The sequence below is a fragment of the Gossypium raimondii genome, chromosome 11 (genome assembly GCF_025698545.1).
Source record: "Gossypium raimondii isolate GPD5lz chromosome 11, ASM2569854v1, whole genome shotgun sequence".
Lineage (NCBI taxonomy): Eukaryota > Viridiplantae > Streptophyta > Magnoliopsida > Malvales > Malvaceae > Gossypium > Gossypium raimondii.
Genome location: NC_068575.1, coordinates 233,782 through 366,156, shown reverse-complemented (window position 1 = coordinate 366,156; position 132,375 = coordinate 233,782). Strand labels below are relative to the sequence as shown.

The 132,375-nt window shown below is 32.2% G+C and overlaps 15 protein-coding genes, 1 long non-coding RNA gene, 1 other non-coding gene and 1 pseudogene across 20 annotated transcripts; 7 read left to right on the top strand and 11 right to left on the bottom strand.

The window, feature by feature from the left end:
* Positions 1-2,638: 2,638 nt before the first annotated feature.
* On the top strand, positions 2,639-7,523 carry LOC105761802 (cell division cycle protein 48 homolog). The gene is made up of 9 exons (XM_012579730.2): positions 2,639-2,865; positions 2,960-3,125; positions 3,821-4,049; positions 4,665-5,431; positions 5,513-5,734; positions 5,836-5,907; positions 5,997-6,278; positions 6,376-6,735; positions 7,024-7,523. Exons 1-9 carry the CDS (start codon positions 2,837-2,839, stop codon positions 7,312-7,314), a joined length of 2,418 nt encoding a protein of 805 aa, XP_012435184.1. The 5' UTR covers positions 2,639-2,836; the 3' UTR covers positions 7,315-7,523.
* Positions 7,524-18,893: 11,370 nt separating this feature from the next.
* Positions 18,894-23,263, top strand: LOC105761804 (hypothetical protein). Its single transcript, XM_012579731.2, has 9 exons — positions 18,894-19,059; positions 20,475-20,585; positions 20,800-20,986; positions 21,500-21,549; positions 21,662-21,752; positions 21,838-22,397; positions 22,481-22,708; positions 22,784-22,840; positions 22,912-23,263. Exons 2-9 carry the CDS (start codon positions 20,526-20,528, stop codon positions 23,095-23,097), a joined length of 1,419 nt encoding a protein of 472 aa, XP_012435185.1. The 5' UTR covers positions 18,894-19,059; positions 20,475-20,525; the 3' UTR covers positions 23,098-23,263.
* A 1,480-nt stretch (positions 23,264-24,743) lies between these two features.
* LOC105761806 (phenylalanine ammonia-lyase) lies at positions 24,744-28,508 on the bottom strand. The gene is made up of 2 exons (XM_052623912.1): positions 27,945-28,508; positions 24,744-26,609 (listed from the first exon to the last, which is right to left on the bottom strand). The coding sequence occupies exons 1-2, from the start codon at positions 28,349-28,351 to the stop codon at positions 24,860-24,862; spliced, it is 2,157 nt and encodes a 718-aa protein (XP_052479872.1). The 5' UTR covers positions 28,352-28,508; the 3' UTR covers positions 24,744-24,859.
* Positions 28,509-33,115: 4,607 nt separating this feature from the next.
* LOC105761807 (phenylalanine ammonia-lyase) lies at positions 33,116-36,838 on the bottom strand. The gene is made up of 2 exons (XM_052623913.1): positions 36,280-36,838; positions 33,116-34,967 (listed from the first exon to the last, which is right to left on the bottom strand). Exons 1-2 carry the CDS (start codon positions 36,684-36,686, stop codon positions 33,218-33,220), a joined length of 2,157 nt encoding a protein of 718 aa, XP_052479873.1. The 5' UTR covers positions 36,687-36,838; the 3' UTR covers positions 33,116-33,217.
* Positions 36,839-43,686: 6,848 nt separating this feature from the next.
* Positions 43,687-50,278, bottom strand: LOC105761805 (ethylene-insensitive protein 2). 4 transcript variants are annotated; one of them, XM_052624486.1, is made up of 9 exons: positions 50,084-50,278; positions 49,358-49,448; positions 48,830-49,082; positions 48,398-48,484; positions 48,186-48,296; positions 47,892-48,104; positions 47,152-47,337; positions 44,436-47,057; positions 43,687-44,345 (listed from the first exon to the last, which is right to left on the bottom strand). In XM_052624486.1, exons 3-9 carry the CDS (start codon positions 49,076-49,078, stop codon positions 43,959-43,961), a joined length of 3,855 nt encoding a protein of 1,284 aa, XP_052480446.1. In that variant the 5' UTR covers positions 49,079-49,082; positions 49,358-49,448; positions 50,084-50,278; the 3' UTR covers positions 43,687-43,958. The 4 variants fall into 4 exon arrangements, with proteins under 4 accessions (XP_052480446.1, XP_052480445.1, XP_012435186.1 ...); XM_052624485.1 differs by having other exon boundaries at positions 48,830-49,079; XM_012579732.2 differs by having other exon boundaries at positions 48,830-49,448.
* A 12,168-nt stretch (positions 50,279-62,446) lies between these two features.
* LOC105761808 (probable E3 ubiquitin-protein ligase LOG2) lies at positions 62,447-65,489 on the top strand. The gene is made up of 3 exons (XM_012579737.2): positions 62,447-63,135; positions 64,486-64,963; positions 65,056-65,489. The coding sequence occupies exons 1-3, from the start codon at positions 62,675-62,677 to the stop codon at positions 65,170-65,172; spliced, it is 1,056 nt and encodes a 351-aa protein (XP_012435191.1). The 5' UTR covers positions 62,447-62,674; the 3' UTR covers positions 65,173-65,489.
* Positions 65,490-66,716: 1,227 nt separating this feature from the next.
* Positions 66,717-67,615, top strand: LOC105761809 (fasciclin-like arabinogalactan protein 11). The gene has a single exon (XM_012579738.2). It carries the CDS (start codon positions 66,761-66,763, stop codon positions 67,484-67,486), a length of 726 nt encoding a protein of 241 aa, XP_012435192.1. The 5' UTR covers positions 66,717-66,760; the 3' UTR covers positions 67,487-67,615.
* Positions 67,616-70,350: 2,735 nt separating this feature from the next.
* LOC105761810 (cell number regulator 8-like) lies at positions 70,351-72,833 on the bottom strand (annotated as a pseudogene).
* Positions 72,834-75,987: 3,154 nt separating this feature from the next.
* On the top strand, positions 75,988-79,946 carry LOC105761811 (DEAD-box ATP-dependent RNA helicase 57). Its single transcript, XM_012579739.2, has 12 exons — positions 75,988-76,148; positions 76,247-76,364; positions 76,469-76,596; positions 76,681-76,772; positions 77,224-77,320; positions 77,499-77,579; positions 77,664-77,896; positions 78,216-78,410; positions 78,487-78,577; positions 78,861-78,983; positions 79,176-79,326; positions 79,428-79,946. Exons 1-12 carry the CDS (start codon positions 76,068-76,070, stop codon positions 79,634-79,636), a joined length of 1,599 nt encoding a protein of 532 aa, XP_012435193.1. The 5' UTR covers positions 75,988-76,067; the 3' UTR covers positions 79,637-79,946.
* Positions 79,947-80,832: 886 nt separating this feature from the next.
* LOC105801664 (uncharacterized) lies at positions 80,833-81,735 on the bottom strand. Its single transcript, XM_012632875.2, has one exon. It carries the CDS (start codon positions 81,733-81,735, stop codon positions 80,833-80,835), a length of 903 nt encoding a protein of 300 aa, XP_012488329.2.
* A 1,687-nt stretch (positions 81,736-83,422) lies between these two features.
* On the top strand, positions 83,423-84,757 carry LOC105801408 (uncharacterized). The gene is made up of 3 exons (XR_008191220.1): positions 83,423-83,556; positions 84,055-84,209; positions 84,299-84,757. It is a non-coding gene; the product is annotated as an uncharacterized LOC105801408 (long non-coding RNA).
* Positions 84,758-85,011: 254 nt separating this feature from the next.
* LOC105761812 (hypothetical protein) lies at positions 85,012-90,419 on the bottom strand. The gene is made up of 11 exons (XM_052624480.1): positions 90,175-90,419; positions 89,124-89,231; positions 88,839-89,033; positions 88,126-88,160; positions 87,895-88,038; positions 87,096-87,246; positions 86,332-86,744; positions 86,107-86,250; positions 85,875-86,003; positions 85,329-85,794; positions 85,012-85,261 (listed from the first exon to the last, which is right to left on the bottom strand). Exons 1-10 carry the CDS (start codon positions 90,296-90,298, stop codon positions 85,441-85,443), a joined length of 1,797 nt encoding a protein of 598 aa, XP_052480440.1. The 5' UTR covers positions 90,299-90,419; the 3' UTR covers positions 85,012-85,261; positions 85,329-85,440.
* Positions 90,420-92,410: 1,991 nt separating this feature from the next.
* On the bottom strand, positions 92,411-97,253 carry LOC105761813 (nuclear transcription factor Y subunit B-8). The gene is made up of 7 exons (XM_012579747.2): positions 97,091-97,253; positions 96,742-96,972; positions 95,804-95,933; positions 95,003-95,008; positions 94,833-94,907; positions 94,684-94,734; positions 92,411-92,804 (listed from the first exon to the last, which is right to left on the bottom strand). Exons 2-7 carry the CDS (start codon positions 96,960-96,962, stop codon positions 92,769-92,771), a joined length of 519 nt encoding a protein of 172 aa, XP_012435201.1. The 5' UTR covers positions 96,963-96,972; positions 97,091-97,253; the 3' UTR covers positions 92,411-92,768.
* Positions 97,254-100,523: 3,270 nt separating this feature from the next.
* On the bottom strand, positions 100,524-103,519 carry LOC105761815 (60S ribosomal protein L4). Its single transcript, XM_012579753.2, has 2 exons — positions 102,325-103,519; positions 100,524-100,920 (listed from the first exon to the last, which is right to left on the bottom strand). The coding sequence occupies exons 1-2, from the start codon at positions 103,429-103,431 to the stop codon at positions 100,807-100,809; spliced, it is 1,221 nt and encodes a 406-aa protein (XP_012435207.1). The 5' UTR covers positions 103,432-103,519; the 3' UTR covers positions 100,524-100,806.
* Positions 103,520-107,499: 3,980 nt separating this feature from the next.
* LOC105761814 (two-component response regulator-like APRR7) lies at positions 107,500-113,018 on the top strand. Its single transcript, XR_008190722.1, has 10 exons — positions 107,500-107,745; positions 108,048-108,113; positions 108,192-108,662; positions 109,187-109,348; positions 109,467-109,600; positions 109,961-110,125; positions 110,869-111,052; positions 111,205-111,658; positions 111,751-112,546; positions 112,626-113,018. It is a non-coding gene; the product is annotated as a two-component response regulator-like APRR7 (transcript).
* A 2,112-nt stretch (positions 113,019-115,130) lies between these two features.
* On the bottom strand, positions 115,131-117,575 carry LOC105761816 (ABC transporter G family member 20). The gene has a single exon (XM_012579754.2). The coding sequence runs from the start codon at positions 117,507-117,509 to the stop codon at positions 115,296-115,298; it is 2,214 nt and encodes a 737-aa protein (XP_012435208.1). The 5' UTR covers positions 117,510-117,575; the 3' UTR covers positions 115,131-115,295.
* A 4,661-nt stretch (positions 117,576-122,236) lies between these two features.
* Positions 122,237-124,499, bottom strand: LOC105761817 (exocyst complex component EXO70H1). The gene has a single exon (XM_012579755.2). It carries the CDS (start codon positions 124,427-124,429, stop codon positions 122,561-122,563), a length of 1,869 nt encoding a protein of 622 aa, XP_012435209.1. The 5' UTR covers positions 124,430-124,499; the 3' UTR covers positions 122,237-122,560.
* A 4,509-nt stretch (positions 124,500-129,008) lies between these two features.
* On the bottom strand, positions 129,009-129,845 carry LOC105801665 (uncharacterized). Its single transcript, XM_012632876.2, has 3 exons — positions 129,678-129,845; positions 129,485-129,590; positions 129,009-129,355 (listed from the first exon to the last, which is right to left on the bottom strand). The coding sequence occupies exons 1-3, from the start codon at positions 129,708-129,710 to the stop codon at positions 129,219-129,221; spliced, it is 276 nt and encodes a 91-aa protein (XP_012488330.1). The 5' UTR covers positions 129,711-129,845; the 3' UTR covers positions 129,009-129,218.
* Between the last annotated feature and the right edge of the window lie 2,530 nt (positions 129,846-132,375).

Sequence of the window (132,375 nt, the reverse complement as noted above, 5' to 3'; positions counted from 1 at the left end):
TGAAGAACGTTGTATGCCGACGTAACACCGTCTAGAAAAGAATGTTTAGAACCTAGAAAAGAATGTTTAGAACCTGGAACCCGATGTCTTTATGAGTAGCGATGTGAATTCGTGACTCATATGCTTTTATACTGAAATATTTTCGATGTCTAAAGCAATTATGAACTTGAATGAATGAAGCACATCGTTTAACCGATGTAACACCCTCTAGAAAGGAATGTTTAGAATTCGGAAACCAATATCTTTACAAGTAGCGGTGTGAATTCGTGACTTTTATGCATTTATAATGAAATGTTTTTTATGTCTAGTGCACCCCTTTTGATTGAAGCCATATTCATGTTCTGCTGCATACTATGAACTTGAATGAATGAAGCACATTGCTATACCGACGTAACACCCTCTAGAAAAGAATGTTTAGAATTCGGAAACCAATATCTTTACAAGTAGCGGTGTGAATTCGTAACTTTTATGCTTTTATAATGAAATGTTTTTTATGTATAGTGCAACCCCTTTTGATTGAAGCGATATTCATGTTCTGCTGCATACTGTGAACTTGAATGAATGAAGCACGTTGCTATACCGCGGTAACACCCTCTAGAAAAGAAGGTTTAGAACTCGAAAACCAATGTCTTTATGAGTAGCGATATGAATCCGTGACTTATATGCTTTTATAATGAAATGTTTTTGATGGCTAGAGCACCCTTTGGTAAAAGTATCACGGAGGCCTTTGTATTAGGAGTCAGGATTGTATTTTATTTGTTCGACTAAAAAATTAGACAAATTAGTTCTTGTACGTTAGATCAAAGAATAAACTAGTTCTTTCTATAAAAATTTCATTTAGTTGTACTGTTAAAAACTAGTCTGGCTAACGGAATAATTAGATAGTGACACGTTATGTGTACATTATGCTCACTTACAAGACTAGTTTTAACTGTAGAAATGAATGAACAGTTTGTTTTTTGATCTAACGTACAAGGACTGATTTGTTCTTTTTTTTAGTAGAGGAAGCAAAGTGCAATTCTATTCCTAACATAAGGATTTTCATGGTACTTTTAACAGCATCCTCTTGATTGAAGCCCCATTCTTGTTCTGCTACATATTATATAAACTTGATAGTTGTATTGATAAGCTGTCATTGTTTGTTTTATGTGTTTTTAATGGAAATGGTCGAGCCCTCATACGAGGAAACACCATTTTCTTTTTTGGTTTAATTTTGAATTTCACCCCTCTATAAAAATTGAGAAGTTAGTTCATCTATTTTAATTTATCATAATTTGATTTTCGAACTAATGGCAATTTTTAATTTGCAAGGAGTTGGCAAACTATAAGCAAAAATTAGCAGGTTTAAGTTTGTGTTTATTGGTCAAGTTCTCAATTTTCACCAGGGATGAGGATCAAATTTTTATAAATTAAAGTTAAAAGGATTATTTTCTTACGTTTTTGTAAATTAAAGGAATAATTGTAATGGTTGTCTCAGTTTTGAAGTTTTCAAAGCTTTCGTAGAAATTTTATTCTTCGTAAAATTTATTTTAAATTATATCACATAATAATTTAAGTGCCATTTTATGGTTAAATTAAAAAATTAAACAGTTTTGATAATGGAAAGATTTGATTGATATAATATCAATAGATTAAAGATGCAATTAGAAATGTTTTAAAATTTAGTGACCAATTTAAAATGAGAGTCATAGTTTGGGGATGTTTGGTGTAATTAATTCAAGTTTTCAGCTGATTTTAAAAATATCAAAAAAAAGTGTTTAGATAGTTACTTATCACTCAATGTTGGAAGATAAATTTGATTTTATTTTTTGCATAATGATTTATTTGTCCTTTTAACTTTATAAAAAATTATTTTAGCCATTGAGCTTGCCCTGTTTGTTAAATTATTTTAAAATGAATGAAAAGTTAACATCTATTAACTTTTCGATATTGTATTCATGTTAGCAATTACTTAATATATAAAATACTTTTAATATTTTAAAAAACTTTAAGTAACTTTTATTTTTAAAATTCAAAATTAATTACTTGTTGATGCGGCAATTCATGTGTATAAAGTTAACAGATGTTAATTATTCTATCCATTTTGAAATGATTTGACAGGATAATGTAAATTTATGAGTTAAAAAGACAATTAAATAGATGACAAATAATTTGTTCTTTTAGATAATGTTGGAGGTCAATTAAATTATTATACTTTTATTTCTTTAAAATTATATTCAAAATAAATTATCTGTTTACTTTTTAAATAAATAAAACATCTAAATTATAATAATAATTATTATATAAAACAATACAAAATAATATAAAATATTATTTTAATAAAATTAAAATTATGAAATAAATAATTTAAAAACTTAAAGATTTTTTATTATCAAAATACATAATTATATTATATACTTAATTTTCACTAACATAACAAATAAATTTATAATATAAGTTCAGCACTTTTATAATGTTGTTCTAGAAAATTTTAATTTTAAATTTTATCAAATATCACTTAAAATTGTGTCCAAATTAAGTTATAAGAACTAAATTAATGAGTTATGCCTAATATAGGGACTAATATAATTATTTGACCACTTTTTAACTTATAGGTTGGGAATAAACTTTATTTCATTTTTATCGAGAAAACCAAATTATTTTCTTTCCCAACAAGAAACGGAGGTGCCCTTCATTGATGATAACTCTCCCCTTATATTAATACCCCCCAACGCCCCTTTTCTTCGTTCAATTCTTCAGATCCCACACATTAAGCAATCAATTTTAAACAAAGCCAACACCGAAAGGCAAGCTCTTCATTGTTTCTTATTTTTGGTTCTTTAATCGACCAAAAACTATGTCGAACCAAGCTGAATCTTCTGATTCGTAAGTTCCCAGATCTTGTTTTCCCTTCTACATCAATGGGCTCGTTTTAGATTTTGATAATCTAATGCCGATTTTTTGTTTTTGGGTGTTTCAGGAAAGGGACTAAGAGGGATTTTAGTACGGCGATCTTGGAAAGAAAGAAGGCTCCCAATCGGCTCGTTGTTGATGAGGCGATCAACGATGATAACTCCGTTGTTTCCATGCATCCTGACACCATGGAAAAGCTCCAGTTGTTTCGCGGTGACACTATCCTCATCAAGGTTTCTTCTTTGGAATATGGCTTTTTTATGCCCTTATTGTTGGAATCTTTATTAATGATGATTTGTTTACGTTAGCTGTTCGTTGTGTTTAGATTTGGGGTATTATTGGATGAATGATGAGTCTCATTGGCTCTTTCTATGCTGCTTTGAGTTTGATAATTAATTTTGGACTAAATCAAAGTTTTATTATTTTGAAGGGGCCAATATGCAATTTTACTATCTATTAACATGTAAAGTTACAACTTTTGAAGGGGCCCAAAGCATAAATTTCCATTCTAGGAGCTTCCCCAAAACAACAACCAAGGCCGCCCCTGTTGGTTGGATGTGTGATGGGAGTTATTATAGGCTGTTTACGTGATTATTATAGCTTTTATTTAATGGCCCCTTCTTATTGGATTCTTTTGTTGTTGTCCTTTATGTTTAGCTGTTTGTTTTGTTCGATGAACGATTCAAATCAATATTCAGTTCTGGTCTCCCTTTTGTTAGGTTTGAATGTGTGATGGACGTTATTGTAGGCTGTTTACATGATTTTGTTGCCAAGAGGGTCAATATCTTTACCGAGGAACACGTAATATTAGTTTAGACTGCACTGTTGACTCGAAGCTTGTTTTTTATATGGCATGAATGGTTACTGGAATTGCAATTCTTATTATAAATTTCTACTGTCGTTTTACATTTGTTCTTTTGGTCTGTAGGGAAAGAAGAGGAAAGATACTATCTGCATTGCTCTCGCAGACGACACATGTGATGAACCGAAGATCAGGATGAATAAAGTTGTCAGATCGAACTTGAGGGTTAGGCTCGGTGATGTCGTCTCTGTGCACCAGTGTCCTGATGTTAAGTATGGAAAACGTGTGCACATCTTGCCCGTGGATGACACCATCGAAGGGGTTACTGGAAGTCTTTTTGACGCCTACCTTAAACGTGAGTTTATTCTCATAATTTTGATTAAATAACATAAATTAGCCAATAATAGATTGGTTGATTACATTACTTTTCAATTCATAGAGTGCACTTATAAGTTTAAAGGCATTTATTCTCACAGGCTTAAGCATTCATCGAGTTTGTCTTTCTTGTACATGCATTTGTGATATTAAAAGGTAAAAACAACTTTGTAGTCCCTCTCAATTTTTATATTAAGCAAATTGGTCCCTCTTAAAAAATTTTAAGCAATTTAATTTTTGTCAATTTCGAAAGTGAGCAAAATAAGGATAAAAATTTTGAGCAATTTAACTTAGCCTTCAATGTCTATATATTCTATGTAAATGTTGCCAAAATTAATCAATATCGAAATTAAGAGGGATCAAAGAGGTCTTTTAACCAATATTTAAAATGCTTTTATATGCTGCCTTTGTTGTTTGTTTCTTTCGTTGTCTTTGTATCCATATAATGGACTCATGCCTTGGTGACTTGATAATATGCATGGACTTGTCTCATGATGATACTAAATGCTTGATAACCTAATTGAGGGTTCAGTTTAATGTTCAATTATCGATAATGTTGACCTTAAATACTGACATGGAAGCTTCACATTTACAGCTTACTTTCTTGAAGCGTACCGCCCAGTGAGGAAGGGTGATTTCTTCCTTGCTAGAGGTGGAATGAGAAGCGTAGAATTCAAGGTTATTGAGACCGACCCTCCCGAGTACTGTGTGGTTGCACCGGACACCGAGATATTCTGTGAGGGAGAGCCTGTAAAGAGGGAAGATGAAAATAGATTAGACGAGGTCGGTTATGATGATGTTGGTGGAGTACGAAAACAGATGGCTCAAATTCGGGAATTAGTGGAGCTTCCGTTAAGGCATCCGCAACTCTTTAAATCAATTGGTGTGAAGCCACCTAAAGGAATTCTGCTTTACGGACCTCCTGGATCAGGAAAGACTTTGATCGCCCGTGCTGTTGCAAATGAAACTGGTGCTTTCTTTTTCTGCATCAACGGTCCGGAAATCATGTCGAAGTTGGCCGGAGAGAGTGAAAGTAATCTCCGAAAAGCATTTGAAGAAGCAGAGAAGAATGCTCCGTCCATTATATTTATCGATGAAATCGATTCGATTGCTCCTAAGCGAGAAAAAACAAATGGTGAAGTTGAGAGGAGGATTGTTTCTCAGCTTTTGACACTAATGGATGGGCTTAAATCCCGGGCTCATGTTATTGTTATCGGGGCCACAAACCGTCCTAATAGCATCGATCCAGCTCTTAGAAGGTTCGGAAGATTTGATCGGGAGATTGATATTGGTGTCCCCGATGAAGTTGGTCGCCTTGAGGTGCTTCGTATCCACACAAAGAACATGAAGCTGGCTGAAGATGTAATGTCAAAAACCAAAACTTATTTTCTTTTTACTGTCTAAACAAGTACCGAATCTAATGTATTTCCTGATTTAATGCAGGTTGATTTAGAAAAAATTTCGAAGGAAACCCACGGTTATGTTGGTGCAGACCTTGCAGCTCTTTGTACCGAGGCAGCATTACAATGCATCCGAGAAAAGATGGATGTGATTGACCTGGAAGATGATTCGATAGATGCTGAGATATTAAACTCTATGGCAGTCACAAACGAACACTTCGCGACTGCTCTTGGAACAAGCAATCCATCAGCTCTGCGTGAAACTGTGAGTTTAAGCAAGATGCTTGATATTCAGATTCATTGCCGATTATGTTCTTTTGATGATAGTTCGGTTTCTAATATTTTATTTTTCTTGCTCTCGATCAGGTTGTTGAAGTGCCCAATGTCAGTTGGGAAGATATTGGAGGCCTTGAGAATGTTAAGAGAGAGCTTCAAGAGGTAATACCGGTTTTGGTTACTACTCAATTTTCTCTTCTTTTTAAATTTCTTCAGAAAAATTGGGATTAATTTGTTGCTTTGTTATGTAGACGGTTCAATATCCAGTGGAGCATCCCGAGAAGTTTGAGAAGTTTGGGATGTCACCGTCGAAGGGAGTGCTATTCTACGGCCCTCCTGGATGTGGGAAAACCCTTCTGGCCAAAGCTATCGCAAACGAATGTCAGGCAAACTTCATTAGCGTCAAGGGTCCAGAATTGCTCACAATGTGGTTCGGAGAAAGTGAGGCCAATGTTCGTGAAATTTTCGATAAGGCTCGCCAGTCTGCTCCTTGTGTCCTTTTCTTTGATGAACTTGACTCAATTGCTACTCAGGTATGTCGGATTAACTTTTAGCAACAAGGCATGTCAGTTTGACTTTGTGTACATGGTTCAGGTTTTTTATGTGACTGATTCCTGCTATATATTGCAGAGAGGAAGCAGTGTCGGAGATGCAGGTGGTGCTGCCGATAGGGTTCTGAACCAACTTCTTACCGAGATGGATGGCATGTCTGCCAAGAAAACTGTTTTCATCATCGGAGCCACCAACCGACCAGACATTATAGATCCCGCACTTTTGCGGCCAGGTCGTCTCGATCAGTTAATCTATATTCCCCTCCCCGACGAGGACTCTCGTCATCAAATCTTTAAGGCTTGCTTGAGGAAGTCACCACTTGCAAAAGAAGTCGACCTCCGTGCTCTTGCCAAATATACTCAAGGCTTTAGCGGTGCTGATATTACCGAAATTTGCCAACGTGCAAGCAAATATGCCATCAGAGAAGACATTGAGAAGGTAAAATGACGTTTCATGTTCCCTCTGCATTAGTCAATGATGAGCTAGATCCAAGGTTGTTTGAACCGAACCAGACTGATTGGATCGTGAACTGGTTGGGGTGCCGGTCCAGAGGGGGACATTGAACCGGGCGGTTGAATTGGAATTTTTCTTTTTTTATGTAAAGTTTTAATGATTTATTTAATCAAACCGGATGAATGACCAGTCAAATTGGTGGCTACACTGGTTTAACTATCGACTCGGTTCTAAAATCTTCGGCGAGACTCTAACTTTATGTTTGTTTTACAGGACATTGAGAGAGAAAGGAGAAGAAGGGAGAACCCCGAAGCTATGGAGGAAGATGTGGATGACGAAGTGGCAGAGATCAAGCCGGCGCATTTCGAGGAATCGATGAAGTTTGCTCGGAGGAGTGTGAGTGATGCTGATATCCGAAAGTACCAAGCATTCGCGCAAACGTTGCAGCAATCGAGGGGGTTCGGAAGTGAATTCAAGTTTGCAGAAACTGGTTCCAGGGCTGCAACATCTGATCCTTTTGCAACTACAGCTGGTGGAGCTGATGAAGATGATCTTTACAGTTAAAATTGCTTTCATTTGAGGGTTTCTTTTTTTAAATTTTTTTAAATTAATCCTTTATGGTAACAACTATTGAACTAAAGGGAGCTTTTGCTCGTGGCTTAGCCATTGGAGTCCAAAATAGCAGTGTTTGTTGTTTTTGGAACTGAGAATTTTACATTTGTCTTTTTTTAAATCAATTTAAAATCGTAAACACGTTAAAATTGTTGCATTAACATATATTTTTTCTATAATTTCTTATATTGTTTTAGGATTGGTATGTCATGGAAATTATTTTTACAAATTATTAAATATTTATTTCTAGGGTTCAAAATTTAGGGTTTGATCAAAATTATAAATTTGAAAGGAAATAATTGTTATTTGATTTTAATATATATATATATCAAATTTATTCGTTCGCTTCTATTTTATTCCATTCTTTAAAATTATTCTTTTATTGTTTTTATTATATAAAACATTTAAATTTTCATAAAAGAATAATTATAATTTACGAAATTAAAGATTAAATCTTCTTATCTCGATATAATTTGGTGTTCCTTATCTAAAATTGATAGCTGTGTATAAATTTGTAAAACAATTTTAAACATTTGATTGAAACTCAAATTTATTAGGTTTTAAAATAATAAAATTTCAATTTGAATTATTTATAATTTATAAAATTTTAAATTAATAATGGTAATAGCCTCTAAAATTAATAAAAATTTAACTTAATACTTCAAAAATTATAAATATACAAATTGTAAAAATGATAAAATTACATTTTATTATCGTAAATATACAATTTAATTTTGAGCCATAAAAAAAAAATTTTCGAACTCCACCACCGCGTGTAACCAAATAATTGATGCAGCAACTACCTTATCCATAAAAGGGGTCTGAAATGACTTTAACGTCTATTTTTCCTTTCTCAAATTGTAATTATTGATTTTATAGACTTAAGCTTGGCTAATTAATGTCAAATCATTGTATTCCCTTTTCTTTTCTTTTTAGATTTTTCAATATCTAGTCTTTATATTGCGTTTTAATTAAATTATTAATAAATTTACATTTTAGTCACTCAACTTTAAAAAATTACAGTGGTTATTAAATTATTTAAAAGTTTTAATTTAAGTCATTAAGTTGTTAAATTTGATGTTTTAAGGTCTTCTCTGTGCGCATCATCCGTACTGATCGAAAGCTCTCCCTCCTATTCTCTTCTACAATTTAGTTTTTTTTTTCATTAAACAATTTTGAATGTTATAAATCTACGAACTAAAATTCAAACAACTTTCTTCTTTGATCTCCAACACTGGCCGTTAGATCGAGTTGGACCTAATGCATATTCTTCTACTCGTCGATAGGTACTTATCCACTATATCGGACGTCGAATCATCGATTAAAGCTGGCTAGCCGAGGTTTTTAAAAAAAATAAACCTTAATAGTTCAATGACTTAAATAAAACTTTCGAATAGTTCAGCAACTTAGATGAAAACTTTTGAATAGTTCAGTGATCAAATTGTTACATTTTGAAGTTGAGTGACAAGAATATAAACTTACTAATAGTTTAGTAACTTTACCTGTAATTCACCCATAAATTTATTGGGACCACCCAATTAGATAAAAACTTTGAGTTCTTGAATGAAAGTTTCCGAATAGTTTAATGACCATTTTATAATTTTTTGAAGTTGAGTGACAAAAACGTAAATTTACTAATAGTCTAGTTACTTTGGGTGTAAATAACCCTTAATTTATTGTGACAACAACAGCCATTTGACATGTGATGTGATCATTTCGAAGCTTACAAAATATAAAACATATTGAGAAATGACATAACAATAATTGAAAAAATATTAATTAACTTTAAATGAGTGTTTGAGTGTCCAAAAGTAACATGATTCCACTTGATTTATACACTTCAACACCATCATAAAATTTTAAAAATAATAATTAAAAATATTTATTTTTTTCTTTTTTTATTTTTAAAAAATATTATTGTCGATTAAGTCTTAACTCGATTCGCGTCGATATTGTTACCAGTGCAAGAGAACATAAGTATGAGTGCGTTGAAACGCATTATCCTCTTATTTAAGAATTAGGAAGGGGCTATGGGTAATTCCACGCATCTTAGCAAAAAGAGCAAAGATAATAATAACTTATACTGAAATTAATGTTAAAAAATATTATTTTATTCAAAATATTTTACTTTAATAATAAAAACAAGGGCTTCCATGAGTAAAAAAAATAAAAATAGTTCTTTTTTACCGATTGAGTCTTAACTCGATTGGCATCGGTATTATTTTCACTGTAAGAGGACGTGGGTTCGAATGTACTGAAGCGCATTATCCTCCTATTTAAAGGTTAAGAATGGATTATGGATAATTCTAAATATTGTATAAAAAAAAACAGATCAAGGACTTCTATGGATAAAAATATATATATTATAGATCTATTTAACTACAAAAATAATATAAAAGTTTGTTTAAACAATATATAATAATTTAAGGGGTTTTTTAGTATATTTGTCCAGTTCAATTAATTTTTTAAAATATTAATTTCAATTAAATTAAAAATAATTGTGATAATAAGATTATTTATTATGATATTGTCATTAAATAGTACGAAACAAGGTTCGAATATCAAGCAAAATGTTATACAAAACTCAACCAAGGGGAGTGAGTAGCTAAAAGAAAATTCGAACCTAGAATTAAATTTTATGTTTTTATAAGAGTTGAAATGTAATTTTACAAATTTAATAGTTTATATTTTTAAAATTTTAAAAATTTAAATTAAGATATTATCATTTTGGAGGTTAAAATATAATTTTATTATTTATTAAATTATAATTATGTAAAACTTAAAGGGCCAAAAGTGAAATTTTACATTTTGATAACAACCTTTTTTACCTCGAGATTTTAAAGAAAAAAAGAAAAATTCATACAAAAAAGACTATATAATTATTTTTCCCCCTCCTCTTACCATTAAATTCAGTAATGAAAAATACTTCATTTAATTGCACATCAAAAATTTAAAATTGCATTTCCAAATTAAAAAAAAAATTTCAAGATTCGCCGCCGTTTTCCCGCGAACAGAGAAGCATTGCTATACAACGGCGGAGGATGTAGAATTTGGTTCGCTGTTTCTTAACCAAATGGCCGCACTTTGCACCGACGGATCTACAAGGCTCACACGTGTGCTTGTCGCCGCCGCCGTCGTCTTCGCTAATATTATGTCTCGTCGCTGTTTCTCTGCTGCCGGCCATTGCTTCGGTGCCTTTTCCTTTTTTTTGCTTCCCCTACTGATAAAACAAAAGCAGTAAATTTGAAAAAGGGTAAAGGGGTGAATCGATAAGGGTTTTAAGCGTTGATTATTTATATAGAAAAATTGGAGAGTGACTTAATAGCAAGGTAGTGTTGGTGCTGATATGTATCGGTATTGGTGTGTATTAGGTTGGAACATTTTGAGTCAATCGAGTTATTTAAGTAGACTCATTTTTGTTTTCGAGTTTATTATATCCTCACACTTGAGCACCCCGTGCCATAGAGAGCATTGTCATAACGCCATCGAGGACAATCGTCGAGCCAAATTTAATCTCGTTAATGTTTTTTACTTCCTAAGCTTACCAACCTCGAAGATGGTTACATCGAGATGTACCTTAACTTCGGTTTAAATTGAACTTTACCAATAAGGCAATTATTATACAAATAACCCACTCTAGGCTTTTCTTTTACAGTAAATACTTCTTTTTTTTTCGGAACTGGACCGGTGGTTGAACTAGTCAGGCCGTCGATTTTTAATTCGACCAATTAGTTCGATTTTAATAAAATAAATTATTAAAAAATCATACAAATTAAAAAGATATATTAATAAATTATAAAATTTGATTCAACTACTAGCTCAACAAGATTTTTTAATCCCAGACCGTATCGGCTTGTGGGTCAATCGTTCTTTCCCTTGTTCCGGTTTTTGATCTAGTTTCAACAACCCTAATCCGGTTTCAAGATCGACGGATCATTTTCGAGCTTTGGTTTGATAGATTTAGGCAGTTCAATTTTTATAGTTATTCAAACCAAGATTATATTCAAGGTAATCGGGTCAATGTTTAAGCTTATATCATTATTCACAGTACTAGTTACACATTTTCTTTCTTTTTAATACATTTTTAATAAAGTTATTAAATTTTAAAAATATTCTATTTGACTCGTGACACTAAATTTAGTTAGCGAAAATAATATTATATAAATATCACATATAACATGCTTTTTACAACACTATAGTAAAAATCATTGATAAAAGGATGAAGTAGCAATTATATTCAAGGATAAGCGAAATCTATAAAATAAGATTATAAACATGCCGCCCTATTGCTATCCCGAATATTAGGTGAGTATTTTGTTACATGAAAAGAAGCAAAAAGCCAATGGTCAAATATCCAGTTTCAATGGGACCTTGCCCATGTGCTAAGCCAGCTTCAATTTTTAGTCTTTCCTTTGGGGGGTCTTAGGTTAAAACTTAAATTCATGGGTCACCATCTTCAAATCATGTCACCACTTTTGACTGTTTCCATCATCATTGCATTTAGATCTAATCATTTGGACTCATTATTTTTGATTTTGGATTAACTTAATTCAAAGTTTAGGTTAATTTTTATAGATTTGGTACCGCCACGGATCTTGAAATTAAGTTTTGAGAGGATTAATTAAAATTTTTAAAAAATTTAAAGTTTAATATTAAAAAAATAAAGGTCTAATTAATTTTTTAAATTATTTCGTGAGATTAATGAGAATTTCAAAAAACTAAGAGGTATAATGAAAATTTTCAAAGAAAAAACGAAAATTTCCAGAAATTGGTGGTGGTTGGGGAGGGGGGAGGGAGCATGGCCCCCTTGCCCTCCATTCCAGCCCGTAGTTGGATTTGGACCGTTTTAGGTTTTAATTACTTTTTTTCGAGTATAAATCGTTTTGGGTTCGTTTCTTTTTTGAGTTTGGATTGGACAATTTTAAGTTGTTGGTTTTTTTATAGTCAAATCGGGTTTGATTTAGTTTAGATTCAAGTTAAATGAATTAAATTTTCGGTTTCATGCTAGAACCGGCATATATAATTGCATTCTCTATACTATTATAAAATTTTTGACTGAATTCACTGCCACTTGACATAGTGATACTAACTCAAATAGGAAAGTACATAGAAACCAAACTACAAAATAAACAGTATATTTTTTTCTAAGCCTATTTTAGTAATTTGACCATTTTTCATCTGTACTTTTATTTAAGTCTTTAACTGAGTTGGTGTCACGAATCAGCTGATTACCAACTCGATAAAAAAATTATGAAAATACCCTTATATGTATAAATCAATCATATTATTATGAACGCAGTTGTCTTTCTATACTTTTAATACAACCAATAAAAATACATGATTTCCACTTGCATACACGTGTACATCAACCCTTTTTATCCACCTCTATTTTCACCCTTTGTATATATAGTAATTTTATCTTTTATTTTTATTTTTTACTTTTCTATTATAAAGATCTTATATTCTTTTTCCATTATTTTTATTTTGAATATTTTTATTTACAGTGTACTAAATACTAACTCAACATGTCTTGAGTCTTAGCTTAATTGGTATAGGTATTGTTGCCAATAAAAAATGACGTAGGTTCGAGTGTATTGAAGTGCATTATCCTCTTCTTTATGGGTTGAGAAGGGACTATGAGTAGTTCTAGGCATTTTATCGAGAAGAAATATAAAAAAAAAAACAAGTTCAATTTTTAAAAAAAACAAATCTTAAAAAGTGGTACTTTTGATTACATTCATGGGCACAGTAAAAAAATTCCAAGCATCGAATGGTGAAAAAAGAAAGGAATAAAATCTCCCCTTTGTTGGCTCAATCATTGACACAAGACTTTTTTTTTTTCTTTTACTTTTTACTTTTACCACTTGATTCAATCAATGGTCTAATAATTTATGATCATATAGGTTATGAAATTTCTTTTCATTTCAATCAATTCTCTTTATTTTCAAGATTCCTCTTGATTAAATTATAAATAAAATTGTTTTACCACATTTATAATTAATTTTTATTATGAAATCAAATCTTTAATCATGATTAAACCTATCTATAGGTCTAGTTTATTGGTTGATTTTTTTTTTCAAAAATATTTTTATTCGGTCCGACCCATGAACTTGTTCGATACTATATATAAAATTCAAATATCAATCTTAATTATGATTGTCAGATGCTGATTAAATCTTAGTTCGATTGGCATGGATATTGTTGCCAATACAGAATGATGTGAGTTCGAATACACTGAATCACATTATCCTTCTATTTATGGGTTGGGGAGGGGCTACTACCTATGAGTAGTTCTAGGCATTGTGTCAATATATATATATATATATATAATCAGAACCTATAATGAGATTATTCAAAAATAATTATGGTTGTCAGATCAAAGAAAATGTTTTTCAAGATATTTTTTATACAATAAATATAACTCTGTTAAAATTTGGACTTATTTGATTTTTTTAATAGTATAGGGGTTAAATTGATCCATTTTATAATAAAGGGACTAATTTAATCTAGTCCTTATATTACAAAGACCTCCCAAGTACTTTAACGATCTTTAATTCTATAAGCTAGTGTGATCAAAATGAATCTCTACAATTTTGTCCTGATTAAACCTAGTATTATGCAATAAAATAAAGTAGTGATATTCTATAACTTCGTTGAGTTAATTGCACCAAACATCCCCAAGATGTGACCCTCATTCTAAATTGGCCCTCAAACTTTAAAACATTATAATTACATCTTCAAACTAGTGGTTCATTACTAAAATTGTTAATTTAACCGTTAAATGAGGCTTTAGACCATACGTGTCAAAATTTAAAGAAAAATGAATATTGTAAAAATGGATGTAAAAATCTCGATTTTGATGTTTTCAAAGCTTTTACAGAAACTATCTTTCACTCTCTCTCTTTTCCAGTTTTACTTTATTTTTTACTTTTTAATTTTAAAATATATGTAATAATATTTTATGTTTCTTTAAAATTTTATTTTAAATTGTAACACATAAAATTTTGTGTGTCAATTAATGGTTGAATTAACGGTTTCAATAATGAAATAACCTAATTAATATAACATCAATAGTTTAAAGATATAATTAAAATATTTTAAAATTTAGGGATCAATTTAAATTAAGGGCCATAATTTAAGGATGCTTAGTGCAATTAACTCAATTTCTCTTAATGGCATGTCTTCTTATTTATTAAAATGTAAACATACTTAGCATCTTTTAAGTTTCCTTACTTGATAACTAGTCTTCCTCAATAATATGTTTTACAATAACTCTTACCTATTTGCACAAAAATAGCTAAAAAGTGTCAACCAAGTCCAATTGAGTTGCAACTGATTATTATGATTTGTTGCATCAACACCACGTGTAGGGCTATGATTAGATCTATTCATAAGTCGGATTTGGATAAAATTTTATGTCTCGACTTGACTTGAAATCAATTTAAATAATAAAAAATATTTTAAAATTAAACTTAATTATAAAAGTATATAAAAAAGGTTTTAGTTTTTTTATATTAATTTTTAATAGTGAAATGGACTCTTTAAACAGATCAAACAATAACGAGCTTAAATTCAAATTCTTTTTAAAACCGAATCACAGCTCAACACCCATGATGAAGGTATCGTATATATAGGGCTTATTTGGGTTGTCTTAATCTTTGGGCTTTGAGTTTATTCTTAACATATTAATAATTCATAAATAAATAAATTTATTTATTTCATATGAATGTAATATCACGATTCATAGTCTTAAAGAATTACTCATAGCTCTTTCCTAACCCCTAAATAAGAGGATAATGTGCGTCAGCGTACTCGACCCCACATCCTCTTGCACTGACAACAATATTGATATCAATTGAGTTAAGACTCAATCAGCGTATCTTTATAGAATTTAAATTTATATAGCTATTATACCAAAATAGATATAAAAAATATAAAAATCCAATTTAATAATACAATTAAAAAGACTACCATGCCCCTATTTACTTAAAAAATTCTTTAGGAGTTGGTTTTATTTTATTTAGTCATTGAACTTGATACCGTTTCTCAACTCGATCCTTGAACTTCTTTTTGAGTTCACATTAGAACTTGAACATAACAACTTTTCCTAATCAAGGTCTCCGTAATAATGTGGCGTTTTGAAATTGTGTCAAGTTATCACCAATGGCAGAGCTTGGGACTAAATTAGGGGGAGAGCTAATTAAAATTTTCAAAAAGAATTAAAAGAGATAATGAGAATTTTTAAAAATTTGGAGGTTTAATTAAAATTTTCAAAAAAAATTAAGGAAGAAATAAAAATTTATTTTTTTACTAAAAGATTATAATTTTATAAATCTGATACAAATTGTAAATGAAAATTTTCTTTTACGATTTTAAAAAAAAATATATATATATTAAAAGAAAAAAATATCATGAAACTGATATTTTGCTAATAATTGTTAATGTCGGTGGTCAATTATTATGATGAGTAACTGTTACTGTCACATCCCATTAAATTTTATATAATATAAAATATATTATTTTTTTAAATATATAATAATTTAAATATAATCATGTAGGTAGTTAAAACGTGAAATTGACCGGTAAAACTATCATGGAGCTGCCGGCAGGTGGTAATTTAGGAGTATAAATGAGATACCAGTGTTGGTAAGTTACTTAAGTTTGACTCAAGAAAAATTTAAATTCGAATTTGTAATTATCGAGTCAAGCTCGAACACAAGCAGTTCGAGCTATCAGTCAAATCAAATTCGAACTTAGTAATATTTGGTTCGAATAGCCAATGGCGAAACTATTTTTTTTTTAGGATGACCGAAATTAAATTGTAATTTTTACAATGGCAAAATTACAATTTCACCGTTTTAATATTCTATATCTTTATAATTTTTAAAATGTTAAATCAAAATTTTATATTTTAGAGGGCAATGTGTAATTTTACCTTTATTAAATTAAAATTTTAAAAATTTTAAAGGGTCTAAATAGAAAATTTTCTATTTTAAGGGGGCTAGGGCCCTTGCTAGCCCCCCTAATTTCGCCTCTACGAACAGCTCGCGAGCCTTATTGAGCTTTTCATATTTTTATAATTTTAAATTATGTTATTGCCCTTAATATATATTATTAACCATAAGTTTAATTATTGAGTTGAGCTCGAGTTTGAGCTTGAGTACAAAAATTAGTAAGCGAGCTCGAGCTCAAGTAGCTCGATTATATCTCGAGCTAAGCTCGAGCTTGACAATATTTGGGTTTGGCTCGGCTTGACTTGTTTACACCCCTATGTTGTATTAGGAGTTATATTGCATATTGCCTATTTTACTAAGAAAATAGGCAAATTAGTCATTATATGTTAAATCAAAGAGCAAGTTGATCATTTCTATTAAATTTTTTATCAATTTCTACTATTAAAAACTGGCATGAGTGATGGAATAACCAGACGATTACACTTAGCGTAATTGATCAAACAATGCCAAATTCAACTATACCTTACAAACAAAAATATATAGTTTATATACATGGAAGTAGGGGTGTAATTAAGTTGAGCCGAACATAAATAATGGCAAGATTGAGCTTGACTCAAAATTCGACGCTCAATGCTCAACTTGAATTTAATCGGACATTAATTTTTAAGCTCAAACTTGGCTTGATACTTAATCGAGCTGCTTTAGCTCGAGCTCAAATAAGCCCATTTATCAACTTTTATACTCAAACTCAATTAAGTTTGTTCATATTCAAGCTCAAATTTGTTTGTACTTAAGCTTTTTTTTTTCTATACAATAAAGGTAAAAATATATTCAAACAAAAAACTAGATCAGTCTCGCAATAAATTTGAATCAAGTATTATAGAGCTCGATTTCAGATTAATTGATAGCTTGGGTTTGAATTTTTTAGTTAAATTCAAATAACTTACTAATGACATAATTAAAAAAATTAACCATATTGTTGACACGTAATTCATTTTTGATTAAACATGATTAATTATATTTTCACGTAATTTTAATTGTTTAACCAAATAAAAAAATTCACATAATCACTTTAACAATGGAAACTATACGTATTATTAATTTGGATATATTAATAACACTAAAAAAAAAAGTAAAGAAATCAAATTATGCCAAATTAAAAGGGATTAAATTACAAATTTTAGCATATAAGAGATGCTAAAATCAGAATTAAACCTTTTTTTTTGTTTATCTTGTGTCACAGACAAGCTGGCCCGGACATGACAGCCACGTTATATGGCTACCTTTTAACGAACAAAATAAAACATCTTTAAAAAAATTGTAATAAAAGATTTAATCCTCATCTTTAATTTGATTTTTTTTTAAAAAATTGATAATATTGTGGGTTTTAAAAAAATTTATCATTCAAGTGTAATTTATTTTTGATCGAATATAATTATCTAAATTTCACAAAATCTTAATTGTGATATTACATAAGAAAATAAATATACTGACACTTTATTGACAATAATTATCTGTATTATCAATTTGGATTTGCAGTTTAATGAGATTTAAAAGAAAAGAATTAGGGTCTAATTAAAATTTTGTGAGATTAATGAGAATTTTCAAAAATTTAAGAGTTTAATTAAAATTTTTAAAAAATTTAAAAGGTCTAATGGCAATTCTCAAAAATCTGAGGAAGCCTAATTAAAATTTTCTAAAAATTTTAAGGAAAAAATAAAAATTTCTCAAAATTTTGAGGGGCCAAAGTCCGTAGGCCCACCCAATTTTAAGGGATTAAATTTCAAATTTAGCAAAATAGTGATACTAAAATCATGGTTAGACCTATTTTGTATTTTCTTCGAATAAAAAGATTTAGTTTTTGGAATTTAAGTTTAGAGACCAATAAGGAAAATATGAGAAGTCACGAGATCAACGTGGAAAAAAGATTCAAGGACCAAAGTGAAAAAATTACTAATCTTAGAAACTAAATGTTGCTTTTATATTATTGGGTAAATTACATCCAATGCAACTAAATTATTAGTAAATTTACGTACTAGTCACTCAACTTATAGTTACAAAAAAGTTAATAAACTATTCAAAAAGTTTTCATGTAAATCATCGGTCTGTTAAATTCGTTGTTGCATAGCTTTTTTTGTTCACACCGCTTGTACCAATCGAAAGCTTTTTTTTCTCTTCTCTTCTACCGTTTAGTTTTTTCTCATGAAAACAACTTTGAATATCACGAATCTGTGAAAAAAAATCTAAACAACTTCCTTTTTTGATCTCCGACACTGACTGTCAGATCAACTTGAATTTAATGGAAACTAATCCACTGTATCAATAATCAAATCATTGCTTGGAACTTGCTAGTTAGACTTAAAAAGAAAACTTTATCAACTCAATCACTTAAATTAAATTTTTTGAATAATTAAAAAACTATTTTATAATTTTTTTTAAAATTAAATGAAGAAAATATAAACTTAATTTATATAAGGTGACAGGAAAGGTGACCCGGACATGACAGCCATATATTATTACCACTTTTTAGCGAACAAAATAAAACAATCCTTAATTTGTAAATAAAAATTTATCGTAATTATAAAATACGTTTCGATTCCGTCTTATATATAATAAAAGCCTCCATTTTCTCTCTGTTGCTCTTCATCTCGCGTCGCTTTTTGGCGGTTTCAGCTTTTATCGTTCGAACATTCGATTCCTTTTTCTTTTTTTTTGCTTAGCACTCTCACTATCTTTCTCAAAGGTAAGATCCTTATTTACTTACTTTTTTTTAGAATTTAGATTATATATATATATGATTGTATGAATTCTATTAGATTTTTTAAAAAAATTTGAGCTGGAAATTGAGTAGATCGGAGAGTGGTAAGTGTTTAGCGTTTAATTTACGAATGAATGATGTAACGTTTGTTTCTTTATGTTTAGTTTTTATGAGTTGATGGATCTGTGCTTTTCAGTGTCTGTTTGGTTACTCAGAAAATAACTGGGAAAAAGGAAACTAGGAAAATGAGGAAAATTTTATGGAAATACATATATTTTATTTATTTCTCTAAAAGAGTATAAAATTGCAAAATTAATGCTTTTTTTTTTACGAAATTTTACTTCTAATGTGAATAAAACAGTAACTCTTCTTTTAATGTTAGATCCTAGTTGAACTTCGTGGACTTAATTTTAATTTTTCAAATTTTTTTGCATTAAAATGAAAGACCTTTTAATTATTGCATGTGTGAGCTCTTCAAAATTAAGAACAAATTTTTCGAACTCGGATTTCAAAAATAGTGCAAGTTGTGTGATAAAACACTTATAAATGTCTATGATTATTTCTTGAATCCACCAATTTATTGGATGCTAATTTAGTACTGAATTTGAAATTCTGGTAGATATTTGTAAACTTGGATTTCATGTTTTTATACTTTTTAAATATATAATTGGGGTGGAGCTGGAAAATATTTTAGGGGATCCAAAATTAAGTTATATATTTTTAGGAGAGCTAAAATGCAATTTCACCCTTGTATTGATTTATTTCTTTATGGTTTTGAAAAGGATTGGATCAAAATTCTATTGTTTGAGGGGGGGGGGGAGGCAAACTATAATTTTACTATATATTAACTTAAGATTTTATGATTGGAGGTCTAAAGCAACAATTTCCCATATTAGGGATCTGGTTTTGCCTCTGTATATAATCATATCGAATCCTAACTAATTTAGACATATTTTACGTATTTCATCGTCACAAATTGTGCATGAAGTACTGTAAATTGCTATTATGTTGAGTTGATGAAAGTGTAACAGGCCGTGTCGTGTAGCTTGCGTGTGAAGTAAAATGGAGAACACGAAGAGCAACTTTTGATTCTTTTATTTTTGAATTGAGTTAATTAGTTGTAAGATGGCAAGTATCTGTGTTGCAGTGTTGGTTTGTTGATGCTTTATGTTAGCCTTCTTGAAATGTTACGAATTTGGATGAAGGTGAGGAAAAGAAGTTCGATTTTAGCCATTTTTCTATGTTTACAGTCATGCCGAAAGGTGTTTGTTTCTTTATTTTGAATTCGTTGTCCAGTTTAGTTAACGGAAGTACTGATGTTTGTTTCCTTGGGTGTATTAAGCCAGCCATTTTCCGAGTAGGTGATCATTTTTTATGCATTTTGTTCCATTTGATTGCAGGGAAAATTTCGGACAGATGATTGCAGGTTTGGAACAAGCTAAGGTTATGAAATGGAAACCGACCGGAAATCACATTCGATGAAGAAGCTCGATGACGTGAAATGTCAAAGGGTAAGAAAAGCTTTCTTTAATCTTTTTAGTCATCGATATATTCTTTGATACCTGCCTTTAATCCTTGATGTATACCTACCTTTACACTCTCGAGCTGCCCCTCTGAGTCTTTTGCTTGTGGTATCCTCTTTAAACATAAAACGAGCTTATAAATTCTATAAATCCTACATTGCTCCCCCACACTCATTCCCCTGCATTTGTTTTCCGGATATAGGTTGATCAACCCGTAGTTCCTGGTCTGGACGATGAAGTGACTGAGGTTGAGCATTTACTTGCAGAACCTAAAATTGAACATGTTTCGGCAGATGGAATCTTATGTTTTGGGAACGAGAATATAGAGAAGCACTTGAAAATGGAGGACTTCTCGTGTGCCTTCGATTATGGCTGGAAAATCAGTTCCGGTAGTACTTTAACAGTTTGTCTTTATTATTTCGCCGGTGATCTTTTAAGTGCTTGTTATCTACGGATACTGGCCTGTGGAATGATGGGTCGGTCTATCCCTTTAAAAACAAACTCATAGGTTCTTTCTTCAAGTACATAGCTATTTCTTGGTGTAAGTATCATATACGAGTATTTAGCTGTTAGTCTCTAACTTGCTTTACGGTCAATCATTTTCCTATTAGTTTGTAATTTTTCGAAAGTCCTTAAAACTATGAGTTGCGCTTGGATGTGGGAAGCATAATCATTTTAAGACATGAAAATTATGTATCCAACTGGGACATGGGACCATCTTGAAAGATTTGACGCTTATTTGTTGCACCAATGATTACACAACATGATCATAGTAGAAACTGAACCACTCAATTTACGATTCTTTCATCGAACATGCACGAACACTTTCGATTACATTTGCATTTGAAATTTCTCTATATATATTTTCATGCGGCTTATACCTTTTTATGATTTGTTATAAGGTGGGCTGGATTCTATCCATGGTCGAGGAGGAGATGATTTGAAGCTCGAAGTATGTATTGCTCATTCATATTTTTAGAACTTTTGTGTTAAATATCATATTTACAGTATGTATACTTGGATTAGGCCACATGCTTGCATCTGATATGATACTGCTTTAGTAGGTTCTCGACGGATTGCTCGATGAGGTTGATGAAGTGGATGATATCGATGCAGCCCATGATCTCTCCGGTGCTTGTGAAGATTTTCTTTTGGGTGAGTCTTGTCTGTAATTATAATAGTTTACTACCAGTTGTGTGCTATAACACCTGAGGCTCACTTTTTTTCCTTTGGATTGCAGATATTGAATTTCCTGAAAAGTTATCCGAGTTGGATTGCGGTCCTCGTGAAGGATCAACTTTGTGCAACTCAAGTTCAGAAAGTCATTCGCCTGGATTTAGTGGAAGGAGTAATAGTGTCAGTGGCATATCAGAATCATCGATAGCAACTGTTCGAGAATCCAACAGTGAGAATGGTGGGCTTGGGAAGAGGGTTGGTTGCAATTTACGTCATAACTTTAGGAGAAAACACGGGTGTCAGGGTCCCGTTATGGATGTTGGTCGATCAAGTATAGAACACGTGCAAGATCTTGACGAGTCCGATGATGATGAAAAACCTTTAGTAAGTCTTATATTGTCGAATCAGAAAGTAAAAAGCTCTGTTAAAGTAACAAAAGGTGACACTCTTCTCAGACAGAAGAGACTACGCAAACCGACTCGGAGGTACATTGAGGAATTTTCTAGAAATTCCACTATGGAAGAGAGTAAGAGCCATAAAATCCAACCGCAAGAAGAGTTTCCTCAAGTCCCATCTGAATCCCAGCCTCGGAGAGGATGTCCGAAGAAAATTGTGCTTAAATCGGTAGGAGATGTTCCTTTGCCTAACTGGTTACAAGTGTGATAGCTTAAAAAATTTTAACTACGTGTTTCTCATTTTCCATTCAGGAGCTTGAATCGGATTATGAGCTCTCTGCATCAGAATCGGAAGATGGGCGTAAGAGAACTAAACGATCCAAAACAGCTTGTGATCGGAGGAAGCATCAAAAGATGTGGACCCTTATGGAGGTGATTAAGCTTGTTGATGGAATTGCCAAGTACGGTGTCGGAAGATGGACCAATATAAAAAAGCTTCTGTTTGCATCATCCACTTATCGGACACCTGTTGATCTCAGGGTACCTCCTGCTACAATTTCCTCTTGTTTTTTGAAAAACTCGAATACTTTTTTAAATACATATGTTTTCCTACAGGACAAGTGGCGAAATCTACTACGATCCAGTTCTGTGCAGGAAAACAACCGGAGAGAGGTTAGCTTTCGGGTTTTTCTCCATTTTCACTTTCATTTGCTTTTTCAGCTCAATCCAAATGTTCATTGCAGGTTGAGAATCATCCGAAGCATGCCGTACGTCCCTTACCAAAGCCCGTGGTACGTCGCATCCGTGAACTGGCAACCATTCATCCATACCCGAAGGTTTCATCTGTCGATTATGTTCCTTCGTCCGAACAACCGACAACTAAAGGCACTCCGGTTTACTACCGTGCACGAAACTTACGTAGGAAGTAAGCGTAGTTTGAAGAAAGCATTTTGTGTTAATTCAAGTTTAGCTTGTAATAGTCCCTTTAACACCGACCTGCACATATTAATGCTCTTTAAATCATTAGGAAATTAATCTGGTAAAGTGAAAAACCAAGGTTTACAATTATAATAGTTTTCTATCATTCTTGACTAACTAGAGATGGCAAGGGGTCGGGATTGTATGAATTTACATGTCACTCCTGACTTGATACCTATCTTGAACTCAAACTTCAGTTCTAGTGCTCAAACCCGACCACTAGGGGTGTAATCGAGCCAAGCTCGAGATTCAGAGCTTGATGCTCGGCTCAAGCTCGATTGAACATCTGTTTTTAAGTTTGAGCTCGAATCGAGATATAATCGAGTACTCAATCTCAATCTCAGCTCAATAATTAAACATAGGGTTAATAGTATATATTAAGTGTGATGACGTAATTTAATAATATAAAAATATGAAAAACTCAATAAGGCTTGTGAGCTATTCGAGTCAAGTATTACTAAACTCGAATTTGGATCGATCAATTAAGCTTGGCTCGATAATTACCAAATCGAGTTTGAATTTTTTTTAGTTGAACTCAAGTAGCTTGTGAGAACCAGTATCTTATTTACACTTAAATTATCATCCACATTCAAAATGAAACCCTAAACTTCAAAGCTTATGATTGGGTGTTTAAAGTATTGGCATTATATTAACGAGGTTCTTTTGTCAGCCTAACAATTGTTTGGAATAATTAACAACGTTAACTATTTAGACTGAAATTAATTATTAGATTATTAAGTATGATGAATCAAATCATGTCAAATTAAAATATAATTACTAAATCTTGCATTTGAGTATAGTATATGGACCGAAACCAATATTATACCTTTCAGCAATAGCAATTCGAGAGATGATTCCAAGGACTAAATCTTAAAAAATTACAGAAAAATATAGGCATCAAAATGGTAATCTGACGTTGTAGTGGCAGCAATTAGAAAAGCGATTACTATGATCCCAAATTTGAGCATAGGCACCAAAAAAAACCTTTTGTCGGTAGTAATTAAAGAGATCATAGTAGTTAGTATTGTATTGAGGATGGTACACATCATTTCGATCCGTACCAAGTAATTTAGATTTCGTTTTAGTTATCTCTGTGTTTCAACTATTTTGATGTATTTTGGTTCATATCGATTGGTACAATATTTTGATATTTTAAATATAACTTTTATTTTTCTTTAATCTTGAGATATATTTGGAGATAAATATATTTACGTAGTTGAGATATATTTGCTGTATAAAATATATAATTTATTAAAAAATTAAAAATTAAACAATAACTTGATAAAAAAAAGATAATATATGTGAAAAGAAAAACATCGATAAACCTAAAATGACATATCTGCTCACACATGTGAATACCAATACAAGGGCAAAAATGATATGTTCATGGTACGCCATTGACTATATTGAGAGAAGTGATATGGATTACTAAATTTCAAATTTGAGAGCACGGGCACCAAAATTGTAATTTGACCTTTTTAGTAGTAGCAATTAGAAGGATGATTATGCCGACTAAATCTCATATCTGATCATAGTATATAGGCACCAAAACTGTAATTTGGCCTTTTAGCAGTAGCAATTAGAAAAACAATTACTATACTTAAAATCCAACTTTGATCCCAATATATATAGTTATAACTTATTTAACAAATTACAAACAAAGAAACAGATTGCAAAACAAATTTCCAAGGACCAAATTGAAAAAGAAAAAAACTAGCAAATTGGCAGTGGGGCACCGTTCCATTCTTTAAGACATTCAAGCATTGGATCAATTACCTTCCCTTGGCACATAGCAATGAACACCTTGTCAAATTCCTCACCAGGGGACTTCACTTTTTCCCCGGTTAGCAACCCAGTCCCAAGCTCTTCCCTCACGAATTTGTACAGCGGGTAAGACCGGCATTCCGTGATCTTGTTTGGGATTGCTGGGTTTCCGTTCTGGATGGAAACCCTCGAGTTCTCGACCTCTTTCGGCAATAGGGTCTTCAATTCTTCTTCGAAAGCTGCAATCTTTTGGAAGATCGAAGTGCTAGCGTTGTTCTCGTTGTTGCCGTTGCTCAAAGCGTGCTCAACGAGGACTTGTCTTAGCTTTTGCATCAACGGATACGTAGCGCTGCAAGGGTCGTCAATGTATGAGAAAACATATTCGTGGTCCACGGCTTTGAGTAAGTCCTTTTCGCAGAACCGCGAAGGGTGAAGCTCGCCGTTGGGACCGGTCGTGAGGGTCTTCTTAGCGACTTGGCTCACGATGTTCTTTACCGTGTTCTTTAAGTTTTCTTCTAAATGTCTTAAATCGATAGCTTGGCAAAGCGCCACCAAGTATGTGGAGGACATAAGCTTTAAGATATCAACGGCCTCGGCGGTTTTCCGAGATGAGATTAACCCCAATGAGTTCACATCTTGGTTGTGCTGCTCGGCACTTTGAACGTGGTTCGTGACTGGATTAGCCAAGTATTGGAGCTCAGAACAATAGGAAGCCATTGCAATTTCGGCTCCCTTGAAACCATAATCAAGACTTGGGTTTGGACCACCGGAGAGGTTAGATGGGAGACCGTTGTTGTAGAAATCGTTAACAAGTTCCGAGAATTGAGCAAACATAAGTTTCCCTATAGCAGCAATAGCCAAGCGAACGTTATCCATCGAGACACCAATCGGGGTACCTTGGAAATTGCCACCATGTAAGGCCTTATTTCTCGAGACATCGATCAAAGGGTTGTCGTTGACAGAGTTAATCTCTCTTTCGATCGATTTGGTTGCAAATCGGATCACTTCAACCTGAGGACCAAGCCATTGCGGAGAAGTCCGTAACGCGTACCGATCTTGTTTCGGTTTTTGCAACGGATCCATTTCATGTAATTTCTTAGCTGCTTTAACATATGAACTCCCTTCGAGTATATGTTCCATTATCGCAGCGGCCTCAATTTGTCCCGGATGATGCTTCAATTTATGTGTCAAATGATCCGTAAACTCAGGTTTACCGTTCATCACTTCAGCAAAAACCGCAGACAAAATCTCGGACAAAACAACAAGTACATTAGCTTCAAAAAGAACCATGGAAGCCAAACCTGAACCAACCGCGGTACCATTGACAAGAGCCAACCCTTCTTTAGGCTGCAACATGAAGAATCCGGAATCGATACCAGCTACACGAAAGGCTTCCTCGGCATTGAGGGATTTTCCATCTGGTCCAACAGCCTTGGAATTCGGCCTGCCGGTGAGTAATCCAGCAATGTAGGAAAGCGGAACGAGATCACCCGAGGCCGTAATAGTACCGCGGAGGGGCAAACATGGGGTAATGTTGTGGTTTAAAAGCTTAGTAATGGCTTCTAAAATCTCAAATCGGATACCAGAATATCCTTGTAACAGAGTATTGATTCTAACGAGCATGGCTGCCCGCGTTGCTGAGTGAGGAAGCGTGTTGCATGACTCGGTTCCATTGCCAAAAATCCCAGCATTCAAGAACCTGTACAGGCAGACAACAAATAGATTTAAGATATTTTGCTTCGATTTTTCATTGATTTAATTTGTTATTTATAAGTTAAAAATCGTAATTGTTCAAATTAAATTCTAATTAATGTTTTATTCTGTATTAATATAAGAACTAGGATTTTATTTCTAAACAGTGAAAAACTGAAAATTCTTGAAAACGAATATAAATAATTAAATATTTTAACAATTAATTAAATTTATTAAGAAACGAAAGAACCGAACCAAGCCGATACTAATCTGTAAAATTCGGTTCAATTATTTATAACTCACCCAACTAAATCGATTTATTCTTTTTTCAATTAAATCTCAATTAAGGTTTCAGTTAAGATGTTTTTGTTGGTCGGTTATTGATTATTAAAATTTATAATTGAACCCATTGGGGAAACATGCTGCTAAGTTTTGGGGTTGATTCAAAATTTCCAAAAATTTCAGGGACCTAATTCAAAATTTAATTTTTTGGGGAGATTTAATTGAAATTTTAAAATTGTTAATGGATGAATGGGAATTTTCAAAAATCTTAAAAGATCTAATTAGAATTTTAAAACTTTAGAGATTTAATTAGAATTTTTAAAAGTTTTAAGAGGTATAATTAAAACTTAAAAAAAAAGGCATGATGAAAAATTTTCAAAATTTTGAAACTTTTGAAGACTCAAGTAAAATTCTTAAAACTTTTGAGAGGCTTAATTGAAATTTTAAAAATTTCAAAGGATATAATGAAAATTTTCAAAATTTTTGAGAGGCGAAGATCCCTACAAGCTTCCACCCCTGTAACTAAATAGACCGACTTGATTAACTCAGAATATTTAATATAACCAAAATTTTATGTATATTTTAATATTTATAATAAATATATAATATAAAATAATTATATTTTAAAAAAAAAGTTAAACCGACCGAACTAGATGTTAAATCGACTTTGTTAGGTCAACTGGAGATCATAAAAGCAAGGGGATTTAAAATTATATTTAAGGGCTTGGCGCCCCAAAAATGGAAAAATTCTATGCAGGTTAAATTGCATTTTGGTAAAATTTATGTTAGGTCCTTTCTAAATACTGTATTAATTATGATAAAATTATATTTTAATCCTCAAAATTTTATAATTTTATAATTCAATTTAAGCACTAAAAAAATTTAATCTGACCGTATTAACCGTTGTTCACCTCTTCACCGCCAAATTATGTTATACAAAAAACAAATCCACCTGGTTCAGAACTGAGTCAAATAGTACGATTCAACTCAGTACGAAAGCGAGTTGCAATGCTGGTTTTTAAGTACGTAAATTTATTTATATTTTTCTTTTAAAACTTACCTAATAAGCTCTTTTTGAAGCGCAGCGCCTTGTTTGGTTCTCCGATGAGAAGTAGAGCCAAAACCAGTAGTAACGCCATAGCTATCAGTGCCTTTATTCATCCCATCAAGCACCCAATCGGCACTAGCTTTAACGGCAGCCCTCGCATCGTCGGAGAGTTCAACTTTGACACCAGAATCGTGCGCTGCAATCGCCGCGACTTGAGAGATCGTTAATGTCTCTCCGCCGAGTTTCACCAATGGCTTCCGATACTCCATCACCATCCGTTTCACTTCGTCCAAATGGCTTCCTTTCAACGATTCGGCCACAACGCCCCAGTTCAATGGATCGGCTGCGAAGGCGGTGGAACCGTTGGCTGTGGTGGTGCAAAAACTGTCTAAAGAACCGTTTTGAGTGATTGCCGCCATTTTATAACAGGAATTATTGATCGAAATGAAAGGATTTTTTTATGTTTGATTTACGAATCTATGGATTTTGAGAGAGGGAAAATGAGATCAAATCGAAGGAAATATCAAAGGATTTTTTTTTTTTTTAAATTTCCTTTGGTTTCCTTCTTGGAGAGAAAAGAAAAGAAAAATATGGTTTAAATAGAGAAGAGATAAAGGGGGAAAGGGGTTAGTGGAGTTGGGTAGGTAAGCATAAGGGGGTTGTATGTAGATGGTAGAGAACGAAAAACAAATTAAATTAAATTAAAAATTCCAATTCATTTTATTTCGGATAAATTAAATTTGAGTTCGGTTTCACTAGATTTGATTATTGGAAAAAATTAACAATTAAACTCATTTTAACTTAAATATGAATTAAACTGAATTTCAAATGATACAAATTTTGATATGACTCGAATTTGAAATGAATTAAGCTCGAACTTATCCAAAAAGTAACATGCAATAACCCGGAACTTGAAGTTTTTCAAATTCGTAATAACCTTATTTGAAAAACTGAGTCTTGGAATTCGAATCCAAAATGAGCCGAATTCAGAATAGTATAACTAGAAGTGAATCGAAATCGAAACCGAGTCAAATTAGAAGTTTTTATAACTTGAGTTAACTCAATCCAGATTCACTAGACCAAAAACGACATAACCCAAAACGGTCTGACTAAAAATGAATCAAAATTGCAATTAACTCGAATTTGAAAAGACTTAAAATTTTTAAAACTTGAATTAACTCAATCTAGATTGATCAAACCTAAAACGTCTTGAGCTCGAGACAATCTGACTAAAACTGAATCTAAATCAATATTGACTCGAAAAATTTTCAAAAGACGAATTGACTCAATCCAAATTGAACAGACCCGAAATATTCCGACTAAAAATAAAACCAAAAGTGACTTAAATTTAAAATAACTCAAAATTTTCAAAACTCGAATTTACCTAATCTTAATAGTCCAAACCGGTCCAATTAGCAAGCCTAGTTGATATTTAATTCCGATTCAAGATTTAATTTACAATCATAAACAAAATGTAATTAACATCATCGGTATTTAAATGTCAAAATCATAACTTGAACAAAAATATCTATTAATTTAAAACGGATAACTCGACCCTCGAACAAGTTTCAAAAATTAAAATAATACTTGCAAAAACGTAAATAAATATTAAATGAACAGAAAAAAACAAAAAAAGGGTGAAAGCGATGGATTTGTGGTTGGTGAGACTAGAGGAGGAAACGTTTCCATGCATGTTTTTTTGAGTAGTAGGTTAACGTTGCATTAATTATTTTTATATTTTTTAATGAAAAAGATATTTTTAAATTTTTTTTTGCCAAATATGTAAATTCATTAATGACTTTTCCATGTTTATCCCAGAAATATGTTTACTAATTCCGCCGACTAAATTTATTATCAAACTATAAATTGGATTTTTTAGGTAGATTTTTGTTTCACGTTAGATTTCTTTCCAAATAAGTATCATAAATAAATATATATATAAATACTAAAATAAGTATCAACTGGCATTGGTATTGTTGCCAATTTAGGAGAACGTGAGTTCGAGTATGCTGAAGCGCATTATACTCCTATTTAAGGATTGGAGAGAGACTATGGATAATTATAGATATTGTATCAAAAAGAGCAGATATAATAATAAACTATAATCCTTTTTTGTGGGGCCAAGGCCATTGTCGACCCCCCTTTGGCTCCGTCATTATACACGTATTTACAATTTAATGTAAGTGTTTTAATTATTAAATATGATCATTATTAGATCCAAATTGATATTTTATGCTTACATTGACAAATAGGATGATGGGAGGACAATACTGATATTTCGAAGAGTCAATTAGAATATTTTGAAGAACAGGGACCGATTTAAAATCTGAATGAAAGTTTGGGTATGCTTGGTAGAATAGCCCTATTTAATAAACTAAGATTATGCTTAGTTAAAGCTAACACCGCCTGCAAAATGACTTTTGTACTATTCTTGGGAGAAGCTAATATTTGGATTAATACTTTTGGAATTAGTAGTAATAACTTTTAAAATAAAAAATAAAAATATTTTTTAATAAATTATCTAATTTTTAAGAGAAGAGAGATTTTTTCTTTTTTGGATAAGATAAAGTTGAGTAATTTATAGAAGAGCTGATAGGTTTTTTTTTCCTGAAAATATTTTCGGTCCCTTTCAATTTTGATATTGAGTAAATTGGTTCATTTAAAAATTTTAAAGCAATTTTTTAAATTTTGGAAGTGATCAACTATTCGACAATTAATCATGGCGTTAAAGTTTTTCGACAATTGTATATAATTTTAATTAGTGTAATGACAAATTTAGCCCTCGATATTTGTACATTTTGTGTGAACATTCGAGTTAAATTGTTAAACCAAAATCAAATTGATAGAATGTGTAAAATCGAGAGTTAATTTTGTTATTATACTAATAAAAAATATGCACAAGCGGGATTAAATTACTCTAAATTTTTAGAATGACCAATTAGCTCAATATTAAACTTAATTGGATATTTAAATTTTATACTTATTTTCCTATATATTGTTTAATTTGACGATTCCATTCATATCCACACAATTTAAAATTCGGGTTCATGTCGTTTCATGATTATTGGTCGAGAATTCAAGTTAGACAATCTCGGATTCATATATCTATTTATTTATTTATTTGCATCATTTTGAGTTTTTTTATTCGATTCGTTTTTCTTATTTTGTGTTGTACAAATAAAAATATCTATAATTTCAAAATTGGTTCATTTAAGTCAAATTTCTCGTAAAATTTATATTTTATTCCATAAAATAAGGGTTGTTTGGTATACTATTTTCAACAAAGCTGTTTTCTTTTGAACTTATCCTCAACAAGAAAAAACTGTTCAAACCTCACCAAATTTCCATTACGTCTCCAATATAAATAATTATTATTTTATACCTTATTAGTGGAATAAAAGAATTAGGGTAAATTGCTAAAATAGTCACTTTTGTTTATCTTCGGTTACGTTTTAGTCACTGAGCCGTTAATTGCCGTTAACGGTAAGCTAACGTGGCACATTAAATCATCATTTCAAACAAAAAAATTTAGGTTGAATTATACAATTGGTCCCAATATTTTTTTCATTTTGAGCAATTTAATTTTTTCTTTTATCTTATTTTAACTTTCTTTTTTTTGTTCTTTTTTTCATTCTCTTCTGCTTCTTCCTCTATTTTCCTCCCTTCTCCGTCTCTTTTAATGTAGTTTTTCTATGTGTTTTATTTGTTAAAACTAAAGGGAAAAAAAAGGAAAATAAAGAAACAAAAAGAAAAAATTAAATTGTTCAAAAAAATAAAAGTATAAGGACTATTTTAACAAATCGAAAACATAGAAAAACTACGTTAAAAGAACATAAAAGCAAAAAAATTAAATTGCTCAAAACGAAAAAAATATGGGGACCAATTGTATAATTCAACCTAAAATTTTTGTTTGAAATGATGATTTAACGTGCCACGTTAGCTTACCATTAACGACAATTAACGACTCAGTAACTAAAACGTAACATTTCAAACATAAGTTATACTAGAAGTGTAGCGATTCAAATTCAAATACGAATTAAAATAATAATAAAAATTGAAGTTTAAGTTATTTTAGATGGGGTTGGGTTTGTGTAAAACTCGTTTCATTAATTAAAATAAGACAAAGACTAAACCCAAACCAACAGGCTTATTCCATACACTCGGTCCTATTGTCGTCTACTAACATCAGAACTAGAATTCAAAGCATCATCAGATAAATTAGAATTAGGAAACAAGGAAGGGCTATCCCACTAAGTATGATCCGCATAAGATAAGGTTACCTTAGCATGGTTATGAATCGTCTCATTAGCGTCTCGACGTGTCCAACAAAAGGACAAATTATGGAACCAAGAAGCAACAACTTGACAATCCATAATCAAGAAACCAAAATTCGATAAATCTATGTTACTCTTAGTAACTGCAGTAATAACCCGAAGACAAGCAGAACCAACAATGATGTTATTGATACCAATAGCCTTCTAACTAATAAAGAACTTCGCGAAGTGCAAACGTCTCAGCTAAATTAGACGCCAAGCATAAATCGGAATGGTTATAAAGACCATTAATAAAAATGTCATTTGAATAAAACGTACAATATTTTAATAATAATAAAAAATGTGATTAGTTTAACTCGTGAACGGGTCTAGTAAACAAAATAGAATTTGGTATACTATTTCATATCAAAATCAAGAATTAACTAAACATTGTAAAGCAAGGGACCTACAAAACAATTAATCAATCAATTATTGTGAAGCAAAAAAAAAAAAAAAGAGTTAGATAAATACTGGCCGCATATCCCACCAACCTTCGTGTGTGTGTATATATATACACCTACCAAAAATATTCGGATAAATTACACCACGGGTCATTTTAAAATAAAGCTGTTGTTATTTTAGTCACTCTAATTCTTTTGATCAATTTAGTCACTCTAATTGAGACAATTGTTCGAATTAGTCACTACCGCTAAAATTTCGATTAACCCACTAACGTATAAAATTAGGAATCTTTCAAATTTGAGAGCACGGGCACCAAAATTGCAATTCGACCTTTTTAGTAGTAACAATTACAAAGATGATTATGCCGACTAAATCTCATATCTGATCATAGTATGTAGGCACCAAAACTGTAATTTGGCCTTTTTGCAGTAGCAATTAGAAAAACAATTACTATACTTAAAACCCAACTTTGAGCAGAATATATATAGTTATAACTTAATTTAACAAATTACAAACAAAGAAACATATTGCAAAACAAATTTCCAAGGACCAAATTGAAAAGGAAAAAAACTAGCAAATTGGCAGTGGGGCACCGTTCCATTCTTTAAGACATTCAAGCATTGGATCAATTACCTTCCCTTGGCACATAGCAATGAACACCTTGTCAAATTCCTCACCAGGGGACTTCACTTTTTCCCCGGTTAGCAACCCAGTCCCAAGCTCTTCCCTCACGAATTTGTACAGCGGGTAAGACCGGCATTTCGTGATCTTGTTTGGGATTGCTGGGTTTCCGTTCTCGATGGAAACCCTCGAGTTCTCGACCTCTTTCGGCAATAGGGTCTTCAATTCTTCTTCAAAAGCTGCGATCTTTTGGAAGATCGAAGTGCTAGCGTTGTTCTCGTTGTTGCCGTTGCTCAAAGCGTGCTCAACGAGGACTTGTCTTAGCTTTTGCATCAACGGATACGTAGCGCTGCAAGGGTCGTCAATGTATGAGAAAACATATTCGTGGTCCACGGCTTTGAGTAAGTCCTTTTCGCAGAACCGCGAAGGGTGAAGCTCGCCGTTGGGACCGGTCGTGAGGGTCTTCTTAGCGACTTGGCTCACGATGTTCTTTACCGTGTTCTTTAAGTTTTCTTCTAAGTGTCTTAAATCGATAGCTTGGCAAAGCGCCACCAAGTATGTGGAGGACATAAGCTTTATGATATCGACGGCCTCGGCGGTTTTCCGAGATGAGATTAACCCCAATGAGTTCACATCTTGGTTGTGCTGCTCGGCACTTTGAACGTGGTTCGTGACTGGATTAGCCAAGTATTGGAGCTCAGAACAATAGGAAGCCATTGCAATTTCGGCTCCCTTGAAACCATAATCAAGACTTGGGTTTGGACCACCAGAGAGGTTAGATGGGAGACCGCCGTTGTAGAAATCGTTAACAAGTTCCGAGAATTGAGCAAACATAAGTTTCCCTATAGCAGCAATAGCCAAGCGAACGTTATCCATCGAGACACCAATCGGGGTACCTTGGAAATTGCCACCATGTAAGGCCTTATTTCTCGAGACATCGATCAAAGGGTTGTCGTTGACAGAGTTAATCTCTCTTTCGATCGATTTGGTTGCAAATCGGATCACTTCAACCTGAGGACCAAGCCATTGCGGAGAAGTCCGTAACGCGTACCGATCTTGTTTCGGTTTTTGCAACGGATCCATTTCATGTAATTTCTTAGCTGCTTTAACATATGAACTCCCTTCGAGTATATGTTCCATTATCGCAGCGGCCTCAATTTGTCCCGGATGATGCTTCAATTTATGTGTCAAATGATCCGTAAACTCAGGTTTACCGTTCATCACTTCAGCAAAAACCGCAGACAAAATCTCGGACAAAACAACAAGTACATTAGCTTCAAAAAGAACCATGGAAGCCAAACCTGAACCAACCGCGGTACCATTGACAAGAGCAAACCCTTCTTTAGGCCGCAACATGAAGAATCCGGAATCGATACCAGCTACACGAAAGGCTTCCTCGGCATTGAGGGATTTTCCATCTGGTCCAACAGCCTTGGAATTCGGCCTGCCGGTGAGTAATCCAGCAATGTAGGAAAGCGGAACGAGATCACCCGAGGCCGTAATAGTGCCGCGGAGGGGCAAACATGGGGTAATGTTGTGGTTTAAAAGCTTAGTAATGGCTTCTAAAATCTCAAATCGGATACCAGAATATCCTTGTAACAGAGTATTGATTCTAACGAGCATGGCTGCCCGCGTTGCTGAGTGAGGAAGCGTGTTGCATGACTCGGTTCCATTGCCAAAAATCCCAGCATTCAAGAACCTGTACAGGCAGACAACAAATAGATTTAAGATATTTTGCTTCGATTTTTCATTGATTTAATTTATTATTTATAAGTTAAAAATCGTAATTGTTCAAATTAAATTCTAATTAACGTTTAATTCTGTATTAATATAAAAACTAGGATTTTATTTCTAAACAGTGAAAACTGAAAATTCTTAAAACGAATATAAATAATTAAATATTTTAACAATTAATTAAATTTATTAAGAAACGAAAGAACCGAACCAAACCGATACTAATCGGTAAAATTCGGTTCAATTATTTATAACTCGATTATAACTCACCCAACTAAATCAATTTATTCTTTTTTCAATTAAATCTCAATTAAGGTTTCAGTTAAGATGCTAAGTTTATAATTGAAATCTATAATTGAACTCATTAGTGAAACATGCTGCTAAGTTTTGGGGTTGATTCAAAATTTCCAAAAATTTCAGGGACCTAATTCAAAATTTAATTTTTTTGGGGACATTTAATTGAAAATTTTAAAATTGTTAATGGATGAATGAGAATTTTCAAAAATCTTAAAAGATCTAATTAGAATTTTTAAAACTTTAGAGATTTAATTAGAATTTTTAAAAGTTTTAAGAGGCATAATTAAAACTTAAAAAAATAAAAGGCATGATGAAAATTTTTCAAAATTTTTAAACTTTTGAAGACTCAAGTAAAATTCTTAAAACTTTTGAGAGGCTTAATTGAAATTTTAAAAATTTCAAAGGATATAATGAAAAGTTTTCAAAATTTTTGAGAGGCGAAGATCCTTACAAGCTTCCACGCCTGTAACTAAATAGACCGACTTGATTAACTCAGAATATTTAATATAACCAAAATTTTATGTATATTTTAATATTTATATTAAATATATATAATATAAAATAATTATATTTAAAAAAAAAAGTTAAACCGACCGAACTGAGATGTAAAAGCGAGGGGATTTAAAATTATATTTAAGGGCTTGGCGCCCCAAAAGTGGAAACATTGCTAGCAGGTTATATTGCATTTTGGTAAAATTTATGTTAGGTCCTTTCTAAATACTGTATTAATTACGATAAAATTATATTTCAATCCTCAAAATTTTATAATTTTATAATTCAATTTAAGCACTAAAAAAAATTAATCTGACCGTATTAACCGTTGTTCACCTCTTCACCGCCAAATTATAAGTTATACAAAAAAACAAATCCACCTAGTTCAGAACTGAGTCAAATAGTACGATTCAACTCAGTTCGAAAGCGAGTTGCAATGCTGGTTTTTAAGTACGTAAATTTATTTATATTTTTCTTTTAAAACTCACCTAATAAGCTCTTTTTGAAGCGCAGCGCCTTGTTTGGTTCTCCGATGAGAAGTAGCGCCAAAACCAGTAGTTACGCCATAGCTATCAGTGCCTTTATTCATCCCATCAAGCACCCAATCGGCACTAGCTTTAACGGCAGCCCTCGCATCGTCGGAGAGTTCAACTTTGACACCAGAATCGTGCGCTGCAATCGCCGCGACTTGAGAGATCGTTAATGTCTCTCCGCCGAGTTTCACCAATGGCTTCCGATACTCCATCACCATCCGTCTCACTTCGTCCAAATGGCTTCCTTTCAACGATTCGGCCACAACGCCCCAGTTCAATGGATCCGCTGCGAAGGCGGTGGAACCGTTGGCTGTGGTGGTGCAAAAACTGTCTAAAGAACCGTTTTGAGTGATTGCCGCCATTTTATAACAGGAATTATTGATCGAAATGAAAGGATTTTTTTATGTTTGATTTACGAATCTATGGATTTTGAGAGAGGAAAAATGAGATCAAATCGAAGGAAAAATCAAAGGATTTTTTTTTTTGAAAATTTCCTTTGGTTTCCTTCTTGAAGAGAAAAGAAAAGAAAATTATGGTTTAAATACAGAAGAGATAAAGGGAGAGAGGGGTTAGTGGAGTTGGGTAGGTAAGCATAAGGGGGTTGTAAGTAGATGGTAGAGAACGAAAACCAAATTAAATTAAATTAAATTAAAAATTCCAATTCATTTTAATTTGGATAAATTAAATTTGAGTTCGGTTTCACTAGATTTGATTCTTGGAAAAAAATTAACTATTAAACTCATTTTAACTTAAATATGAATTAAACTGAATTTCGAATGATACAAATTTTGATATGACTCGAATTTGAAATGAATTAAGCTCGAACTTATCCAAAAAGTAACATGAAATGACCCGAAACTTGAAGTTTTTCAAATTCGTAATAACCTTATTTGAAAAACTGAGTCTTGGAATTCGAATCCAAAATGAGCCAAATTCAGAATAGTATAACTAGAAATGAATCGAAATCGAAACCGAGTCAAATTAGAAGTTTTTATAACTTGAGTTAACTCAATCCAGATTCACTAGACCAAAAACGACATAACCCAAAACGGTCTGACTAAAAATGAATCAAAATTGCAATTAACTTGAATTTGAAAAGACTTAAAATTTTTAAAACTTGAATTAACTCAATCTAGATTGATCAAACCTAAAATGATTTGAACTCGAGACAATATGACTAAAACTGAATCTAAATCGATATTGACTTGAAAAATTTTCAAAAGACGAATTGACTCAATCCAAATTGACCAGACCCGAAATATTCCGACTAAAAATAAAACCAAAAGTGGCTTAAATTTAAAATAATTCAAAATTTTCAAAACTCGAATTTACCTAATCTTAATAGTCCAATTAGCAAGCCTAGTTGATATTTAATTCCGATTCAAGATTTAATTTACAATCATAAACAAAATGTAATTAACATCATCGGTATTTAAATGTCAAAATCATAACGAACAAAAATATCTATTAATTTAAAACGGATAACTCGACCCTCGAACAAGTTTCAAAAATTAAAATAATACTTGCAAAAATGTAAATAAATATTAAATGAACAGAAAAAAAAGGGTGAAAGCGATGAATAGAAGAGCTGATAGGTTTTTTTTTTTGTGAAAATATTTTCGGTCCCTTTCAATTTTGATATTGAGTAAATTGGTCCATTTAAAAAATTTTAAAGCAATTTTTTTAAATTTTTGGAAGTGATCAACTATTCGACAATTAATCATGGCGTTAAAGTTTTTCTGACAATTGTATATAATTTTAATTGGTGTAATGACAAATTTAGCCCTCGATATTTGTACATTTTGTGTGAATATTGCGAGTTAAATTGTTAAACCAAAATCAAATTGATAGAATGTGTAAAATCGAGAGTTAATTTTGTTATTATACCAATAAAAAATCACATTCATATCCACACAATTTAAACTTAATTGGATATTTAAATTTTATACTTATTTTCCCTCTATATTGTTTAATTTGACGATTTCATTCATATCCACACAATTTAAAATTGAGTTTATGTCGTTTCATGATTATTGGTCGAGAATTCAAGTTAGACAATCTCAATTCATATATTTATTTATTTGCATCATTTTGAGTTTTTTTATTCGATTCATTTTTCTTATTTTGTGTTGTACAAAGAACTTTTATAATAAAAACTTTAAATCGAGTTAAGAATTAAATTAATCGAATCAAAATTTTAATTTTACATATATAAAAGATATTTATTATTGTCGAATATATATATACCTACTTTTCAGTGGGATTGGGTTGTTGAAACAGTGCTATTAGTGTCAAAGATTAAATCTTTTATACGTGTGTGTATATATATATACTAAAAAGTCAAGTTGTGGAAATTGCAATTCTATTATTGGTTAATAAATTACTGATAATTTAGGAAATTAAAAATTTGAAATTAAACCGAATAAGTTTTAACTCGATTGACATGAATATGATTGTTAATGTAAAAGATTGTGGGTTCGAGTCTTATTGAAACGTATTATCCTCTTATTTATGCGTTGTTAATATAAGATTAATTAAGTTTTTTTCTTCTTCTAAACTTTGAAATTAAATAATTATTTATATATAAATAACAATATCTATAATTTCAAAATTGGTTCATTTAAGTCAAATTTCTCGTAAAAATTATATATATATATATATATTTTGAACAAGTAAAAATAAGGGTTGTTGGTATACTATTTTCAACAAAGCTGTTTTCTCTTGAACTTATCCTCAACAAGAAAAACTGTTCAAACCTCACCAAATTTCCATTATGTCTCCAATATAAATAATTATTATTTTATACCTTATTAGTGGAATAAAAGAATTAGGGTAAATTGCTAAAATAGTCACTTTTATTTATCTTAGGTTACATTTTAGTCACTTATGTTTGAAATGTTACGTTTTAGTTACTGAGCCGTTAATTGCCGTTAACGGTAAGCTAACGTGACACATTAAATCATCGTTTCAAATAAAAAATTTTAGGTTGAATTATACAATTGGTCCCCATATTTTTTTTCATTTTGAGCAATTTAATTTTTTCTTTTATCTTATTTTAACTTTCTTTCTTTTTTCTTTTTTTTCATTCTCTTCTGCTTCTTCCTCTATTTTCCTCCTTCTCCGTCTCTTTTAATTTAGTTTTCTATGTTTTCTATTTGTTAAAACTAAAGGGAAGAAAAAAGGAAAATAAAGAAACAAAAGAAAAAATTAAATTGTTCAAAAAATAAAAGTATAAGGACTATTTTAACAAATCGAAAACATAGAAAAACTACGTTAAAAGAACATAAAAGAAAAAAAATTAAATTGCTCAAAACGAAAAAATATGGAGACCAATTGTATAATTCAACCTAAAATTTTTGTTTGAAATGATGATTTAACGTGCCACGTTAGCTTACCATTAACGACAATTAACGACTCAGTGACTAAAACGTAACATTTCAAACATAAGTGACTAAAATGTAACCTGAGAAGCAGAAAAGAATGAAAAAAGAAAAAAAGTTAAAATAACATAAAAAAAAGTAAATTGCTCAAAACGAAAAAATATGGGGACCAATTGTATAATTTAACCTAAAATTTTTGTTTGAAATGATGATTTAACATGCCACATCAGCTTACTGTTACACCGTTAATGGCTCAGTGACTAAAATGTTGCAACACATTAACGTAAGTGGCTAAAACGTAACACTTCCAACATAAGGAACTAAAATGTAATCTGAGGTAAACAAATATGACTATTTTGATAATTTACCCAAAAAATTATATAAATCGATTATAAAATTGTTACTTATTTTTAATTATATAAAAAATTAAAATAATATATAATAATATTATAAATTCGTTTGTGAAATTTTAAAATTTTATTAGAAGTGTAGCGATTCAAATTCAAATACGAATTAAAATAATAATAATAAATGAAGTTTAAGTTATTTTAGATGGAGTTGGGTTTGTGTAAAACTCGTTTCATTAATTAAAATAAGACAAAGACTAAACCCAAACCAACAGGCTTATTCCATACACTCGGTCCTATTGTCGTCTACAAACATCAGAACTAGAATTCAAAGCATCATCAGATAAATTAGAATTAGGAAACGAGGAAGGGCTATCCCACTAAGTATGATCCGCATAAGATGAGGTTACCTTAGCATGGTTATGAATCGTCTTATTAGCGTCTCGACGTGTCCAACAAAAGGACAAATTATGGAACCCAGAAGCAACAACTTGACAATCCATAATCAAGAATCCAAAATTCGATAAATCTATGTTACCCTTAGTAACTGCAGTAATAACCCGAAGACAAGCAGAACCAACAATGATGTTATTGATACCAATAGCCTTCTAACTAATAAAGAACTTCGCGAAGTGCAAACGTCTCAGCTAAATTAGATGTCAAGCATAAACCAGAATGATTATAAAGACCATTAATAAAAAGGTCAGTTGAATAAAACGTACAATATTTTAATAATAATAAATGTGATATAGTTTAACTCGTGAACGGGTCTAGTAAACAAAATAGAATTTGGTATACTATTTCATATCAAAATCAAGTATTAACTAAACATTGTAAAGCAAGGGACCTACAAAACAATTAATCAATTAATTATTGTGAAGCAAAAAAAAAAAAAAGAGTTAGATAAATACTGGCCGCATATCCCACCAACCTTCGTGTGTGTATATATATACACCTACCAAAAAAATTCGGATAAATTACACCACAGGTCATTTTAAAATAAAGTTGTTGTTATTTTGGTCACTCTAATTTTTTTAATCAATTTAGTCACTCTAATTGAGACAATTGTTCGAATTGGTCACTACCGCTAAAATTTCGATTAACCCACTAACGTATTTTTGATGTGGTCTTTTTAAACTTTTGAATAAAATTAGGAATCTTTCAATAATTAGTCTAAACCATTTTTTTAAAGTTTATTTGCAACATAAGAACTATACGAACCAATATAAAATGTCAGCAAACTAGAATTATTTTTCATTAAAAAACAGGCCCTCATTAACTTGATACTTTTTTTTAATATTAATCTCATTATAGGTTCTTTATCATATCTGATCTTTTTGATACAATGCTTCAAACTACCCATAGCTTCTCCAGCGCACTCGAACCCACGTCCTCCCACACTAACAACAATGACGATGTCAATCAAGCTAAAACTCAGCCAGCCACTAACTTGTATACTTATGAGATGTTTTTCTACCTCGGATTAATTTATATGTAATTTCATTCATACAATATTTTCGGCTAGTTTTCTAGGCTCAGGTCTGGCTTGGCCTGAAAAATGAGCCTAAAATTTTGTCCAAGCCGAGCTCAAATTAAAAAAGCTAAACTCGAGTCCACTCATATTAATTTTTTTATATTATTTTTATATAAAAATAAATTTTTAAAAAATATAATACATCAGATACACTAAAAACATTACAATAAATATTTCCCAACAGATTGTAACTTAGCAAGCAAATGCTTCTAAAATAGTAGCAAAATTGACAATAAAATAAAATTTATATAATATCCAAACAATAACAACAAAATAGTAATATAATAACAAAATGACAACAAAACAGTTGATTTGGGTTAGACCGGGCTCGAGTCGAAAAATCCTACCCGAGGTCTGACCCATTTAGAAAAAGAGTCTTATTTTTTGTTCAAGTCCATTTTTGAGTTTATATTTTTACCTAAACCCTCCCACTTTTTGGACAAACCTTCGGGCCTGAGTGGGTGGCCCGACCCATGATCAGGTCTCGGTGAGTATTGGGTAGTGATGAGGATTGACGGTTTTTATTATGCAAATAAAAAAAAAGAAAAAAAATGTGTTTTGGATTAATTATAGAGAGAGAGCAAAAAGGGTAACTTAGATTCAAGATCCCTAAATTATTAGTAAGTTTACGTTTTAGTCATTTAACTTCAAAAAGTTACCACTCAATTATTAAAAAGTTTTCATTTAAATCACCGAATTGTTAAAATTGTTGTTGTATTCCTTCTAAATAAAAGAAAAGTCTTAGTCACTTAACATAATTTTACCCAAACAAACTTTTGAACAAGGTCAACTTATGATTTTTTTAATCCTTTTATTATGCTAAGATTTGGAATTTCATTGCTATAATTTAATTTAATTTAATTTGATCCCTACTTTCATGTAATGTAGATAACGCTCTTTTCAATATAAAATATTTGTCAACATGATAAATTGAAATGAGTGTTTTTTAAAAGGGTAAATTACATCCAAGGTCACTAAACTATAGTAATTTTATGTTTTGGTCACTTAACTTCAAAAAGTTATAAAATGATCATTGAACTATTTGAAAGTTTTCATTTAAGTCACTGGAATATTAAAATTGTTGTTGTATTGCCTTCTCTGTTGGTACTGTGTAACACCCCAAACCCGACCCAAAAGTCCAGTCGGATCTGGAGTGCTACAGTAGTCGTTAAAGCGACCCGCTCGATTAATTATTCATTTAATACACATTAAAATATAAAAATTAAACATACAAATAATAAATCTATCTTTTACGAAATACACGCGAAGGCTAAACTAAAAGAAAATTGTAGAAATTATCTGCATCCTAATGAATTCTAATAAATGATGATGAAGAACACAACACATACGACACTAACATTTAAAAAATTAATTGCAAAATTAATCCCTGATTTAAAATTGGAAATTCAATTTAATCACTAAAACTAAATCGAAATTCAATTTAATCTCAAATTTTAAAATAAAAATTCAAATAAGTACAAAATCCATTAAACATTCTAAAATTTTAAATTTTATCCTTTCATCCAAAATTTCAGAAATAAGTTGTTTGAAAATTTTAACCGAATTTATGTTGATCCGACGCAAAATCCGAAATCGAAATTTTTGGTATGTTACACACTACTTGCACTAATTGAATGCACTGCTTCCCCTTCTATTATTCAGTATTTTTTTCATAAATTAGCTTTGATCGTTACAAATCAGTGAACCAAAATTCAAATAATTTTATTCTTCGATCTTTAGCACAAACTTCCAAATTAACTAAGTTCTAAGATATGTTCTACCTGTCAATAGATATTAATCTACTATATTGATTGTCAAATTGCATCGATGTCAAATCACTACTTAGAATTAGCTAGTCAAAATTTTTTAAAAAAATAATGATTTAAATGAATACTTTCAAATAGTTCAATGATTATTTTGTAACTTCTTAAAATTGAGTGATCAAAACATAAACTTTTTAATAGTTTAATGACCTTGAGTATAATTTACCCTTTTAAAATTATAAAACATTTTACCTGAAATAGTTAACTTTTAATCCTAAATTATGCCAAATTAATATGCGAAAATTGCATCCTAAATTTTAGTAAAGGGACCAATGCTATTTAGACCAATTTCTACTTTTTTTTTTCCTTTCAACCCATTTTCTTTTAGTTCTTCTGCAATTACACACCCAGTTAACAACTCCCATTCCTATGTATATATATAAACATACATGGAAATAACATTATCAGGTCTAACTTTTAATACACATGAGAAAGGGGAAGAGGGGTCGGTTTTGGCAGTCTCATGAGACGTGATTTGGTGCTCGAATTGCCTCTGAAAACCGAACAGCTTGACAACTGTGAATCTCGGTGAGTAGAACTAGAACGGAAGCTATGATCCATAAGAAGCCGACAGAGGAGCTGATGTAGGGACCTTGTGTGAACCGAGGCCTTCATGTGTGCCAACTAGATTGGACAATCTGCGTTTGTAGCGTTTAAGAACAGAAGCCAAGTTCTCTTTTCCCCTCGGGAAAGCTACGTCGCCGGCAGCAGTGCCCGATCGACCTTTCCGGCAAGAAATAGCGATCTCAACGTCCTTGATTATATCCAAGAGTGTGGCTGCATTCGTACACTTGCCCCGGCCAGGTTTCGCGGTTGGGGGCAACATTCCGTTTGAAACTGGAGGACTCGACCTTTGCTGGTAATCTGCCGGGATTTGAAGGCAGAAGCAGGGTAACATTGGGGAACGGGGTTTCGAAAATGCCGGATCTATGACACCCTGTTAATGAAAATGCCATCAATATAAAGGAGAAATAGAAACGATCATATGGTAATGATAATACCCCGAGAATTAAAGCAACCAATATACCTGGAGATGATTAAGAACGTAAGTGTATTTTCCCCACAGCTCGGGTCGGCTTTCCATCAGCGAAAGATCAAGGATCCGATGAATGCACCATACGCCAAAGCTTATTATTAAATCGGCTTTCCAAATGCAGCCCTCGCCACACTGAGGAACAGATGAAATTAAAATGTTGGCGAGACTTGCCTCGTTGCTCTTCAGTGTTGAACCGTACTTCTTTTCTGGAGATGAGTATTGAGATTCGCCCGTACAAATAGCCTGGTTCATCTGTTTAGCTTCAGCATCGTAAAGAAACCTCTCCCTTGCGGCTACACGATCGATTAAATCCTCGTCGGCTCCATCATTTTGTCTAAATAACCAGTCGGACCCGTCTAATTTCAAGAGCTTTACTATACAATGTCGGAAAGATTGAAGAAGCTTGGACTCTAAATCCATGCCAGAAGCTGTATCCCATGACATTGAGTTCAACCCACTTCCAGGTACTTCACTACCAGCAGTTCGTTTCTTCTCAGCTACACCAAACTGTTCAAAAGGTTGTCGAGACCAAAGGGATCCACTGCCTGGACTTGAACTCAACTGTACTGGAAAAGCATCTTGATAGCCCTTTGGTTGAGAAAGCTCATCAAAGACCAATGGAACTCTGGTCCTTGACCCGGCATTTGAAAACATAGGCTGACCAGCAGCCGGTCCATATCCATTGGAACTGTCCCATGGAGCATTCTTCTCGGACATGTATAGGCCCCGATGAGGAACAGAGAGCCCTGATATGGATGGTAAGCTATGATACTTCTTTGTATTGACAGATATCCCAGAATTATCATTAGTTCCAGGCGAGCCAATGTTATAATAAGATCCTTCAGATTGTAACGGGCTATTTATAGAAACCGCAACATTCTGAAATCCGGGTTCGTGAGCAGGAGTTATCCTGTTTTGCAATTTTTGCTCTAATGTCAAAGCCATGGAGTTTCGATAATTTGTAGGTCCGAGGGCTGGAGAATTCGGTGCTTGTAACTCCATTTGACCATTAAAGCTATCGGAGTTTCTATCTTTCGCAATTCGATTCAGATAAGATTTCATTTGATATCCGTGTACCGTAGCTGGTTGATAATCCCATGTGTCACCAGACATTGCAGTTCGTAAACTAGAGTGCCTCCTTTCACCAGAATCAACATTACGGCGCGAATTTTGAACATAAGCATCTAATAATTGCATGTGACTTGACCACATTGGAGATGATCCTCTTGAATACACATACGGACTTGAACTGATCAGTGTATCGGATGTTCTTCCTCCTACTGAAGGGAAATACCCACCATGTTCTTTCCCGGTAGTATCCACTTTTACGAGCTTAGAATCAATACCTAATAATACATCGAGTTTCTTTGCTTCTTGGGTAGGTTGGCCGTGAAGATCGTATAGTTGTCCCCAAAATTCATCAAGAATGGCAGCTAATTGACGCCTTGCAGCACGACCTAATCCGGCTAATCTAGAGAGACTTCCGGTACCACTCCCACAGTCATCGTTTTTCCCACTGAGACTCCGGAATGAAGGAGGGCCGTCCGATGTTAATGACGAGATACTTCCCGAAGGAGGTTTTGATGGCTCTTCGGGCTCCCAAGTTTCTCCGAGGTCATCGATCAGGAGATCTCCCTCTAAACTCACTGTTCTCTCCATGGGATTCGTCGATTCAATCTGTGGAGTTTTAGTGCTCGGCAAATCATCGCCAGCAGCCTCGTTAACTACCGTTGAAGCTGGATCAGTTATAGATACTGACTCCTCGGTGCTACAAACAGAGGGACTAGGCTGTATAATATTAGAAGAGTTCTCGTTAACAGTACTCAAACATATTTCCTGGTCAGACTCCATAATTGTTTCGGGCAAATCGAGATCATAATCCGAAGAAGATAAATCCAAACTACTCTCAGTAGACTTTTCGGGTATTGATGATCTTTCCCCGATACGAGCAGGTCCATCTCCATGATATCTAGTTTCACTTAAACCAGTTTCTTCTCTCTTTATAGCTGCCTCGGGAACAGTTCTATTCAAGTCCCATTTCCATGCTTGAACTTCGTACAAGGAACTAGCGGATTTTAAAGGAGTAGCAGCTAACCAAAGCATCAAAGAAAACGATGCACCAGCAGTTACGAGAAGAACAACAAACGGAACAGACATGCTAATACCAGCATTCGATCTCAAATTACTGGCCCAATCACTATCCCCAAAAATCATTTCTACCACGAATATTATCTTTAACCCGAGCATCCCCATGAATGTAGTCAGTGCCAGAAACTCAACAACTGGAGATATCTTATAGACACCCATGATCGGTCTCGATGAAGCAACCCGAAAGAGAGGGATCACTGATGATGGAAGTAAAAGAGCCATCATAACCTGAGTGAAGATAAGCAACTGATATATCCCTTCGACTCCGGAAGTCCAAACACAATAAAGAGCCGGAACCGATGCAATATTTCTGATTGTTGCACGATGAAGCCAACCCGGTATTTCAAGCCCGAGGAAACCGTGCAAAACAACTTGCCCTCCGAGATTCCAGGTTGATGCAGTAATTTGATTCGATAAGAACATAACCAGCATAAAGATTATGGACAGTACTCCATTCCTAAACACCTGTTTCAATCATTTTTAACATCAAGAAATATATAGAAACAACTCGTAAAATGTCATTATAACCAATAGCTTATCAGAAAAAAAAGAGAAAAACCTGTTCGAGTAGTGACATAGCATCTTGAAAAGTGAGCAAGACGAGGCCGGCACTATGGAAGACATTTGCGGCCGAGTTCATCAGCAAGTAATTTACGAGAAAAAGGCCACTGAAGACGCATACGATGGCAAAGAAATGGTTGTGGCATAAGATACTCTTTGAAATATTTGACGGTCCTTGATACTGCTGCGTAACATAAGAAGAAAAGTTCAGAAAATCGACAATGATTGAGTCGAAAATTGTAAACTCTAGAAAACCACACTATATTTGTGTGCGGGGAGAAGCCAGAAATTTTTTCTGGGGGGACGAGATTGAGTTACATATTTTTATGAGAGCTAAATGCAATTTCACCATTGTATTGGCATATATCTTTGTAGTTTTTAGGACTAAAATAAAAAATTTATCATTTTTGTGGGACCAAACTATAATTTTACCATTCATTTGTTTAAAATTTTATAAAGCTTCAAGCAGTAGAAGCACAATTTTTCATTTTAGGAGGGGCCAAGGACCCTGCTTGCCTTCCCTCCCTTCGCCCCTATATATAACACCTTTGATTCGGAAAGTGAAGACTCTGAAAAGGCTTTTTTAACCCAAGTTTTGTCGGGAAAAAGAAAATCGAATTCTTTAGAGAAATGAAATTTCCAAATGATATAGGATTCCCGATACTGAAGCCCAAAATAAGATACGTATAAACACAAATCACATATATACGCATATATAAGCAGTCCAATGAGAGATACCTGAACAATAGAAGAATGTAGATAAAAATTATGGGGCATGATGCTTGCTCCAAGGAGACTCATCAACGCAAATGCACTCTCGCCACTCAACTTAGTTAGCATCCCAGCCATGGTAAGAGAAATTTCGGGTTGACCGATGAGCACTCCGGAAACATAAGAAAGCAATACGAAACCAGCTGCATACATGCATAGTAAACTTGCCCTGCAGTGATCCTAATTATCGGAAACCGATTAGATCGTTGTTGATGATGTTGCAAAAGAGGTTGTGCAATAAAAGAAGCAGGTTGGCTTTACCAAGAGAGAGGCGAAAACCGGGAATAAAACAGCATCGAGAGCAGCTAAAAAAACACTTGTTGACAAATCAATCCCAAAGAGAAGATTTATCCCGTGTGCAACACCCAAAACCTGGTGAAATAAGAACAGTAGTTCGAGAATAAAAATAAATATCACTTGATACGGTAGCCTTAGTTCATAATAAATTGCAAAAGGCAGCTGGAAATTATTACCATAGTAAGGTCTAATACAATCATGGAAAGCTCTGCTTGAACTCCTAAGAAAATTCGAGTCGTTTTCTCGTACTCATCACAGCAAATCTATTATCCGAAGAAGGAAAAAAAATAAAATCATAATAAGAATCACAAAAAGGCATGAAAGTCCAGGGGCAAAACTAGGAATTATGTGATGGGGGCCGAGATAAAACTTACAAACTTTGGGAGGGCCAAAGCTAAAAATTTTGTATTAAAATGACTTAAACTGTACTTTGTAACTTTGAAAGGGGCTAAAATTACATTTTTTTTTTCTATTTAAAACAAGCTAAAAAGAATTAAATTGAACTTTTCACGTTTAGAAGGTACTAAAATAGCAATTAATCCATTCAGCCAAAGCATGAGAAAGTAACATTGCAATAAGCATAAACGATAAAAACAAACGAACTGTACCTGAGCAAGATCTTTTCCGGTGACTATACCGATTCTAGCCGATAGGTATTGACACAAAATGGCAGCGAAATTGAAAAGAAGCATTGGGATTACCAAATCAAAACCAAAACGAGCACCTCCTTCGATAGTTACAACCCACTTCCCTGGGTCGATGTACCCGATCGCTATTAGAAGAACAGGTAAAACAGCAGGAAGCAACCGATAAACACCACCAGGTTGGAGGTTCACATTCCCTGCCTCGGCTTCCATGCTGCTAAATTACAAATCACAACAACACTTCGGAATAGCAAAAAAGAACCGTAAACGCTTCAACGAACTACACAATTACACGGTTGTTCATGAAAACTAAACCTCAAGATGATATGCACATCTAGCCCATTTTCTAGAAGCTTAACTAGCAAACGAATGTATATGCAACAGCACGACTAGCAGGGATCTAAATGCACTTTACATTCCAGCACTAGCTGCAATTATGATATCCCGATTTAATGCTTGAAATCCAATTTATTAACACGCTACTGTCAAGACCTTAGGCAAGAAATTGACTTGAACCAGCATAAACGAAAGATACTCTCAGTCGTAATCAAGACAATAACAACGAACCGTCCTTCAAATGCACCTGGAAAATAAAAAACCGGATCCAAATCAATCAAACCGGACAAACACAAACAAAAAAAAGAAAATTCAAAGTTCTAAAATCAACATCTAAAGATTAATTACAACCAAATTATAGTCTAAAAATGGCGAAAAACGGATTTGAACCAGAGGCAAAATTCATTAAAGTCCACATACAGTGAATCTCATAAGCTATATATACTACAAACTAGTTTTATTTCACCAAAACAAAAACAGTGTCAATTAAATTCAACCAAGCAAAGCATTCAAAGCACCATCACCATTTTTTTTTTCAGTTTTTAAACTCAGTTTCACCATTAATGCTAATCAATAGTAATTGAATATCAGTACATAAAAAAAAAACCCAAAAATAAAGAAGCTCAGATCTTCAATAAACCCCCCAAAAAGAATCCCAAAATTGAACCAAACCCTCAAGAACTAAAATCAAAAGAGAATTCAAGTTTTATGGATCTGATTCAACTCAATAAAATACAATAAAATAAAATAAAATTGAAAGTGGATTATATACATAAAAGGAAGAAAACACAGAAAGCTAAAAAAGAACAACATAACAATTAGAAGCTACACGAAGCTAAAATTAGGGATTGTAAAGAAAACTTTTCTTTTAATTTATTTTACCTTTGTGGTGAAGTTCATGAAAGGTTGTTTTCTTAAAGCTTTATTTGCTATCCTTTTCTCTGGCAATCTCTGTCAAAAGTATGGGGGTTTTAACAGAGTAAATCTTTGAAGAAGATGCTTTCTTCTTCTTTTTATGACACCATTTTCTTTATTTTTTTCCACACAAACAGAGAGAGAGAAAAAGAAAGAAAAAAACAAAGGGAGTTAAATATATAGAGAGATGGATACTGGGATTGCATGATATATATTTCAAAGGTGTGGGCTCCATTTCAAGCCATGTTGAAGAAAAGCGTTTTTTTTTTTTTTTAACATTAACCAAACAGAAGAAAAGAAAAGAACAAAAAAAAAAAAAAATTGAAACTTGAAAGGTCTAAAAGACAGTTAACGTTTTCCCCTACTTTTCTTTTTCTCTCCTTTTTATCTCATCTGTCTAAAAACATATATGTGGGTTAATTTCACTAGTGATCTCTAAGCTTTCATTCAGATTTTAAATTGGTCCTTAAAATTAGGTCTTTTTGTCATCCGAATTGCGGTAAAAAGACCTCTTCAATCCCTCTCAATTTCGAAATTGAACAAATTAGTCCTTTCGAAAAATTTCAGAGCAATTTAATCCCTATTAATTTCAAAAGTGAGCAACTAAAGACAATTATTTATTCATGACATTAATATATTTTGTCAATATTTAGCCTTCAGTGTTTACATATTTTATCATTTTGGCCTTAATTATAAATAATTCAACAAATTTAGCCTCAATAGTTATAAAGTCACACAAATGTGTCAAGATAAATTTGTTAAATTAATACCAAATTGACAAAATGTTTAAACTATGAGGGCTAGATTTACTATTATATCAATCAAATTCATGTATAATTGATGGAAAACATTAACGTCATGAGTTATTGTCCTTACGTGCTCTCTTTCAAAATTAGCAATGACTAAATAGCTTTAATTTTTTTCAAATGAACCAGTTTGCTCAATTCAAAAATGGGAGGGACTGTAAATATCTTTTCTACCCTAATTGTCAAATTAAACGTGAAATGTTAGTTTGGATCTTACGTGGAGTATGTTTAAAGCATGTATATCAAATTACGAAACACGTGTATATTTAATGCATGAATATTTTCAATCTTACGTGTTAACAAAAATGGATAGTGTTAAAAAAATGTGGGCCGGCTTTTATTTTAACTTTCAGGTCTAAGATGTCTATGTAATATGTACTAGACTTTTTCAAGGGTTGTTATCTGCTCAAACGTGAAGGCCCATTTAGAATTTGGGAGAGTTTAGACAAAAATATTAACCTTGAAAACGGGCTTAAGTAAAAAATTGTGCTCATTTAAAAATGAGTTAGATTTTGGCTCAAACATAGGGTCCGATTTGACTCGGTCCTTTTTCTAAGTTTGTAACATATTTATCATATTACATAATTTATAACACATAAATGAACAATGTTAGTAAAATTTGGGATGTCTATTTTATTTTAACATTCGAATTAGTGTTATCTGAATCAGACTAATCAGACCAATGGATCAAGAACCAATTAGTCGGATTGGTGGACCAAGAACTGATCGATTGGACTAGCCCAAACATAAGGGTTGAATTGGCCACTAAGCAAAATGCTCGGAACTAGTAAAAAATCAAATACCAAAATAAAAAACCGATGGTTGAACCGATTTTATAAAATGTTTAATTTAATTCTTTTAAATAGTATGAATTATATAATTATTATTGGACTAGCGTCCAAATCAGTTGAACCAGGAATTGATGGTTTGACAAATTAGATCACTGGTCTAGTTATTAAAACATTGCTTTAGATCCGTCTACGTAACATGTATACATACATGTGTTTACAATTTAGTATACATGTTTCACGACAAAATTGAGTTGACATTTAACACGCAAGCTAATGGCTAAACTAATTAAAGGACCTGATTGGTATAATATTAATATTTTGATAATTAAATTAAAATATTTTAAAATTTAAGGACTAATTTATAATATATTTAATAGTTTAAGTAAATATCTCAATTTAAAAGTCTTATTTTCAATGATTTTTATCCAAATATGAAAAACCCAAATATTTATAAAATATTCGAAAACATTAATGTATTTTTTTAATCAACCTGAAATTGACAAAAAAAGTTTAATTTTTATTTATCATTTTTATCAAAAGGAAATATGTTTTATTACGTAATATTTGGAAAATAAAACAATATTTATGTTATAATTCATTAAATTTGCAATTTTGAGCTGTAAAATGTATAATTTTTTTGAGAATATAAAATGTACAATAATTGAGTCCAAAACTTTCACCATCTTAATTTAATAAAATCAAATGCTGAAATTAAAAAATAACAAAAGGAAGTTGGTCCGTACTAAATTGTGAATTTTATAAAGGATGTGAAGTTTTTGGAAATAATATATTTCATTGACTTAATATATAGATTAGCCTCTAATTTGACAAATTTTATTGAATTAGCCCTAATTTTTTTAATCACTTTGGTCCCTAAAATTGACATCTGTTATACAGATCAACACAGTTAAATATACAGGATGTTTAAAAATAGATTTTGGGTTATAAAGTTTTACATTAGGGTATCTTTCAAGAATTTTAAATTAGGATTATTAAGTTAGATTTTAGGAATTTTATTATTATTTATTAAGTTATGTTTTCTTTTTATTTATTTAAGATTAGGTCATAAATTAGAATTTTAGAATCATATAAATTTAGTTAGATTTTAATATTTTTATTTAATATTTCCGGGTTAGCTTAGAGTCACAATTAATTTTTTTTAGTTAAGAAATCTTAATTATCAAATCACGTAAGATTGTCTTTGGACAGACGTCGCAGGCGTGCAATAACCTTCCTTACACATAATCACGTTCTTGGACCCGAAATTCAGTGACGAGACCAAGTCTTGGTTTTTAGGATTTTTCTTAGGTTCAGTCTTAGAAACTTAAACGATACGTGGCGAATCGACCTATCTCCAATTGGTTAGTTTTTAGGATTTTGCCTCGTGTCTAGCACCGCTTAGGTCCTTGTATCCTCCGGGAATTATATTTCTAGGAATTCTGTCTCCTATTTGTCTGTTTTGAAAATTAAAAACTAATTGATTACACCGTTAATGGATTTTTGTTAAAATTAAATATAAATTGGCATTTTAATATTTAAAAGTTCTTATTTAAAAATTAAAATCTAATTGATAACATATATTTTCAAAATTAACAAAAAAAAACTAGTTAATAGTGTTATCAAAGGGACTTTATTTTTAAATCGAGATAAGTAAATGGACTAAATTCTCGATATTAAAAATAAAAGGACTAAATTTTAAAGATCATAATAATATGAGGTAAAATTAGACCTTTCTATTTTTGGTTGTTTCTTACTAAACCCAAATTTCTTTTCATCTTTAAAAATTAAAAGACAAATTAGCTGAGGAATTATTAAATTATTACGTTGACTTTTAGAAGAAAAAACACTATTTTCTGATAAGAGTAAAAAATGTTTAAATGAAAAATATCCCAAAATTAATTAATTAATTAATTAATTAAATGATCATATCTGTTATTTTTAATATCATGTCTAAAATTATCTATTGCCTCTCTCCGACCCTTAAATAGGAGTATAATGCGCTTTAGTGCACTAGAATTAGATGTGCTTATGGGTCGGGCGGCCCGGCCTGGCCCGACTGCCCTCCCGAAATATGGGAGGGTTCGATTTTTACAGGCCCGAAATATGGGTTTGGGCAAAAAAATGGCACAATTTTTTTGGCCCAGGCCCGGCCCGGCCCGAATATAATAAATATAATTTTTTTAATTTTAAAATATTTTTAAAACACTTTTTTATTTGTTATTTTTAAAATAAAATTTTGGTGTTTATTAAAAAAATGAACCTGGCTGGGCCAGGCTCGGGCTTAAGAATTTTTTCCCGGGCCGAGTATGGACAAAATTTTAGGCCCATGTTTCGGGCCGGGCCATGCCCCAGCCTAGGACGCGGGCCAAAATTTTTTTATGGGCCCGGCCTAACCCATGAACACCTCTAACTCGAATCCACGTCCTCCTACATTGATAACAATGTCCATACCAGTCGAGTTAAGACTCAATCGGCACATTTAGAGTTAGATTCAAGTTTTCAACGTTATCCAACTCTGTTTTTATTTTAAATGTATTTAAATGTCATTTTCATATTTTTACTTTTAATGCTACTTGATAAAAATTAAAATGTTTTTTATATGTAAGATGGTACGACAATCTTTTGACATGTGATATACTTTATATATTAATTTTAACTTTAATATGCTTTCACATGGAAGTTGAAATAAATATGGTTAAATTATGCTATTAGCCTTTTTATTTTTACAAAATTTGAGATTTAGTCCCTATATTTTAAATGTTAAAATCCAATCCTCTTACCTTTTCAATTTGAAAATTGAGTCCAATCATTATCGTTTTCGGGAGGTTCTATCAGAATATATTATTTTAACATATTTATTTTCATCAACCATATCTAATGTTATATGAGGACAACCTAATTAATATGCTAAGTTGACAAAATTTGACCAATTTTTTTAACAAAAATTATGATTGGACTGAGAATTATAAATTAGAAGAGTGAGAGGACTTAATCTTCAACCTTTTAAGTATAGGGATTAAATCTTAAATTTTATCAAAGTACAGGACTTACTACATAACCTATATCTATGGGTTTATTCTGCCTTCAATCTTTCTATTCTTTCGACTGTTGAAATTTAGTCTCTCTATTTTTATTTGAAAGCTAGAGTTCGACTGATATCTTTGATAATGGACGATTTTTCTTAAAGTTGAATACGTAACATTTCAAAATTTAGAAATCTAATTTATAAATAAAAATAGTCTAATTGATAACACGTGTTCAGATTTAATAAAAGTAAATTAAAAATATTATCAATTGGACCTAAATTTTAAATAAAATAAGTAGAAAAACTAAAATTTAAAAGTCCAAAAGTATAAGGACTTGATGTGAAATTTAACCATTTTTATGTAATAATTTCACATGGACCCAAGAAAAAAGGAGCGAAGGGAGACCACCTTTCCTTGTAGACATTTTACGAATATTTTATAAGTTGGGACTATCAAAAAATTTAAATATATTTCATAATTATATGTTATATATAAAAATATTCACATTATTAAATAATAATTTGGGCCAACTCAAACTTACAAAAAACACTTTATCCAAAACTTGATCTCAAACTTATTTCAAGGACTAAAATAATTTACTATTTATAGGAGGATTGAAAGATTAATTTTTTATTTTTGGAGGGTCTGCCCTTAAATTCATCCCTGCTACCATTTAAATCAACCTTGAAAATTCAAAATTTGAAAAATACGAGAACTAAAATCGACCAAATTAAAATACATGGATTAAATCACAACTTACACATAATATAGGGGCTAAAAACAAAATTTGATCTCATTTTTTGCGTACTAAATCCGAATAAATTGGGAGTACACGTATCTCAAATTTTTGTTTTGGTTCATTGTATTAATAAGCTTTTGTCTTTTGGGTTCATTGTATCTTTAATTGTCAAATTTAAATAATTTAAGCATAATTAAATTCATTAAATTTTTGGCCAACCATGTCCTTAATTTTAATTATCCCATTATAACATGTGATCATGTCTTTAATTTTTTTTTTTGGCTAAATTTGCCATTGGTACTTAAAAATTAATTAAATATTGACATGTCATCCACGTGTCAGTCCACATATATGCTACGTCGACAAAGTTAATAAACGTTAACTTTTCCATCCATTTCGGGTTATTTGACAAAAATATAAATTTAATGATTAAAAAGAAAAAAATAAATGAAGGGCCAAAAAAGTTATTATTATTTTTTTATAATTTAAATATGTGAGTTCAAATTTTCATTCTAATAATAAATCGAATAGGTTGAGTTTATCTATTTTTAAAAATATTGTTTTAGAAAATAATATATTTTTAAAAATATTAAATTTGACGTAAATGGATATCTTTTTAGATTTGTGAATTAGACGGGTTAGATAAATTTTGCTAGAGTAAATTTGAGTTGAGATCGTTCTGAGTTTGAATTAGTTGAGGTTGAGATTTAAGTTTTTCGTGTTGTGTCAATATTTGATTTCACTTGGCTTCCAAAATTTTATGAAATTTTCATTTAGCCCTTAAAAATTTTTAAAAATTCTAATTAAGCTCTCAAAAAGCTTTTAAAGTTTTATTTTTTAAAATTTTTGGAAATTCTTATCAATCCTCTCAATTTTTTTTTAAAATTAAACCTCCAAAATTTTAGATATTTTAATTAAACCCTCAAAATTTTGAAAATTTTAATTAGACTTCTTAAAACTTAATGGCATATTCCACCACCGAACGATTCAAATTATTTCGAGTTAGTTTTGGATTTGTGTTGTTTCGAGTTTATGCCCAAGTTAAATACGAATTCAAACTTAATAAATTTAGATTATTAAATTTATATAATCAAATTAGATTAAACCAATTAAATGAATCAAAATTTTGGCTCATCAAAGTTTCAGGCTTTTAACAAAGAAACCCATCCTCCTCCTCTTCTTCTGGCTCCAAGTTCATTCGTTAGAAATGCCGTTATTTTTGGTTCATTCTTATGTTTCTCAAGGACTGACTGGTTCACATATAAAATGCATGTATGTAAGTAGGTATGAATAGAATAATGTATGTATAGGTAGGTATGCACGCATGCACCCATGTATGAGTGTGTATGCATAAATGAAACTTCAGATCAGAAATGCTTGTCATTGGGTAGTTTAATTAAGTCATGTATTTGAATTAAAGCAATATGGGCTTCATTGCATAAGCATTGAAAAAGTTTTATCATCAAATGTATGTATGTATGTATGTATGTATGCATGCAACTTCATAGAGGGCATGGTGAATTCTGAACCTCCACTTCCTCGCAAAGAACTTTCTCCTAGAGGGGGAAGAGGTGTTGCAACTACGGGTGCCTCGAATCGCATCTACGTCGGTAACCTTTCGTGGCGTGTTGACGACTTAGCACTCGAGGCTTTGTTTGGTGAGCAAGGCAGGGTTGTGAAAAGCGAACATTGTTTGACATAGAAAGCGGTTGATCGAGGGGCTTCAGGTTTAACTATTAGGAATATATAGCTTTAAAGTTTTGTTTGGCGCGTAAGATTCAGATGGCTAATCCATCCATGTCTCCATGGCGAAGTCTTGGTGGAGGCGTGAGTGTTAATTACTAGTCGTCAACTCCAGCCTTCTTTGATTCTTTGAAATTCACGTACATTCTCATCGTACCCGTCGTGTTTCAACAGTATGCCCCATTCGTTCTTTTCAATGTCGGAGATTAGATTAAAAAGAGGAAATAATAAGCCGATAATAAACATCAAAATATTTTAATTTTCATATGTTTCGAGTATCGTATGATTCAATAACACTAAACATTTAACTTGATATATGTTCTATGTATCATATGATTATATAGCTGATAACACATCTATGATGCCCATATTCGATATCATCGTGTTTATCGAAGTCATAAATTTAGCATAGATTATGAGCTAGAGGCGGATGGTAATGGAGTAGAGACCTGTCCCCCAAATTCTCAAATTATCGAAGTCATTCAATTCTCACAATTTTTGAAATTTCAATTAAGGCTTTCTAAGTTTTATTATTATTATTATAAATTCTCATTAAACCCTCGATTTTTTTGAAAAATTTAATTAAACCCTTCAGTTTTTCTTGAAATTTCATTAAACTCTTAGAATATTTTTTATATACTTCATGTCCGTTTTACTACTCATATTCGAGATTCGTGATTACTCTTCCCGATAATGTTATCTCCAAAGTTCAAACGGTAAAATAATGCATGTTTTAAATGATTGGCAATATAATACACACTTTAAAACGCTTATGGAATATTATTATACTTAATAAATTCTTTCACATGAAATTTATACTGTTGATACGTTATGGTCATCTGTTGAACAAAGAAATGTTTTTTTTATTACATTAACCTGAAATTCTGGGCATATGTTTCTTGTCTTTGTAATAACTTTTACTTCTTTGACCTCGAAATTTATGGTGTTGAAATTCCCACATTTCATGTGGATGGAAAAAAAAACACTTGATCTTCACACACACATATATATATATATATATGATTTCACCAAAAAATATATATGATTGTTAAAAGGATATAATTTTACTCAAATTATCTCATTTATTCTAAATTAATTCTTAAATTTCAAAATATTATGATTGAGTTTAATATTAAAAAGGATTTTTCTTTTAGTTTAACTGTCGATTTTGATATTAAATGTCAATTTCAGTATAACATGGAGTATATTTAAAGGGTGAATATTTAATGCATCGTCATGCATGAGTTTCATGCATCGACTTTGAACAACAACGCGATAATAGATCATTGATGAAATAAAAACTAATGACTTTATTTAAATAAAATGTCCTAAGCCTAAATCTATATTGGACTCTAATTCTTAAACTCAAACATTAAATCTTAGACCCTAAATTTGAAATTCGGTATGAACCCTGGATCTAAATCATTGATTCTAAACTTGAAACCCACAACAAGTTCGATACTGTTTTCGTGGGAGGTTTTGTCTTTTGACTCTATCGAGACGAGTCTAGTTGCATGCAAACTCTTTAGTTTGCTCGCCATGACTTCATCTTTTTAGGCATCACGAGATACTTTCACTTTATGAATCTATCATCTCTTTAACATCTATAATACTCATCTCGAATAAGATGTTTATAACATTCCTTTCGAATTCGAGTAACGTAGATTAAGAATTAACGTTGAACTTTGTTATTTTTGGCAACTAATTTATTCTCTTTCTCAATTGGTCCTTTTTTTCGTAAATTATTTCTGGGATTGACTGACAACCTCAGTCTTAACACTAAACCTTTGATAATGTTTTGCCATCACAAGAATTTCGTTCCATTGACTGCTTAAAGCATAAGATTTACACATATTGGGTTAATATATTATTTGATACATATGTTTGGTGTTAATACTCAATTTGATACTTGTGTTTAGTTGTAATATTCAATTTGGTATCCAGACTAAACAGTATCACGCAACTAAACAATGTTTGACACATGTGCTCTAGTAAAAACATAGACTTAATTGCATTCCATTGACTCCTTAAAACATAAGGGATATATATATAGGGTTATTATATCGATCGGTATACGTGCCTAGTTTTAATGTTCAATTTAGTACCTAGATTAAACAATATCATGTGACTCTATGAATGTTTGTAAAAAAAAAAAAACCTAGGTACTTAATTGAGACAAACAAACAAAAAGCTTAGCTACCAAATTAAACATTGAAGTAAAACTCAAGTATCAAATAATATATTAATCGTATAAAAAGCTACAAAATGGTGTAAAGTCGCTTAAGTTTACACGAGTGTAGGTGAATCCCTCGTATACCAAATTGAATATTGAAGTAAAACCAAGTATCAAATATATATTAACCCATATATATATATAAAATCTTCAAGCAGAAGATATATGTATTATATATATATATATATGCTGAGTGAGCTTTTAATTGCCTTATTCATTCAACATATATGATAATTGAGAAACTTGAGGATAATGTCCACTGAAGAAGAGCAAAGGCTATACCAGTGTTTAAAGAAGTATCAAACAATTATAAAGCAGGTACTTACAATTTCTTTAATGCTAATATCTTAATCCTTGATTTTGGCTACACTTATATTAAAAGTTTACATCTTCAAAAAAGTACCGACTTTCAAGATTTATATATATATATACACACACATATATGTATGTATATGGGTGTGTTTTGTTTCAGTTCGATGAGCTTGTTGAGTCCATGGATGTTAGAACCAGGCCACTACGAAAGGTAAATTTCTTTAGGTCTTTCTAGTTTTCCTCCCTTTTTTATAAAATATATATAAAGGATTACGTAACTCGGTAATTTGAGTGTAAATGTCGAATATGTGTATGTACTTGGTATATAGGTATGGTTCTTTCCTAAGTTTTTTCATATATTTGGAGGGTCTTTAGTAGGAACGATACCAAGCGAGGCCCTGACCCCTTCTTTTAGTCTGTCTCATTATTTGGATTAACTAATGTCATTGCCAATGACAGATTTTGAGATTAAGCTTCGGGGACTAATAAAATTTTAAAAAAAATTAGGAGTTTAATGAGAAATTCTTTTTAAAAAATTGAGTAGTCTAATTAAAATTTTTAAAAACTTGAAGGCTTAATTAAAATTTTCTAAAAACTTCAAGGGAGAAATGATTTTTTTTCAAAATTTTGAGGGGTTGCCCCCGGTCACCATTAGGGTCCATCTCTAGTCATTGTAAAAGTAAATGACCAAATTATTCCCTCTATGATAGTATACAATATTTTTGAGGTCTAGTATTCGGTTTTGCATCAAATTAATGTTTTATTCAGTATTTTCGTTGAAAAAACGATTAAACTCTTTTTTAAAATATTAATAATCAAATTTAACTAAAACCATAAGAATAAAATTAACAAAAAATTATAAATATTAAGGACTAAATTTAATATTACCCATATATATTTTTTATAGAGCGGTAGAGGGAGCAATTCCAGTTCCAATGAAGCCGCAACAACGTTAACTGGAATTCAACCACGTGATGAGAATAATGGAGGAGCTTTGGTGCATACGATCACAAGATTTCTCCATGAGCTCAAATCTAACCCTACTTCATCCACTGATCCTAACCGTTCATCAACTTAACTTTGGTTATATATATATAGGTATATTATTCTGTTTAGGGTTTATGCTAATGAATATGTAAGGTTTTCTTTTCTCCAATTTGAAGAATATATAAAATTAATGTTATAGAACTTTATTTATGATTAAGTATCCAACATGATCGTGTTTAGCAGTGTTCATATGTTAGTATGGGTTGAATTTATTTACGTTATTAATATGCTTTATGTTCGTTAAAATACATGAATCTAAAATTTTGCTCAAACTTATATATATATGTATATGAATACACCAAACTTATTTTAAATCAGTCTATATTTTTATTTTAATATTTTAGATGTTTTTCATTTCATTAAAATTATAAATTTAGACAACTTTAACATGTTTTTTTAATGTTTACATATAATATTATTATATATTTATTTTATGCGATATAAATTATATAACATGTAAATTTTATTACATAAATTTTATATTTACATAAAGTTGGCAAAAAAAGTTATAATTAATTTCAAATTATATTTAATGCATTATTATTATTTTTAAACTCGATAATTTTGTAATTTTTAAATTTTGATTGATAAAAGAAAAAGTTAAATTCAAAAGGTTTGATGCAAAAAAGAAAAGAGAAAATCTTAATTTGCCAAAAATTCAGACCAAAATCTACTACGTGCCATCTGCATGGAACGCTGTCTGAATCCGACAACGATTCGGTATTTTGTCGTAAACTGTAATAATAAAGACGAGATATATTAACGTAAAAGTTATTTTAATTTTAATTTTATTTTTATATATATGCTTCGAACAATTAAATATGTAAATAAATATTCTAAAAAATTCAGATCAAATCTAAATATTTAGTGGTTTCATTTATTAAATTATGAAAACTGGGGAATTTAATTTGGTCAAATTCTATATACTCCTTGTATTATGCTTTTGTGCATATTTAATCCCTCTATTGTAATTTAATTATTTTTAGTCCCTTTATTTAATTTGGTCAATTTTTCGTTAATTTTAAAATAATTTAATGGGGCATTTTTTAAAATATGTGATGATATGATATATATATATATAATTTTTGTACAATTAGATATATTTTATTGCAAAATATTTGATGGAATTCACGAAAAATTAATATAAAGAATGAAAATACAAATTTCAAAAAGTGACTTGAAATGATCAAATTATAGCAAGTAGAGTGATTAAATCTGCAAAAAAATGCACAATATAGGGACCTTAATAAAATTTTACCATATAAAATTAAAGATTTATTATAAATTGATCCTTGAATTGGACTCCAATTCTCAAATGGATCCTTAGCCTTTTAGTCAAATACTTAAACTATCAAATTTATCTCATCTTATTTGTATAATATTCAATAAGAATATGCCGCTTGTCATGTTCTTATTGGGTGATATTATTTTGGTAAACCGGGACAAAATTGATAGTTTAAATATCACTTTTACAAAGAAAAACTTTAAGAGCTAATTTAGAAATTAAGATATAGTTTAGGAGCTGTTTAAGAATAAACCTAAAAATAAATAAAATAACTAAATAATAAAAAGAAAAAAAAGCAAAAACGCGGTTTGCAGTCTTACTTATCTCTGGCAGAGAAAACTAAAGGAGACTAACATTAAAAACAGAGCAAAATAAACATTCATATCTAATTCTCTCCCAAACAATTTTTAAATTTTTTTTTATTTTCTGTTTGTTTTTAAGGAAAAAGAAGCAAAACCCAGAAATTTTTTTCATGAAATTTGATTCAATTTTGATATAGAAGTCTTCCCCATATATATATTTGCTTGAACTTTTTTCAATTTTGATTTCCCTTTGATATTCTAACAAAGGTCGAAAATGGGGAATTTCAGTAGCACCGACGCGAACGAGCGACGGAGGAACGCCATCCGGCAGATCTACACCTCGCAGCCTCAACACCCGCCACATCCCTCCGCTCAACCGCAACCGGGGTACAACGCCGACCCTTACGCCTACGCCGCATCGACGCCGTACCCGGCGCAATATTACCAATACCCTCGTGGCTATTACCCGCCTCAGAACCCGGTGCCGATGCAGTATCAAGCACCGTACGATCATCGAGGTGGGTCATATATGGGGAATGCCAATTGGGGTGGTTATCCTTACGGAGCAATGATGCATCCGGCGCCGGAACCGGTGCCGTACATTGAGCATCAACAGGCGGTTACCGTAAAGAATGACGTTAATTTGAAGAAGGAAACTTTGAAATTGGCAGCTGATGCGTCGAATCCTGGCAAGTTTTCGGTTAATTTCACGTTTGATGCTAACGTTGCTGGAAGGTACCAAAAAAACAAACTCGATTTTTTTTTTTTTATAATTTAGAAAGGTAAAATTAACATAGAGAGCCCTGTATTTGGAATAAGATTTCATTTTGCCCATTTACTAAAAGAATAGATAAATTAATTACTATACTTGAAATTAATGAATAAATTAGTCATTTTCATTAAAAATTTCATCAAACGTCTTATTTTCATCAAACGTCCTATTTTACTGTTGAAATGAATAGAAAGGGTAGGCTTACGGTACAACGGCCTCCATATGTAATGTTCGGGTTTCTATTGATTAAAATTTGCTTATGTTTCCAGATGATTAAAGGGTTTAATTTTGTCATAAGTTCTTTTACTTTTCAGATTTTAGAAATTTAGTCCTTCTGCTTTTAGTTCTAGGGATGGCAAAAGACCAAACTCGACCAGTTTTCGACCCCATCTGACATAGAGTCGATTTTTTAAAATCGGGTATCGAGATGGACAAGTCTAAGATGATAATTTTTTTATCTCAATCAGATATAGCTTTAAACTTTTTAATCAAGTTCGGGGTGTGTAAATTAATATTTGATTCGGGGTGAGTTGGGGTCGAGTTAAGTTGGGGTATATCAGGTTAGTACAAGCTTTTATTCCCATATGTATCCCTGGTCGTTTAACCGAACCTTCGTCGTTCTTGTCGATATTATCAATGTTGTAATTTTATTCATTATGCTAACGATATATCATATATGGTACTTTCGTTTCTCTAACTCGTGTGAAAGAAAAGACTTGTTTAGTCCTTAGAATCAATTTTATGCATCGAGGTTCTGAGAGTCAAATGCTGCTTCCATCCGTTGTCGATATGCCGGTTATTTTTGTGTGAATCTTGTTGTGCCTGATATTAGTTCTTAACAAGATGTCGTGTTTGCTCCCTCATCGTTAAACCGAACCTTCGTCGTACTTATTGTGTATGGTACTTTCGTTTCTCTAGCGTCGTGTGAAAGCAAAAACTCGTTTAGTCCTTAGAATCGATTTTATGCATTGAGGTTCTGAGAGTCAAATGCTGCTTCCATCCGTTGTCCACATGCCTGTTATTTTTGTGTGAATCTTGTTGTGTCTGATATTAGTTCTTAACAAGATGTCGTGTTTGATCCCTCATCGTTAAACCGAACCTTCATCGTACTTATTGTGTATGGTACTTTCGTTTCTCTAGCATCATGTGAAAGCAAAGAATCGTTTAGTCTGTTCGATTTTATGCATCAAGGTTCTGAGGGTCAAATGTTGCTCCTATCCGTTGTTGATATTCCGGTGTTTTTTTGTGTGTGAATATTATTATGTCCGATATTAGTTCTTAACAAGATATCGTGTTTGCTGTTCTGGAAACAGGATGACCGTTATGTTCTTCGCAAAAGAAGGTGAAGATTGCAAACTAACACCGATGAAAGAAAATATGCAACCGTCAGTAACCATGCCTTTCGAACAGGGTACAGGACAGAAATTCCAACAGCCACCCGGATCGGGGATCAGTTTCTTTATGTTCGAGGAATCGGAATTACTGAACGTGGGTGAGGCCGGGATTTATCCCCTGGCAGTGAAAGCAGAGGTATTTCCCGCCAACTCGAATGATGGATCCCAGAATACTCAGATAACTCTAGCCGTGTTCGAGAAAGAGAATGAAGAATACCATGTAAGAGTGGTGAAACAGATTCTGTGGGTAAATGGGATGAGATATGAGCTGCAAGAAATATACGGAATCAGAAATTCGGTCAATAATAATAATGTCGGTACAAGTGATGCCGGAAAAGACTGCGTTATTTGCCTTACCGAGCCTCAGGACACTACCGTTCTTCCTTGCAGACATATGGTAAAACCCCTCAAAACCATTCAATCTCTTCATCTTACTTCATACCGAAACGAACTGATATCTAATTGTCTGATTTCGTGTTCGTTATGCAGTGCATGTGCAACTCCTGTGCAAAGGTCTTGAGATGCCAGACTAATCGATGCCCGATTTGTAGACAATCGATCGAGAGGCTTTTGGAGATAAAGGTCAACAACAGCACCAACGAATGAGTTAAGGACATGTTCCTTACACTATTTTCCAGTCTAGTAGGTTGTCGTCGAATCGGTTTCCGATTTATAAGTAATCAGTTGAGTGTCCTTCGGAGATAAAAGCTCGAAAACAGCCCTTATAAATGAGATTACAACATTCTTGTATTACATATCAGGCCCCTCATATGTATATATACATACATATACATGCATATATACATATATATATATATATGCATGTATGTTTCTCAACCTTTTTGTGTTATTACATGTATGCATGCATGTCTTAAAAGTATATATCGAAACCTAATAAAAGTCTTTCACTGTGTGTTCTTACATGTTTGCATGTATTTGTCTTAAGCAACGACCTTTTAAACTTCTAATCAATAATGTAAAATTTTTCATGAGAAAGATTGTAATTTCTACCCATCATCTTTTTAGTATTAATTTATAATTAATTGTTTTAAATAAAATTATTAGTATTTGTTTATAATTAATATTTCTTTTGTTTATTCAATGATGAGACATCGTGTTATTATTTACCTATAGTATATAAGACTCAAATGCATCAAATATTTTCCCATGTAAGAAAGGTCTCTCTTAATTTCGAGAGCAAATTGGTCCCTCTCAAAAAGATCACAACAATTTAATTCCTATTGATTTCAAAAGCGAGCAACTAATGACAAATCATGTTTCCATCATTTGTACATAATTTTCATTGATATAAATTAAGCCCTCAATATTTATATATTCTATCAATTTGATCTCGATTTTAAAAAATTGTCTAAAAATGTATAAAATTTAAAAAATCTAAAAAAGAATATATAAAAAAACTGGCTTCAAATATATAGACAGACAAAATGTGCAAAATTTGAAGGCCAAATTTAGTATTAAACCAATCAAAACTATGTAAGATAAATGAAAAACATTAATACTGTGATTAATTGTTCTTAGATGCTCATTTTCAAAATTGATAAATATCAAATTACTTTGTTTTTATGAGTAATAATTTGCTCAATATCAAACCGAGAGTCCAAAAGGTCCGTTTACCACACACATATTTATATGTTAAACTATGTCATAAGTCTTTGTACTCTTTGAAAAATTGAAATTTAATTCATGTGCTTTTATTTCCAAGATTTTAGTCTTTATATTTTTAGATTTCAAAATTTAGGTCCAACTATTAATATTGTTTTATCCAAGTTCGTTATAACATCATTTTTTAATTATATGATTCTTGGGTGAGTATATTTTTTTATTTGAAATGTGACACAAAAAATTTAATAAAAATTAAATTTAAAATCTAAAATCTAAAAATTGATAAATTAAATTCTTGAAAATAAAATTGTATAGGTTCACATTAAAATCTCATCCCAATAATCCTATTCTCTTCTTCATTCAAAAGCAATCTCCCCCCACTTTTGATTGAAACATTTTAACCCTAAATAAAACAAACAAAAAAATATGTCCCAACCAAAGCTACCCCTTTTACCTAACATTTATATTAACAATCCATCATATATATATATATATATGAAATTATGAACAGAAATCAATAAACAAGAACAAACCATAGCACAGCAAAAAAAAAACACACCCTAAAGAGACAATGAGAAAGCTGCTAGCCTTTGCCTTTCTTTTCTTCTTCTTTTGGGATAAAACATTAGCTCAAATAGCTCCGGCGCCACCGTTAAAGGTGGACAACATCACTTCCATCCTCGAAAAAGGTGGCCAATTCACGACTTTCATCAAGCTATTGAAAGCCACACAGGTGGCTGATCAACTAAACAACCAGCTAAGCACACCGGACCCAAACGACGGGATAACGGTGTTTGCACCGAGTGACAACGCGTTCTCCGGACTCAAATCCGGGACGTTAAACTCACTTTCCGACCAAGAGAAGCTTCAGTTGGTTCAGTTCCATATACTCCCGACGTTAATGTCGACGTCGCAGTTTCAAACGGCCAGTAACCCTTTGAGAACCCAAGCTGGGGATGTTAAAGGTGGGAAGTTTCCGCTTAATGTGACGGCGGAGGGGAACCAAGTGAATGTGACGACCGGAGTGGTGAATGCGACGGTGGAGAATAGCGTGTTTTCTGACCGGAGGATCGCGGTTTACCAGGTGGATAAGGTGCTTTTGCCGTTGGAGATTTTTGGGACAGCGCCGGAGCCGGCTCCGGCGCCAGTTGTTCCGGAGAATGGTGGTTTGGTTTCGAGTCCTAAAACAGCGGTTAAGGGTGCTGATGCAGCTGGTGCGGTGAGCTTGAAATTTCATGCTTTGGCAATGGGTTTTTCGTCATTTGCTGTTTTCTGGGCTATTTTGGGGGGATTTTGATTTTGGATTTTATTTTTGCATGCGATGCTTGTGTTACTGTTTGTAATTTGTGATTGTGATTAAAAATATTTGATTTTTTTGTTTGTTAATATTGAAAAATGCAATAAATAATTATTATTTCGATATTAATTTAGGCCTTAAATATTAAAATTTAAATATATTTAAAATAAATAAATTTAAATTTTAATATATTAATCTATTTTTGTACATTTAAAATTTAATTATTTATTTTTCAAAATAAAAATACAAGTTCAATTATTAATTTAATTAAAATGTTTTTGTTAAATTCTCTTTTGATGTTTTTCTAAATACTCACTTAGTAGTTATGTAACAAAAATGATATTGCAATAAATGAATAATTTTAACAGTGTTAACAATTAGACTTACTTTTTTAAATCCAAAAAATCAGACTAAAATTTTTAAAATTAAAGTAAAAGGACTAAATTCTAAATTTACGAAGAGTAAATGAACTTAGAACATAATCTGTGCCAAATTCAAGTTAAATTTTAATGCGCAAGCTAACGACAAATGGTGGTTTTGGATGGGCGATTGGGTGCGGTATGTTTAGCTTACTTTTTGTCTCACGCTACAGAATCTAATCTCACTGCCATCGTTGTTTTTACACTAACCGCAAGTAAACGCACCGTTCATCCAAACTCACCTTAAATTAACAATGTTTGATTGATTCGATAATAGTACTCTAAAGATTCAATTAAAGTTTTAAAAATTAAAAAAATTATTTTTTAAAATCTAAGTCATAATTTAAATTTGGTTATTTCATACAATCATCTATGTATTACAAATTTTAAGACAATTTTTTTTACACCGAGTCAAATTACAGAGATTACATCAACAAGATTTGTTTGTACACCCCACTCCCTTAGACCAATAGTTAAAAGATTCTCTTATTGACACCCTCGGATCTAAAGGGTTCAAATTTTGATGTTATTATTGCGTACTTTCCTTCTTTTTATTATAATCAATGTTTTTTAAGCGAGATCGATGATTAAACTGATCAAATCATCGATTCGATTAAAAAACTACTAAAAATTAATTCAACTACCAAACAAAGAAATTGTTTGTCCATGCAGTGGCAAGCTGTCACATTGTTAAAAAGAAAAAAACAATAAAATGCACCTGTCTATATTTTAAAAAAAAAAACAATCAAGTTTATTAGAGAAAAATGCCAATTGTTTTGGTAGCCACTAATAATTAATGAAGTAAAGCCCACTGAAATTATATATGAAATATTGAACTTCTAAGCTAAGCAATATATTTATTTATTTATTTATTTCACTTTTTAGCTCATATATGAAAGATGAAGAATTCATGAAGAAAGGCTCCACATTTAATCAAGTTGCTCAAATTTTTTATAACATTAATCTTATTTAGAGGTGTTCAAGGGCCGGGCGGGCCGGCCCGACGACCCGCCCGAAATATGGGAGGGTTCGGGTAAAAATATAGGCCCGAAATATGGGTTTGGGCAAAAAAATAGGCCCGTTTAAAAAATGGGCCGGGCCTCTGGCATGACTTTTTGGCCCGGCCCGGATATATAATAAAAAATATTTTTATATTTTTTAAATTTTAAAATATTTTAAAAATACTTTTTTTAAAAAATTGGTGTTTATTTAAAAAAAGGGCCAGGCCGGGCTTGGGCCTAAGAATTTTTTCCCAGGTCGGGCCCGAGCCCGGGCCTAGTATGCAGGCCGAAATTTTTTATGGGCCCGACCCGAACCCAACCCGGCCCAGCCCATGAGCACCTCTAATCTTATTATAAGCTGGTATCATATATGTTCTTTTTTATATGATGTTTAGAACTACCTGTAGTTCCTCCCCCAACCCTTAAATAGAAGAATAATGCACTTCTATACATTCGAATTCACATCCTTGTGGACTGACAACAATGCCGATACCAGTTGAATTAAGACTCAATCGGCTAAATTTCCTAAAGTTAATTACAACATTCTAGTGGTTGGAATAATAAGGAGTTCGAAGTTAAGACTATGATCTGAATTTTGTTGATAAAAATTTGATATAATATTAAATTTAATCTTTAATATTTATATGTTTTGTCATTTAAGTCATTGTTCTTTTTCTAACTAAATCTAGTCATTAACTTTTCAAAAAAACTAAATTATTTTTAATAAAAATAAAGGTTAGTATGTTTAAAATTTTAACATTTTAGTCAATATTTTCATTCAGAAAATAACAGTTCAACTTTTTTTAAAAGGTTAAAACTCAAATTCGACTTTATTTAGAAGGTTAAAGGTCAAATTTAGCTTAAAAAAATAATATTGGAAAAGCTTTGTCCTCTTGTCTAAGGATCCGATCCAGCTCAATTCCGATCTAATCGAAACTCAATGTTATTACGTGTTTATTTTTTAAAACTTATTTAATAATGTATTTATATGTCATGTAATTAAAGTAAAATGTTCATTATTTAAATAGTTAAATATAATTAAAATATATCATTATAAAGTGATGGAAAATATAGTACATAAACAGATAAAATTCATACATGTTAAAAATCATGACAATGCATTACAGATTAATTTAATTATGCATGATTTCTCAGCATTACAGTGTTGGAAAAGACCATTAAAAGACTTAAATTTACACCACTCAAAAAATATTTAAATTTATGATTTAATCCTCGATATGAAATTTCCGAATGAATATTTGTTGATTTCAAATAATAAGTTTTACATATTGAGCATATATTAAAAGTGTAATTCCAACATGGGTATTAAAATATATAATTTAGTAAAAGTTATAATATATAACATAATAAAAATATTATTGTAATATCAAATTAGTAATATAAAAATAAAACAATAATTTTCATTGATTCAAAAGATCTTCCACATATCTACCTATATGTGCTATATATATATACACACACATATATATACATATATCTATAAAACAATACTATCATTGACAAAGCAAGGACATGGTAGTAAATAGTAACAAAGTCAGAAAATTTTATGTTAAGGGCCGAGATTGAATTTTGAAGGATGAAACTGCAATTTTATCAAATTATATATTCAAGTAGTGTTCGAAGAAATAAGAGGTTAAGGTCCCTACTTATACCTTCGAATCCGTTCGGAGGGGCAGAAGCATGTAATTAGGGTCAACCACCCATAATCTGGTCCCTGGGAGGGACCATGACCAAGATAGGTTGAGAATCGAGCCCGGGATGAGGCAAAGTCCCAAGCTGATTCACATTGTTCACGTCGCACTTCATTTTCCACACAACTACCACAGCATCCACATGACCCATTCAGTGCCTCAAAGGAGCCCTTTTTTTTTTGTTTATCCAAAAATAACAAAATTAAATCTCGGAAACCTTTTATGTAATTCAAATTGTAAACTTATCGAATGTTACTTCTCAAAGATGATAACGTGAATTAACAGGACTAAGACGAGGTTTGGTTCATAACAGTAGCGGATCTTGAGATGAAATTTCGGGAGCTTAGTTAACATTTTCAAAAATTTTAAGAATTTGATGAGATTTTTTTTTTTAAATATTGAGGGGTCTAATTAAAATTTTTTAAAGTTTTGTGAGATTGATAAAAATTTCGAAAAAATTAGAAGAATTTAATCAAAATTTTTAAAAAAATTAAAAGGTATAATGAAAATTTTCAAAAATATAAAAGGGGGCCAAATTAAATTTTTCAACAAATTTCAAAGAAAAAATAAAGTTTTCCAAAATTTTGGGGGCTCAAGGCACCTCTTAGCCTCCATTAAAGCCCACCCAGAGAATATAAATGTTGAGATTCAAATGCCATGCATAAGATTCTTATAAAATGTTGCAATTTATACTTTAAACTTACTCGATGCTATCTCTTAAGGCTTATTGCATGAACTTACTGAATTGAAACTGGGTTTAGTTCATATTTTTATTTTGGTTCTATGCATAGAAGTCCTAGTTATCTCTACATAAACAATCCGAAAATGTAAGGACTCGAATCCTAAACTTACAAAACTGGATTAAGTGTGGCTCAATTCATATTGTTACTTTGATTACCTATATAAAACTCCCTAGTTATTTCTCCTCATGAATAAGCTAATAAATAAGAGAAGAGATTACAAATTATAATGTTCAAATCTTATCTTAACTCGATATTATCTCTTAAAGATGTTTAAATGAACCGATCAGATTAAATTCGAGCTCAATTTATATCATTATTTTGATTCCATGCATAAAAATGCAACCAAAGGGATCAACTAACAAGATCCCTCGCCCTACAACAACAATGAGCATGAAAATGAGGATACAACATAACAATGGACTTCATCACCACTAAAAAGAACAAGGGAAATTAAATTTATGTAAGATATAGATATCAAACACGAATAAATTAAAACCAAAATCACGAATTAGATCAAAAACAACCAATGCAATCCCACATTATGCTTTAATATGCAACTTGATATTGATATCAATAACAAGAAAGAAAAAAAAAGCAAAGTTGAAGGAAGATGGAAGGATGAGATTTACTTGCCTCTAGATTAAACTTGCGAACGGCGACACAGTTACGGTGTGAAAACTACGGTGCGGGACAATTCCAGCCGAATAAGGTATTTCCAACCAGATAGAGACCAGAGTAAGTCAAGCAATGATGTGCAAAGGTCGCAGGAGCAGACTCAAGTCTTTCAACATTGCTTCCATAAAGCACACAAGGGACCATGCTTCCAAGTAAACCTGATCCAAAATATAACAATGGTCATTTTTTGCTATTAATCCTATATATTATGCTTAAGTTTACATTCTCCTGACTCAGGCAATAAAAGTTCATAAATTATGTCAATCATTTGCATGTTTGATAAATAAAACATTAAAAAAAAAAACATGATTCAAATTATATTATCAGAATTTGGATCCAATTCTATATATAAAGACTTACAAACTTCAATGTCGCTGCTGCAAAACTTATCGTTACGACCAGAAGCAGCAAAGAGGGAAGAATTCCATTGGGAGCGGCCCATGGGTTCTCCGATAACGTGCCCCAACGGAAGCCCATTGGCGGTCCACCCAAATCCATCGCCGTCGTAAAATATCCGGTGAAGCTACCACATCGGCGGTCGCCTCCTTCGATTTTCGACCATTTAGCTTCTTCTTCACATATTCTTCGGCAACTTGTTCGCTCTATGGATGAGTCGATTCCTCTGGATCGTTGTTTCTCCCATGGTAAGCCTCCATTTTTTCTTTTTGAAGATTTGAATTTTAAAAAACTGAAAAATAAATAAATAAAAAATTTTTAAAAATAGATTTGGATCTAAAAATTGAAAAGGAAAACGGAAATTTTTAGAAAAATAAAAGGAACCAAATTAGGAACTTTAGCGCCAGCTTATTCCTCCAAATTAAATCATACTATTTTAATCAAATTATCTAAATTTTAATTTTTTTACACATTTTTTTATATTTTACATAAGTGCAAAAAAAAATTTATATAGTGCTTTGTTTTTTTCTAATTTAAAAATAAGATATTTTATTTTTATATTATAAAATATTAAATAATATTTAAATTTTAAATCGGAAGGTATTCAAATAAATGGGATAAAAAATAAAAATTTCAAATATATAAGCGATTTGAATGGGGGCATTGTAGGGGTGTTTATTCGGTTAACCGATCCGAAATTACTATAACCGAATTAACCGACCTTTCAAAAATTTTAACCGTTAACCGAACCGATTTTTTTTAAAAAAAATTAACCGAACCGAAATTTTTTCGGTTAATAAGGTCGGTTAACCGAATTAATCGAAAATTATATATTTTTTATTTTTGGTTAAAAATTACCTGAAACCAATTACCGAAAAATACCCAAATTATCCGAATTTTTTATTTTTATTTTAAAATTTACAAAATTTATAAATTATTAAAGTAAATTGGGTTTTAGACTTTAGTAAATTGGGTTGTCTTTTAGTTTTAGTTTTAGTTTTATTGGATTGGGTAATTGGGTAAACTTTAGTTTTAGTTTTATTGGGTTGGGTAATTGAGTTTGGGCTGGGTTGGATAATTTTATTTATTAATTTTTTCGGTTAACTGAAAAATTTCGGTTAACCGACCGGTTTCGAACCGAATTAACCGTTAACCGAAAAATCATAAAAAAATTAACCGACCCCCGACCGAAAAAATTCGGTTAACCAACCGATTAACCGAATTCGGTCGGTTAACCGAATTTTTTCGGTTTTACCCGAATTATGCACACCCCTAGAGCCTTGATCCCGAAATAGTAAAATTTCTTCTAAGGTGTCTTGGAAAATCATAAAATTATAAATTAGTACGACAGTACAATTATTTTTTGATCCCTTAATAATTTCTAATTCAATTTTAACCTTTTAAATTTACTTGGAGAAACTACATCAGCAGTCACTCAATTATTAATGTGTTTTTATTTTGTTCACTTAATTTAAAAAATTTTCAATTTAACCATTAATGTTATTGGCCGTTGATATTTTGGCCGTTAATGAAATATTGACATGACATTTTTATTGGCATTATAATAATTTTAACTCTATGGTGTTTATAGGTCTTATCAATTTTGTCATCATTCTAAAAATTCAACAAAATTATTCCTCAACTTTACACATTTTACATTCTGTCAAATTAATTATCATTCTAACAAATTAAAAAGAAGAAGATAAAACCAAACAATAAAATAGAAAATCATTTAAATCTTTTGATAAAAAATACAAAAATTTATCCTTCAACTTTATACTTTCTATCAAATTAGTCCTTGACCTGTCAATTAAATTGAACATGATTAATTGAAATTTCTATACAATGCCTAAACTACCCATAACCCTCAATCTCTAAAGTGGATGATATTATGCGCTCGAACATGTTTTAACTCACGTTCTCTAAGTTGTTGCAACAACAATGATGCGAATTGAATTAAGATCCAATTCACAACTACAACAACTAACAATTTTATCAATTTGGACTCACTATGACATTATAAAAATAGTTAATTGCACCAAACATCCCCAAAATATTATTTTCATTGTAAATTGGTCCTTAAACTTTAAATTATTCTAATTATATCTCTAAACTATCAATGTTATGTCAATTAGGTCCTTTTGCCACAAATCTTTAATTTAATTGTTAAATGTTATATTAGATCTTGTGTGACATAATTTAAAATGAAAATTTTAAGAAAAAATAATATTGTAAAATAGATTTTTAAAAGTTTTAGTTTTAAGGTTTTCAAAACTTTTCTTGAAGCTTTATTGTTCGCTCTTTTTATTTTTAATTTTTACTTTTAAAAGTTACGTGACAATGATCTATTTCTTCAAGGTTTTCATTTTAAATTTAGTTATTTTAATAATGAAAAGGACCTAGTTAATATAACATCGATAGTTTAAGGATGCAATTAGAGCATTTTTATTTTTGGGACCAATTCAAAACGAGGTTCATAGTTTGGAGATGTTTGGTGCAATCAGTTATTATAAAAATAGAGCACTGAATTATGTTAAATTAAAACAAAGGATTAAACTTTAACATTTAGGGGGACTTAAAACATAATTTAACCTAAATAATATGATAAAAAGTTATTTGTTATTCGCGGGTAAAAAACACCTCTCCGATCCCTTTAAAATTTGAATTTGAGCAAATTAGTCCCTCCCAAAAAATGGAGCAATTCAACCCCTCTCAAATTTGAATGTGAGCAATTAAGGACAATTAATCAGAAAGTTAACGTCTTTTGTCAATTGTGCATAACTTTGATTAGTATAATAAAAAAATAGCCCTCGATGTTTACATATTTTGTTAAATTGGCATTGATTCTAAATAATAATAAAAAAAACAAAATTAACCTCAATATTTAAACATTTACAAAAATATTTCGGGCTAAATTTGTTAAATCACGACTAAATTGGTAGAATGTGTAAATTACGAGAGCTGAATTTGTTATTATACCAATTAAATTTATGTAAAATTGATGAAAAACGTTAATGTTGTGATCAATTATCATTACTCATTAGTTGCTCACTTTTAAAATGGACATGAACTAAATTGCTTCGATTTTTTTGAAATGAATCAATTTGATTAATATCGATATAGAGATGGACGGAAGAGATCTTTTTACTTTTATTCACCATTTTTTATAATTTTTCCAAAAAAAAAACATAAAAGCGACAAGTAGGGATCTGTTCGGTTTTGTTCGATTTGATCCATTTTTTTTTTAGAATAGACAATTATAATTCAGTTCAGTTCAATATTATATATATTATTTTTACATCATAAAAAATAAAATAAAATAACATAAAAACAATCATATATTTTTAACGTATTTTTCAAAAATCAACCAAACACTTCAATTCAAATCGATTTTTGGTTTTTTTTTTACTCATCTCTAGTTTTATCAAATTGAAGTAAAGGATTAAACATCAACATTTAGCATAGTATAGGGACTTAAATCAAAATTTAACCTAAATAATATGATAAACGGAATTTTGTTATTCGACCTTTTATTATAATTTTGCCGCAAAAAACACTAGAGAAAAGCGAGAGAACCGTGTGAATCGAACTGAAAAAACCGAAACCCTCACTTCACCATCGCCGCCGCCGTAACCATGGAAAAAGCCGCTTCCTTCTTGTTCGCCGGTACTATCTTCAACAAAAAGAAGTACGCCGACGAGATCGCCCGGTTTAAGGTTTGTTCTTCTTTTCTCTATCTTTTCTTTTCGCAGTGTTACTATGGAGTTCGGTGTTTAAACGAATATTTATTTTCGTCAATTTTTTTTTGGTTTAGGAGAAAAAAGAAACTGAAAATGAAGTGGATTATTTGAGTTCGTTCGAACGTGTAAATCCAGGTTCAGAGGAAGTTACGGTTTCTACGAAAAAAAGAAAGCGTAAACAAGCAGCTTCAGGTATTATTTCTTTTTCTTCGGTTTTTTTTTTGAAAAAATAATTGGCGGCTATATTGAATCCTCATGAGAAACTGTTTTCGTGTGTGTGCTTGATTGGAATGTAGAAGCGGTAGAAGGATTTAATGTCTTTAAGAGTTCAAAAAAAGCACTGGTTATAAGCGAAGAGAACAAAACAGATGAGGGAGAAGATAATCTTTCTAAAGAAAAGAAGAAAATAAACCTAAAATTGGAGGTTTGCTTCTGAAAATTCATGCATAAATTGCTTATTTTGTGCACTATATTTGTTGTAATTTTCTTATTTTGTTGATGAGACTAGGCAGATTCGATTTTGCGGAAACAGTATAATATTCATGTCTCTGGGAATAAAGTTGCGTCTCCACTGAAGAGTTTCGCAGACTTAAGCTCAGTGTACGTGTTCCATTGTGAAGTGTTTTTAGCTTAGCTGACATTTGACTTTGCCTTTGATTGCTATGAGTTAAGCTCTTCCTTAAAGGGATAAATATCAAATTTGTATATGAACATTGCTCCAATATGCTGTTTGATACATGAGTTTTGATTTGGTGCAATTATGCACGTAAAACTTGAATTGTGGTTCATATGTATACATGAAGCTTAGATTTTGATTTAAATGTACACATTTAAAGAAATGAATATTGTTAGTGATTTGTAAAATGGTGTTAATTTGATAATATTGTTAGTGGTTTGTAAAAATTGAATCAAATAAAAATTTCTTGTATAAAATTGCACAAAACCAAAGTTCATGCATGGCATTGCACATTGGATTGAAGTTCATGTATAGTTTTGTTCTTTATCCTTTCTTAAATTTATCCTTTATTCCTTAAATTTGGTTTCTCTGCAGATATGGATGTGAGTCTTATTTATTGCACAATTTTGCTAAACTTGGATTTAAAGAGCCAACACCAATTCAACGACAGGCTATTCCGGTTCTTCTATCCGTATGTTCTTTTATTTAACTCCTACTGCTTTCTTTTCTATCATCTTTAATGTTCTTTTATGGGAAATTAGGTTATTAAGTGAAAGGATCAGTATTTGGTTGTTTTTGCTTTATATAGATTTGCTATAGTTTCTCATAAACTGAAAATTGAAATGATGTATTGCCGTTGTTTGTGCAAGGGTCGAGAATGCTTTGCTTGTGCCCCAACTGGGTCCGGAAAAACCTTGGCTTTTGTATCGCCTATGCTTATGAAACTCAAGGTATCTTTCTTTTGAATACCTGATAACCATTTTTTGGCAAAAAAATGCTGTCATGTTTCCTGATTAGCTTCCTTCATATATCAGCATGCATCGACTGAAGGTGTGAGAGCTGTTATACTGTGTCCTACTCGTGAGCTAGCTGCTCAGACGACCAGAGAGTGTAAAAAACTTGCAGAAGGAAATAAATTTTATATAAAACTGTTGACTAAAAAGCTCATAAGAAGCGCGCATTTGACAAAGCTGCGTTGTGATATACTTATATCCACGCCACTTCGCTTGAGTTCAGCTATCAAGAAAAGGAAACTTGATTTGAGCAGGTTTGGCGTTTATAATCGTCTTTATGGATACAATTAATTTCTCATCTTAGATTGTAGAGAGACCAATAGGATGAGTATGTAGTTACATAGATGCTAAAAGCTCTTTCGACTATTGGATTAGTTCTGGTTTATTATAAGCAATTTATTTGAATGCTTTTAGTGCACTCATGATTTTGAGAAAACTATGATCAGAACATTTTGTTTTAATCTGAATGGTTAGAACAATTTACGAATGTTTCAGGGTTGATATTGTTAAAACGAAAAAAAGGTTCATAGTTGAACATTGCTTTCTTTATACAATGTCTTTTTCTTTCTTCAGGGTTGAATATCTTGTCCTGGATGAGTCCGACAAACTGTTTGAGCTTGGCTTGATAAAGCAGATTGATTCTGTGGTTAAAGCATGTTCTAATCCTTCGATTATACGCTCATTATTTAGTGCTACTTTACCTGATTCGGTTGAGGAACTTGCACGCACCATAATGCATGATGCTGTTCGCGTTATTATTGGCAGAAAGTAAGCATGAGATTATAATTTTTCAGTAGTAAAGATAAATACTTTTTGACACGCTTCTTTTTGTTATTTTATCCAGGAATACGGCTTCTGAATCTGTTAATCAAAAGTTAGTTTTTGCTGGAACTGAAGAAGGGAAACTACTTGCTCTTCGGCAAAGTTTTCAAGAGGTATGCTCATTATACGAATGCTAAGAAAGCTTGTTTCTCTTGCAACTATTATTGTTTGAGAAAGAAACATTTTGTATCATTTTGATGTTATATATCACATAGACAATCCATCTTATTTACCCTTGAAAATTGTGTTTGGTTTTCTAGTTGATAGAGGTTTAGGATATAATTGTAAAGGAATCGTGTTCTTTTCTCTCGTTATTCATGTAGGTTTTTTTTTTTTTTATCTCGAGTATGTCTTAACCATATTCTTGTGTTTATCTTCTAAAATGCTTGACAGTAGAGATTGAATCCTCCGGTTTTGATCTTTGTACAAAGCAAAGAACGCGCAAAGGAACTGTATGAAGAGCTGAAATTTGATAATATTAGAGTTGGTGTCATCCATTCAGACTTATCTGAAACACAGGTAAAGGATTATTTCTATCCTTATTAACGAAGCTGCACCAACAAAAGAATTCCAAGTACAATCGAAGATGTTTCACCTTCACATAATATATGGCTAGGTGCTCGTTGTAGTGCATAATCGAGAAGTATAACCTTAAGTTTGCCTTTCTGAATGGTTATTTTCTTCATCCTGATATCTTATAATTGAATGCAGCGTGAAAATGTTGTTAATGACTTCCGAGCTGGCAAAACGTGGGTTTTGATCGCCACCGATGTCATTGCCCGTGGAATGGACTTCAAAGGTGTCAACTGTGTGATTAATTACGATTTTCCCGATTCTGCTGCTGCGTACATTCACCGAATCGGTATGTTGCAGAACTTGCTTCTTTTTAAGCAGATGGAAGTACCATGTCTTTATTTATTCGTGTGGTTATTGAAACTGAAGTTTAATTAATCTCTCAAATAGGTCGGTCCGGCAGAGCAGGGAGGACCGGAGAAGCTATTACTTTCTACACAGAAGATGATGTTCCGTTTTTGCGTAACATAGCTAATGTGATGGCAGCATCCGGCTGCGAGGTTCCGTCCTGGATCATGGCTTTGCGTAAGCTAAGGTGGAAGAAGCATCGGCCCAAAAGAGAGTCGATTTTAACCATACCAGATGTTGCAGAAGAGTAAACAAATTGCTGGAACGAACTATTTGCACCGGATTCTTGTTCTTAAATTTCCTGTAGAGTTTTTTACTTCATAACTTGTCTGATTGGATTTTTATCCTTGAGGTAACAAGTGCAGCACAGGTTAATTATCCCGGCACTGGAGCCTCAATCGGGACCAAAACGGCAGTTGGACTTAGTAAGTCTTCAATTTTTTTATGAAACAGGAAATTGATAGCTGTAGGTTTTGGGGTCAATGTTCCTATAATTGTTGCTTCCCTTGAAACATTAGTTTATTTAATCTATATTGAAATTAATATATATTATACCTAGAATTTTGATTTTCCTTTTTCTTTAAATGAAAATCGAAATTGTTTTCTGATGTTAACAATAGATCTATAATTTTAGAAATAAATAATACGAATTTATCACAATTTATATTAAAATGAATAATAAAATTTATATAAATATATATGAAAACAGAATATTAGTATTTATAAAGTTTGGAAAGATATAATTATTATTGTTTAAAATGTGGCGATAGAAGTGTAAAAATAACCCAAATCAAGCACAAATTTTAGTTTCTAGTACGATTTATTTTTATTTAGATATTATTATGTGTGGATTAAATATGAATATATTTGGTTTATCAATTTCATCATGATGATCGATTATAATTGTAGTAGTGATTGGGGTGTAACTGAGTCGAGTTTTATGGTAAACTTGAGTTCAAGTTCTATTTGAAATTTGGGGTGCGATATTCTATTCAGGTTCAACTCGCCAGAGATTGACTCGAGGCATAATCGAACTTATTAAATTCATTTATCAATTTTCATACTCAAGTGTAAGCTTATTTGTAATTAATCTCTTTTTATATGATAAGAGTAAAAGAATATTTCACAATATAAATGTATTAATGAGAAGCTTGATGAAGCTTGCAAGTTATTCCATTTAAGTATTATGATAATTTAAATTCAATTCGACCGGTAGGTCAAACTACTCGAGCTTTAATTTAGCTTGATAATTATCGAATCGAATCAAATCTTAATTTTTTCGAGTCAAACCTGAATAGCTAACAACACCTTCATATAAAATGCATAAAAATTGCACTTCTGTAAAAAGCTACTTCCAATTACAATAAATTAATTAAAAATTTAAAGAATAATATTAATTATTCCAATTAAAAAAAATTAAAAATAAAAACAGAGGCATTAAGACATGCTAGACTTTGTAACCTTTCGAGTGTTTAACATTATACACAATCACAAAGCATGGGAGCACAGCTCTTGCATCCAAAACAACAAGTTCTTCCGACCGATCCGTACAAGAACTCACCACCGAATCGAATCCACCTTCTCGTCCTTCCACGAGCCCGACCCCTTGTCCACGACACCGAGCCACCCGTCCCGCAATCACTCTACAAACAACCACCACTTTCCTACCTCGAACCTTATTATCCACACCACATTCCTTCGTAACTTTCCGATGTGCACATCGACTATCATCACTCAACCCCACTGATTCTTCAACTTCCGATAACCTTAACCCGATCATCCTGCAAACCCCACAACTTTCCCTATAACAAATCCTCGAGAATTCATCGATACCTAAAGAACAAGTAACAATAGTACCATAAAACTTTAACACTTCATTGCCATCAACAGCTAATCTCTCTATATTTGAACTCTTTGATTTAACAATCTCCCTATATTCTTCAAACCTTTTGAGAACATCGATTGTATGATTGATCTTCAATATTTTCTCGATTTCAAGCCCGGTTTTAACGTCCCAACCCGATTTGAATATCGTCTCAACGACACGAAAAGCCGGATCTTTCTCGAAAAGACTCGAAACCAAATACAAATCCTTACAACTTGTTGTCAATGGAACACGATTCGGAACATGGGATCGTGGTGTCGATGTTGTGTTCGTGTCGGAAAAAGAAGAACAAGAAGAAGAGGTTTTAGACAATGAAGAATCGGTTTGAATATCAGTATTTTTTTTAGCAGATTTTGATGTTGTTCTTTGTGATGTTTGGGGTTTGGGTTTAAAGCAATTAATGGAGGAACTAGGATGACAAACAAGAGCAGCCATTGAAGCTGCCATTAAGAATTTTTCGGCCATTTCTTTTGTAGTTTCTAAGAAAAGCATTGGTTTTTTTACGCTGAAGTGTGTATACAAAGGGAAATATTGAAGGGTTTTTTATTTTTGGAAATTAAATCAAAAAAAAATCTGCATGAAATTTAATGCAATTTGATGCTGAAAAAAAAATTAAAATTTGTGTTTGATGGAGATAAAAATGGCTTAAATTTCGGTTGGAGTTAATAGGTTTAAAGGTAATCAAAACAGTAATAGAATGAACTCAGTTGACTAATTATTTTATCAGAATAATTATTAAAAAATAAGTTTTTTACAAAATAAATTATGTGGTTACGAAATTGTGATTTTAAGTCATCCCCATCTCTTCCCAACAGGAGGACGACAAATCGGATTTTTTTCATATAAAATTAATAAAAAAAACTCAAAAAATGATGGGATTTGAAATTAGATCACTCTCTTTTATCATTTTAATTAAAAATAATTTGGATCCTCGTATTTTATGAAAATTGAGAAATTAGTCCAATTGTTAGTAAACATGAGAATTTGAATTGCTTATTTTTACTGATTTGTTGCATATAAATTATTGATGGTTTTGTTAATTTTGTGCGGTTAAACTATTAAATTCATGTCAACAGTTTGATGACAAGGTTTATTAGTGCTATCTGATTGGAATGATCCAACTAGAACAATTTCTTAATTTTTATGAAGTATGAGGATCAAATTTTGATAAATTAAAGTAAAAGGATCACCTCCCAATTTTTATAAAGTATAGGAAAAAAATTAGATTTAGACCTTAAATATAGAAAGGTATTCTTGAATGATATTACAATAATATCAGATAGATTTATAATTTTTCTCACTCATATAATGGGCATGACATAATATAATATTATATAAGGTTAATATACGATTTGGTACATGTGTTTGACTTCAATGTTCAAATGGTACATAAGTTTCTTTTGTCTCAATTTGGTACTTGAGTTTAACTTTAACATTTAATTTATTACCCAAACTAAACTAAATCATGTAGCTTAAAGAATATTCAGGTATGCTTCTTAATTGAGACAAGAAAAAATTTAGGTATTAAATTGAACATTAAAGCCAATTTCAGGTGCTTAATTGGTAAAAAAACCTGAGTATCAAATTGAAAAAAACTTGAGTACCAAATTGAATTTGAAGCCAAACTCAAATACTTAATTGTGCACAAAAACTCGAGTATCAAATTAAAAAAAAAAACCTCAGTTACCAATTTGAATATTGAAGCCAAACCCAAGTACTGAATTGGGACAACAAAATTATGGTATCAAAATGAACATTGAAACTAAACTCAATACTTAATTGGAAAAAGAAAACTCTAAGTATCAAATTGAAAAAAAATCTCATTTACCAAATTGAACATTGAAACCAAACTTAGATATAAAATAGTATATTAACCCTATTATATAAGTACTAAATTGAATATTGAAACCAAACTCAAGTGTCGAATTAGAACAAAAGTACCAAATTGAAATTGAAGTTAAACTCAAGTATCAAAATGAAAAACTTCAGGCACCAAATCGAATATTGAAGCCAAACCCAAGTACAAAAATTGGGAAAAAATTAAGATATTAAATCGTATGCTTAACTAGAATGAAAAAACACTCATGTACCAAAATGAATATTGAAGCCAAATTTAGGTACCAAATAGTATATTAATCCTATTATATATAAATAAATAAATGTTATATATTTCTTCGATCGGAGTAATTAGGGTTTAAAAGATTAAACTCAACACCTACCGCTTCTTGTTGTGGCCGCCAAATATCTTACATTCAATCGATAATAGTCTCTTTTAGCTAACATCGGGTATGTTTTCTTGTACTTAATTCTTGCTCAAATCAATTACTTTTCATACATACATACATACATACATACATACACACATGCATGCATGCATACATACATATATTTCTTAGCTTGTCTATTTTAAATATATATATAATGTTTATTTAATTAAATGAATATTTTTCATGAGAAATTTTGTATTTATAAATCTGGGTTTTGATCTTTCAGTCTTTTGTTAATTATCTGAAAAAAGATGATACCATTTTTTAAGGGTTTAAGTCTATCGCTTCTGCTTTTGCTTTTATAGGGTAGAGAATTTTTTTCTACAAGGCGACATTAAATTAAAATGTAAAATGTAATTTCGTCTCTGTATTGGCATATATATTTTTATAGTTGTTTAGGAGGGTTAAATAGTATTTTTTTTTTAAAAAAATCGGATTTTGTGATGGGTCTAATTCTAAAATTAGACCAGTCAAGTTTAAATCGGATACATTATGTTAAAAGGTGTTATTATTTTAGGAAAACACGCTGTACGGGAGCAAGACGTAAGCTGAGGACCCACCGCCGAAGGCAGCGGTGGGCCAACAAGGATTATAAGAAATCGAACCTTGAAAATGAGTGGAAGAAACCATTTGCTGGTTCTTCCATGCCAAAGGCATTGCCCTTGAGAAGATGTGAGACTCGTGATTCTTTTTAATTCGTGCTCGTTTTTTGCATTATACTCTAAACCGATTATTGTACTGAATGCTCGGTAAACTTGCAGAGGTATCGAGGCTAAGTAGCCGAACTTCACTATCAGAAAGTGTGCTAGAGTTCAATTGATCAAGAACGGAAAAAATATTGCAGCTTTCGTTCCGAATGATGGTTTCTTAAACTACATCGAAGAAAATGTTAGTACTCGATCGAATTTGTGCAACCATAATTATGTAGCCATATTAAGTCTAACGATAATGTATTATAGTAGGATGAGGTATTGATTGTCGGATTTGGACGAAAGGTCACACTGTCGGTGATATTCCCGGTGTTAGATTCACGGTCGTGAAAGTCTCCGGTGTTTCACTCTTAGCACTCTTTAAAGAGGAGAAGGAAAAGCCGAGATTGTGAGTTTGCAATGTGACTTTTCGTAGTTTCATAAAACTGAGAGCATTTTATTGTTCAGACTTCGTTTAGTCCATCTTTGGGTTATCGTATCGAATTCATGTCATCTTAGGGTGAGTTTGAATAGGCGGTGCGTTTACTTGCGGTTAGTGTAAAAACAGCGGTGGCGGTGAGATTAGATTCTGTAGCGATACTGTAGCGTGAGACAAAAAGTAAACTAAACACACAGCATCGCACCTAATCACCCATCCAAACCCACCCTTAATTAAAAATGATTTTGCTGCTTTTTCGAAAACTGTTCTCACTTCTACGTGCTGCATATTAGGACATGGGTATAACGATATGTACCCTCCAACCACATGATAAAATCTTTAAAAGAAATTGAACATACTCATGCCATCAACGTACTAGTATATATATGATATTCACGCTCGAGTTTAAGTGACATATTCCTGGGAATTTACAAGGATTAGTTTTGTAGAGACCATACCTTTGAATTTTTTTGCACAAATGTTAGATGATGTTCTTCGGAAGTAGTAATACATTCGTCTTGTCGGACATTGTTGGACCGCCATTGTTGATATGGAAAAAAAAAACCCTCAACTTGTGAATCAAGATTTGGAATTCACTGCAAGACACTGAGATTAGAATCAGTAATGGTGTTCGTGTCCAAATTTATATCAGCGAAAGCTTACCGGTCTTATGGAGTTGTATGATGGATGAGTGTTCTGTCTCGTTTTATTGTTAACAGTTTCTTTTGATGTGATATTGTTTCGAACCTCTCGGAAGCTAAATCGGTAATAGCTATCAGGTACCTCCGAGAGGAACGATCTTGGTATCTTTAATTTGAGCTCCTTTGCCTCCTAGTTTTACAACCAACTTTGGGACATCTGGACTTGCGATTTTTTCTGCAGAACCAATGCCTTGAGCCTTTGAGTAACTTCCCTTTCTGGGTTTCGGGGAGGATTTATTTTGATGTTTAGGATATATTATGCCAGTTTTTATTTTCGGGTTTCTCGAAGCATTTAGTACCTTTGTTGTAGTAGTTCTAGCGGGTATCGTGTTCGAGTAAGCGCTCGGACTATTGCTTCTCTGTCCGATTTTAGGCATAATGGGGTAAGAATCCATACTCCGAGTTCGAGTGTGTCCGGGTAATCTTTCCTGCATTTATCGAACGATTTTGTAATAGATGTATACCACTACTTCAGTGTTTATTTTGGGTTCCTCGAAGCATTTAGTACCTTTGTTGTAGTAGTTCTAGCAGGTATCTTGTTCGAGTAAGCGCTCGGACTATTGCTTCTCGGTCCGATTTTAGGCATAATAGGGTAAGAATCCATACTCTGAGTTCGAGTGTGTCCGGGTAATCTTTCCTGCATTTATCGAACGATTTTGTAATAGATGTATACTACTACTTGTATGAGATGTATACTACTACTTCAGTGTTTATTTTGGGTTCCTTGAAGCAATTAGTACCTTTGTTGTAGTAGTAGTTCTAGTAGGCATCTTGTTCGAGTAAGCACTCGGAGTATTGCTTTTCGGTCCGATTTGAGGCAGAATAAGTGACATACTAGGGTAAGAATCCATACTCCGAGTTCGAGTGTGTCTGGGTAATCTTACCTGCATTTATCAAACGATTTTGTAATAGATGTATGCTACTACTTGTATGAGATGTAACAATTTTAAGAAATAAGAACTAACCCCGTTAGAATAGCCAAGTTTCGGTGATGGCGGTCGAAGGCCGGATGGTTTTATCGAAGCCGAATGAACCCCGGTACTTTCATCAAGTGAGCCGGTAACCTCAGAACCAGTACTTGCATCCAAAACTTGTTCAGGATCAGAATTCCGAACAGTTACCTTGTGAGAGCCTGAACCAAGGCCGGCTCGTACGATACTAGACCTCTTATTCGAAGTTGATTGTGACAATGATGTGTCCGAGGACCATTCACCGTAAGAGCTAGCCACAGACATACTCTGGTTGAGATTGGTAGGAGACTTCAAAAAAGTCGAGACCTGTGACCGCCCTACTCGACTTTTACCTTCGGCTGCAATTTTGGTTGCACCAGTGGACGAAGCAGGCCTACGTGGAGTCTTTAATACTGTGGTTCCTTTACCTATAACCATTAAATTATATATGGAGAATGAATTAAACATAAAACATGAGCAAAAAATGGTTAAAATTGTCAAAAGTCCCTGTACTCTTCTTAAATTTGAAAGTTCATCCTTTCCAAATTTAAAATTTAAATCCAACTGTTAACACTAATAAATTTATTTTGTTAAATTTATTTTAGTTACATTATTACAGAGTATTTTTTTATTCCAAAATGTTATACCAACAAATTTAACAAACAAAATGTTAACAATTGGACTTGGAATTGTGAAATCTAAGATTAAATTTTAAATTTGTGAAGAATATGGGGACCTATAGAAAAATTTAACCAAAAGACCCTAATATTTTGAATTACCAGTCACACTTTTTGTATCTTTTTCTATTTTGCAATTCAGACCACCCAAAGAAGCCCTTCTTGTATGTGTTGCTGAAATTGGACCAACTATGCTTAGTCCCTTTGGTGGTTTATGAAGAGATGAAGTTGTTGATATTTCACTTCTAGAAGACTATACATACAGTCAAGTGTTTGTAAAATGAACAATAAAATTAGAATTTGCAGTAAATACATATTCAACAGTAGCAATTGGTGCACTTTTATAGGCCTATAGCATCCTTTTATTAAATGAATCGAAAATGAATAAAACTTGTTTAATATGCAATTATTACATATTAATAAAATGGTTAAAGTACCTGAGAGATCCCTGTATTAAAGGGATTGGATCAATTTAGTCCTTATGCTATTAAAAAGAATCAAATAACTTTAAATTATAACAATGTTAACTCTATTTTAATTTGGCCTTATTTGATTCTTTTTAATAGTACAGGACTAAATTAATCCATTTAATAGTAGAAGGACTAATTTGATTAGGACCATATAATAGAGGGACCTCTAAGATACATTCACCTTAATAAAATTATTATTGTTTGTGAGCTTATTTTTAAAATTTATAATGTAATTAATAAAACTTATATTTGATTATTTTATATCTAAAAATAATATATATATATATATATATATTTATATGTCTATTTGTTTATTATTCATGAACACGGTTCATTTAACTTAAACAAACAAATATAAACTCTAAACAAACACGAACCAAACACAAACAAACATGAGCAAAAGTTAGTTTGTTCAAATTTCGGGTCATTTACTCCGCCCTTAGAACACTAATTTGCATGGTATGGTGGAATATACTAGCCTGTGAAGTCTGTGGTCGGGCAGGAGCCTGCTTCATTGTTTTCACAGGGACCGTTACAGCTAAGCTTGCCTTCTTACGAGCAGCCTTCTGCTTCACCTGTAATAACAAAAACATATCATTTTAGGAAAACCAAACCAAAGGAACCAAAGTAACGAAACAGTGACAGATCTTTCTTGAATGTACCTTGTCATGATTAGTATACTCTAACTTCTTCGAAGCTGAAAGAAAAGAAAAAGAAAAAGGGCAGTCAGTTTGAGAATGTTTCTGCAATGCACACACATACCTAGCAAGTTAATTTAAACCTTAAACCTCATGTATTTGGACTCAAGTGTGAGTATCAAATGCTAATATATATCAAACAAAAGGTATATTCAATTATTTCTAAGTTTTCTCATGTATTAGGAGAGGTCTTTAAGGGACTTGTAAATGTATTATGGAGGCTCAGGTACTAGGAGTCGAATTGTATTTTACACCCTCAACTCAAAAAATGGGCAAATTAATCCATATATATTAGAAACTAACATGGCTGACAAAATAACTTGACACTTCGCCACATGTACCTAATGCTGAAATATAGGGATCAATTTTTAACCTTAGAAATTGATAAAAAATTTAATAGAATGACTAGTTTGCTCTTTAATCTAACGTACAGGGACTAATTTGTCCATTTCTTTGGTAGAAAGGGCAAAATGCAATTTGACTCTTAATACAAGGGCCTCCATGGTACTTTTACCGATTTATATCCCATAGTGTTATCCACAAAAGTGTTAGAAACGGGTACTTCATGAATAGGAATCTTTTAAAGTTGTATTTGTGGCATCAAATCAAACCATGGGGTGCATCAACATAAAACAATGCAAGAATCAAACCAAAAAAAACAAACTATATATACTTACATGACACATTCTTAGGATCTTTTGTTTCCAGTTCCTTTTTAACAAAAGAATTTCGCAGTGTTGAAGCTTCACCATGTAACATTGTTGAAGAATCAGAATAGTTGTCCACATCCTCTTGAATCCCAGGCAATGTATGTATTTCACCATTTTCACTGCTTTCCAGCGTGTTAGTGCACTCCTCTGGCTCAAGAAAAGCTTTAAAGAAAACACATCAAAAGGGGAGATTCAGAACCATAATGGGTTTAATTGACTGCAAGTAAAATGGATAAATTCAATTATATATACCTGCACTACTAAAGAAAGCACTATCCCAAGTCAAACTTTTGCGTAAATTATATCTTCCCTTTCCTCTTGTCTCGTCTCCCTCTAACTTTCCATGTTCATCAAAAGAGCCTAATGAGATTTTTCTATACAGTCAGTGTCCATAGCAAACCTAACAAGTTTTCTTATTTCAATTTCCCTCTTTCTCCATGCCAACTATACGAAATTCTATTTTTGCAGGTAAAAAGAAAAAAAAAAGATAAAGAAAAACCCCTAAGTTTGCAAATTTAACATGCAAAAAAGGAATGAGGATCATAATCATTTATATGTCAAAAAGCACCCCAAATTATATAATGCCAATGAAATAAATAAATAAGGAACACATTATCAATTACTGAAAAAGCAGCTAATGCTGGTATGGTTTTAAGATGAGCTTTTTAAAATAAGCTTTTCATCACCTACTATTACACAAATTATTACAATTTACACAAAAATTACTCAATTAAATAAAATTTTTACAACATTTACAATGATTTGTATAACACGAATCACACAAAATATTGATCTAATTACGCAAACTTTGTAGAATTGGAGCTTATAAAAGCTTAAACTAAAGAGCTCCTTTTAGAATTTTGAAAACTACTTTCAGAAAAAGCAATAATATGACCATTATTGATCCATTTGCAGCTTTGTTAGAAAAAAGAAACTGTATAAAAGAATATCTAGAGAAATCAATATAAAAGAATATCTAGAGAAATCAAGGAAACATGAAAAATTAGCACAATATCTATTTTCTGGGAGCTAATTATTGGAATAAACCGATTAATTCCACTAGTAAACCGCAAAAAAAAAAATTCAAAGCTGTTTATTCCATTAATTCCATTGATGAAATATAGAATGCAACAATCAACAAACAATAAGCAGCTTTCAATTAAAAGATCACACAAATCAAATTACGTACGAGCATTGTAAAAAAAAAAACCCAGAAATATTTACAATTTTTACGTTCATATATCCCATGCAAAAACAAGAGCAAATGACAATAAATAATAATAATAGAAATCAATGGAAAAACCTGAGAATTGAGGGGTTGTATCATCGCGAAGAGGCGAATCGATGAGGCAATCGTCTTCGGACGTAACGTCGATGAGGCTCAACCCTTTAATATCAAAATCGATTGGTAAATCAAAATCACACATTTTATATATATATTTTTTTTTTCGAAACGGAGATTTTAATAATCAGATCGAATTGATAGGAAAATTGGAGGAGAGACGAGCAAAAGAGAAAAGGGAGAAAAAAATACAAAAGATTTTTTTTTTTTTTGAATTTTGGAAAAATAGGCGGTTCAAAATTTAATTCACTAATTAAAGGGACAAGAAGAAAGAAGAAATAAAAGCGACCCTTTTGTTATCAGTCCCTCTATTTTGTGCAATTATTTGGTAAATTTTAGTTTAGGGGTTTTTTGAATTTTGAAATTTTAGCCTCGATTCTAATAGTAATAATGAAATATGTTAAATTTTACTATTAGTCTCGTACTATACGTAAGTTTGGATTTAATTTATGTTTTTCAATTTGATATTTTGTCTTTTAAATTTTTAATATTAACTCAAATGTTAGGGTGAGTTTTTACGAGTATAATGTGAAACTAGGAAGCTAACATGGCTCAAATGGCAACAGTTAAATTTGTTAAGTCAAATTCGCTATTAGTCTCGTATTATAAGTAAATTGTGAATTTAATTCACATCGTCGAATTTGATCTTCTTAGTCTTAACTCAAGAATTAATTCTTAAATCCATTAACTAAAATAACATGATTTTTTTTGTGAATTTTATGTAAAAATAACAAGCTAACATGACATTATGCATGCGATAAAATATTTGTTGTATAAGATATTGGAAATAGCATAATTTAAAGGGGTAACGCTAGGGTGAAGAATAAAATTTTAAATTTTGGAAAGTATAAGGACTTAAATGGCTAAATTGAAATATATAGGCTAAATTCAAAACTTAGGCATAGTTAGGGACTAATAGCAAAATTTGACCAAAAATTAGGGAGAATTTAATGTATATGGAACGTACACCGAAATGTAACTACGAATACGATGAAGTGACATCGGATGGTGGACATTGGGTTAATTGCACAAGACATAGTCAAATCTAGATTTTAAATTATGCTCAAAATTTTAGAATATTTTAATTAAGTCCTCAAAATATTAATATTGTATCAATAAAATCCTGTTTTTCAACCTAATCATTAATTTGGGTGAGCAAGAAATGAGAGATCAACTCTCAAAGCATATTTAAGAACATGTTTGTACTTATTGCATAGGTAACTCAAATTTAATGTGTTAAAAGAATATCAATTTTATTAATATTTTTAACACGTCATATTCAAATTGCTCATGCAATAAATACATATAATTAAAATTTGATCCTATGATTTCTATATTAGGCAATGGAGATTATATTTTCATTGCTTCAAAAACTAGTAGTTTAATTTATATTTTTATACAAAAGAATTTTATTTTGATCAAATATTTATGTTTTTTTTTAATTTAAGAATTAATTGAAATTTGAGCAATAGATCAAGAACGTATGATGCAATTATATTTAGTTTAATGTTTACTCATTTTGTATTTTGGCCTTACTTACAAAGTAGAAACATTGTATTATTTACCATTTTGATATAAGAATAAATGTCCAATAGATCATTGTACTATAGGCTCACGATCAATTTAGTCCCTCTCAAAATAAAATAAGAAAAAATTAATTCATGCACCATCCGAAAATGAGCAAACGAGAATAGCTTCAAAAAGCATTAACTATTTATGTTAACAAAAACAATCAATTGAAAATGAGTAAACAAACAAAGATAATTAGTGTAAGTGATGGTCTTCTATTTTGAGTCCTACATGTTTTGAATCCAAATTGTTGAGGTCACATTAAAATTTGAGTTAACCATGGTGATATTTCTAATTCGATTAGTTCAACTAAAATTTGAGTTAACCATGGTGACATTTCTAATCCAATTAGTTCAACTAATCTTGCCGGTTCAACCAACCCGTCCAATTTGATTAAATAGATCATTAAAATTTAATATATTAAAAAATATTTTAAAAAACTCCGATTCACCGGTTTTTTACCCGGTTAAACTAATTTACACCGGTTCCTAGATCAATCGGTTTAATGATTTTCTCAAAACCAATATCTCAACCAATTCCCGATCCAACCAGTTGGTTTAGTCCAGTTCAAATAACATTTGTCTTAATTAACAGGTAATAAACTTAAATATAGAAATCAACAATCAAATAGATAAAGTCATTTTGACTCAACAATTGGACTTTAAATCGTTCCAAGCCATATAAAAATAGGATGAACATAAGTAGCACAAACAGGTTTACCTAAACGACGCCGTTAGACCTACGATAATAATCTGACGAGATTTACACAATTCTTTGAAAACAAAAAATGAATCTATTCCAAAGAACATCTGATAGAGACAAATATTACTAGAAAACAATAGCTTACAAGATAAAGAGTATGCATACCATCCATGATGTCGGTCCTCCATATCAGATGGATGCCTGGAAACTATTTGTTGCAGAGCCGAAACACGATAATTACTGGATATAGATAATGGAATTTGCAGAACGGTGATCAGTGATCACTAATCAGTGCCTTGCATCGGAAGCATCAGATGGGCCTACGATAAGAGAAGTATTGCGATATCAGAACCAACAAAAAACATGTCCTGTTTCGTATTTAAAGATTACCGAGCAAAAGGATAAATGCAGTGTCATCATAGCAACTACGAGCCAGTGGGGAATCGAAAGAGGAAAATGATGGAAGAGGACAAAAAAGCACAAGCAATAGGAAAGGAGTTCCATGCATATACATAAGCATATTATATATACCAGATTATGTAACACTCATTGTAGGTAAAGAAAAAGATTAGGGTAAATGTATATTTTGATACCTGAACTTGACTTCAAGGTTCAAATTGGTACTTAAGGGTTTTTTATTCAAATTAGCAGCTGAACTTGGCTTCATAGTTGAAATTAGTTCAAATAACCAAGTACTAATTTGGACCAAAAAGCCAAATTCAGCTACTAATTTGAACCAAGAAGCCAAGTTTAGGTATCTAATTGGACCAAAATAAACATTAGGTAACAAATTGAACCTTAAAATCAAGTTCAAGTACCTAATTGGAAAAAAAAAAAACCTTAGATATCAATTTGAACCCCGAAACCAAGTTCAAGTACCAAAATGTATATTTACGCAAAAATTTATATAAAAGATACATAAATCAACATCAAAGATTAAATCCACACCCAATGAATCTTAAATCTTCAAGCTTAACTACTCATCCATTTTGAGATATAGTTGAAGGTTGTAGTATTAGTTATTTAATTTTTAAAATTTTCTAAATTTATTAAAAGATATATACCCTTGTAATAAATTTTGTTGTTTTAAATTTTTAACTGAGTTGGTGTTTGATTAACTTGTGACACCAACTCAATTTAGTACTTTATATTAGTATATAAGTGTATATATATATGAAACACATACCAACGGTTTTAGAAGATGAATGAAAAAAATTGTAGTTTCTTTTTTTTTTTCAAGTAGAAGAAGAAAAGGAGAAATGGATTTCACATTTTGAGTTTAAGATGCTTGGCACAGAAATTGGTCACTAGGAAACAAATTGCATCGATCACATAAGGGATCATGACTAGCTTAGACTTCATTTCATTTAAGGCTAAAATAGGCCAAATTTGCTACATCCTTTTCATGGTGATTATCACTTTCAAGTAAAACAAAATATTTAACCCCAAGTATACTTTGAAATATTATTAAAGACAACATAGGGCATATTCTATCTTCTTTATAAGATAATATAAGATAGTACGGCCCTTTAGACTAACTAGAAGTAAAAGTATTGTTGCCAACTAGGGGCGTAATCAAGCCGAGCCAAGCTTGAATATTGTCAAGCTTGAGCTCGAAATTCAGAGTTCAATACTCGGCTCGAGCTCAATCAAAAATCTATTTTTAAGCTCGAGTTCGGCTCAAGATATAATTGAGCTACTTGAGTTCGAGCTCGATTAAGCCAGTTTAACAATTTTTGCACTCAAGCTCGAGCTTAGCTCGATAATTAAGCTTAGGGTAATAATATATATTAAGGGCAATAATGTAATTAATAATATAAAAATATGGAAACCTCAATAAGGTTTGCAAGCCGTTCGAGTCAAGTATTATTAAGCTCGAATTCGGCTCGATCGATAGCTCGAGCTCAACTCAATAATTACAGGATCAAATTCAAAAAAATTTTCAATTCGAACTTAAGTGGCTTGCAAGTACCAATGTCTCATTTACACCCCTAGTGGCAACAGCATGCAAAAAAAGCAGAGAGAAAAATGCAAGGATTCGATGGTGTAACCATAATTAAAGAGGTAAGGTAACCATAATCAAAACACCTTATGAAGACAGAGAAACATATGCAAGGATTCTTTAGTGTGTTTATGTATTGACAATTTGACATTTTACATAATGCACAGCAAGAGAGAGAGAAAGAGAAAGAAAATTACTTGAGAATTCCCATAATTAACACCTTGTGAGAATGAACCTTGATGAACAAGCTGCATAAATTATTTAAACGAAAGATCAGAGAATAAGATGAATGCAAGAGAACTAAAACGAAAATGAATTCAAGAGTAATAAAAACAGTATAATCCACCTGGCCATTTGGGCCTGGTTGGACATCCTTCTTAGCAGACGCATCTCCACCTTTAGCCGAGCCCTTAGCATCACCCTGACATTTGCAAACAAAGCCATATCAAAGAGGTAGCTTGGAGAATACAAGTGAAAGACTAATTGCAACACAAATTGTAGATAGCGTTAACTCACCTCCATCTGCAATGTCCCGATAGACCCAAAACAAACACCAGGAAGACCAAAAAGAAAACAGTCAGTCAGTTTATCAAAAATTGGCAATAAGCATAGAATACCAAAGAATTTAAACCCATTTGTTGCAGAGAAATCACATGTAAAAGAACAACCTTTGACGTCTTGCATATTTTACCATCCATAAGACAAATTTCTTTACCAATATTTCATATAGGCTATTACCATATAGGATAATAACCCTTTCGGGTCTAAAACAAAGTTCAATGGACAGATGTATCCTGTATCTGATTGTCACACTCAAATGCCCATTAAACTATAAATACGGAAACCCAATCACATTATTCAAGTAACACAATTAGGTAAATAGGCAAGTGGCAAACTCATTTGTGAAGTTATTCAACAGTGCCAGACTCCGGCATATAGGATAATAGCCAGGGGCGTCGCCCAACGGGGAGCGGGCAGGGGCCTTGGCCCCGCTTGGCTAAATGGGCAATTTGCTTTTTAGCACCTCCCCAAAATTAAAAGATTCAATTTAGGCATTTTTAACCTTTGATTAGATGAAAAAATGATAATTTTAGTCCTTTTGAAAAATTAATAATTTAATTTAAGCATTTTCAATACAAGATTATTAAATCCGCCCCGCCCCCCCCAATTCTATCTTTTTCATTTACCTTGGATGAAAGTCACAAAAGGTAAGATCCTGAATTTACCAATCCTTTTTCTTTTTAAGTTCTCTTTGTTAGCAACCAAAGGAAGAACCATAATGAAGATATGAGAAAGAAAGAGCTTGGAGATATTTACCTCTCTGTATCGGGAAAGGTAAATCTTAAGCGGATCAATGTAATCCTCAAACCCTAAAGTCGCCATAGCCCAGAGCAGATCATCCCCATTAATAGTCTTCCTCTTCTCTCTCTGACACTTATCACTAGCTCTGTAGATCAATTCATGAACAATTCCCCAATTAAACATAAATTTCGTATATAGACCTAATAAATTAAGCTAAAACAGTAGATAAAACAAATTGAAAAAAGAATATCAAAATAAGCCATCAGTTCTTGTACTTGAAATTTAGTGCAATGTTTAAAAATTACATTCTCTTACTTTTTTTTCAATTTAAAAATCCTAGTCCAAGCATAGACATGGTTAATATTCGCTATCAAATTTTGTCATCAATACAATCAAGCATTCAGACCAATTTTAGAAGCTTATCATTATAAAATAGTAAGCATATTTGATAGCAAACAAATTTTGACAGTGACAATTATTGAACTAGAATTTTCAAATAAGAGGATTCAATTTGAAATTTTTTGAATTAAATCTTAAATTTACGTAAGTTCAAGGACTGGTGCATATTTTTGAATTAAACCTTTACCAACAACCCAATCAGACATAAATTTCGTATATAGACCTCACAGATTCAGCTAAAACAGCAAATGAAACAAATTGAAAATCAGTTACTGTACTTGAATTTAAGTGCAATATTCAAAAATTAAATTTTCTATTTTCAATTCAAAAAACCCAGTCCAAGCATAGACACTGTTAATATATTCTATCAAAATTTGTCATCAACACATTCAAGCATTCAAGCCAATTTTAAAAGCATATTTGACAGTCACAATGATTGAACTAGAATTTTCAAATAAAAAAAAAAGAGGACTCAATTTGAAATTTACCAAAGTACAAGGACTGATGCATATTTTTAACAAATAAAGAAAAAAAAAGTAAATCAAAAACCGTACTCGCTAGTGATGAAGCTGATAAACTCAGAGACGCACTCTTGTACAGTCTCCTTAGCATCTTTAGCGATCTTGCCGTTAGCAGGAAGAGCCTTCTTCATAATACGGCTGATATTAGCTATAGGTAGAAACCGATCCTGTTCTCGCACATTCGATTTCGGGCTCTGCTCGCCACTCTCGTGGCTTCCTCCGCCGGGACTCGCCGGTGCCAGTGCTTCCGCCATGGCCAAAACCCTAACAAAAACAGCAAATCACCGACAATCATGATGAAAAAATAAATTCAAAAATCCTTGAACCCTAAACCCTAAATAGAGATCTAAGGATGAAATGAAACAGGGAAATTACAAATTACCTTAGTAGAAATGAAAATTGAAATATATATTATATATAAAAAAAATAAAAAGGAAAAAAAGGGCGGGAGAGACGGGGATTGGATTAGTTGAGGGGAAGAAAGAGAGGGGATCGGACGCTGGAGAAAAGAGGAAAGAGGAGACGACTGAGATGAGATAATGAGTTTTATCAACACCGTTCGTTGGGTATTCCCCTTTTTATTTGTTTTTCCGCTTTGGGTTAATTTCATTTTTGGTCCTTGTACGTGGGAATTAAATTCATTTTGGCATATGTACTTTTTTTTTTCATTTTTGGTACTTTAAATTGGCCGAGGGGATAATTTTGTTAATCTGGCATAACTATTTTTGCAAATCCTTAAGATCATAAGGATTGTGTCACGTCCATGTCATCTTTTGAGAATTTAATAGTTAAAAAGATTTTTTGTTTAGATTTAAATAATGATGTAATATGATCTCAAAGTGAGATTTTTTACCTAAATAATATTAAAAAAATACCTAAATGGCATATTGTAAGAATTATGTATCAAAATGGTACATTCAAATGGGTAGAGGGTGGTGTATAGGTGGCATTAGAGGTGCTCATGGGTCCGGCGGCCCGTCCGAAATATGGAAGGGTTTGGGTAAAAATATAGGCTTAAAATATGGGCTTGGGCTAAAAAACGAATCCCGTTTAGAAAATGGGTCGGGCCTTAGGCAGCACTTTTTTTGCTCGAGCCCGACTCGGCCCGGCCCGAATATAATAAATATATTTATTTTTTATCTTTTATCTTTTATTTTTTTAGTTTTTTAGTTTTAAAATATTTTTAAAATACTTTTTTTATTTTTTTTATTTTTTATTTTTAAAATATTTTTTTATTTTATTTTTTAAAATTTGGTGTTTATTTAAAAAATGGGCCGGGCCGGGCTCGGGCTTATGAATTTTTTCCTTGGCCGGGACTGGATAAAATTTCAGTCCCATATTTCGGGCCGGGCTGGGCCCGGGCCTAGGACACAGGCAAAAATTTTTTGGGCCTAGCCCGACCGATGAGCACCTGTAGGTGGCACCACCCTGATTCTGACACAATTTCATTTTTAAAAAAAGGTATAGGTGTGTGTGGTGCCTCTAATAGGCGGCACACCTAGTATTTTCCCCACCACACTCCCCCATTTGGCTCATTTTAAGTATTTATTAAAATAATTAAATTTTATATATTGCTTTTAATTGCAAAAAAAAATACCAAACAGTTTTGTCCACATCATATTTTTTTGCTACACTACATTAACAAAATAAATATATCTTATAAATTTTAACTCAAACTCCAACTCAATGGTCTCGTTCACAAATTCTATCTCAATGGTTTAATCTTTTACCTACATAAAAATAAAAAATTATATTAAAATAATAAAAATAACATGCCAATAAAAAGAATATAACATAAACGATACATAATAAATACGAATATTTTATTATCATTTAAAAATAATAATAAGTAAAATGTTTTAGTTTAAAATATATATATATATATATATATATATATAATAACATGCCAACTTAATTATTGTCTTTTTTTTTTTTGCATAGAACTTCAAAAGAAATTTCATTTTTAATATTTATAAAAAACATAAAATAAAATTTAAAACATAAACTGTTATTCTCAGTTATAAAATCTAAAAATTTAGAACATATAAACTAATTCCTAATTTATCTTATAAATTCAAAATTCCATATTAATGGTTTCATCTTTTACCTACATAAAAAATAAAAAATATTAAAATAATCAAAATAACATGCCAAATCAATTTCATAAAAATATAAATCTAATCAACCTAAAACACACATAACAAATAAATTATATAAAAAATAAAATATTCTTTGTACATAACATAAATAGGTTTTTTACTTCAATAAACATTAAAAATAAATTATGAATGAATAAAAATATAAAATAAATACAAACATATCTTAATAGTTCTTTTTAACCAAATAATACCTTACAAAAAATGAGCTAATGGGGGGAGTGTGGAGGAGGAAATACTAGGTGTGCCACCTATAAGATAGACACCACTAGAGGTGCTCATGGGCTAGGCCGCCTGGCCCGGCCTGACGACCCGCCCGAAATATGAGAGGGTTCGGGTAAAAATATAGGCCCGAAATATTGGTTTGGGCAAAAAAAGAAGTCCGTTTAGAAAACGGGTCGGACCTCGGGCACCACTTTTTTGGGCCCAGGTCCAGTCCAATCCGGCCCGGCCCGAATATATAATAAATATTTATTTTTTATTTTTTTAATTTTAAAATACTTTTTTTTAATTTTTATTTTTAAAATAATTTTTTGGTGTTTATTAAAAAAATGGGCCGGGCCAGGCCGGACTCGGGCTTAGAATTTTTTTCGGGCTGGGCTTGGACAAAATTTTGGGCCCATATTTTGGGCCTGGCTTGGCTTGGGCCTAGGACGCGGGCCAAACTTTTTTCTAAACCCGGTCTGGCCCGACCCATGAGCACCTCTAGGCACCACCCCCTATACCCTTTTTTTTTTAACAAAATTGTGTCAGGATCAAGGTGGTGCCGCCTATGCACCACCCTCCACCCATTTGAATGTACCATTTTAGTTCATAATTCTTGCAACATGCCATTTAGTTTTTTTTTTTTTTGTAATATTATTTGATTAAAATGAAAAAAATTTGTTGCCAAATTTTAATACCAAAAAGGACAAAAAAAAGTATTGGTATTAAAATAGATCTAATTGTTAAGTTTAAGGATCTAATTGCTTAAACAGAGGTGGATCAAGAGGGTACCCCAAAAATGAATTTTTTTTTCATTGAAGACCTTTATAATTTATAAAAGTTTAAATTAATAATAGTAAAATTACACTTTGACTCCAAAAATGATAAAATTTGATTTAATTCTTTAAAATTTATAAAGATATAAACTATTAAAATGACAAAATGCATAATTTAATTTCGTCCGTCCCCTAAGTCGTACTTCTGCATCCGCCATTGTGCTCAAATCACATTAACTCTTTTTCTTTTTACTTTTTTTCCTTACAAAAAATAACAAAAATTTATTTGATCAAAATAAAAAAAAAACTATTTAGGTTTTTTCAAAATAATAAATTACCAAATAAAATTCATTGTATCAAATGTATTATTTTATATGTATGGTCTTGCTCTAACTTCTAAATATATATTCTCTCTAAAATTTATATGTAATTAAATATCAACATGATTTTAAAGTAGAAATATATATGGAATTATATTTTTATTTTTATTTTTATAATTAAATCAAAGATAAATAATTTTTATTATTTTTTGAATAATGAATCACAACATTTGAACGGGCCTAGACAGCTTGATTCTTTGACCCATAAACATGATCATATTGAATCAAGTCCATAACACATGCCTTTCAATCTCAAAATATAAAAAGAAGAAAAAAAATTATTTAGGAAACAGTCCAAGTAATGGATAAGACACTGCAAAGCAAACATTTCAATAACATAAATATAATAATCCGACCAACCAGTCTGGTAAACTATTTCAATGCTAGTTCTCATTTTCATTGAAACTATTCCCCTAATCATAAAGAGTGAAAACATGGTGGAGATGGCTAAATGAAAAGAGAAATAGGGTTCATGCCATTCCACTAATTTTACTTTCAAAACTCCAAACATCATCAAATGAAATAAAAATGTCAAAAACACCGAAATCAAAACTGATACAACCACTCCGCGGAAACTAAAATTTACTGCGACACGCCCAACCACTTGGAGAAGTTCTCGAACTCTGTGTAATCGCTGTCGGAGATCATAGTTTGATACCATGCTTTGCCAGCTGACTTGATTGCGGTTGCTTCCTCCTGAAACAAGGCAAAAGGAAAGATGAATGGAGTCGATAAACTAACTTAACAGATCAATATGTGAGATAGAATTGTTCACAGCAAGTATTTTCTCGAAGATTAACAGAGAACACAATGGTATGCCGAAGAAGTGATTGGGAAAACATCAATCCTGCCTGAGAATGCAATTTTGACTTCATAAATTGAATACCACCAAAATGACTCGAACAGGAGAAAGTAACAAAAGGGTGCCATTGTAATTCACTTTGAACCCTAACTCATGCTCAACGTAAGGTGCAAAAAGGAAATGGCTCAAGTAAAATTTAGCACAGACTAAGACTCTTCCCACTTCCATTATCTTGCCAAAATCACATCATATGATAAACATGGAGAAAGAGATGACCGGAGGTCATGAGAATTAAGAGAAAAGGAACCAACTGGTGCCAGAATAATTCATTTCAAGTCCAAAGTAAAAGCTGAAGATAAGGTGAAAAAATCAATGCATGATAAAATCTAAAGCTCCTATCTTACCAAGTTCACATAAAATGATAAAGATGGAGAAAGAGATGACACAAGGACATATGAATCAAGTAAGAGAAAGAGAACCAATGGGTGCCATTATACCTCATTTCGAGCCCAAAGTCAAGCTTAACATAAGGTGTAAAAATCAATGCATACTAATCTAGCATATGACTTAAACTATATGCTCGAACAGGAGAAAGAAAACGAAAGGATACCATTGTAATTCATTTAGAACCCTAACTCATGCTCAAGATAAGGTAGAAAAATCAGTGCAAACTACTCATCTAGCATATAACTAAACAAAATGGCTTAAGTAAACCGATAGATCAGACTAAGACAACTCCCACTTATATTGTCTTGCCAAATTCACATTAAATGATAAAGATGGATGAAGAGATGACACAAGAACATATGAATCAAGTAAGAGAAAGAGAATCAATGGGTACCATTATAACTCATTTCAAGCCCACAGTGAAGCTCAACATAAACATAAGTGGGAAAAATCAATGCATAAACCTCATCTAGCATGAGACTTAAACTAAATGGTTGAAGTCAAATAAGCAAATGGCACAAACAAGGAGAAAGAGGCAACTCGATATCATATATAATATAGAATAATCATATAAATACCAACACCCAAATGCATGAAAGATATATTATGTACCATATGACAAGCATAGAAGCATGACACTATGCCATGTAGCAGTAACAACTAACAACAGCTGCATATTGTATAGTACAGTAATCAATCAAAGAATTAAGAACCATTAATCATATACATCACAATCAAGTTCAAGAAACAAAACATTAACTAAAGCGCACATAAATCCATTGAAATGTACTATAATGCATCAGCCTAAACCACGGAAAAGTTGCAAATATCATCATTAGGAATCTATATACCTTAGATATAGGCTTCCTCTTCTTGTCAAGCTTCTCCTTCTTGGCCTTAACACGTTGTGCCTCAGCCAAAAGAGACATCCTTCTAGCAGTCTTTGCGTAAGGGTTCAACTTCAGCATAGCATTCAAGTTCTTGAGTGGATTCTTCTTCAAAGGTGCCCTCTTGATCTCCTTCTTAATTGGCTTAACGACCGACTGAACCTCATCGGAGTTAATGATCCTACCAAGATCTGCATTCACCATCTTAGAACGAGGTAAAATGTACCCCTTCTTCTTCTCACAAGGCTTCTCAAATGACCCATAAATCGAGTCAAGTTTCTCGTAAGCTGATTTGGTCCAAATAATGAACCGTCCAAGGTGTCCACCAGGAGCGAGTTTCAACAAATTGAGCCTCTCCACATTGGCAACCTCGACTCCAGGGATGTTACGGAAGGCTTTAACAAGCTTTGCCCCTTCAGTTCCATAAACAATCAAAGGACCTTTTCGAGAAATGTACCTACGGTTCCTCATTTTCCCTTTTCCGGGTCGGATCCCTTGACTGTCCTTAGCCTTTTCCACATCCGGATATGCTCCGACCTGTTTCAAAACCTTAATTGCAGCCGAGGTCTTTTCCACACTCTCCACAGCGTCCGATATGACCAGAGGCATCTCCGGAACAGACTCGATACGGTGACCACGTGCCATCACGAGTGAAGGAACAGCAGAAGCGGCGATTGCGGAGGCAACGGCGTACCTCTTCTGGTTAACATTGATCTTCCGGTGCCAACGGCGCCAGATCTTGGTAGGAGCAAACATACGGCCTCCACGACACATGTTCCCAAAAGCACCTTGGCCAGCACGGTGAGTACCACCACCAGGAACACGCGGGATACGGGAGACGGCACGGCCAGTTCCCCACGATTCAGCTGAGGTCTGGTGACCAGCACGCTTGGAGACAGCGTAAGGCTGGCGGCTGTTCTTGGAAATGTTATCGTGGACGAAGGTGACGATGTCTGGTCGGATGGAGGCTTTCATGACATCAGCGAGAGGAACAGTAGGCGTAGCGTCGGTAGCCATATCGGACTCTATGGTTTGCACCGAAACCAGAGGACGGGCGGCGGCGGCTGCCATTGTTAGGGTTTTGGGCTTTGAGGGCAGACCAGAAAATTAAATAAAATGCGAGAAAATGTGAGCACTGAGCAGCTAGGGTTTTTGAGGAGTCTGCAGGTGCTAAGTAAATACGGTAGGGTTTCAGGTTGTTTGGATATGTAAATTATTCTATTCTAGTGAGAAATGGGCTAATCGGAACAGAGTTTAACTTTATGGGTCACGAATATGTCAATATGGGCAGCCTAACCAATATACCCAATGATTGAAGATTCAGCCCATCTAATCTTTTTTTTCCCTCTATAATTGAAGTTTAATGATGAAAATAAGTTATTTAATTTATCATTCCATATTAGACCTGTCCATGGGCCGGGCCGGTCTGGGTTCGGGCCGGGCCCAAAAAAATCTGGCTTGACTCTTAGGCCCGTGCCCGGCCCAAAATATGGGTATAAAATTTTACCCAGGCCCGGCCCAAGAAAAAAATAATAAGCCCGGCCCGATTTTTAATAAACACAAAAAAAAATAAAAATAAAAATATTTTTAAAGTATTTTAAAATTAAAAAATAAAAATAAAAAATATATATTTATTATATTGGTTGGGCTCGGGCCAAAAAGTTGAGCCGAGCCCACCCATTTTTAAACAGGCCTCATTTTTTGCCCAAGCCCATATTTCGGCCTATAGTTTTACCCGAACCCTCCCATATTTCAGGGGGTCAGATTGATGGCCGAGCCAGCCTACCATGGACGTGTCTATTCCATATTAAGTAATTTTAAATAGATATTAAATTCGTAATAATTTATATAAAAATATCTAAATTACCATAAGGGTCAATTTGATATGTGTACACTTAATTTTTGAATATATATGTAAAATTTTAAATAGCGATACCCTTTGAACATTTAATTTGATATCCTTTAAACGAGGAAACAAGTTAAATTATTGTGTTCTTATGTCAATGTTAATGTAGATGCAAGTTTTGTCCCTGGAAACAAACATTCATGCTTAGGAGTGATTATCCAAGATAACGATGGCCAAATTTTAGGCTATTGCTGGAGAAACAACTATTGTATTTGTTCCATCTTTGCGTCAAAGGCGTTAAGGTGATGCACGGGCTACAGTTTACTATTGACTTAGGTTTCCGACATGTGATAATAGAAAGTGACTCGTTATCGTTTATTTCAAAGCTAAACTCTCAAAATATTGACTTATCGGAGATAAACTCATTTACTTGGGATGCAAAAAGACTCTCAAAAAGCTTCATTTCCTATTGATTTGCGTTTATCGATAGCAATAGTAACCAAACTGCACATTCAATGGCATCGGATGGAATGCACATTCAAAGACCTGGAACTGTGTTGCAACTGATCGTCGATGTTTAAACCCACATTGATGATCGATTGTGCAAGCAAAGTTTTTCGGGAATCATCTTTAATCTGTTTTCCCTGTTTCTGTTATGGTTTTCTTCAATATTTTATAAAGTTTTCCATGGAGATTAGTGCCGATTGAGCTCAAATTTTGCTGAAAAAGAGGAGATGGTCAGTTCATTTCCCACACATAAAGATCAAGAAAATATGAGTCCAAATTGACTCACGAAACCACTCATTTATTCCTAAATGCTCTCAAAACATAATTATATCAAGAAGCCGGCCAAGAGCCACCATTCGAGTATCAATTACCATTATACTTTTCAAGAGAATTTGTTGGTTGTTAGTGGAGGTTTAGTGACGGTAGGTACCAATATCTGTCTACCACAATCCACGAAGACAGCATGTATGCCTTGCAAACTAAAAAGAAAGAAGGTGCGATGAATGAATAAGGAGAAAGAAGGAAGAAAGGATCGGTGGGATGAGAGAAAAGGTCAGCAATAACCAACTTGGAAGCCCACACCATCATTGGACAAAACAAAGGAAAAGAAGCAAACGACACAAAGAAAGCTAAAAGGGAAAAGTTTTTAGTGTTTTTTTTTTGTTCACTTAAATAGAGTAGGAAAATCAAACAAATTCAAATGTATAAATTTACGAAAATATAAAAAACATAAATAAAATTATTAAAGAAAAATAAAATGTTGTGCATAATTTTATAATTAAAACTAATAAAATTAAAACAAATAAAAATAGAGTAAACAATAGTTTCAGAGAAGCTTTAAAACCTCAAAGATTTTATAATATTCATTTAAAAAATTATTTTAAACTATGTCATATAAGATTTAACATTTTATTTAATGGTTAAATTAATGATTCTAGCAACTTAAGGACTTTATTGATATAAAATTAATAGATTAAGGATGTAATTAGAATATTTTAAAATTTAAAAACTAATTTAAAATGATAGTCATAATTTAGGGATGTTTAGTGCAATTAACTGTTTATATAATCAAAATTGTTCACCTAAGATATTTTCCCTAATATCAGTCCACGGCCATGATAAGTTGCGGATACTTTCGTCATTTTCCAATAACAAGGCTACTATCGTCATTTCACTTAAGAACTTAACGCCGTCACGAGGGCTTTACAATTGTATAACAACAAATCGGTTTAACTATGCCAAAGGTCATTGTACTGTTCCGAAAATTTAAATTTAGTTCCTATACTTTACTTTTGAGACATTAAGTCCTTAAACTTTTTTCTAATTTGAAAATCTTGGTCCTCCGCCAATTTTGAAGTTAAAATTGGTGACGTGGCTGTTATAAACAAGGCAAAATAACTCTTTTAACCCTCAGTATTTAGGGTTTTTTTATCAATTTTATCATTATTCTTTAAAGTACATAAACAATTCCAATAAAAGTTTTAAATTTTGGTTTTCCTTTTTCAATAAAAGATATAAAAATTTGTGAAATTTAAAAAACTCTTAAAAATTTAAAAGGCATAATGATAAATTTGGCCCCTAACATTTACTCATTTTATCATTTTGACCCATTATTCTTTTTTTTAGTCAATTTTACACTCAACATTTGAAATCTAGTCAAATTGCTTACTTTTAGATGGGAAACTGATTGAACTATTAAGTTTTAATGGCACTGATTTGACCACTCACATGGCAGTCTACGAATAATTCATAAAAATTTAAAAAATGTATATTTTTTAAAAAATCAACAAGTTTCATAAAATTTTAGAAAATTTATTCATGTTAAGAATGAAATATACGTGAAATGTCACATGAGCCACCACGTTGATGCCATTAAAAATTTTAACTGTTCAGTCAAGTTTTCTGTCTAAAAGCAAACAAATTGACTAAAGTTTAAAGGTTATGGGCCAAAATAATCCCAAAAAAGAATAAGAACCAAAATAACAAAATGAATAAACGTTAGGGAATAAATTTATCTTTATGCCAATTTTAAAATAAAATAAATTTTCAAAATCCATTTTAAATATTTTAAAAATAAAGTAAAAAAATTAATTTAATCAATTTAAAATAAAATTTGTTCAAGTTGAGTAATATAGATCGAACATATAGCTTAAAATTAGAGAGAACTTATTACTATTCACAATTTTTTAAATTTTTGAAAGTTTCTATAATTTTCATATATTTTTAATTATTTAAAATGAATTTTAAAAATATTTTATTTTAAAATTTAAATACTTTTAAATTTTGCAATTTTTATATCTTTTATTAAAATACCAAAAACTTTTAATTTCTAAAATATTTTTATAATTGTTCGTGTAGTTGTAAAGAATAAGGACCAAAACCACTCATTCTAACTGAGAGACTAAGATTTTAAATAAAAAAATAGAGATTCAATGTCAAAAATTAAAATATAAGGACTAAAATTTAAAATTTAGAAGAGTATTAGGGACGTTTGGCAGATTTAAATCCAACAAATCCAATGTCTCCCTTGACGGACGGTACCCCCACGCGTCGGACACGAGATCTCCAAAGATCGTCGAGAGATTCTAAAAACACAGTCGAGCTCCCAGCTTTAGATTTTGTCCAGCTCAGCAATCCCAAGCGGCCCAAATTTTGTAGCCACGTGGAAATATCTCAATCCCACCTGGAGTTTCCGGAAAGTTCGGCACCGCCCCTTTATCCACGTCAGCTTCTCTTGGTCTCATCTTTAATATATATCCACAATCTCCTAAACAAAAGGTCGAGCAAATTATCCAGTCGCTCTGTTTCTCAGGCAGTCAATTTATTTAAGACAAAGTAAATAGCGAATTAAAAATTTTTTGGTATTAAGTGAAAATTCTCATTTTAATATAAAAATTATGGTTTAAATTTGTGTTTTTTTGGTTTAATTTTTGTGTAATGTTGAATTTTGTTATCCAAATCTGTGTTCGATCGACCTCAATAATGGTGGTTAGTGAAGCTTTTGGTGAGGATTATATTTATTTCTAGCACCTGTAAGTTCTTTAGTTGTATATGAGATTTGAATGATTTTGTGTTAGTTGATTCAATATTTGAAGAGCTAAGTAATGATGCTGTAGAATTATCAAAATTTTCGATTTGGTACTTTACTAATAATTGTTTAGATCTTATTGATTGAGGTTTAGGTTAGTACTGGAAAAGCTTGGATTTAGCTTTAGGTGTTGAATTTAGGTGCTTGATATTAGGATTTTGACCTAGAAATTAAACTTGTTTCGTTTGAATTGTTTGTGGTCAGGTTTTGGTGGATTGTTTTGATATGCTTTGTTTTTGTCTACAGGGTGAAAGCAGCTTATGTAGTATGGAGTTGGTTCCTGAAGATTAGAAGGCGTTATATTTTGCTGTGGTGATTTGTTTAACTTTTATGTTTGGGAGCTCCCAAGTGATTTGTTTAACTTTTAGATTTAATTGTTTGTATTTGCAGAGGTTTGGCTTCTTGAAGACGAAGCTACGTACTATTTAATTTGGGAATTGAAGAAGGATTTTAATTTATCCTATGTTGTTCTGTCCTTATTGCTATCAGTCTTTTCTAGTCTGGTTTACAGGTAAGTGTCTAGATGATTGTTGATAGCTATTGTGACAAAGGGTTACGAGAGCTAAACCGTCAGCTATATGATGGAAATGAGAAATACAAATGGAGTTGTGGCTGAGGAACTTGGGACGCTAGAAGGAGATGACCTGAAAGTTGACAAGATTGCACAAAATGTTAAAGATTGTCATGTCGGGGTTGTTCAGGCCCCTGCTGTGCTCCAGATACAACAGCAACAGCCTCAAAGTGCATCGGGTTGTTGGGAGAGGTTTCTGCATCAGGCATCAATTAAGGTTCTGCTTGTAGAAAATGATGATTCTACTCGCCATGTTGTTGCCGCACTTCTGCGCAATTGCAGATACGAAGGTTAGTGGCTTGAGGCTTTCTCAGATTGTAACACTGAACAATTTTGTTCTCCTCCTTTATGGCTGAAGTGGTACAGACTGTAAATTTGTGCCTCAGACTTGGAATAAAATTTGAAGGTTTGGAGGTTTCTCTCAATAATGATTAAACTTCTCTTACATTCACCCTTTATGCGGGGAAAGTGATTTGATAATTAGCCTCTCTAAGTAGAGTTGAAAATATTTGCTACTTCTTTTTGCCTGTTGAGAAAGCCTAGTCCAGCTTGCAACAGCACTTGCAGCCTGACTTTTTCTTATTGTATTTTATGTTGAGTCTATTCTTAACATCATTATACTTGGTACTTGGTTTTATTTTCATGGTAAAGTTTTACGATACCTATTCATCTCTTTTTAGTTATTTCATATTTGATTCCTCTCCTCTTCTTTTCTTTACATATTGAGATATATTTACTCCTGGGTTGGCATGCTCTTGTATCATAGAATGCTTTGCTTTTGAATTATCTAGTGAATTACACTCTGTATTCCCAGTTATTGAAGCTGCAAGTGGACTGCAAGCATGGAAAATACTAGAAGACTTGACCAATCATATTGATCTTGTATTGACTGAGGTGTTTATGCCCTGCTTTTCTGGCATTTTTCTTTTGAGCAAGATTATGAGCCACAAAACACGTAAAAATGTTCCTGTGATCAGTAAGTTGTCGACTCTCTTCTTCCTTTTTTACTGTTCTAACATTTCTTATTCTTGTTTTCAAAGTTGAGATCTTTGAATACATACTTTTAACTACTGTTTTATGAGATCTGTGTGCAGTGATGTCATCTCATGATTCAATTGGTATAGTCTTTAAGTGTTTGTCAAAAGGTGCAGTTGACTTTTTAGTGAAGCCTATTCGAAAGAATGAGCTTAAGAACCTTTGGCAGCATGTTTGGAGGAGATGCCATAGTGTGAGTTGTTAACTTCCTACTTCAGATTTAGATTCCCTATGATAAGCAGAGATTAGAAACCTCTGTAGTAGCAAGCTTTCTTGTTGTTCCTGCTCCATCAGTTTCAAGAAAATAGATAAAACATTTGAAACTAAAAGCATATCCACCAGTTTAATTTTCAGTTGTATGAAGAAGGTAGCGTTATAGGGCTGGTATTGATTAGAGGAAATTCTATACAACTTTGTTATCATGGTATTTTACTTCATCCGTACATTTCCAAAGGGGGAAAAACATAAAAAATAAGAAAAGAAAAGAATTGGATCACATTTTATGTTTTGATATACATATATATAGCCTAATGGTTGATTTCTTCTCCTTCAGTCTAGTGGTAGTGGTAGTGGAAGTGAGAGTGGAACGCAAACTCAAAAATCAGAGAAATCAGGAAGTGTTGAGAATTCTGACAACAGTGGCAGCAACGACGAGGAAGATAATGAGAATAACGGTCTAAATGTTGGGGATGGTAGTGATGATGGGAGTGGCACTCAGGTATAAATCTGTTCTTAAGTTGCTGTATATTTTATGAGGTTAGTATCTAGTAGTGAGGCCGTAAGAGCGTTTAAGCTAATTGGCAACTTGATTTCTGAATTTGTTACTTTTGCATTTGATTATGACATACTGCATTGAAAGCAGATTATTTTCTCTGTATGCATTGATTTACAATGTTAGAAGTTTTTATTTTTAACCCTGATGGCTTTAACTTAAATTCTAGTTTAATCATTAATACCCATGTAAAAAAGTATAAAATTAGTTCTGATCTGCCAGTATAAATTCTTGACTCACAATCAGCTCTACCTTTGCTTTCATTTGCTTAGGAAATGACGTATAGGCTCAGAACAAAAAGTAACTGTTTAGTCTCTCGTCAAAATATTTGAATAGATTTTAACAGTCCTAGAAGGTTTCATGTATATATATGAGTAGTTATGTAGTTCTAATCAAGATTCAGTGGCAGTTTGGCAGAATGCAACCTCGGAATCCATTTAAAAGGTTCCAGAACTGAATTGTTTTGCTCTAGTTCATCAGAGCCTTAATCCAAACATATTATGTTGGTCTGCATGATTCTATTATATCCATTTCAAATCATTGGCTACATTATCTAGTGGTATTTGCTCTTTTACCTCGAATGTTGTCATCTTTAATGGTTGAATTGAATTTCTCTCAGACCTTGGGATTAGAAGTTTATGAAAGTTGTTACAAATAGTGGAACCTATCAACGCATTCTCCTTTTGCAGAGTTCTTGGACGAAACAAGCAGCAGAAATCAAAAGCCCCAGTCCAGTCTCACCTCAGGATCGAGTTGCTGAGTGCCCTGATAGTACATGTGCTCAAGTTATCCATTCAAATGCAGAAGCATCTGGGAACAAAGGGGTGCCAGCAACTGCACCTAGAGGGTGCCAAGAATTAGATGAACAGCTTGGTAAACACAAACATTTAGACGTGTAGCTTAAAGTACAGCTTGTTGATCAATATCTTTCATCTTTTAGTTCCTTTTTTTACTTATCTTCCTTTAACGGTGTACTGTAATGCCTGTCAATTCATCTTGTAATCTCTTTTACCTTTTTACTGCAGATGATGTTCCAATGGGTAAAGGCCTGGATATACGCATGGCAGGAAGTGTAGATTTACAACGAGAGCGCCCAGTTGAGGTCCCAATCAAAACAATTGGAGCGAACCAAATTAACCTACTTGAGATGAGCTTCAATAAATTGAATGAACCAATTGATAAAAGGCAGCTGGATCTCAATACCAAAAGCTCATCTGGCGAATTAAATTCTGAAGCTGCTCATCAAACCGACATCACCTCTAAAACTAATGATCTTAAGAAGGAAAGTACAGAGTATGAGGCTTCAAACAGGATTTCCAAGATCTCAGATGGCAATGATAAAACCACTGATGATTCTAAAGAAGTACTGCCTTCTACTGAACTTGGGTTTAAAAGACTTAGAGGAGCTGAAGACTCTGAGGCCATGTTGAGGGATGAGCGAAATGTTTTGAGACGTTCAAACTCTTCGGCCTTCTCAAGGTATTAACATGGGTTAATCAATAGGAAACCGAGTAATTGAATAGATTTGTGGAATCCTGAATGGTTTTGATTGTAATGTCTATTGCCTGCAGGTATAATATGGCATCGAATGCAAATAAGTTTTCCTTTGTCAACACCGGAAGCTCATCTGCACGTGATAGTAAGTTAGAACTGACAAGAAAACGATCAGTATGCGATGTTCAATCTCCTTTGGTTAATGACCTTCCCAATCAGTACTCAAATGTTGGTAGCAATAACATCAATATGGCCTCTACAACTGATAATGCTTTTGCCAAGCCAGCTGTTTTGAAGAATAAGTCAGCTTCATCATCCACATTCAGATTGGGACATCCATCGTCTGCCTTCCAGCCTATGAAAAATGACCTTTTAAATGCGGCTCGGAAACCCGTATTAGACAAAGCTGATGGTGTAACTACTAAAGCTGGACTCAAACAGCCTAGACTGACTCACCAAGAACTTGATATGCAAGACCGCCTACAGCATCAGCAGCCAACTGATCATGACACATTATCTTTGAAAAAAATGGCTGCAGACGCTCCCCATTGTGGGTCATCCAATGTGTTGGGTGGGCCTGTTCCTGTTGAAGGAAATGCTGGCAACTACAGTGTCAATGGAAGTAACTCGGGTAGTAACCACGCAAGCAATGGGCCACATGGAAGTAGCACCCTAGCCGATACTGTAGGGACAAACATAGAAAGCGATAATGGAATAGCTGGGAAAAGTGGAAGCGGTGGAAGTGGTGATGCAAGTGGGACAGGGAGCGGGCGCGGGAGTGGAAGCAAGGTAGACCAAAGCAAATCTGCATGTCGGGAAGCTGCATTGACCAAATTTCGACAGAAGCGAAAAGATCGATGCTTCCGGAAAAAGGTATCCAATGTCGACCTGTTAGCATAATTTCTGAGATTCAGAGTAAATTCTTCTCAACACTTTGCCTTTCTTTTTCCAGGTCCGATATCAAAGTAGGAAAAGGTTAGCACAACAACGACCTAGTATCCGAGGGCAATTCGTGTGACAAACGGTGAACACCAATGACCCCTCATCTGAAGGCAATCCATCCGACAAATAGCAAAGAGGAAAACACTAGAAGAGTCCAGCTGATAAGGTAACAAGATTTGATCCACTCCTCTGATAAAATACCTTGTTGTAATATTATTTGGGAATGTTAAAAAGACTTGATGAACTCCTTTTTTTATTGTTATATTTATTGTTATAAGCTTTAAAAAATGTGCCTTAAAGGGGAACTGAAAGAAGGCAGAAAAACTTCTATAATAATTATCCATTTTGTGTTGTCTATTGGATCGATGAAACATCATTAAACACTACTGCTTGCTTTGATAAACCTTTTTAATCATGTTCTGTTTTGTTGGTTATATTGTTACGATATTTGTGTGTTTTGGTGTACCATTTCAGATTTATTAATATTTTAAAAATATTTTCATATATGTTACCCATTTCTTGTCATCTACTGGATTCGATGAAAACATCATTAGAAACTATAGCATGCTTGATAACCTCTCTAATCATGTTCTGTTCTGTTGGTTCTATCCTATCGAGTTTAAGGTACTTATAGTGTCGAACAAGTGGATAATATTGTTTTTGTTCTGGTATTGTTACGTACCAGTATTTGTGTTTCGGTGTTTTGTTTTGAGTTTATCAATATCTTTCTAAAAGCATTTTCATATATATGTCACCCATTTCTTGTCGTCCACTGGATTTGACGAAAACATCGTTAAACACTACAGCTTTGCTTTGATAACCTTTTTAATCATGTTCTGTTTTGTTGCTTATATTGTATGGAGTTTAAGGTGGTTGGTATCGAACCAGTAGATGGTATCATTTTTGTGCTGATATTATTACGTGCTGATATTTGTGTGTTTTTGGTATACCGTTTCAGGTTTATCTATAATTTTTAAATAATTTCATATATGTTATATATACATGCCAATATATTTCAATTATTTTCTAAATACACTGCAGTTTGCTTTGATAACTTTTCTAGTCATCTTCATGTTCTGTTGCGTTGATTATATACTATGAAGTTTAAGGTACTCGGTATCTGTTCTATTATTGTTATGTGCCGATATTTAAAATATATTTTTATTTATGTTAATGTTTTTATACATACATACAAATATATTTCAATATATGTAAATTTATTTATATTTTAAAATTATTAAATAAAGTTTAATAACTTAATCAAATGAATATATATTTTTTATTTTTAAATGTGATTATAAAAAGTAATTAACATAAAAAAATTAATATTTAATTTAAAATATTTTAATTTTCTACCAGTCATACAGGTTGGTACGTTCGAAAAAAACTTAAACTACTTTATATCCATTTAAGACTGAAATGGGATGGACCAGCCGGTATGACTGGTAGTACCGAATGGCCCCGTTTTAGTTCCGTTTTAGTTCGATGCATTTATGTAGTCAGATCCGTAATTGATCCAAAGTCTAAGTCAGGAAAATTAATTTTGTTGGGCTAGAATTAAGTTATAAATTTTATAAGATTTTTAGAAATTTAAAAGATTAAATTAAAATTTATCATTATTAATTTATAATTTTAACATGTTAAAGGGTAACAATTATAAATTTTCAATTTTTTGGGTCTAGCCCCTCCTGCCTCTCTTTCTCAGGGTCTGTTTGATTGAATGAATTGATTTTCCGGAAAATTATTTTCAACTTTTCCAGCATTTGATTGGCGGAAAACATTTCCCATTTGGAAAATGAACTCCAAAACAAGGAAAAATGGGTTACATTTTAGGGAAAATGTCTTACCCTTTCAATTTTCGTAAGACATTTTCCGTGCTCTTCTCTCTATCGCCTCTTTCATTTCTGGTAGAAAACTGCTTCTGTTTATCGATTTTTCAGTAACTTATTTTTTTAATTATTCAATACTTGTTTTTTTAACACAATTACAAATAATTTATTTGATATTAATTTTTTTCAATTTATAACGATTAATAGCTTAATAATTGAGTATTATTATAAATAAATCATTGCAATATATGTAAAAATAATTTTTTGAAAAATATTTCTAGGAAATCATCAAACAAACCGAAAATATTTTATACAGATTCAATCAAACACCGTAAAATATTTTCCAAGAAACCATTTTACGAAAAGTAAAAATTTTCCGAAATCATTTTACGGAAAATATTTTCTTGGCAATCAAACAGACCCTCAATTTCTAGTTTGATTAAATTTTATTTTAAAACTCTTAACTCAGAAATAAAAGTTGAGATAATTAATCGACCTTATTTGTTAGCCTCATTAAATGTTCTATTTCAAAGTCAATAGCTATTATTTTATTATCAATTTCAAGTACTTACAATACTAAATCAAAATTTAAAAATGTCTTAAAAACAATCATTGAAATTACAAATAGTAATCCAAAATTTAATTGGCGTGCAGTATAAATATTTTAGCAAAATTAAGAACTTGAATAACATAATCCAATATTACTCATGATAATTCATTAGTCAAATATGAAATTCTTCACAAATATTCACTGAAATTAGACAAATATTGATAAACTTTGAACTCTAAAGAAGCCAACCATAACCTCTTCATCTCACTTTTTTTTTTTTTTTGAATAATAATTTTTAATTTTACTTTCTCTTGTTCTTGCTCCCGAGCAACAAAGTAAAATAAAACAAAATTCTGAAAAAAAATCCCCATGCAATGATGATCCATAAACAATTCCATTTGCTTATATCGGTAATACCTTGTTGTACCAAAAGATCTTTTCCGGTAGTCACGCAGGTCGACCCGGTGATGTTGGCACCCAACACACCGCTCATGCTTTGCAATAGCTTCAGTTTCACAGACAACGGCACCTCCCCGAGTGGTGTGTTGTCGAACATTTGAACTCCTCGGACGAAGCATTTCGTCGGGTCATCGAACTCGTTCTGAAGAACAGCTTCGTAAGGGTATTTAACTAGAGAGATGTAATGGAACCAGATCCAGTATAAGGGTATTCGGTTACGAGAAATGAAGAATCCACTGAATAGGAGGAAGTAGGCTAAGACGGCGACAACAACAGTGAAGCCTAACATGACATGGGAGACGATGCCTGAGAGGAATGTTACGAACGAGCTTCCGGCCCAAAAGGAGGCGAAGATTGTTAGGAAGAAGAAGAAGAACCCGGAAAGGCCACCAGCGAGTCCGACCGCCCAAAAGGTTATTGCGGCGAAGGCCATCGAGAGGATAACTAGAGATGGGATAGAGATTAGCGAGTGAGCTAATACATACGATGATCGACGATAAGCATTGTAAGCTGTTTCTCTCATGAAAATATATCGTTCTTGGAGGAAAACCGGGATTGCTTCGGCGCAAGTGTAGAACGTTGTTGACATGGCAAAAGCGAAGAAACCTAAACGTTCTTGGATGCCTTTCGGTGAATTGTCTAGCTTCCAAAACATGGTGGCTAAGATGATCCCGGTAATGACAACCGCGCCTAATCGAATCCCGAACAATTCAGGCATTCTTCTCGAGTTCGTCATCGATCGTTTGGCAATAACCATCATCTCGATCCAAAGCGGGTTTGCGAAAATCGGCACCGAAGCGGTTGGGTTCGAATCGTTGGTTGCACCGGAAACTAACTTCCCTTTCGAGATACTTGCACTTATTGCATCTTTGAGTGAAAGATTTGATCTCATCGAGAATCCATTTCTTTGATTCTTTCTAGCTTGCCATGATTTGTTAAATTCAACTAAGCTTTTTGTTCCACCCGGTGTTTCTTCGAGTTCCCGAATCAAATCGAGAGCAAATTCCGTCTTGTTTTCATTCTCCGGTATCGGATGTCCGAATTCCGCAAAAAATGATGGAAGCATCCCCGGCGAGCCGGCAAAAACCGTGTTCCCATGTGAAAGGAAAATCAACCGATCAAGCAAGCTCAAAATCCGATAACTCGGTTGATGTATTGACATAATCACAATACTCCCACTCTGCGCAATCCGTTGCAAGACCTTAACTACCATGAACGCACTCGTAGAGTCCAAACCCGAAGTTGGTTCATCCAAAAACAAAACAATGGGATCATGGATTATATCGATCCCAATCGAAACCCGACGTCGCTCCCCACCGGAAACACCTCGATGTCCTTCATCTCCGATCACCGTTTTCGCCGCACTTCTCAACCCTAATTGATCAATCAAAGCTTGAACTCTAGCTTTCTTTTTCGATTTCGAAAGCGATCGAGGTAATCGGAACTCGGCTGAAAACATCAACGTCTCTTCGACGGTGAGCATCGGAAAAAGAAGATCATCTTGCATAACATAAGCCGATATAACCCTCAAAAGCTTTGATTCCAATACTTCGCCGTTCAACGTTAATGTCCCTTTTAAGCTATCTTTAGCAATACGATTCGCTAATGCATCAATTAAAGTGGATTTACCAGAGCCACTAGCACCAAGAACCGCCATTATTTCACCTTCATGAGCTTCACCAGAGATTTCATTCAATAAAATCTTGGTATTAATCCCATTAGATTCAGTCTCATCACTGTTTTTCCCACAAAATGGGATCGATCCCAGCTTCTTACGAACTTTAACACTGTAAGTCAAGTTATTGAAACAAAGAAAGAAAGGATTTGACGATGGGAGTGAACTACAGCCGTAACCGATCTCAACAGCTCGATGATCGACGGGAGAATTTTGGGCGTCGTCGACATGCATTAATAGCTCAGCTAACGTAGGAGAAACGGTAGGTTTTTTGGGGTATTTTTGGAGTTCTGTTTGTTTGGAATTGGTGAATAATGGGTGACCGTCGTCGCGGGTAATTGACTTCGCCGGTAAATTCATTGAACCTCCGACGAATGACATAGTAAAATAAAACTCTTTTCTTTTGCAAGGTTTGGGTTGCTTGGTTGCCTGGAAAATCTCAAATGGGAAGGGTTTATAATAAGAAAAATGAGTGAGGAAGTGAAAGAGAAAAAAGGATAATATAATTTTTGGTCCTTGAACTTGGGAACTAGGTTTGTTTTGATACCTATATTTTTATTATCTAATTTGATACTTAGATTTCGTCAAGATTTGATGATGTGACTAGTATTTTTTGGATGACTAGATTGATTGGTTGGACCAGTTGCATTGAAAATCATAGTCCAATAAAGGAGTCAAACCAATTGAACCGAAAACTACTCGAAATTGATAAAAAATAAAAGTTGGGATAAAAACCATTTGTTGAACCGGTTTAATAATTCTTTAAATTTTTATTTATTTATTGTTAGTCTAGCAGTTGAATCGATCAAAACGATAGAATTGGGAACCAATAGTCTCTAATCAGTTCCACCATTGATTCAATTATTAGAACACTGTATGTGACACTCTAAGATTGTATCATTACTCGGAAATTTATGCAATTTTTTATATTTTCAGGTGACGATGTAGTACAAACTCAAACTCAAAGTGCCACATCATCAAAATTTTCTATTTTTCAAGTTCAGGAACCAAAAAATCTAGTTGCTAAGCTTAGATACTAAAATGGACCTAATTGTCAAATTTAAGGGCCAAAAATTATATTATCCCAAAAGAATAAAAGGTCAAATATTCAATACGTTTGGTGATTTCCCAGTATCTAACATTTTTGCGTAATGCGTATATTAGATATTAGGTGAAAGGAGTTGCGCAGCCTTAAGCATCCTATACTTGCTATTTTTGTTTTTAAATCCGGTTGGTTGGTATTTTAAAATTTTCGAGTTCAATCTCTGGGTCATTCGAGTTTGAGGTTTGAATTTTTTCCGTACTATTTATACACGATTTTAGTAAATTTTTTTACCTTAAACTCTGAACTTGAAATTTCGAATTTTTTTATACCATTTATACATAATTTTTATAATTCGGGTTCGGTGTTTAAGTTTTAGGGTTTGAAGTTTCAAGTTTAGGGTTAAAGGTAAAAAAAAAGTTACCAAAATTATATATAAATAGAATGAAAAAAATTACTGAGATGTCATTAAATAATTGGAAATGGACTATGGATGATGTAGTAAAAAGGGTCCATAAAATAAATCTTGCGTCCGCACTGATGACCAATTGATTAATATTTTACGTACTAATAATGTATAATTTCATCGACTAATAACGTAATGACATGTGATTCCAATTTTTTTTAAAAATCATTTCAGATAATATATATCATTGTTTAATTTGATTGATCATTACGTGTCAAAATGTGAACCCTATAAATAAAACCCTTTGCCAATTGTCTTTTTATCTTTTCATGGAAGTTAAGTTTGCTTACGAGAAAACTAGTGAAAGCAAAAGGTAACCCAATGGTCAATACTTTGTTTTCTTTTCCTCTTATAAAAGTTTAAATTTCATTATTAGTCCTTGTATTATATGTAAATTGTAGTCTTAAACCAAACAATATTATTTGGTAAATTCATTAAATAGTACTATTTTCGAAATTTTCTCCCCAACCCATAAATAGGACGATAATCTACGTCCTCCTGCATTGACAATAATGCCCATGCCAGTTGAGTTAAGACTCAACGGGCTACTGTTTCCAAAATCTCATTTGAAAAATATATTATCATATGTAAAATATTGTGTTATTTTATTATTTCCACGTATTTTTAAAAGAACGCAACTAATGAATTTAATTATTGTCGCTTTGCATTTAATCTACAACTTTATGTATAATACAAGATTAATAGCAAAGTTTAACCAAACGGATTTAACTACTATCGTTTGGTTCATGACCATTGTAGTCGGTTCCGACTAGTGCGCACCATTCTAGTAATAAACAAATGCAACTAACTTTCCTTTTTGCATCGGTTAAAATTTTGGTTCGTACCCATTGCACTAGCCCATTCAGCCCAATTCCCGATTGCATTGGCTAGAACATTGTGCAGTGATTGGTACGTGAATAATGTTTAAAATTTAAAAAAATTACCGTTACGGGAATAAATGATAAAAACTTTTATCGAAACATTATGCTTTATTTAATATAATTCATTTTATATTTGTAAATATTTTTCAAAAATATCAATTAATCCAAAACAACACACAGACAAATCGGTATCGATACACACCAGTTTTAGTGAAAAACGTTACGTGCACCGATGCGATACCGACTACCTTAGTCATGATTAAAATTTTAAAATTTAAAAAGTGCAGAAACTAAAATCGACCAACTAAAAAAAAAAAACTAAAATTAATCAAGTTGAAATATAATGATTAAATCTATATTTTATACATAACACAAGGACTAATAACAAAATTTGACCTTGCTTTAATTTTTGAAATGGTAAGAAAGAGGGGTGACCTAAAGGCTCCTAATTTAACTTTGGCACGCCTTCGTTTGGTTCACGAAAGCCTTTATTAGTTGAATTAATTTTTGTTTTAAAATTTTAAAAAAAAATACCAAAATATTAACGTTTGGTGTGGGTGTTATATCTGCTATAGACCACATCCTTTCCCTTCTTTATTTCTTTGATTGAGTGTTCAACAACTACAATTCACCCTTCCTTCTATCCTCGGGTTTGGGTTTATATTTTTCAATTTCGGATTAGTTTTATCGGGTTTGTTTCACTATTTAAAAAATATAAAAAAATTTAAGTTTATATAAATATATATTTTTAACTGTAAATCGAGCCATTTGAGGCGGCTCAGATCAGGGCTGGAGAATGCTTTTAGAATCAAGACTTAACTCGTTCCATCAACATCTCTAGTTATCATGTTTTCTCATTTTTAGGGGGTTAAAATACGTTGTCAGTCCCTATGCTTTAATAAACCTTAAGACTTATTCCACGTATACTTAAAATTTTAAAAGTTAACTCTATCTTACATTTTTTATTTAAAATCCCAATATAATTACTAACATGGTTAGCATTTTTAATCAAAACTTATTAACTCGGTATGTTGATTAAGCTATCTTCAGTATTACATAGCCTATAAGTGACAAAAGTAAACATACCAAGTTAATTAATTTTGACAAATATTAACCGTGTTAATTATTAGACTAAGCTTTTAAAGTGGAAAAAAAAGAGTAAAAGGATTTAATTTGACTTTGAAATTACAGTACTAAATCTTAAATTCTATAAAAATATAGTGTCTAACAACATATTTTGACCCTTTTTTACTATGCTAGTTGTGTAATATATAAATATATACAAGTTTTTAGATTGTAAACTGGGCAGATTAGGTTAGTTTTGGATTGTGTTAATTTTGCATTTTAAAAATTTTGGATTATTTTAAATTTGAGGTTCGAACTTTTAAGTTTTTGAGGTCTGGGATATCTTAAATTGTCATTTCGAGTTATTGTTCGGGTCGTTTTTAAGTTTGAGCTGGATAGATTTTTATTAATTTTTTATTGTTAAACTAGATTAAATCAAATTTGTATTCGAATTAATTTGAGCTCAGAAAACCTTTTTATCTAAACATATTCCAGTTAAATTCAATTGCATAGAATCAAACTAGAAATTGAAACAATCCAAATTACGAATTAACTAACCAAACTAAAACTCATAGCAAAAGTTCATTGTGCGGTTTAGAGACCCGCACCTTTAATTGCTCACTGTGTGTCTCAAAATTAAGTACTCAAAACCCAAGACATTTTCACTTGTCAATTGTGCTAAGGGCTCACTGACCTTAGAAACCTACTGCACCAAGGGTTCACCGACCTTAGAAATTTATATGTGTCAATTGAGTTTTAGCTCGATTGGTATTGACATTGTTACAAGTGCAGGAGATCGTTGGTTCGAGTGTGCTAAAACACATGATTGGCCAGTTTTGGGTACTTTCATGAATTTGTTAACAAGGCTTGGGCTTAAAACTTTAGAAATTAAAGGGCACTCTTTTGAAATTTTAGGCTTTCTCTAACAGCCCCTATTAATGTTTTGAGTAAATTTAAATTGGGTCTAGCCCAAACTTGAAAAAAGAAACACCAAATTTTTTTTGTCAAATTTCTATCACTAATTCAAAAAATAAGATAGACTAAATTAGATGGTTGAAAAAGAATTTAAAGAATTCAATATAGAACTTATTAAATAAAAATATTAAAATATTTTCGGGTTAAAATATGCTTTAAGTTCTTATACTCTTTGCATATTTGGAATTTAATCCATTTTCTTTTATGTATAAAAAGTTACTCTTCTTATTTTTCAGATTTTAAAATTCAAGTCCAATCGTTAATTCTGACTAAATTCTTTGCTAAAAAACCTAACAAAAATACTACTTATAATGAACTTAAATATAAAAAAATATTGAACCCTATGCGATGGCTTGATGGTCAAGGGTACTCACCGCCTCAGGTCTGACCTAGGTTTGAGTTGTGCTAGTCGCGTTAATTGTTCGGGCTTTGCTTCACCAATAATAAATTTTAAAAAAAATAATTGAAATGTATTACATTTTTAAATTCAGAAGTAAAGGAGCTAATTTAACCAAATTAAAAATAAGTTTTATTTATTTTACTAAAATATTTTAATTATTTAATCTATTTTTAAACCATAAATTCCAGCAAATCTAATTTATCTAATTTTATTTATAATCATTAGACATTGTCTAGACAATAATTTGAGGTTTTACCGGTAGAGGGCGTAAAAAATAAATTAATAATAATAAATCAGATTTATATTATTTAAGAAATTATGTACACAGATCGTACATAAATTTATTTCTCTTTCAACAAACCAGCAATAAGAGAATTGAATCTTCAAAATCTGTGCGGTATATGAAATATCACAGATGTTGAAGGACTATTATGCAAATAAAATTTGGAAGGAAAAAAAGAACCCGTTATATAACTACCTAACAAATAATAATCATCGACGATTTTTTCTAACTTTTTTAACGATTAGAAAAAAATCGTCATAAAATTAACATAATAAAATTCTAAGGCTTTTCAATGGCAATTGCAAATGCCGCCGGTGAGACTAAGAGGAAGAAGACGGAGATGAACCGCCGCCGGAAGTAAGCGTCCGAATGAACAAATCCGACAAGTAATTCCCGACGTCTTCAGGGTAAAACCTGACGAACAATGTGATGCTCTTTTCATCTCCGATCGTCGATTTATGGGAATCGAAAAAGTTCTGGTAAACGGCGACGAGTTTCCTTCCGATGGATACTTTGATTTGGTCTCTGAGCATTGAGTTGGGCACGACGCAAGAAATCTGCTTCCAATACGCATCTTCGAAGCTTATACTGAATTTCCTGAAACATTCTTTGGCTTCCGCCGGTTTCATCGGAGCCGTTGGATTTGCCGGCAACGAGGCGAGTACGTTGCCCCATGCGAACCGCTCGTAGCTCGTTGCGAGCTGGTTCACCTTGACTTCGTGTTTAGTGATCCATTCCTTACTGAGTAAGGAATGGAGATTGGATTTATGGATCCTGGAGATTACGTATTGGAGATTGTTGGCTAAGAATAGGTATGAAACGGCGGCGTCTTTGTAATACTTGGCTTTGCTATCGAGTTTGCAGAGTAGGACGATAATTAGCCGCGAAATGCGGTCGGAGATGGGCGCTGCCGGAGATTCATTGGAAACAGGACTGTAAAAGGAGATTTCTGGCAAAGATGATATCGCCGGCGGTGGCCAGTCCGAGATAATGTCGGCGAGGATGTTACCGTAATCGCCTAGGGCAGTGAGGTAATTCATAGAGTAGATCGTCAGAGGATGAATACCGCCGCCAGGAACAGTCGTTTTGGACGAGTCCTTTCGGATCATGGACTCAAAATCTAATAATAACAACCGCACTGACTCACTGAGTCGAGCCATCGAGTTAAGAGCTTGGGATCGAACGGCTGAAATCGATTCAAAAGAAAAGATCGTTTCGATCTCTGGCCAGTTATCTGAAATAGCCGTGTACATGCCGAGAAGTCGGAAAATTCTCTCCGGCGACGATTTTTTCACCTTACCGACGACTTCGGGGAATTCAAACAGAAGGAGGGCACCTTCTTTTGTAATCTCCGAAAAGCAAGATTCTCTAATGGAATCCGACGAGGAAAAGACGAAATCGCATAGGATTCTTTCTCCAGTAAAAAGCGTCCTCATTGAAATCTTCATGGCTTCTAACCAGTCCTTGATTTTCAAATTCAGTACATCCCACTCCATTTTATTGATCTTCGACGAGCTTACTTTTTCGATTCCGAGCTTATAAATACCTTCATTGATAATCGATTTCCGAATCATGTTATAAATTTGAACGCATTCTTTAGCGTAACCAGAACCGATCATACAATCCGCTATCGATTTCAGATCTGACATCGCCATGAAAGAAACTTCTTCAACTTCAGAGATGGATTCTTTGGCGGCGCCGATTTCATAGTCCGGTGAAGCATCGTAATCGTAATCCGACAAGCTTGATTGCGTGGATGTCCGTGATGATCGAGTGGAAACCGATTCCGGATCCAAATGAGCCCGGTTCATCGATAAAATCTGGTAAAACTCCTTTTGAAGCCTCTTCATTGCGATTTGCATCAAACGTTGAGCTCGAATGAGGTTTTCCGAACCGGAATCTTGACCGGAAACGAGAAAATGCATGATTTTTCGCAGGTCGTTGACGGATCTGATGAAGTGCATGGCTTCTCTTTTGCTTTCGTAGAACATAGAGGTCACCTTAGCGTACGGCGAGGTTTCCCCGTCCCATTTTGCGACGATGATAGCGGCCGTGTCAATGATTTGCTCGATCATGGATTCGGAGAATCCACTGGCCGGCGAGGTTATCGAAGATGATGGTGACACCGACCCTTGAAACAACGGCGTTTCAGGGCTGAAACAAAGACTCCTCATTCCTTTCCGCGGCATTTTTTACGGTGGAAAGGTTTTTTAAAATCTTTTTTTGGCGGCAGATGGAATTTTCGAGCTTAAGTTTTCCTCTTGTCTGCGTGGGTTTTTATAGACGTTCTAAGCAACGGCGTCGTTTCACTGGTTTTGACTTTTTTGAGTAAGACCAACTTGCCTTTAAGTTGTTACACGTGTCTCCCTAATTACTTGAGATCAATTTTAAGATTAGTAAAGGAAAACTTTCAAGAGTTTTCTTGGATATCCGTTAAAAGTTATATTTATATATTTTTTCTTATAATTAATGAATTATCTATTTTGGGTTTTGATGAAAATATTTTATTTTACAAAAAAATTTAAAATAGAATTTTAACTTAATAATAAATGTCTATATATATATATTCGTTAATTATATCCTAGATTAAATTTATTTTAATCAAATTTTAACAAATTATTAAAATAATATTTATTTACACATAATATTTTATAATAATGTTTTTGACATAATGTCTAGAACTATTCACAGTCTTTCTCGACCCTTAAATAGGAGAATAATGCGCTTCAGCGCACTTAAACTCATATCCTCGTGCATTGAGAACGATATCCGTGTCAATCAAACTAATACTCAACTGACAAAAATATTAATTATTTTTTAAAATATGATTTAAGAAAAATCTGTGGTTGTAATAAAATAAAATAAAAACAAGTTGTCCATTTGTTCTAATGCTAGAAAAATATAATTTATTTTACATTAATTTCTCTTTGACTCTAAATTTGAAATGAAAATAAAATAAATGTCGAATATCAAGTTGAGGGAAGCTAAGCTCTATCTATTTCAAGACATTATTAATTGTGGCCTCTAAATAAAAGTACGACAACGTATACAAATATCTTGAATCTCAAATTTTATCTAATTACATAATTAAGAAAATAATAAAATAATTTAATGTATTATATATATATATATATATATATATATATATATATATTCCTACTCCTACCTTTCTTATATGGTTATCATTAGAGGTGTTTATGGGTAGGCGGCCTGCCCGGCCCGAAACAATTGCCCAAAATATGGGAGGGTTCAAGTAAAAATATAGGCCCGAAATATGGGTTTGGGCAAAAAATGAGGCCAGTTTAGAAATGGGCCGGGACTCGGGCACCACTTTTTTGGCCTGGGCCCGGCCCGAATATAATAAATATATTTTTTAATTTTAAAATACTTGTTTTATTTTTTATTTTTAAAATAAATTTTTGGTGTTTATTAAAAATGGGTAGTAGGCAGAGCTCGGCTTAAGAATTTTTTCCAGTGGGCTCGGACAAAATTTCAAGCCCATATTTCGGGTAGGACCCGGGCATAGGACACGGGCTAAAAAAAATTTGGGCCTGGCCCGGCCCGGCCCGGCCCATGAACACCTCTAGTTATCATCCCTCCTATATCCTTTTAACTTTTTTTAATTTATATCTAAATAAAATAATATTGGGTAAATTACACTATTAGTCACCTAATTATTAATAAGTTTTTTTTATCACCTACTTGTGAAAAGTTACAAATTGATTACTAAACTATTCGATTTTACCTCTCTCTTTTTTCACCAACCCTTAAATGGGTAATGAGAAGGTGATGTGGTAGCTTTTAAAATTGGTATAATAGCAAATTCAACCATCAACATTTATACATTATGTCAAAATGTTTTTAATATTTAAAAATTTAACCTTGTTAATTATGTGGCTCAAGTGATACCGTGTTTACAAGCACGTCACCTATAAGGTCTTGGTTGGTGGTTCAAGTCATGATGTGCCCATGTATCTCCATAATTCTTCACACTTCCAATAGTAACAACTATCTCGAGTTATCTTTATATTAGTAATTTTACAACTGGTGACAAAAAGGAAAAAAGTTGAATAGTTTAGTGACTATTTTGTAACTTTTAATAGTTAGGTCACCAAAAATTTTTACTAATAATTAGGTGACTCGATGCAGCTTATCCTAATATAAAACCTCTCATTTCAAAATTAAGATTTCTTTAGATACAAAATTTAGTTAAAAATTAACTTGTTCCAAGGTTTTGGTATTTTTATTATTAGTTAAAAAAGTATTTAAAGTATCATTCATCGGGAAATAATAGATCCCTCAACATGTCCATATTGTCCTTAATCGAAGTTTTGTCTCATAACTCTATGAAGAGCTGGAGTGCTTGAGGTAATGGGTTTAATAGAGAGGGAGCGTCTAGTCAGCTTGGACTGTGTGTGGCATACACCTGCCTACCAAAGGACAACAATATTGACTCATTGAGGAACCCTTCGACTCTCGACTAATGTCACTTCGAAAACTTCTTTGAAGAATCAATTCACATAAAATATTCACAAGTATAACCATGATTACAATTAATATATCTAAACAAGTACAATAAAAAAAACAACATCATAAAGCACGAAACTTAATTTGCAATAAGACTTAAACCAAAATAAACCTAATTTCACAAATGACTTTATTAGAAACTTTTAATAGACTATTCAAGTTCAAATTTGATGTCAAGCACATCAATAATCCGAGGATTCGATCCTCGTTTCGGGTATGGAGCAATTTTAAAATTCGTTATCAACGTTTATTCCCTTAACGGGCTTACAGAGTGCAGAAGATTAGTCATTGGACTCACTCCAACAAATACATTTAACAAATCATTAAACGCACGTGATTTAAAACAATATGGTCAATTGGTCATAATATTGATTATTACTTATTTCAACTCATTGGCTGTGTTAACGAAATTGAAGTCGAAATAATTCGAGCGTTTAAATTTGAATTTTAGTGTCTGACTTTAGTTCGAGTTATGATACGATCGATTCAGATTACTAACCGAGTTTTTCAACTTATTTTAGGGACCTTAAATTTAAATGGCATGTTGAATAGTTAGCAAGTTGGCAAATTGAGAGTAGTCAAAGTTATAAGCAGTCGTACTAATTAAATTGACCATAGCTTAAGTTAATAAGTTTTAAATATCATCTTGAATTATCACTCTTCTTTATCTAAAAGCTTTAACCCCTAATTTCACTCAATTAAATCAAAGGGAAAAAAGTGGTCTTATATTCGTTTAATCGCACCCTAATGACAAACCTCTTAAATGTTCGGCCGAAGCTTACCACAATTTTAGATTTGGTCAAAAACATGTTTTTTTTTTGTTAAAAAAAGAAGGAAGGTAAATTATGATTAATGCAAAAATATAGCACAAGGGATGGCATCCGGCTGGTCTCGGATCGAATAGAGGTGAAGCGGGACAGGGTGGATTTTATTTAAAAATTTATTTTCAATTTAGTTTTTAAAAATTTTGATAAAAGAACAATTCGTTTTACTTCGAAACACGATATTCGAAAAAAATTGACACTTGTAAATCAAAACCCTTCGAATTTAGGTTTGAGTTCGAGTTCTAGACTTCTAGTTGATATTTTGGTCCTCAATTTGGTGTGGGGTTGACAATTAGGTTTGGTTGAGCACCAAGGTAGTGTAAAAGGTCCAACCAGTTGGGCTTAATTTGTGGACAACATATATTACATTAATACACATACAAAATGCAAGTGAAAAAAAGAAGAAGAAGTAGATGGTCCTATGTCTCTATTTCTTAATTGCATTCTAGAGAAAATTTGTCAAAAATTGAAATTTGTTATTATGTTTTAGGGTAATTTACCCCGTTAGTCCCTCTCAAATTAGGTTATTCTTATTTTGATCATTTCAATCTCTTTTTTTTTTTTGTTACTTTGGTTGTTGTCATTAAATTGACCAATTTATTCATTCCATAGTTAAACCCACTATTTTACCTGTCATTTAATGGTTAAATTAAAGGTTTCTATAATGGAAGGACATGATTTATATTACATTGATAGTTTCATAATGTAATTAGAACGTTTTGAAATTTGAGGACCAATTTAGAATGAGGGTCATAGTTTAGCGATGTCTGGTGCAATTAACTCATATATAAAAGAGATGGGACAAATGGCAAATTTTTAACTCTGTTTGTGGAGTTAAAAAAAACTACGTTATCTAGTATACCAGATACTAGCCATTTATTTCAAAAGAAATTTATTGATTATTATATTTGTTTATTTTTTTAATCCAAAATTAATTATTTGTTTATTTTATTCACGAGCATTACTCAATGACGTATTCAATTATACATTCAGGAACATGCTTGCAAATATGTTCGTTTAATGTTCACGAACAAGTTCATTTAGTGTAATTTCAACTAACACGAATACATATAATTTTAAATAAATACGAACACAAATTTGAAGTTTTTAATGGATACAAATTGAACACAAATAAATTTTAAAATAAACATGAATAGAGGATTAGAGGCAAGGGCGAAGCCAAAATTGTTTGTAAGGGGGTTCGGGATATTTTTATAAATATATCTGTTAAAAGTCGGTTGGGCCTACTCTGAACAAGGTATTTATAAATTCAGAATAAGTTAAATACTCAAAATGCATCCGATATTATAATCATTTAAGTTTATTTTTACCTATTAATATTTAGGTATCATTTATACTTAGATATTACAATTATTAAAATTTATTTTACCGATTTAATATTTAGATATTATTTTGTATTAATTTACCAAATTTATCATAAAATTTATAAATTCTATATTAATATAGAAATGTTTATATTAACTTATATTCATTTTTAATTTCTTGCTAAAACTTTATAAATTTGTTTTATAAATAAATTATAATAAAATTTGAATCATCTTAGCCCTTTGGTCTTGGCTTATACATACATACATACATACATACATACATACATACATACATAAAATTAGTTCTTTTGGTTCTCTTTAATGGAAGCATTAATAAGCTGGGTTTGCCTTTGCTCTAATTCATTTGCTCTTTGATCTCTGCCCTTTGTGTAAGCTTCAAAGAACTCGTTGTTTTCTTTCTGCAACTCATTCCAAACTATATATATATATATATATATATATATATATTAAATGATGCAAAAGGAAGAACTTTGAAGGCCCTTAATTTTCTTTTTCATATGTATTTAGAAAAAAAGAATAAATGAGTGAAATTTAAATTAATAACCTGTGGAAGTAATGACTGGTTTAATATTTGCATGCTTAGACAAAGCTTCCATGCACTCTTCTTTGCTCATGTTGAAGATCAAACACTCTTCTATGAGATGGTGTACCTACATATACATATACATATACATGATCATGATCATAATCATAATCATATAATAAAAACATTTATAATGTAATTATATGTTACTTACCATGTGGATATATGAAGCTGAAGGATCACCCATAAATCATATAAATATTAGTCCTAAAACAAATATAAAAACCTAAGAGCTTAAAGGATTGAAACTTGGAAAATGACAGAGAAAGTAAGGGAAGAACAAGCCAATCAAAGATCACGAGATACCTCAAAAAATATTCCAATCTTTTCACTTAAATAAAGTTTTGAGTTCGAGTTTCATCTTGAAAAAATCTAAAAAAGTTTTTCCTTTAAATGTATTTTTTATTTTTTTATTTTAAATGCTATAAAAAGATGTAGATTTAAATATATAAAAGTGATAAAAATACCCTTAAAATAATACAATTTACTCTGTAAAATGAGGGTATTTTTAGCTTTTTGCAATTGAGTTACTCAGTTAACGAATGGCATCAATTCAGTCAACAACTTTATAATAAATATAAATGCTTTTTTTTTTTTGGCTTTCTTGTATCGTTTACACCCTACTTGAGAGTGACAAAACAATTTATGTCCCGTTCTGAATTTAAAAATGTCGAATGATTGTTTATACACTTCTCTTACTAAATTTTTTTATAATTTTTATGTTCATTTTATTATTCATACCCGGGGTTTATGATCCTTTCTTATAATAACGGAATGCTTTTTTTTAATTAAATTGAAATATGATTAACTTCGAAATTTCAATTCAATCAAAATTTTTATGATTAATATTTTTTTTTATAATGGGTTGAATTATTTTTTGTTATATGGGTAGAATATAATGATGAAGAAAAAAAAGGATGATAATGTAAATTAATAAAAGTAAAGAAGGACTGGGTTGGAAAACAAAAATGGAACTTTCTGTTTGGTGCGTCCACATTCGCATTGTGGGGTCCACCCTCGCACGTGGGACGGTGTCTATGATTGGTGGAGGGAGATTTGAGAAGATTTTAGGATTAAAGTACCATTTAGTCCTTGAGTTTATCAATCTTTTCTACTTGCTCTAGGGTTAAACCGCAAATTGGGGACTGAACTTCATAACAACTCTCACATAGGGGCGTGAACTTTTTTTGGCCCAAATTAATACCTGTGCTTGGTAATTGTTCCTACATTGGAACCTGAATTAGCACTTGTTCCTACATCGAGGCTTGAATTTTTTTCCAAGTTAGCCCTTGAACTTGGCCATTGTTTCTATAGTGGGGCCTGAACTTTAAGGTATTCAATGAAATATCAAGGACTAATTTGGATCCAAAAAAGTTTAAGCCCCAATGTGAGAACAATTACCAAGTTCAAGGACTAACTTGGAAAAAATTTTAAGTCCCAATGTGGGAGCAGTTGTCAAGTTCAAGCCCCAAAAAGTGATTTAACCATTTGGTTTACATTAATATTGGAACTTGGAAATTTTTCTCAATTTAGTCCCTAAATTTGGATTTTATTAAAATACGATGATGTGTAATTCTGAGATTGTGTCACGATATCACTTAAAATTTTTTAAAAAATAAAAAAAGATCTATAACTTTTATAATTTTTTTTGTATTTTTTATAAGGTTTTAAAACTTTTTAGGTAATGACATGGAACATGTTAGAGTACCAGGTCGTCGAATATTAATGAAATCTAAATTCATGGATCAAATAAAAAAGTTACAAATTTCCAAGCCTAATATAAAAAAAAAACTCAGAGATTAAGCTAAGAAAAAATGTTAAGTTTAGGGACTACATGTTGATTTATCCCACGATTTTTTTAAGCAGCTAGCCTGTCCTTTGTTTCACACGTGGCTAGTGGTCCACAATCCACGTGACACGCCTCCCCCATTTATGCTTCTGCTGATTTAGAGCCGCACAATTACGAATCTAAAACGACCCGTGAAATTGCCGTATTTGGTTAGTACTCACAGCAAGACAAACAGCTCGGGGGGAAAAGAACAGTTAAATTCGACTTCATTATTTAAGGGATAAATATCAAATTTACACAAGAATTTTAGTTTAATGTGCAATTTAATACATGAATTTTGATTTAGTACAATTATACAGATAAAAACTTGAATTGTGATTCACGTGTATGCATGAAGTTTTGATATTGGTTCAATTGCGCATATTTAAAGAAATGAATAGATACAATTATTTTCATATCGGATTAATATAACAATGTAAAATGGTATTAATTTGATAATGTTGTTAGTGACTTGTGAAAATTAAATCAAATCAAAATTTTACGCATAAAATCGATAAAAATTAAAATTCATATATGACACTGCACATTGAATCATTCTTTCTTTTTTTGTCCAACTAAAAACTTTAAGTCTAATATTGACACCTTATATATATTGGTTAATATATATTTTGGCCCGTGAACTAGAGGTGCTCATGGGCCGGGCAGCCCGGCCCGCCCGAAATATGAGAGGGTTTGGGTAAAAATATAGGCCCGAAATATGGGCTTGGGCAAAAAAATGAGGCTCGATTAAAAAATAGGCCGGGCCTCGGGCACCACTTTTTTGGCTCGGGCCCGGCCCGAATATAATAAATTTTTTTATTTTTTTATTTTTTTAATTTTAAAATACTTTTAAAATGCTTTTTTAAAATTTTTTAAATTTTAAATTTTTTTTAAAATACTTTTTAAATTTTTTTTAATTTTAAAATAATTTTAAAATACTTTTTTAATTTTTGTTTTAATTTTTAAAATAAATTTTTGGTATTTATTTAAAAACGGGCTGGGCCGGGCCGGGCTTATGAATTTT

Bases quoted from the DNA above. Each gene is read 5' to 3' on its own strand.
- LOC105761802 (XM_012579730.2), top strand. From the start codon at position 2,837: ATGTCGAACCAAGCTGAATCTTCTGATTC. The intron at 2,866-2,959 runs GTAAGTTCCCAG...TGGGTGTTTCAG, and splicing joins CAAGCTGAATCTTCTGATTC to GAAAGGGACTAAGAGGGATT. The intron at 5,432-5,512 runs GTAATGTCAAAA...GATTTAATGCAG, and splicing joins ACATGAAGCTGGCTGAAGAT to GTTGATTTAGAAAAAATTTC.
- LOC105761804 (XM_012579731.2), top strand. From the start codon at position 20,526: ATGGAAACCGACCGGAAATCACATTCGATGAAGAAGCTCGATGACGTG. The intron at 20,987-21,499 runs GTAGTACTTTAA...ATTTGTTATAAG, and splicing joins TGGCTGGAAAATCAGTTCCG to GTGGGCTGGATTCTATCCAT. The intron at 21,753-21,837 runs GTGAGTCTTGTC...TTTGGATTGCAG, and splicing joins TTGTGAAGATTTTCTTTTGG to ATATTGAATTTCCTGAAAAG.
- LOC105761806 (XM_052623912.1), bottom strand. From the start codon at position 28,351: ATGGCGGCAATCACTCAAAACGGTTCTTTAGACAGTTTTTGCACCACC. The intron at 26,610-27,944 runs GTAAGTTTTAAA...CTGCCTGTACAG, and splicing joins CTTCAAAAAGAGCTTATTAG to GTTCTTGAATGCTGGGATTT.
- LOC105761807 (XM_052623913.1), bottom strand. From the start codon at position 36,686: ATGGCGGCAATCACTCAAAACGGTTCTTTAGACAGTTTTTGCACCACC. The intron at 34,968-36,279 runs GTGAGTTTTAAA...CTGCCTGTACAG, and splicing joins CTTCAAAAAGAGCTTATTAG to GTTCTTGAATGCTGGGATTT.
- LOC105761805 (XM_012579732.2), bottom strand. From the start codon at position 49,078: ATGGAAGCCGAGGCAGGGAATGTGAACCTCCAACCTGGTGGTGTTTAT. The intron at 48,485-48,829 runs GTACAGTTCGTT...TTCGGATAATAG, and splicing joins CCGGAAAAGATCTTGCTCAG to ATTTGCTGTGATGAGTACGA. The intron at 44,346-44,435 runs GTATATTGGTTG...TTTCATTAACAG, and splicing joins ACGTTCTTAATCATCTCCAG to GGTGTCATAGATCCGGCATT.
- LOC105761808 (XM_012579737.2), top strand. From the start codon at position 62,675: ATGGGGAATTTCAGTAGCACCGACGCGAACGAGCGACGGAGGAACGCC. The intron at 63,136-64,485 runs GTACCAAAAAAA...TTCTGGAAACAG, and splicing joins GATGCTAACGTTGCTGGAAG to GATGACCGTTATGTTCTTCG. The intron at 64,964-65,055 runs GTAAAACCCCTC...TTCGTTATGCAG, and splicing joins TTCTTCCTTGCAGACATATG to TGCATGTGCAACTCCTGTGC.
- LOC105761809 (XM_012579738.2), top strand. From the start codon at position 66,761: ATGAGAAAGCTGCTAGCCTTTGCCTTTCTTTTCTTCTTCTTTTGGGAT.
- LOC105761811 (XM_012579739.2), top strand. From the start codon at position 76,068: ATGGAAAAAGCCGCTTCCTTCTTGTTCGCCGGTACTATCTTCAACAAA. The intron at 76,597-76,680 runs GTTTGCTTCTGA...TGATGAGACTAG, and splicing joins AAATAAACCTAAAATTGGAG to GCAGATTCGATTTTGCGGAA. The intron at 79,327-79,427 runs GTATGTTGCAGA...TCTCTCAAATAG, and splicing joins TGCGTACATTCACCGAATCG to GTCGGTCCGGCAGAGCAGGG.
- LOC105801664 (XM_012632875.2), bottom strand. From the start codon at position 81,735: ATGGCCGAAAAATTCTTAATGGCAGCTTCAATGGCTGCTCTTGTTTGT.
- LOC105761812 (XM_052624480.1), bottom strand. From the start codon at position 90,298: ATGTGTGATTTTGATTTACCAATCGATTTTGATATTAAAGGGTTGAGC. The intron at 89,232-90,174 runs GTTTTTCCATTG...AAATCTCATTAG, and splicing joins TACAACCCCTCAATTCTCAG to GCTCTTTTGATGAACATGGA. The intron at 86,004-86,106 runs GTACTAATTGCT...CGATAAATGCAG, and splicing joins GAACTACTACTACAACAAAG to GAAAGATTACCCGGACACAC.
- LOC105761813 (XM_012579747.2), bottom strand. From the start codon at position 96,962: ATGGCGGAAGCACTGGCACCGGCGAGTCCCGGCGGAGGAAGCCACGAG. The intron at 94,735-94,832 runs GTGGATTATACT...TAATTTATGCAG, and splicing joins AACCAGGCCCAAATGGCCAG to CTTGTTCATCAAGGTTCATT. The intron at 92,805-94,683 runs GTAATTTTCTTT...CTCTTATCGTAG, and splicing joins TTAATTATGGGAATTCTCAA to GCCCATCTGATGCTTCCGAT.
- LOC105761815 (XM_012579753.2), bottom strand. From the start codon at position 103,431: ATGGCAGCCGCCGCCGCCCGTCCTCTGGTTTCGGTGCAAACCATAGAG. The intron at 100,921-102,324 runs GTATATAGATTC...GCCTTGTTTCAG, and splicing joins AGAGGAAGCCTATATCTAAG to GAGGAAGCAACCGCAATCAA.
- LOC105761816 (XM_012579754.2), bottom strand. From the start codon at position 117,509: ATGTCATTCGTCGGAGGTTCAATGAATTTACCGGCGAAGTCAATTACC.
- LOC105761817 (XM_012579755.2), bottom strand. From the start codon at position 124,429: ATGCCGCGGAAAGGAATGAGGAGTCTTTGTTTCAGCCCTGAAACGCCG.
- LOC105801665 (XM_012632876.2), bottom strand. From the start codon at position 129,710: ATGGGTGATCCTTCAGCTTCATATATCCACATG. The intron at 129,591-129,677 runs GTAAGTAACATA...ATGTATATGTAG, and splicing joins CAGCTTCATATATCCACATG to GTACACCATCTCATAGAAGA. The intron at 129,356-129,484 runs GTTATTAATTTA...ATATATATATAG, and splicing joins ACCAGTCATTACTTCCACAG to TTTGGAATGAGTTGCAGAAA.